The sequence below is a fragment of the Solea solea genome, chromosome 16 (assembly GCF_958295425.1).
Source record: "Solea solea chromosome 16, fSolSol10.1, whole genome shotgun sequence".
Lineage (NCBI taxonomy): Eukaryota > Metazoa > Chordata > Actinopteri > Pleuronectiformes > Soleidae > Solea > Solea solea.
In genome coordinates this window covers 14,101,120-14,245,298 of record NC_081149.1, presented here as the reverse complement: position 1 = coordinate 14,245,298, position 144,179 = coordinate 14,101,120, and the positions used below count along the sequence as shown (strand labels likewise).

Sequence of the window (144,179 nt, the reverse complement as noted above, 5' to 3'; positions counted from 1 at the left end):
ATATTTTGGACGACGTACTAACCTATGACTTTTTTGTCACATTTTGTACGACATACTAAAGTATGACTTTTTTGTCACATTGTGGACGACGTACTAACCTATGACTTTTTTGTCACATTTTGTACGACATACTAAAGTATGACTTTTTTGTCACATTGTGGACGACATACTAACCTATGACTTCTTTGTCACATTTTGGATGACATACTAACCTATGACTTTTTTGTCAAATTTTGGATGACTTACTAACCTAGGACTTTTTTGTCATATTTTGGACGACATACTAACCTATGACTTTTTTGTCAAATTTTGTACGACATACTAAACTATGACTTTTTTTGTCACATTTTGGACGACATACTAACCTATGACTTTTTTGTCAAATTTTGGAAGACATACTAAAGTATGACTTCTTTGTCATATTTTGGACGACATTCGACGACATACTAACCTATGACTTTTTTGTCAAATTTTGTACGACATACTAACCTATGACTTTTTTGTCACATTTTGGACGACATACTAACCTATGACTTTTTTGTCACATTTTGGAAGACATACTAAAGTATGACTTTTTTGTCATATTTTGGACGACATACTAACCTATGACTTCTTTTGTCAAATTTTGGAAGACATACTAACCTATGACTTTTTTGTCTCATTTTGTACGACATACTAAAGTATGACTTTTTTGTCACATTTTGGATGACATACTAACCTATGACTTTTTTGTCACATTTTGGACGACATACTAACCTATGACTTTTTTGTCATATTTTGGACAACATACTAAACCATGACTTTTTTGTCAAATTTTGGAAAACATCCTAATCTGTGACTGGGTTGCCTCAGGTGGGACTTGAACCCGCAATCATTGGCTGAGAAAGCCCATGTTTTATCCTTTAGGCCATTAGGGGTCTTTGTCTCTTGGACACACATCTTGTATTTGTCACATTTTGGAAGACATACTAAAGTATGACTTTTTTGTCAAATTTTGGACGACATACTAAAGTATGACTTTTTTGTCACATTGTGGACGACATACTAACCTATGACTTCTTTGTCACATTTTGGATGACATACTAACCTATGACTTTTTTGTCATATTTTGGACGACGTACTAACCTATGACTTTTTTGTCACATTTTGTACGACATACTAAAGTATGACTTTTTTGTCACATTGTGGACGACGTACTAACCTATGACTTTTTTGTCACATTTTGTACGACATACTAAAGTATGACTTTTTTGTCACATTGTGGACGACATACTAACCTATGACTTCTTTGTCACATTTTGGATGACATACTAACCTATGACTTTTTTGTCAAATTTTGGATGACTTACTAACCTAGGACTTTTTTGTCATATTTTGGACGACATACTAACCTATGACTTTTTTGTCAAATTTTGTACGACATACTAAACTATGACTTTTTTTGTCACATTTTGGACGACATACTAACCTATGACTTTTTTGTCAAATTTTGGAAGACATACTAAAGTATGACTTCTTTGTCATATTTTGGACGACATTCGACGACATACTAACCTATGACTTTTTTGTCAAATTTTGTACGACATACTAACCTATGACTTTTTTGTCACATTTTGGACGACATACTAACCTATGACTTTTTTGTCACATTTTGGAAGACATACTAAAGTATGACTTTTTTGTCATATTTTGGACGACATACTAACCTATGACTTCTTTTGTCAAATTTTGGAAGACATACTAACCTATGACTTTTTTGTCTCATTTTGTACGACATACTAAAGTATGACTTTTTTGTCACATTTTGGATGACATACTAACCTATGACTTTTTTGTCACATTTTGGACGACATACTAACCTATGACTTTTTTGTCATATTTTGGACAACATACTAAACTATGACTTTTTTGTCACATTTTGGACGACATACTAACCTATGACTTTTTTGTCATATTTTGGACAACATACTAAACCATGACTTTTTTGTCAAATTTTGGAAAACATCCTAATCTGTGACTGGGTTGCCTCAGGTGGGACTTGAACCCGCAATCATTGGCTGAGAAAGCCCATGTTTTATCCTTTAGGCCATTAGGGGTCTTTGTCTCTTGGACACACATCTTGTATTTGTCACATTTTGGAAGACATACTAAAGTATGACTTTTTTGTCAAATTTTGGACAACATACTAACCTATGACTTTGTTTGTCATATTTTGGAAGACATACTAACCTATGACTTTTTTGTCAAATTTTGTACGGCATATTAAAGTATGACTTTCTTGTCATATTTTGGACGACATACTAATCTATGACTTTTTTGTCACATTTTGGACGACATACTAACCTATGACTTTTTTGTCAAATTTTGGAAGACATACTAAAGTATGACTTCTTTGTCACATTATGGATGACATTCGACGACATACTAAAGTATGACTTTTTTGTCAAATTTTGGACGACATACTAACCTATGACTTTTTTGTCATATTTTGGACGACATACTAACCTATGACTTTTTTTTTCAAATTTTGTACGACATATTAAAGTATGACTTTCTTGTCATATTTTGGACGACATACTAACCTATGACTTTTTTGTCACATTTTGGACGACATACTAAAGAATGACTTTTTTGTCATATTTTGGACGACATACTAACCTATGACTTCTTTTGTCAAATTTTGGAAGACATACTAACCTATGACTTTTTTGTCATATTTTGGACAACATACTAAACTATGACTTTTTTGTCAAATTTTGGACGACATACTAACCTATGACTTTTTTGTCATATTTTGGACAACATACTAAACTATGACTTTTTTGTCAAATTTTGGAAAACATCCTAATCTGTGACTGGGTTGCCTCAGGTGGGACTTGAACCCGAAATCACTGGCTGAGAAAGCCCGTGTTTTATCCTTTAGGCCATTAGGGGTCTTTGTCTCTTGGACACACATCTTGTATTTGTCACATTTTGGAAGACATACTAAAGTATGACTTCTTTGTCATATTTTGGACGACATTCGACGACATACTAACCTATGACTTTTTTGTCAAATTTTGTACGACATACTAACCTATGACTTTTTTGTCACATTTTGGACGACATACTAACCTATGACTTTTTTGTCACATTTTGGAAGACATACTAAAGTATGACTTTTTTGTCATATTTTGGACGACATACTAACCTATGACTTCTTTTGTCAAATTTTGGAAGACATACTAACCTATGACTTTTTTGTCTCATTTTGTACGACATACTAAAGTATGACTTTTTTGTCACATTTTGGATGACATACTAACCTATGACTTTTTTGTCACATTTTGGACGACATACTAACCTATGACTTTTTTGTCATATTTTGGACAACATACTAAACTATGACTTTTTTGTCACATTTTGGACGACATACTAACCTATGACTTTTTTGTCATATTTTGGACAACATACTAAACCATGACTTTTTTGTCAAATTTTGGAAAACATCCTAATCTGTGACTGGGTTGCCTCAGGTGGGACTTGAACCCGCAATCATTGGCTGAGAAAGCCCATGTTTTATCCTTTAGGCCATTAGGGGTCTTTGTCTCTTGGACACACATCTTGTATTTGTCACATTTTGGAAGACATACTAAAGTATGACTTTTTTGTCAAATTTTGGACAACATACTAACCTATGACTTTGTTTGTCATATTTTGGAAGACATACTAACCTATGACTTTTTTGTCAAATTTTGTACGGCATATTAAAGTATGACTTTCTTGTCATATTTTGGACGACATACTAATCTATGACTTTTTTGTCACATTTTGGACGACATACTAACCTATGACTTTTTTGTCAAATTTTGGAAGACATACTAAAGTATGACTTCTTTGTCACATTATGGATGACATTCGACGACATACTAAAGTATGACTTTTTTGTCAAATTTTGGACGACATACTAACCTATGACTTTTTTGTCATATTTTGGACGACATACTAACCTATGACTTTTTTTTTCAAATTTTGTACGACATATTAAAGTATGACTTTCTTGTCATATTTTGGACGACATACTAACCTATGACTTTTTTGTCACATTTTGGACGACATACTAAAGAATGACTTTTTTGTCATATTTTGGACGACATACTAACCTATGACTTCTTTTGTCAAATTTTGGAAGACATACTAACCTATGACTTTTTTGTCATATTTTGGACAACATACTAAACTATGACTTTTTTGTCAAATTTTGGACGACATACTAACCTATGACTTTTTTGTCATATTTTGGACAACATACTAAACTATGACTTTTTTGTCAAATTTTGGAAAACATCCTAATCTGTGACTGGGTTGCCTCAGGTGGGACTTGAACCCGAAATCACTGGCTGAGAAAGCCCGTGTTTTATCCTTTAGGCCATTAGGGGTCTTTGTCTCTTGGACACACATCTTGTATTTGTCACATTTTGGAAGACATACTAAAGTATGACTTTTTTGTCAAATTTTGGACGACATACTAACCTATGACTTTTTTGTCATATTTTGGACGACATACTAACCTATGACTTTTTTTTTCAAATTTTGTACGACATATTAAAGTATGACTTTCTTGTCATATTTTGGACGACATACTAACCTATGACTTTTTTGTCACATTTTGGACGACATACTAACCTATGACTTCTTTGTCACATTTTGGACGACATACTAACCTATGACTTTTTTGTCATATTTTGGACAACATACTAAACTATGACTTTTTTGTCAAATTTTGGACGACATACTAACCTATGACTTTTTTGTCACATTTTGGACGACATACTAACCTATGACTTTTTTGTCATATTTTGGATGACTTACTAACCTATGACTTTTTTGTCATATTTTGGACGACATACTAACCTATGACTTTTTTGTCACATTTTGTACGACATACTAAAGTATGACTTTTTTGTCACATTGTGGACGACATACTAACCTATGACTTCTTTGTCACATTTTGGATGACATACTAACCTTTGACTTTTTTGTCAAATTTTGGATGACTTACTAACCTATGACTTTTTTGTCAAATTTTGGAAAACATCCTAATATGTGACTGGGTTGCCTCAGGTGGGACTTGAACCCACAATCACTGGCTGAGGAATCCAGTGTTTTATCCTTTAGGCCATTAGGGATATTTGTCTCTTGGACACACATCTTGTATTTGTCACATTTTGGAAGACATACTAAAGTATGACTTTTTTGTCAAATTTTGGACGACATACTAAAGTATGACTTATTTTTCACATTTTGGAACGACATACTAACCTATGACTTTTTTGTCACATTTTGGACGACATACTAAAGTATGACTTTTTTGTCAAATTTTGGACGACATACTAACCTATGACTTTTTTGTCATATTTTGGACGACATACTAAACTATGACTTTTTTGTCAAATTTTGTACGACATACTAACCAATGACTTTTTTGTCACATTTTGGAAGACATACTAACCTATGACTTTTTTGTCACATTTTGGACGACATACTAACCTATGACTTTTTTGTCACATTTTGGATGACATACTAAAGAATGACTTTTTTGTCAAATTTTGGACGACATACTAACCTATGACTTTTTTTGTCATATTTTGGACGACATACTAACCTATGACTTTTTTGTAAAATTTTGTACGACTTACTAAAGTATGACTTTTTTTGGCACATTCTGGACGACATACTAACCTATGACTTTTTGTCAAATTTTGGAACGACATACTAAAGTATGACTTTTTTGTCATATTTTGGACGACAAACTAATCTATGACTTTTTTGTCACATTTTGGACGACATACTAAAGTATGACTTTTTTGTCACATTTTGGATGACATACTAACCTATGACTTTTTTGTCACATTTTGTACGACATACTAAAGTATGACTTTTTTTCACATTGTGGACGACATACTAACCTATGACTTTTTTGTCAAATTTTGGAAGACATACTAACCTATGACTTTTTTGTCAAATTTTGTACAACATACTAAAGTATGACTTTTTTTGTCACATTTTGGACGACATACTAACCTATGACTTTTTTGTCAAATTTTGGACGACATAGTAAAGTATGACTTTTTTGTCATATTTTGGACGACATACTAATCTATGACTTTTTTGTCAAATTTTGGAAGACATACTTAAGTATGACTTTTTTGTCACATTTTTGATGACAAACTATAGTATGACTTTTTTGTCACATTTTGGACGACATACTAACCTATGACTTTTTTGTCACATTTTGGACGACATACTAACCTATGACTTTTTTGTCATATTTTGGACGACATACTAACCTATGACTTTTTTGTCAAATTTTGGAAGACATACTAACCTATGACCTTTTTGTCACATTTTGGACTACATACTAACCTATGACTTTTTTGTCACATTTTGGACGACATACAAACCTATGACTTTTTTGTCAAATTTTGGACGACATACTAACCTATGACTTTTTTGTCACATTTTGGACGACATACTAACCTATGACTTTTTTGTCACATTTTGGACGACATACAAACCTATGACTTTTTTGTCAAATTTTGGAAGACATACTAAAGTATGACTTTTTGTCACATTTTGGACGACATACTAACCTATGACTTTTTTGTCAAATTTTGGAAGACATACTAACCTATGACCTTTTTGTCACATTTTGGACTACATACTAACCTATGACTTTTTTGTCACATTTTGGACGACATACAAACCTATGACTTTTTTGTCAAATTTTGGAAGACATACTAAAGTATGACTTTTTGTCATATTATGGACGACAAACTAATCTATGACTTTTTTGTCACATTTTGGACGACATACTAACCTATGACCTTTTTGTCACATTTTGGACGACATACTAACCTATGACTTTTTTGTCACATTTTGGACTACATACTAACCTATGACTTTTTTGTCACATTTTGGACGACATACTAAAGAATGACTTTTTTGTCACATTTTGGACGACATACTAACCTATGACTTTTTTGTCATATTTTGGACGACATACTAACCTATGACTTTTTTGTCACATTTTTGACGACAAACTATAGTATGACTTTTTTGTCAAATTTTGGACGACATACTAAACTATGACTTTTTTTGTCATATTTTGGACGACATACTAATCTATGACTTTTTTGTCACATTTTGGACAACATACTACCCTATGACTTTTTTGTCACATTTTGGACGACATACTAACCTATGACTTTTTTGTCACATTTTGTACGACATAGTAAAGTATGACTTTTTTGTCACATTTTGGATGACATACTAACCTATAACTTTTTTGTCACATTTTGGACGACATACTAACCTATGACTTTTTTGTCATATTTTGGACAACATACTAAACTATGACTTTTTTGTCAAATTTTGGAAAACATCCTAATCTGTGACTGGGTTGCCTCAGGTGGGACTTGAACCCGCAATCATTGGCTGAGAAAGCCCATGTTTTATCCTTTAGGCCATTAGGGGTCTTTGTCTCTTGGACACACATCTTGTATTTGTCACATTTTGGAAGACATACTAAAGTATGACTTTTTTGTCAAATTTTGGACGACATACTAACCTATGACTTTTTTGTCATATTTTGGAAGACATACTAACCTATGACTTTTTTGTCAAATTTTGTACGGCATATTAAAGTATGACTTTCTTGTCATATTTTGGACGACATACTAATCTATGACTTTTTTGTCACATTTTGGACGACATACTAACCTATGACTTTTTTGTCACATTTTGGACGACATACTAACCTATGACTTTTTTTTCAAATTTTGGAAGACATACTAAAGTATGACTTCTTTGTCACATTATTGATGACATTCGACGACATACTAAAGTATGACTTTTTTGTCAAATTTTGTACGACATACTAACCTATGACTTTTTTGTCACATTTTGGACGACATACTAACCTATGACTTTTTTGTCAAATTTTGGACGACATACTAACCTATGACTTTTTTGTCAGATTTTGGAGGACATACTAACCTATGACTTTTTTGTCACATTTTGGACGACATACTAACCTATGACTTTTTTGTCACATTTTGGACGACATACAAAAGTATGACTTATTTTTCACATTTTGGACGACATATTAAAGTATGGCTTTTTTGTCACATTTTGGACGACATACTAGAGTATAACTTTTTTGTCACATTTTGGACGACATACTAACCTATGACTTTTTTATCACATTTTTGACCACAAACTACAGTATGACTTTTTTGTCACATTTTGGAAGACATACTAAAGTATGACTTTTTTGGCACATTTTGGATGACATACTAACCTATGACTTTTTTGTCACATTTTGGACGACATACTAACCTATGACTTTTTTTGTCACATTTTGGACGACATACTATAGTATGACTTTTTTGTCACATTTTGGACAACATACTAACCTATGACTTTTTTGTCACATTTTGGACGACATACTAACCTATGACTTTTTTGTCACATTTTGTACGACATACTAAAGTATGACTTTTTTGTCACATTTTGGACGACATACTAACCTATGACTTTTTTGTCATATTTTGGACAACATACTAAACTATGACTTTTTTGTCAAATTTTGGAAAACATCCTAATCTGTGACTGGGTTGCCTAAGGTGGGACTTGAACCCGCAATCATTGGCTGAGAAAGCCCATGTTTTATCCTTTAGGCCATTAGGGGTCTTTGTTTCTTGGACACACATCTTGTATTTGTCACATTTTGGAAGACATACTAAAGTATGACTTTTTTGTCAAATTTTGGACGACATACTAACCTATGACTTTTTTGTCATATTTTGGAAGACATACTAACCTATGACTTTTTTGTCAAATTTTGTACGGCATATTAAAGTATGACTTTCTTGTCATATTTTGGACGACATACTAATCTATGACTTTTTTGTCACATTTTGGACGACATACTAACCTATGACTTTTTTGTCACATTTTGGACGACATACTAACCTATGACTTTTTTGTCAAATTTTGGAAGACATACTAAAGTATGACTTCTTTGTCACATTATTGATGACATTCGACGACATACTAAAGTATGACTTTTTTGGCAAATTTTGTACGACATACTAACCTATGACTTTTTTGTCAAATTTTGGACGACATACTAACCTATGACTTTTTTGTCAAATTTTGGACGACATACTAACCTATGACTTTTTTGTCACATTTTGGACGACATACTAACCTATGACTTTTTTGTCACATTTTGGACGACATACTAACCGATGACTTTTTTGTCACATTTTGGACGACATACTAACCTATGACTTTTTTTGTCACATTTTGGACGACATATTAAAGTATGACTTTTTTGTCACATTTTGGACAACATACTAACCTATGACTTTTTTGTCACATTTTGGAAGACATACTAAAGTATGACTTTTTTTTGGCACATTCTGGACGACATACTAATCTATAACTTTTTTGTCACATTTTGGACGAGATACTAACCTATGACTTTTTTGTAAAATTTTGTACGACATACTAAAGTATGACTTTTTTTTGGCACATTCTGGACGACATACTAAACTATGACTTTTTTGTCACATTTTGGACGACATACTAACCTATGACTTTTTTGTCATATTTTGGACGACATACTAACCTATGACTTTTTTGTCAAATTTTGGACGACATACTAACCTATGACTTTTTTGTCACATTTTGGACGACATACTAACCTATGACTTTTTTGTCAAATTTTGTACGACATACTAAAGTATGACTTTTTTTTGGCACATTCTGGACGACATACTAAACTATGACTTTTTTGTCACATTTTGGACGACATACTAACCTATGACTTTTTTGTCATATTTTGGACAACATACTAAACCATGACTTTTTTGTCAAATTTTGGAAAACATCCTAATCTGTGACTGGGTTGCCTCAGGTGGGACTTGAACCCGAAATCACTGGCTGAGAAAGCCCGTGTTTTATCCTTTAGGCCATTAGGGGTCTTTGTCTCTTGGACACACATCTTGTATTTGTCACATTTTGGAAGACATACTAAAGTATGACTTTTTTGTCAAATTTTGGACGACATACTAACCTATGACTTTTTTGTCATATTTTGGACGACATACTAACCTATGATTTTTTTTTTCAAATTTTGTACGACATATTAAAGTATGACTTTCTTGTCATATTTTGGACGACATACTAACCTATGACTTTTTTGTCACATTTTGGACGACATACTAACCTATGACTTTTTTGTCATATTTTGGACAACATACTAAACTATGACTTTTTTGTCAAATTTTGGACGACATACTAAAGTATGACTTTTTTGTCACATTTTGGACGACATACTAACCTATGACTTTTTTGTCATATTTTGGATGACTTACTAACCTATGACTTTTTTGTCATATTTTGGACGACATACTAACCTATGACTTTTTTGTCACATTTTGTACGACATACTAAAGTATGACTTTTTTGTCACATTGTGGACGACATACTAACCTATGACTTCTTTGTCACATTTTGGATGACATACTAACCTTTGACTTTTTTGTCAAATTTTGGATGACTTACTAACCTATGACTTTTTTGTCAAATTTTGGAAAACATCCTAATATGTGACTGGGTTGCCTCAGGTGGGACTTGAACCCACAATCACTGGCTGAGGAATCCAGTGTTTTATCCTTTAGGCCATTAGGGATCTTTGTCTCTTGGACACACATCTTGTATTTGTCACATTTTGGAAGACATACTAAAGTATGACTTTTTTGTCAAATTTTGGAAGACATACTAAAGTATGACTTATTTTTCACATTTTGGAACGACATACTAACCTATGACTTTTTTGTCACATTTTGGACGACATACTAAAGTATGACTTTTTTGTCACATTGTGGACGACATACTAACCTATGACTTTTTTGTCATATTTTGGACGACATACTAAACTATGACTTTTTTGTCAAATTTTGTACGACATACTAACCAATGACTTTTTTGTCACATTTTGGAAGACATACTAACCTATGACTTTTTTGTCACATTTTGGACGACATACTAACCTATGACTTTTTTGTCACATTTTGGATCACATACTAAAGAATGACTTTTTTGTCAAATTTTGGACGACATACTAACCTATGACTTTTTTTGTCATATTTTGGACGACATACTAACCTATGACTTTTTTGTAAAATTTTGTACGACTTACTAAAGTATGACTTTTTTTGGCACATTCTGGACGACATACTAACCTATGACTTTTTGTCAAATTTTGGAACGACATACTAAAGTATGACTTTTTTGTCACATTGTGGACGACATACTAACCTATGACTTCTTTGTCACATTTTGGATGACATACTAACCTTTGACTTTTTTGTCAAATTTTGGATGACTTACTAACCTATGACTTTTTTGTCAAATTTTGGAAAACATCCTAATATGTGACTGGGTTGCCTCAGGTGGGACTTGAACCCACAATCACTGGCTGAGGAATCCAGTGTTTTATCCTTTAGGCCATTAGGGATCTTTGTCTCTTGGACACACATCTTGTATTTGTCACATTTTGGAAGACATACTAAAGTATGACTTTTTTGTCAAATTTTGGAAGACATACTAAAGTATGACTTATTTTTCACATTTTGGAACGACATACTAACCTATGACTTTTTTGTCACATTTTGGACGACATACTAAAGTATGACTTTTTTGTCACATTGTGGACGACATACTAACCTATGACTTTTTTGTCATATTTTGGACGACATACTAAACTATGACTTTTTTGTCAAATTTTGTACGACATACTAACCAATGACTTTTTTGTCACATTTTGGAAGACATACTAACCTATGACTTTTTTGTCACATTTTGGACGACATACTAACCTATGACTTTTTTGTCACATTTTGGATCACATACTAAAGAATGACTTTTTTGTCAAATTTTGGACGACATACTAACCTATGACTTTTTTTGTCATATTTTGGACGACATACTAACCTATGACTTTTTTGTAAAATTTTGTACGACTTACTAAAGTATGACTTTTTTTGGCACATTCTGGACGACATACTAACCTATGACTTTTTGTCAAATTTTGGAACGACATACTAAAGTATGACTTTTTTGTCATATTTTGGACGACAAACTAATCTATGACTTTTTTGTCACATTTTGGACGACATACTAAAGTATGACTTTTTTGTCACATTTTGGATGACATACTAACCTATGACTTTTTTGTCACATTTTGTACGACATACTAAAGTATGACTTTTTTTCACATTGTGGACGACATACTAACCTATGACTTTTTTGTCAAATTTTGGAAGACATACTAACCTATGACTTTTTTGTCAAATTTTGTACAACATACTAAAGTATGACTTTTTTTGTCACATTTTGGACGACATACTAACCTATGACTTTTTTGTCAAATTTTGGAAGACATAGTAAAGTATGACTTTTTTGTCATATTTTGGACGACATACTAATCTATGACTTTTTTGTCAAATTTTGGAAGACATACTTAAGTATGACTTTTTTGTCACATTTTTGATGACAAACTATAGTATGACTTTTTTGTCACATTTTGGACGACATACTAACCTATGACTTTTTTGTCACATTTTGGACGACATACTAACCTATGACTTTTTTGTCATATTTTGGACGAAATACTAACCTATGACTTTTTTTGTCATATTTTGGACGACATACTAACCTATGACTTTTTTGTAAAATTTTGTACGACATACTAAAGTATGACTTTTTTGTCACATTTTGGAAGACATACTAACCTATGACTTTTTTGTCACATTTTGGACGACATACTAACCTATGACTTTTTTGTCACATTTTGGATGACATACTAAAGAATGACTTTTTTGTCACATTTTGGACGACATACTAACCTATGACTTTTTTTGTCATATTTTGGACGACATACTAACCTATGACTTTTTTGTAAAATTTTGTACGACTTACTAAAGTATGACTTTTTTTGGCACATTCTGGACGACATACTAACCTATGACTTTTTGTCAAATTTTGGAACGACATACTAAAGTATGACTTTTTTGTCATATTTTGGACGACAAACTAATCTATGACTTTTTTGTCACATTTTGGACGACATACTAAAGTATGACTTTTTTGTCACATTTTGGATGACATACTAACCTATGACTTTTTTGTCAAATTTTGTACGACATACTAAAGTATGACTTTTTTTGTCACATTTTGGACGACATACTAACCTATGACTTTTTTGTCAAATTTTGGAAGACATAGTCAAGTATGACTTTTTTGTCATATTTTGGACGACATACTAATCTATGACTTTTTTGTCAAATTTTGGAAGACATACTTAAGTATGACTTTTTTGTCACATTTTTGACGACAAACTATAGTATGACTTTTTTGTCACATTTTGGACGACATACTAACCTATGACTTTTTTGTCACATTTTGGACGACATACTAACCTATGACTTTTTTGTCATATTTTGGACGACATACTAACCTATGACTTTTTTGTCATATTTTGGACGACATACTAACCTATGACTTTTTTGTCACATTTTTGACAACAAACTATAGTATGACTTTTTTGTCACATTTTGGACGACATACTAAAGTATGACTTTTTTGTCACATTTTTGACGACAAACTATAGTATGACTTTTTTGTCACATTTTGGACGACATACTAAAGTATGACTTTTTTGTCACATTTTGGACGGCATACTAACCTATGACTTTTTTGTCAAATTTTGGAAGACATACTAAAGTATGACTTTTTTGTCATATTTTGGACGACATACTAACCTATGACTTTTTTGTCACATTTTGGACGACATACAAACCTATGACTTTTTTGTCAAATTTTGGACGACATACTAACCTATGACTTTTTTGTCACATTTTGGACGACATACTAACCTATGACTTTTTTGTCACATTTTGGACGACATACAAACCTATGACTTTTTTGTCAAATTTTGGAAGACGTACTAAAGTATGACTTTTTTGTCACATTTTGGACGACATACTAACCTATGACTTTTTTGTCATATTTTGGACAACATACTAAACTATGACTTTTTTGTCACATTTTGGACGACATACTAACCTATGACTTTTTTGTCAAATTTTGGAAGACATACTAACCTATGACCTTTTTGTCACATTTTGGACTACATACTAACCTATGACTTTTTTGTCACATTTTGGACGACATACAAACCTATGACTTTTTTGTCAAATTTTGGACGACATACTAACCTATGACTTTTTTGTCACATTTTGGACGACATACTAACCTATGACTTTTTTGTCACATTTTGGACGACATACAAACCTATGACTTTTTTGTCAAATTTTGGAAGACATACTAAAGTATGACTTTTTGTCACATTTTGGACGACATACTAACCTATGACTTTTTTGTCAAATTTTGGAAGACATACTAACCTATGACCTTTTTGTCACATTTTGGACTACATACTAACCTATGACTTTTTTGTCACATTTTGGACGACATACAAACCTATGACTTTTTTGTCAAATTTTGGAAGACATACTAAAGTATGACTTTTTGTCATATTATGGACGACAAACTAATCTATGACTTTTTTGTCACATTTTGGACGACATACTAACCTATGACCTTTTTGTCACATTTTGGACGACATACTAACCTATGACTTTTTTGTCACATTTTGGACTACATACTAACCTATGACTTTTTTGTCACATTTTGGACTACATACTAACCTATGACTTTTTTGTCACATTTTGGACGACATACTAAAGAATGACTTTTTTGTCACATTTTGGACGACATACTAACCTATGACTTTTTTGTCATATTTTGGACGACATACTAACCTATGACTTTTTTGTCACATTTTTGACGACAAACTATAGTATGACTTTTTTGTCAAATTTTGGACGACATACTAAACTATGACTTTTTTTGTCATATTTTGGACGACATACTAATCTATGACTTTTTTGTCACATTTTGGACAACATACTACCCTATGACTTTTTTGTCACATTTTGGACGACATACTAACCTATGACTTTTTTGTCACATTTTGTACGACATAGTAAAGTATGACTTTTTTGTCACATTTTGGATGACATACTAACCTATAACTTTTTTGTCACATTTTGGACGACATACTAACCTATGACTTTTTTGTCATATTTTGGAAGACATACTAACCTATGACTTATTGTCAAATTTTGTACGGCATATTAAAGTATGACTTTCTTGTCATATTTTGGACGACATACTAATCTATGACTTTTTTGTCACATTTTGGACGACATACTAACCTATGACTTTTTTGTCACATTTTGGACGACATACTAACCTATGACTTTTTTGTCAAATTTTGGAAGACATACTAAAGTATGACTTCTTTGTCACATTATTGATGACATTCGACGACATACTAAAGTATGACTTTTTTGTCAAATTTTGTACGACATACTAACCTATGACTTTTTTGTCACATTTTGGACGACATACTAACCTATGACTTTTTTGTCAAATTTTGGACGACATACTAACCTATGACTTTTTTGTCAGATTTTGGAGGACATACTAACCTATGACTTTTTTGTCACATTTTGGACGACATACTAACCTATGACTTTTTTGTCACATTTTGGACGACATACAAAAGTATGACTTATTTTTCACATTTTGGACGACATATTAAAGTATGGCTTTTTTGTCACATTTTGGACGACATACTAGAGTATAACTTTTTTGTCACATTTTGGACGACATACTAACCTATGACTTTTTTATCACATTTTTGACCACAAACTACAGTATGACTTTTTTGTCACATTTTGGAAGACATACTAAAGTATGACTTTTTTGGCACATTTTGGATGACATACTAACCTATGACTTTTTTGTCACATTTTGGACGACATACTAACCTATGACTTTTTTTGTCACATTTTGGACGACATACTATAGTATGACTTTTTTGTCACATTTTGGACAACATACTAACCTATGACTTTTTTGTCATATTTTGGAAGACATACTAACCTATGACTTTTTTGTCAAATTTTGTACGGCATATTAAAGTATGACTTTCTTGTCATATTTTGGACGACATACTAATCTATGACTTTTTTGTCACATTTTGGACGACATACTAACCTATGACTTTTTTGTCAAATTTTGGACGACATACTAACCTATGACTTTTTTGTCAAATTTTGGAAGACATACTAAAGTATGACTTCTTTGTCACATTATTGATGACATTCGACGACATACTAAAGTATGACTTTTTTGTCAAATTTTGTACGACATACTAACCTATGACTTTTTTGTCACATTTTGGACGACATACTAACCTATGACTTTTTTGTCAAATTTTGGACGACATACTAACCTATGACTTTTTTGTCAGATTTTGGAGGACATACTAACCTATGACTTTTTTGTCACATTTTGGACGACATACTAACCTATGACTTTTTTGTCACATTTTGGACGACATACAAAAGTATGACTTATTTTTCACATTTTGGACGACATATTAAAGTATGGCTTTTTTGTCACATTTTGGACGACATACTAGAGTATAACTTTTTTGTCACATTTTGGACGACATACTAACCTATGACTTTTTTATCACATTTTTGACCACAAACTACAGTATGACTTTTTTGTCACATTTTGGAAGACATACTAAAGTATGACTTTTTTGGCACATTTTGGATGACATACTAACCTATGACTTTTTTGTCACATTTTGGACGACATACTAACCTATGACTTTTTTTGTCACATTTTGGACGACATACTATAGTATGACTTTTTTGTCACATTTTGGACAACATACTAACCTATGACTTTTTTGTCACATTTTGGACGACATACTAACCTATGACTTTTTTGTCACATTTTGTACGACATACTAAAGTATGACTTTTTTGTCACATTTTGGATGACATACTAACCTATAACTTTTTTGTCACATTTTGGACGACATACTAACCTATGACTTTTTTGTCATATTTTGGACAACATACTAAACTATGACTTTTTTGTCAAATTTTGGAAAACATCCTAATCTGTGACTGGGTTGCCTAAGGTAGGACTTGAACCCACAATCATTGGCTGAGAAAGCCCATGTTTTATCCTTTAGGCCATTAGGGGTCTTTGTCTCTTGGACACACATCTTGTATTTGTCACATTTTGGAAGACATACTAAAGTATGACTTTTTTGTCAAATTTTGGACGACATACTAACCTATGACTTTTTTGTCATATTTTGGAAGACATACTAACCTATGACTTTTTTGTCAAATTTTGTACGGCATATTAAAGTATGACTTTCTTGTCATATTTTGGACGACATACTAATCTATGAATTTTTTGTCACATTTTGGACGACATACTAACCTATGACTTTTTTGTCACATTTTGGACGACATACTAACCTATGACTTTTTTGTCAAATTTTGGAAGACATACTAAAGTATGACTTCTTTGTCACATTATTGATGACATTCGACGACATACTAAAGTATGACTTTTTTGGCAAATTTTGTACGACATACTAACCTATGACTTTTTTGTCAAATTTTGGACGACATACTAACCTATGACTTTTTTGTCAAATTTTGGACGACATACTAACCTATGACTTTTTTGTCACATTTTGGACGACATACTAACCTATGACTTTTTTGTCACATTTTGGACGACATACTAACCGATGACTTTTTTGTCACATTTTGGACGACATACTAACCGATGACTTTTTTGTCACATTTTGGACGACATACTAACCTATGACTTTTTTTGTCACATTTTGGACGACATATTAAAGTATGACTTTTTTGTCACATTTTGGACAACATACTAACCTATGACTTTTTTGTCACATTTTGGAAGACATACTAAAGTATGACTTTTTTTTGGCACATTCTGGACGACATACTAATCTATAACTTTTTTGTCACATTTTGGACGAGATACTAACCTATGACTTTTTGTAAAATTTTGTACGACATACTAAAGTATGACTTTTTTTTGGCACATTCTGGACGACATACTAACCTATGACTTTTTTGTCAAATTTTGGAACGACATACTAAAGTATGACTTTTTTGTCATATTTTGGACGACAAACTAATCTATAACTTTTTGTCACATTTTGGACAACATACTAACCTATGACTTTTTTGTCACATTTTGGACGACATACTAAAGTATGACTTTTTTGTCATAGTTTGGATGACATACTAACCTATGACTTTTTTGTCACATTTTGTACGACATACTAAAGTATGACTTTTTTTCACATTTTGGACGACATACAAACCTATGACTTTTTTGTCACATTTTGGACGACATACTAAAGTATGACTTTTTTGTCACATTTTGGACGACATACTAAAGTATGACTTTTTTTGTCACATTTTGGACGACATACTAACCTATGACTTTTTTGTCATATTTTGGACGACATACTAATCTATGACTTTTTTGTCAAATTTTGGAAGACATACTAAAGTATGACTTATTTGTCACATTTTGGATGACTTACTAACCTATGACTTTTTTGTCGTATTTTGGACAACATACTAAAGTATGACTTTTTTTGTCATATTGTGGACGACATACTAACCTATGACTTTTTTGTCAAATTTTGGACGACATACTAACCTATGACTTTTTTGTCATATTTTGGACGACATACTAACCTATGACTTTTTTGTCACATTTTGGACGACATACTAACCTATGACTTTTTTGTCACATTTTTGACGACAAACTAAAGTATGACTTTTTTGTCACATTTTGGACGACATACTAAAGTATGACTTTTTTGTCACATTTTGGACGACATACTAACCTATGACTTTTTTGTCACATTTTGGACGACATACTAACCTATGACTTTTTTGTCACATTTTGGACGACATACTAAAGAATGACTTTTTTGTCACATTTTGGAACGACATACTAACCTATGACTTTTTTGTCAAATTTTGGACGACATACTAACCTATGACTTTTTTGTCATATTTTGGACGACATACTAACCTATGACTTTTTTGTCACATTTTTGACGACAAACTATAGTATGACTTTTTTGTCACATTTTGGACGACATACTAAAGTATGACTTTTTTGTCACATTTTGGACGACATACTAACCTATGACTTTTTTGTCACATTTTGGATGACATACTAACCCATGACTTTTTTGTCACATTTTGGACAACATACTAAAGAATGACCTTTTTGTCACATTTTGGAACCACTTACTAACCTATTACTTTTTTGTCAAAATTTGGAAGACATACTAACCTATGACTTTTTTGTCATCCATAATGTATCTTTTTTGTCACATTTTGGACGACATACTAAAGTATGACTTTTTTGTCAAATTTTGGAAGACATACTAAAGTATGACGTTTTTGTCACATTTTGGACAACTTAATAACCTATGACTTTTTTGTCACATTTTGGAAGACATGCTAAAGTATGACTTTTTTGTCACATTTTGGAAGACGTACTAAAGTATGACTTACTTTTTGTGACATTTTGGATGACTCACTAAAATTTTGACATTAGTCAACAAAAAATGTGAGCTAGCACTTTTGAGGCTTTTTCAAATTTAGCTCATTCCTCCCTTTATCGCAGAGTTGTTGATGATGGATTTGAAATCAGACCTACCCTAAGTGGGCTGAGATTGGCACAGCGCCCCCCGCAACTCTCATGTGGAGGATAAAGCAATAAAAAATTGATGAATCGATATTTAAATATGATAAACTATACAGAGCTGTGGTCCGTTATAAACTTGTTGCAAGACCTGAAACAATTACAACTAGTAAAACTGAAACAAAATATTAAAAAAATAAAAAATAAATAGATGGCCAAAGTACTCCATTGGGGCTTCCAAACACACTGTGGTTCATTGTAGTAAAATGCTGTGAGCAAGGTGTGCTGTAGTATCTGGCCTGGAGATGGAGCGTGCCTGTCTGCTGCTCCAGCTCTGAGACTGTGGGAGAATAGGAGGGTAAGCAGCTGTTTGGTTTGGCCCACACGGGACACGTGTGTGCTGTTCTACAGCCAGCTGGATTGGTGGATGTGGGCACTGCAAGTTGGCACACTCTTAGTATGACATGCACACCACACACAGTTATACACACACACGCAGGCTGTGTCCTCACCAGTGTGTGTGACTCTGGCGGCAGCACAGTCAAGAGGAGATGGAAGTCAGGCACTGTGAGAAATGAGACGGTCGAGCCCACACAACTCACCAATTCTCCTTCTTCTTCTCCTGATACATTCTGGCAGGCTGTACAACAAGAGGTTAAATGCTGCCCTCCATAGTTTAAAGTCCTGAATCACAGTTCTTCTCCCCCTCAAAGCCTCTATAACCCCCTAATGCAGTTGTAGAACTAACAGAAGTATTAGTTTTGTGGTGATTGTTTATTAGTTTTAATGGACCCTCCAGTTGTTATTATCTTTTAAATATTTTATGTAACGCTGGAGGAAATGGGGATGCATCAACCCAGACTCTGGACAACCATGCAAACTAAGATGATTTCCCTTAAAATGGAATTCCATAATAATGAGCAAATGTTACCAACCTGATTACTTATATGATTTACAAGCAAAACATAATCTTGGTGGATCCATTCCCAGAATGCTCTGGACCTAAACCAGCCAGATGTTCTGTGTAGACTGTATGCAGGGTTATCAGGGTTATCAGGGTTACCATTTGGGTTAGCATTGAAACGTGCCAATGAAAAATTGCAGAAGTAATTTTGGTAAAAAACAACAACACTGACATGTTGTTTAGATTTAGTTTGATGAGAAAAACACTTCTTCCCACACCTGCCTGCCCCTGCAATGTTGGCGTATACCCTGCAGTCTTATCAAGGACATGGCATACAAATAATGTTACATCATTTCTGTTCACAAAGACCAAACAGAGGCAGAATAATAACATCAAGAACAATGAGGTTCGCTATATTGCTATAGGACAATGAGGTTGCGATATTACATAAACCGCCAATGCTGCTATTCAAATGTGTTAATTCACAGGACATAAGACCTGCTACAAAATCATTAACATGCCCTCAGGGAGTAAGTGACTAAGCAAGGTGGCAGTTCACCTGAGCTGATAAACAAAAACACAGAAACCAGTAGACTTTAAGGGGCCAGCAGTGACACTGACATCTTTATGGAGCCATGTCACTGGCAGGACCAAAATAGTAAAAGCACTAAGGAAATAATGATTCCACCAGCAAGTACAGTCAGGTTTGTGAGTGTGTATGCTTGTGTGTGAAGCAGCCGCAATTTGGCGAACAAATACACAAATCTCCGTGTTTACATGCTTTTGTTCATGCAAATGCAAACCACTTGGTCGGGACTAAGAGGCATTTCTGTTCGCTCAGTGTCAAGTGAGGAAGTAATTATAGGAGGTGCCTATTTTGGTGTCCGTTTATGACTTAATGCAGGGAGAGTGTCAGGGGCAGCGGATGTCATGCTTGTTTCATAAATACAATGCCACCCTGCCTTTTCTGGAGTGATCCAATAGCGAGTCGACTCACAAATGGCTCCTGTGCTTCCACACGGCAAACTGAGCCAAAACCAAGCAACAACAATCTAGAGTACATCCAAAACCAGTGAACATAAAGAAAGAGTCATGTACACAAAAAAATACAAACATGGTGGTAGAAAAAAAAAAAAAAGACAGTGTCAGAGTCACAGGCACGTTTTGAGCTGACACCTCCCGGGTGACACACTTCTGTTTGCAGGCCACTGCTTCAGTGTTAGTAAGCTACAGTACCACAGGCACAGAGGACAAAGACTGCCTTCATGTGGTGTTCACTCAGCCCTAGAGACTACTTCTGGTTTTGTGTGTCTGGACATGAGAATGTGAGGTGGCAGTGAGACGCCAGTCAACCAAAATCAAGCACAGGGGTTACTCACAAAGTTGACATTTACTGGAGTTTATGCTGTCATTCTTTCCCACTGAGGCTCCGGCTTATTATACATGTATACATTGCCTATTCTTTCAGTTCAGGATGGGATAATTGCAAAGGAGCAAAGGTACAGAGGTATTTCTCCTACCAGCAAATACTGACTTCCCTTAGTAGGATACGGTTTCAGTTTTCAGTAAATTCTACAATAAAGACAAGGCCATCACCAAGGTAACTGTCAGTTTCACCAAGTAACGGTTTCCAATTTCACTCCTTCCATTTTCAACATCACCGTGGAGGAAATATTAGTTCCTAAATAAAACATAATTGTGTCTTGAGGCCAAGCCTGGTGACTTTACAAAAACAGATGTTGTCTTGTCATGTTAGCAGTACCACACGTGAAGCCTGGATCTATTTCATTCTGTTCTCATAATGAAAGGATTTCCCCCTCACTGTCCGCTTGTCTTTCACTGCAGCTTGTGTTGAAATGGAGACGCATTCCACACACACTGTCTCCTTAATTTGCCAGCTTGATTTGAGGCCTGGCAATGAGATGACAAAATTAATTACAGGCTAATTAAAGTTATTCAAACAAGAGCTCATATTCATATTTTCTCTGCAAATGGAACCATATTAAACCAGATGAAGCCAAGGAGTGGCCCTGTGGGCAGATAGGAGTTGTGAGCTCTGTGTAATTAAATAACATCACACTTCTTAGCACCACAACATGAGACACATTCCACCACATAAGTTTATGTGTCTTAGAGTCAGTCACCCCCTCATGCAGCCATTGTTAAATCATGACCAGGCCACCAGAGAAGGAGAGGAATAACACAATATGTCAAATCATATAAAGTGACTGACTGCTAGGATTCTCCGGCACACAGTGTGGTGGTTCATAGCGAGCACAACTTGATTTTGACTGTTTATTTTTCCAATGTAGTGCGTGCTGTGTTGCGACATGCCGGCCTCTCGTCATCTAAATGAGTTTCCAGCAAAGGAAAATTGACTGACTTATTGCAAAAGTACAGCGTGATTATTATTTTTAATTAGAGTTGCCTATGTGCTTGCTGTATTGTCACCCGTGGACATGCTGAATTTTCATAATGCAACTTCGGTGCAAAAGGCGAGTTGTGTTTCAAATAAACTGGACAATGACTCAATGTTAAAAGTCTATGAGATCTAATCAAGTTTCACAAAAACCAAAGGATAAAGGCTTTTTTCCTGTGGTCAAAGCACGAAGGCAAATGGACTGTGTGGGGGGAACCTCTTTGTTTTTAAGGTAGAGAATGTCTTTGTCCAGCCTTTTTTTCCGCTATCTTTGCACATCTGTCCTTTGAAGTGAGTCCTCAGGAGAAGTTCAGGACCTGTCACAGTTCTTCTGCTTCTCTTTTCCTTTTCGTCTGATGTCCAATCCAACTGAGACATCTCTCTTTTCTCTCTCGGGAAGTGATAGGGGAAGGAGGGGGTGGAAGTTGTTGCTCCGACTGCAGTGGAGACAGACTCCACGGTGGTGAAAGGCTGTCTGAGTTTGTGCAGAGCTCAGTTCAGGAAACACCAAGTGTGCTAATTGAAGAGACGTTACAGGCTTCTTGGCTGTACACCCACACAACAATAACAGCCATAGGAACAGAGTGATAAGTTCAGATTGTTGTATTCATTTATTTTCAGGTCACGAGATCTCGTGATCTCAGGGCAACATTCAAATGGCCAAAAGTCATGTCCAAAGTCAAAACATGATTATTATTTTTTTTAAGTACAGTATTCATACACTGTCTTGTATACATTGGCACGGTCAAGCAGTGTGTATATGTTTTAAAATTAAGTTGATGACATGTTAGGCCAGAATGGACCCTCTAAACCTTACCCTGACTAACTGCTCCTCTTTTCTGTCCATCATCCTCAGTGTTTCATCAGAGCCAAAGCTGCACAGTTCCTGTTATGCTTAATTAGTATATGACTACCAAATCATAACACGAGCCGTGTCGGGTTCCCACTGCCCAGAATGCTCGTTTCTAAAACAAACTGTTGGTGGAAAAGTGTGGTTTTCGAATGTTGGTGAATGTAACAAGTGTGTTGGTGGTGGTAGGTACAGTGGGCGGTGTCTGGCAGTGGTGCAGCCCTGTCGGTTTGGAGGTCCCCTGTGTTTATGCTTTTGTCAGACACTGTGTTGGCCTCCAGGCCAGACCACTGGAGCACCTCTCTAACTGCTGTTCCTGCTCCCGTCTATTGCTGTGGCTGCTCCATAATAAATATGCGGAGTGCAGGCCTGGACCTGCATTCTGCATATTCTCACACAACCTACTGTAAATGAGAGTAGAAGTCGCTCGAAATTGGCACTTACACACTTACTGTGTTACACAACACCTAATGATACCTGAATCCTGATAGCAATACACTCATGTGGGTCGCATGTCAGTGTTGTGTCTTCACTTCAACATTGTTTGTATATTACAGCTGAAGTGAATACTTTTGTTTTTTGTTTGGTTATGTTAATCAATGCATCATTTTAGAGGAGATTATCCATTTTAGAGGACAATTTTAAAACCAACAACATCATTAATATGTTAAATACCAATGCTCACTTTAATTATCAATTAAACAATGAGGGATAATGAGCGAATAATCACCACCATGTAAATAAATCTGGCTTGAAAACTAGAAAGCATTAAAAGATCCAGAAAGGCTATTGTCACTTGATGAGTCCACAGTCTTAACATCGAAACTCTTTAGGATAATTGAGTGCGCTGTCGGGTAATTCTATGCTTCAGAGACTTATGAAAACTTTAATATCAGCAGAGGAGCTGCAGTGTATGGTAAAGAGTGTAAACACACACATATAAGTCAGGGTGTCAGGACCACAGCTGGCTGAAACCACAAAGCAGTCATAATGTGCATAGAGTGTAAAAGCCTGTCAAATGAACCCAAGACGGCACCTTGGGTGCAATTGTCATTCAGCTGAAGTTTAGAAAACTCTTGCAGTAATCAAGCTGGTCTCGAGCCCAACCTGGTTTCATAACCAGTTGAGACCGGTAGACAGCAGTGCAGTCCTCAGCACCACATGGACACAGTGTCCGTCCCCCGACCACCCAAATGACTTAGTCAGAGAATAAATAGAAGAGGACTTACTCCTGCAAACCTAATAAAAAGTGAGTTACAAAATACTTCAATGAAATGTGGACTATTAAATATCAAGTCACTTTCCTCAAAGTCAAAAACGATTTAATTGCAGATAATCACATCGATCTATTCTGTATAACTGAAACATGGTTACAGGACGGGGGGGGGGTGTTAGTTTAAATGAACCCTTTCCCTGCTGCTCATATTAATACACACATCTCATGCTGACCTATGGCATGAAAGTTGAAAATGAATTGGTTTTACCCCATAACCCTCTTCTTTCAGACCATTTTTTAATTACATGTACTTTTTGTGTTTTTCGGAAGACCCCGAGACTTAATTAATGGGTGGTTTCCCACTAAAAGACAGTAGGGACACCATTACAATGACAAAGCTGTTAAAGATCCAGCATATTTCCGTTATAAGAACCTCAAACTGTAAAGTGAATCTGTGTTAAGCATCTATGTCACCAAGTAACATTTAACAACGCCTAGAGGCTAATTTGGCACCTGAAGTAATATCATTGTAACCATGGCCACAACAGTGTTTCCAACTGACGAGGAAGCCTCTAGGTAAGGGGTATGACATTTCTGACACATGCCGCAAGGCAAACAGTTACTCACAAAACAAACGGTCAGCTGACCAATCAGAAGAGACTGGACTCAGAGCCATGAGCTCTTTCATGTATGGCGAAAATCAATGTATGTTTGGAGCTTTACAGCATGTAAACATATTCAGGTGGATCATCATATTTGCCTACACCGAGAAGGGATTTTTATTTCCAATGTTCCGCTTGTCCTGCAGTGAATCTAAGACATCTCCTTCTCGCTAATCAACTTCACTTCATATCTGGTGCTCGGTCAGCTGGGAAACATGTGATTGTATTTGTGTATTGCCCTGCATGTGTGTGTGTGTGGATGTGAGTGTGCACACACTTGCCGCCTGTGAGTATTTACATGTGTACACTGGAGGAAACTGGGCCTCCAGGAATTTGATACGCCATCCCACTCAGGAAGAGAGCCTGAGTCAGACACCAGATAACACCCCAGTAGAGTTGGGCGCTGGATGTTTGGTTAAAAGCCGCATGCATTATGCATGTCCGCTCACTGTAAAAGTACACATGTGTCAAAAGGCTCCCATCATCAATACTTCACTCGACAGATCCGCTTCCATGGTAGAGGGGTCCCTCACCGAGACCTGAACTCAATATTAGAGGGGAAATCGGCGGTGACACTAATGAGGCCATAGAAAAATGCTTTGCGATCCAGTCAACCTTTTTTTTTTTTTTCATTCATAATATTCTGAGGGGGTTTTCATCTGATAAAAAACATCTATGCCAGTCATTTTTCAGAGTGCATGACACATACAGTGTTGTTGACAAGACAGAGCATCTTATTTCTACTAGAGACTGTAACATGAGGTCCTAATGTCTCCCATTTGGCTTTCTGTTCCTTTACATCAGTGTACTTCCTCATGGGGTCAACTGATGGTTATAAATGCTCTGCTCGTGTCTCTAATTGTTTTGGTAGACACAATGTCCTTTGTGTCAACTTGCCCTCACATGATTTTATCTGCTTTTATCTCTAACTGCTCTGTTCCAGTGTGAATCCAGTATCAGGAATCAGTGGTAGAATTGTCTCCCCAGGAGGCCTTCACCTTTGACCTGCAATTAGCAGGAAGAGGAGAAAGAAGACACTTTTTGTTTCTCCCAGGGAATCAATTGTTGATCATCTGGAATAATGGACTGAAAAAGGACAACATAATATTTACTGTATGTGGAAAAAGACTATTTGGTTCATTTGTGGTATGAAACATTTTGACAAAGAGCCACAAATGTTACCGAACTAACTTGTAACTTTATACCTGTGACACAACTAGAAGTGTTTCATTCTTATAAGTTTTATGAATATTTGTTTGGATTTTGTTCACCTTGAAAGAGGGAAAAACAAGAAAGTAATATGGTTCTTTTACTACTCCTTTGTGATGCACATTAAATTAAAAAGTATTTATTTTTTTCTGTTTTCACAACTTTGGCTTACAGTGCTGTTTTTCCAAATGTGCCATATTTCTCAATAAAAAAAAAAACTAAAAAAAAAGTTTCATTCTTGAACTTAAACATTTTGAATATAAATTATAAATGATTGAGTTTGCCCACCCAGTACACTTAATTCACAAAACAACAAAATCATTAATAGCATAACTGCAGAAAAAGGTTGGTTTTAGGATGAAAAAAAAATGATGGATGTGCTGAAAGTTCTTTGAATATTCAGATTTTTATATGCTAGCTGTGAAGCCATGTCTTGGTGTGAGGTTGCTTCTATTTTAGTAGCAGTCGGCGAGTTTTGGGGGCTGCGGCAGACAGTGTGGCGCTGAAAGTCCCAAGCAACTCAAGGCTGGCTGTGCCGGCCTAAGGGTTTTACACCTGAATGTGAGAGGGCCCAGGGACGTCAGAGCCTTGTAAGGCAGAGGACCCCCTACAGAGCCTGTCCCAGCCTGAGCTGGGCCGGCCTCCTGAACGCCTGTCAAAACAGGGATTTCTCCTCGTGAAGGGGCTTTAAGTGAGTCGTGGCTCTGACAGTGATAAATGGCCTTGTCCATCGAATATGAAATTGCGCCCACAAAAAATTACAATTCAAGATAACTTTATTTGTACAACGGAGCCGACAGTAAATACAAATTCAAACTCAGGAAACCTGATGAATTAACCCAATAAAGTGCAGAGAGTAAGTGATGTGCCCTCGGTGAGAAATTCTCCCTGTGACATGTGGGGATTAACGGAGCTAAGAGAACAACAGTTTGGTTTTCTGGCACATAATAGCCTGCTTGCTTTCTGAGTAAACAAAATGAGTCAGCAGGTATGGCAAGGTTTTCAGGGCGTGGGGCGCATGTTCTAGGCTGTGACACATGCAGATCTTGTCAGGATCAGGAGGAGCATTTTGGATTGATGACAGGGCAGAGGAGGTCAGGAAAACCTGATCCATTTCCTGTGGGAGGACCAGTGTAGTCGGGGCTTCCTGTTTACTGAGACAAAGCCACGGTGTACCTCAACACGCTGTCTCACCTCTACCATCCCGCATCAAGCCCCCCGCACCCCCCAGTCTACCCCAGTCCAAACCTCCGCTCACGCTTTGATTTCCAGCCAAAGTAAATGGCGAACTGCTGGCAGCCACAGTCCTCGTTCCCATGGTGACAGCGCACAAGGGCACAGCATTGGCCTTGATAATTTTGATCTGCAGGGACAGACAAAGAGGCCGATTCATAGCGAGCCGAGCACAGATTTCGATGCAGGCAAAGCTTTCTGCTGGACACTGGGCCTGAATAGACGAGGAAAAAAAAAAATCTGCAGCGTGCAAGACTTACTATATCACATCCAATCAACCAAGTGATATTAACACATCCTGTCACTTGGAGGGGACCCGCTGAACAAAGAGGGCACTTATTGGGCTTGGAAGGGACCATTAATGTGGGTGTAATGGGGAAGAATACAACTTCAGCAAGTGAAATGAACTCACTCATGCTTAGGTTTTCATTAATAAAGATTGGTGTTTAAAGTACCCTTTTTTTAAGAACCTTCCAACCACTTTTCAAGCATTAATCATGTGGTTTATTGTGACAAATGTTTTTCTTTTTTCCTTCACAAAATCATACATGATAAATAAATGAAAGTTAGTAAAAAGGACAACTCTTCAAAAAACCCAAACAGATCCTAAACTCACATTTTGGTTTTTCCTATTAATTTATCAGTGTTGCTCCGTTTTAGGTCGTGACCTGGAGAGAAAACATGAGCTGACATTTGAACGTTAAAGTTGGATGTGTGAACATTTTAAGATAGAACACGTCAAATATATTAAAATCAAGGTATTTTGAATATTTAGTTTCTTTTATAATCTAAAGTTACATGCAAATATTACAAACCACAACCTTTTTATACAATTAACAACTCAGAGCACTTTCCAGTTCCAACATATGTGATGTGTAACAAAGACATTTTGTGCCAAATAAAGTTTTAATAAATCGGTGGCATATTTAGGCGTTGCCATGCTGTGATGTAAATCTGGGGCTCAGAGAGACCACGCGGCCTCACCCTGGGACTGGCGGTAGTGTGTTATTGTTAATTGAAATGGGTTAAGGGTGAGATTACAGCCTGTCTCCTCCCAAAGTCTGCTCTACACTAACACAGGTCACTTTGATGAGGAATAGGCTCGGTGAGAGAGGCTCTTTCAAACAAGGTCCACAGTCTGTCTCTGAGTGTGGTTTCTGGTGATACAGTGGCCTTTTCTTTTATATTAGAGGGAGGAAAGTGAGTGGGACTGCGTGGCGAGAGTCGGAGAAAGAAGTGGACGACATGCGATATTCATACAAGTGAGTGACAGCTATGTGTCAACACGGTCCCTTAAGGCACGTCGACAAATCTGCATCAAACACAAACTACACAAGAGACATTTTGGTCAGAGAAGAAGGAAAAGACATTTTTCTCCTCAGCACAACAAACATATATATATATATCATTGTGGCACACAGGGATCAGGGCTCGGCAAAATCTTGGGACTGTTTTTACTAAGTTCATATGCAATCTACCACCAACCCACCAGCATTATAGTGTTTATAATGACAGGGAACACCCACAAAAATGTTCCTCTGATGGGCTACAATCTTGTATTTTATTTGCATTTGCATTTGTTCTGTTTTCATACTTTCTACGGTGACCTTGAGTGTCCTGAACAATAATAATAATAATAATAATAATAATAATAATAATGATAATAATAAAAAATTTAATTTTTTTATTATTAAATCATTGTATATGCTATGGTATAGTGAGGTCAAGTGCCACTATGGCTCCATCCCACGGGAGAGATTAAAACGTTAAGCCTGAACAAACTAAGCCAAAAACGCTACATACAAGTTCTTTTGTATAAGCAAGACTTTCTCTGTATGATTATTTTCTATCAGCAAAACCATTATTTTTGTTTTAACAGCAAATGCCACATTTAATAGTACAGGATACAACCCCACGATCACACTGTTTGAGTCTACAGTGTCTCTTGTATATATGCCTCAGTAGTGTCATGAGGTTTAAGGTCCAATTAAGATAACAAACACAGGGTTATAAAAGAAAGACACTGTGCAGTTGCCTTGATTATCCCCCTGGCTGAGCTTGAAAAAATCATGAGCGCAAGGCTGAAGTGTGTGTAACAACCAGAGTGATTTTGTTGTCATAAGGCAGTATTTATTTCTGCTTTTAATTAAGGAAAATTATTCCCATCTGTTAAAAGGTTATTGTTGTGCCTGTTGTGAAAAAAAAAAAAGGGGTTTCAGCAGGAACAGTTGATTAATTGAGCATGTCTTCAGTGTTGCACTTGAGCTGGAGCTGCCCAACCAATTATCATAATCCAGGGCTGTTTATTTTTTCTCTGCTGAGCCAGGGCTTTAACACCACAGAGCCTGCTGAAGGAGATGCTCAGTAGCCAGTGACATGGACAATGTCCGTTCAGTCTGTCCGTCATCTAAGACGCCGTAATGGCTGAAAGGCGATCCCTCTGATTGGTCCTAGCTGTAATTGACGTTGAACAAGGGAAACAGTGACACTTTCAGATCAACTATAACGTGATCTTGTTTGTTTATTTCTTATGTAGAATGTTCATAAGCGATCAACCTGTAAAATATGTCCACAATCTGTAAAATATTCTGTAAATCTGTATATTAGCATTTATCCATATGTCTATTAATATACCGTATTTACTGCACCTTATCTGTATATAATAATCTGTACAATATATTTATATCCCACTAATCCACCCATACCCAACAATTGCATATTACTCTGTGTGAAAAAAAAAAATCTACTTCTGTACATATATATACATATTCTTGCACTTTCTGCTTGTTGCACTTCTGGTGAGATGCAAACCTCATTTCGTTAACCGAAACTTGTATTTGAGTAATGACAATAAAGTTGAATCTCATCTCTCTCATCTCATCAGAAATGGTTATGATTTGTCTTCCTTATTTCCAGCTTCATTTTGTGGTTCCTCAATGAGTTCCTCCTGAGGCCATCACATGGTGACAAAGCTCCACTAGAGGTCAAATGAACATGTGCTACTCTCTTAAAATAAACCTTTAATATTCACAGTTATTGCTGCAGTTTTGATGAATTGCTTTGAGCCATTCTTCGATGAAGAGACGGACTACAGCTGAAAAGCTAAATATGGCAGGTTTAGCATCTCCCTTTACAAAGTAGGCTTATAGTCATAGTTGCAAATTAGTAAAACCATTGTTTGTTTGTTTTTTTATTACATATCCCCTGTAAGTCTTCTATTTAAATTGTTGGCAGGAGAGGCTAAATGTCGCATTTAATAAGAGGTTATCGGGAGGGAAAAGGTAATTAAACTCCCTAACCCTCAGAATGAGTCCTTTTACAGTATGTGCTGGCAGATATTTCTCCCTTTTCCTCTGTCTAGACACGCAGGGTAGGACCACAGTGTTCATACTGGACAAAAGAACCATACAGGTCTCTGGAGAACTTTGAGGAACAGTCCAACATGTTAGACCTGAACATTTCGTAGGGAGAGAGACACCAGCATTCATTTCAAGTTGGCTTAAACTTGTCATAATAATGTTAAAACTGATTTCACAGTGCAATGACGATAGAAAACAATCACACCACCTGCATTTACATCGCTCCACAACATGCAGTTTACAGCACAATTAAAGCACAACCGAATTACTCCATTTTCAAAACAATGAGCCAGCGATATTGTTCCACTGGCATAGAGCATGTTTTTCATGACAGGGACCTAACAGGAACCGCTACTGCCATTAAAGTTGTCTGTTGCCTCTTTAAAGTTAATCCCATTGTCATACAAGCTGCAACAATCTGCGACAGAAGCCCAACAAATGTCAAGAGCGCTATAATAAACAGTAGTGGAGCTCCACCACTTCAAACCTCGCCTGGTATAGTGTCTCTGGCTACTGCACAAGTAGCCAGTATGCATTTAACAGTGGCCAGATAGGAAATTAAATTTCCTTTCCCACTCTACATGTTTGATAATGGCCTTTTCCAGAAACCTGCTCCCTCCTGACCTTTGCTTCCACCTGTTATAGTCGTGGTCTGCCTCGTGTCACTCACCTCATAACACTGACAACACCACCACACCGGGAGCTAATTACTACATCCACTACTAAGTGTCCTCGCTAATAATCCTACGTGGCTAGAAACATGCACTAACTTTAAACCGGTATATATGTGTTCAAAATTAACGGCAGCAGATGTGATCTTTTTCCCACCATGGTTCCACCTCTTTTCTAAACACCTCTGTTCTATTGAGAGAAAAAAACGAAAAACAAAGACAGACTGGCAGGTTCGTCGGTTACTAAGGCTTGTAAAGTTTTTTTTCTCTCAAGAGAAACTTTGTTTCCTTTTTGCTTGGGAACTATTAGGTGGTAAACTGGAAGTGTGAATGTATAGCCATGACGCCAGAAACATAAGGTGTAAACAATGTCACGGCATAGAAACATCTCATTAAGTTAGATGTACACGTAAGTTCATTTTAAGTGGTTATTGTATGGGAAAACTTGAAACTTCACCATAAATGAAGTTTCTTTTCTATCACTTTGGCATTGCTATTATGATCACACAGTGTACTGTAATTATTTCTAAAGGAACACATCCAGAAAAGATGGTACATTTGAACGCAGGTTTAAAACAACAAATTATTCAGAGAAAGAAAAAAGATTGTAAAGGTTGAAGTATTTAGTGTGACCAACTCCTATACTAATTATTTCTCAAATAATTAATATTATGAGTAAAGGCCTGTGTTTGTCCAACTGTCCACCCTTTTCCTACTATTTAATGTCAACAAATATCTTCATCATCACACAAAAACTGGTGGTGCACTGAGACATTTGCACAGCACTGTATATAAAATGTTCCAAAGACTGAAACTCTGACTTCTTATGTAAATCGAAGACTCACTCATCCACGGAGGAGGCACAGGGTTATGGCCCCTAACAGAGGAATGTGAAAGCATCATTAATTGTCGCGTGACCTCTTTGCCAGAGGACAACCAAAAGCATGTTAAAGTGAAACATTTTTGTAACTTAAATAATTCTATTCATATACATTCATGTATTCTCCTCAAAATCCCTCTTGGTCCATTAGAGGAAACTGTAATAGTTGTAAATGACACACGAGCAGTTTCGGGTTTTTACAGCAACACGAGCACTTTCTGCGATACCGTATACTGTTACGAGTTAAAATATCTGTTAAAGTGCCACTTTCAGCAGCTCATAAATCCCATGCACTGTACACTCTCTGCCTGGAGACCCCCGCTGTTTCTCTTATCATGTACAGTATCAGAAAGTGGAGCAATAATATCCTTCAGTGTGCCTTGTCAGGGCCATTGCAGCCGTGGCGGCTGCTGTCTGTGGAGGAAATTAAAGTGAAATACATCTCTCTGCCTGGCTCTTGCACTCCACACAGCCATAAAGCACTTCTCTGTGATTGTCACTTTTACAGCCAACACATTGTTTAAAGAGATTTTTCTTGTGGCCGAATAAATCCCGAGCTTAATTATTTGAGGTCTGCTTAGCAACAATATAATCAAACGCACAAAGCATTGCTGGCTCAAGAAGAATATGGGTTTGGCGTGTGTGCTCAACAATTAGCACTCGGCATGAACGCCAGGAAAAGGAAGTCGGGAACTTGACTTTATGTTGTTTACTGTGTATTTATATAGGGCATTAAATGCTACTGCATATAAACTTATCGGTGCTACTGGGGGGGTTAATATAATATTACATAATGTTTGAAAAATGCTTCAAAGACATCTTTAGTGAGTCTGTCTAAATCTCAGCCTACACTTTCACTGAAAGGACCTTTTCAAGCATGACGGAATCAATCAGATGCATGATTTGGAGAAAGCAGCAGAAAGGAAAATATTTGGAATGCTCATACACCCCCGCCCCCCCCAAAACACATGACATTTTAAAAACACAGACAGTCCTGCACATGCGTGTGAAAGGCAGGAACCAGGGTACCCATGGCGGGCACCCCCTTAGTTTCACTTCATCCGCTCCACGCGCTCTGTAAATATCCCATCGTCCCCAGGTGGCGGGGAAACCCGTCAACGCCAGGAAACTGCCAGCATGACAGACACGCGTCTAACACTGTTACCCCTTCTCTCTCCATGCTCTTCCCCCCACAAGCTATGCTGGGGACCCTCATTCTCAGTATTCAGACCCCCCAGTTTGGGAGCATATGTGAGATTTAACTTTATAAAGTCTGGAGAGATGAATCCCCATGGGCTGTGTTTTGGGTAAAAGCTTAATGACCCAAAAAAAAAATCACACTAAGTTTACAATATATTCAAACCCTAATTTATCAATAACACAGTACTTTTAAAACCTAGTTTTTTTTTTTTACTAAACTGGAATATACTTAGAATTCCTTCAACCATTGCCACACAAAAGTGTAGTGTATTTATATTCACGGTGCATATTGGTAACTCTGGGACTATTGCTATGAAAATGTCCATGAAAGAGAGTTTCAAGTCACTTTAACGCATTAAACATTATTATCCTCATATTTTACAATAATACCCTCAGAATATATATATGTGCTGACAGTGATACAGTAAAAAAAAAAAAGACTGAAGCGAGAGATACAAACATTTGCAAATTTGGAGCACAAATCTGCTTTTTACTGATGCAGTGGGACTGTATATTGTAAGGCTGCCACGGTCCATAAATATAAATCAGCACGGCCTTCCTGAGAAAGAAATATATGGTCTGGTTAAAACACAAGACCTCTGAGGATCAACTTTACAATAGTAGCAAACTTCAAGAAGATGCAGCGGGTCAGTTTTTTTTTTAGTGCTGTGCTGTGCTGATATGAAAGCCTGATAGGAGTTGAAAGAAATCTGGTTTTTCAAGTTACGGTCTTTTCTGCTGTTTAACTACAGTAAATAAAGTTTGAAGTGGTTTCATAGAGGAACCCATCAGTTCCTATCGCCCTCAGGAGAGAGACACCGGTGTATCACAGCCGTAATCCTTTAAGAACTCAAAACAGAAATGGACCCAGGAATGAAATGAATCAACCAGAAACCCATTTGTTTTGTACATGAGTGGGTGTGACGTGCTCGTCTCTCACGTACGCGTGACACACACCGTCCCCTTTATTTAAACAACGTCTAATGCCAACCGCAGAACAATAGATTGCACATGTTTGCATATACGCTGAGATCATTCTGTTGTGTGTTTAAAAAGGCCTTAATGGCCTGAGTTGAAATCAGTGAAGTATTTAGACTCTAAGATCTGATAGTTATAGTTGGGGACACGACCACTGGCACGGGTGTGCGCTCTCGACTTACAAGGAACAATGTTTAAAATGTACAACTCTAATTCTTTAATCGCTGTAACTGTGTGGAAATGGACTGCAAACTGTTCAAGATAGACATCACGGAGATACCGAGCGAAAATTCTGACCTGTGGATGAAACAGCCAGTTCAGCTATTAACAAAACAGGGTACGTTTATGTGCCATTAGGACCATTTATTTTCAAAGAGATGGAAACAACACGCTGATTAGTACCGCCCTCATTTCAACCTACATTAAGAGCCTGTTTGTGTGTTGGGCCAAACTGAGAAGAAAATATTCCTGCTTTGGATTGGATAATAACAAATCTGATAAATTCAGTCTTACTCATAGCCTATTAGATCTGGTGAATTTAACACTGAATAATGGTCATTTAGATTTGACCAGAAGAGTGGAGTGCATTCAGAGGTTGTGCACAGTCATTTAAAAGGATGAGCATGTGTTTATTTCCCTATTACCTCGTTTGGTACTAGTGTGTGTTTACTATATATAGTGTAGTATATAGTAATTTAATCCAGATGTTAGGCGGTATTGTTATTATTGTATTACTGTATACGTACATGCTGTTACAACATGTTCGAGATTCTGTGTGTGTGTGCGTATGTGGGTGTGTGTGCGCGCACTCATAAGAATTCCAGAGGGATAATCCCATAATTAGAGCAGATAGCACAGGAAGTTTTCACAGGTGGGCTTTTTAAACAGGACTGTCTACCTACTCTACTGTATGAGGGACGTGTACAAGAGGTTCAAAATGAGAGATTATTTAGGTGCTTTCCATGTACAATACGGTCCGAACACAACCACAACAACGATTGCGGTTTAAAACGTATAAAGTGCATTTGTGCATCATCAAAAACAACTGTTTTAATTAACAACTGGATAAATGTTTCCTTGTTTGCATATCTATTATTCAAAGAAATGCAAATATTGTGAAACTAATATCCAAATTTTTATTGAAATTGTTATTGTTTTAGACAAATCTAGGTGAAAAAAGTCCCTTGGTCCCATAACTTTTTTCTTCTTTTGTTTGTGCAACAAAGAATCCATATTCAATAGAGCCAATACAGCTTAACTTAATCACAAGCACTTAAAATCACTCTCTACAAATAGATTAATCAAGTCAATCCATTCACCACACTTTTTTTAACATTGTTACCTCACTGTTTTGCACTGGAAATAGTTGAGTCATATAAAAAGTCAGAATAAAATTTAAAAAATACAGCAAAAAGATTAAATGAAGCCTAAAATAATTTTATAAAATTGTATTTCCTTTATCACTATGCAGCGTTCGGCACAAAACGTCTCATACATCCGCAACAAAATCAAAGTTATCCTTCTGAGTTAGAGTAAAGAAGCAGATGGCCGCCCTTCATTCTCCATGTGGGATCATGTACCCTCCATATGACCATTAACACCTACAGTAGCCTCGCTGCTGTGCTGCATATTAAACCAAGGTCGAACATCTTTAATTCAGTCATCATTGTTTTGTTTTGGGTTTTTTTGTTTTTTTTTGTTGAACACAAACAAAGTCACATTGAGGTTGTGTGAAGCCATTAGTTGTAAATTGTCAAGAACAGTGTGAAAACCCAGTAGAAACCATGTGGTTTTAAACTGCCTCCTCCTCGCCATGTTTTTGGAATCACTTCCAGCTGCTCCACAGTCACTAATGGCACCTTGGGCTCACATTGCTGTTTTAACACTGGCCAAGTCTCACCCCCTCCTGCCTGCAAGAGGCTAAGGAGGTTTTCAACTACTGTTGAACAAATGATTTCAGCTCCATATTACTAGCAATAAAAAAGGACGCCCTGCTGTGTGTCCTGAGTGTTGCACTCATGCACGTGAACAGATCCACTAAATTGTCCTCTAATTGTCAGTCAATTTATGAAGATGCAAAATAATCCATTGAATCCAATAAAATCTAATGCAAATTTGAAACACACCACTACCACTGTCTATCTATGTTCAGTCACATCCTCTCCCTGCAAGTCTTAAGTCAGAGGATCATGTCGTTTACTCACAGATAAACAGAGAAACCGGACAAAACAAAGAAGGACAAAGGCATTTTTGTGCAGGTGCTGGTTTGTGTGTCCTCATCTGTTAAAGGTGGCTGGATAAAGGTAGGTTCGGTTTAGTTAGATTTCCCAGCAACACTATCACAGCCTTTGTTCAGCTTCACAAATGTATTCAGCTGTGTATACAATCTCTGCCAAAGTGTGGTGAAGATGTGGAGACAGTTAAAATGGTCAGCCGTCTACTGTTTATCTAAGTGTTTACAGTACTCTGGCAGTTAGCAACTGCAGTAGAATTACACGTCTTCAACAATAAGGGGTTTTGAGAGAGATCGGCCTGAGCTCAGTGGTGATCAAACCCAGATACTGCACTTTGACTGACACCTTTATGCAAAATGAACATGTCCAAAAAAAAAAAAAAACAGGTAAACATGGCGATCTGCATAAACAGCCTGGGGAGAAATTTAAATGAGTGTCACGGCAAGGAAATTTGTTTTCAGGTTGTGTTTATATTAAAGGGACCTCACTCAGTCTGTTTGAGGCTATCAGGGACATAATCTTAGAGGGAAAGCTTTTCCTGATAACCTATGACCCTGTCACGCTGCCTTCTGTAATAGAAACAGTCAGAGTTTACAATTAAGTGTGTCGGCGGCCAGTATAAAATAGAGGAAACAAGAGGAAAATCTGACCGGAGAGACAGAAATGTGTATAAATATGCAGTCTATGTATGTATGTATGTATGTGTGTGTGTGTGTATAAGTGTGTGGGAGCCAGTATAATATAATTCAGACTATGTGTGTTTGCACATGTCTTAAATAAGCTGTGTGTCAAACAAACCTATCTTTGTGAGGACATTTTCTCTGGTGCACACAACTTTAACGTGGCATTTTGAGGATTGAGTACTGGTTAGAATTAGAATTAGGTCAGGGTTAGGGTTAGTAGTGCTAGTAGTAGTTACGGTTAATGTCAGAGTAAGTCTCCAGGAAATGAATGTAAGTCAATGCAATGTCCTCTGAAGCCCTGGAAACCATGTGTGTGTGTGTGTGAGTGTGTGTGTTCTTGAATGATATCTTTATGAGGACCAAAAAAACGTATAAACCACAGGGAGTGAGGACTCCCATTTTGGCTGGTCCTCATGTTCTGACACCCTTTAAAATGTTTTTTTTTTTGTTTGTTTGTAGGGTATGAGTGTCCTCGATACAAATGTTATGTGTGTGTGTATTATTCACTCTGTACATAAACTATAATTTACTGGACGCTCTGTGAAATAAGTGTGTATCAGTGTGGACCGTGAGCTTGAGGCTACAGAAATGCCTGTGTGCCTACCTGCATGTCTGCAAGTGTACATGTGTAAATGAGTGGTCATACGGCCAATTAGTGCTTTCACCTCTTTGCCCCTTGTGCAGAGTCGGGGCAAATCACATCTGGTGTCAATACATCTTAATAAGTTATTATAATGCTGCTTTTCCTGGACTGAACATGCTGGGACAGAGGCCCATTTAAAAACTTGTCAAGCGGGTCCTGTGTACCTGTTTGAATGGAGCCACACTGCCATCACTAGATCAACGTGGGTACTGCAGGAGTACACATTTGCCTCTCTTATTATTATTTTGCAAAAAAATAAAGCAGCAAAGTTGAACTTTTTTTTTTTCTTTTTTTTTTTAAAGTGAGGCGCTTTGAGACACATTTAACTGCAAAAACAATTGACAGATTCTACCAAAGTGTTCCATGAATTTGCAAGTAGGATTTTAGCACAACGAAATTAAGTATGTATGATTAAGGAAACCATAAGCCAACAATACTCACATGGTGTTTACATTGTCACACTGATAAAGGCAGCGCTTATGAAACCTTACATGTAGTACAACCAACATTGTAATTCCTGTGGGACAAGGTTGTTCAATGTATACTAGCGTATGCACCTTATGTCTCATACTCTGTATTGCTCTTATGTTTGTGCTTTTTGAACACAACACACATTGTATCCAAAGTTAGAAGTTTTTTGGGTTTTTTTGTCTTCAGTTGGTGTGAGGCCAGGATAAAAATCTTATAGATTAGTGCAATTTGTGAGGCTACAGTTTGGCTTCAAGGCCTAATTCCCTACAATCTTCCCAATGATCTGATTCCCAGGGCAATATATGTGTTCTTGGTAGATGTTTAACTGATTGTTTGAACAATGCCATTAATTCCTATTGGGTACATTATTCCCTCCAAAAAAAAAGGTTTAACAAAAAAAAAAGACAACGGCTACATATTTTCGCCAGTATAAAGTTTAACAGATGTTTGAGGTGTTTGTTTTATTTTCCAGTGGAAGCCTTTGGAATTTCAAGGTCCATGGAAAATTAAGATTAAAACATCAGATAGAGCTTTTCTGTTAAGTACCTGTGTCTTATTCAATTTTCAGAACGCAACAGGTTATGCTGCAGGCGATGGATTGGAGGATACAGTCTTCAGGGAGCTTAGAGAGTAAATGGATCCAGCATGCAATTTACCGATCAAGCCTTTGGCTGGCCAATAGACAAATGTCTTTTCCTGTCAAACAAACTTATTTTAAGGAAGCAAAACTATAGACTCGGCTGTCCTGGATGGATGTGACATAGCAGAGTGGATAAATCACTTTGCAAAAACAAATGTCCTGGTTATAGTTCCAAAGAGAAAAAAAACTAAACTAAGTAACTGGTGGATGCCAGTGGTAACGCCTGGGCAGAAATGAAGGTCTCAGCCTTCTTTTTTTTTGACACTGCCTTACTCGATCATGCTGTGACACACATGCAGGCCCTCCGTCTTCCCTGTGATGTGATGGTTGGGGGAAGCTGATGTTGCAGCATTGTGCAGGTAGAGGAATCCTGCTGCAGTCAATATGGACATTTCCATGCCTCAGACAGTGCAAAAGCTACTGTGGTAAGTGTTGCTCTGGCCAGTCAGTGTAATGCAATCATGTACTTTGAGAATGCATACTGTAATTAATGGTGCTGGACAAGACAAGGGCCACAGACCCCAATCTGCATTTTCTCATACCCTCTTGTCTCTGGCTACTTGGAACTTCGATAAAATAACGCCCTATCCCATCAGGATTCACACGTGTGCATTTCCATGCAGCTCAGCTCCAGACATGGAGATGGTGACACATTCACACCTGTTAGCACCGGCAGCACGGGCCACCTCTGACTGACAGCTTCCCTCTGGCCGTCATCGCCTCTCAATTGTAGCAGCACTGTCCAAGCAAACAGTCAATCAGCGGCGTGTCGGAAGTCTCTGCCGTACAGGATTAGTATCAACAACCTTTCCACATCTCTGCTGATTGCCGGACAAAGAATTCACCAAAATGCGAGAAAAATTTCCCCCGTTTTTTTTTGTTTGTTAGGAGAAGCTCTCTTACTGGAATATGAGCCACCGGTAGGGAATAAGTGAATGTGCTTACGGCGTAAGACACAAATTATTTGTGTGCATGCGGCTTGTGTATTGGCTCTATGGATTCGTAGTTGCACAAATAAAAGACGAAAAATGGCTAAAGTTATGAAACGAAGGGACTTTTTTTCACCTTGATTTGTCTAAAATAATAAGGATATCAATATAATAAACAACTCAGCGGGTTCTTGATCATTTTTGAAAAAAATTAAATCAACTTTAAGGTCTGGCTTAATCATATACATGACCTTTGTTTGTTTTCACATGTGTATGTGACAGATCGTGGGGTTTACTTAATGTGTTAGGGTCAACGGGTCTTGTCAGTGAAGAAATGGGGAGATAAATAAGTAGTTATAGGGAGTGCAGAGAGGAGATGTATAGGTTATGGGTGGGTATAAATCTCTGATAGCTTCTCTGTGCTTAAAGAAGCTCTCAGATGTAATACAAGTATCCTGGATGCAAACATTCTGTTAAAATAGTTTAATTGGGGATTTGCAAGGTGGTACGAATTGCAAGAATATGCACTCAAAGACGCTGCTTAAATGTCTTAAAAGTGATTAAACTGAAGCTCTCAGCTCTTGCTCTGCAGTGAAGGGGGGGGGGGGGGTATATTTAACACTTCTCTGACATGAACTCTGATCCCTCATTGTCTCCTTATCTGCGCTAAAGATCTAAAGATGGATGAGTCCAAGGGAGGTGCAGAGACTGTGCGGTAAAGTCATCTCAGAGTGATGTGAACCAGGTGCGTGCGGAGGCTTCTCCGCCAAGTTCAAATGGAAGAAGAACACTTAATTGAGACTATGTCTCCCTTTTCCTGCAAACTGCCTCCTTTCCCTCCACCCCGGCCATTGCTAGATTTATAGGTGTTATTCTTTAGATCATCTGCATAATATATGTCAGGGATTTATGTGGTTTGACCAGATTTTGGTCCGTGACGAAGTCTGATTATTTGTAAGCCAGACACAGAGAGCAGATGAGTCGTCACGTGAACAATGATTCATCACTCATCCTTACACACCAACACATTTTACTCAGAACAAGCACAAATCATGCTCAAACTGACCTGACCTTGTACCAGTAAGGAGACAGCTCGATGTTATCTGTGGGGGGGGGGGGATAACCTGGCACCCCCAGGTTATCACATGCGCCTCCTCCTCCTCCAACACCCATTCATCCTCTCAGCCTGGATATGTTTAGCTGCTGCCAGGGATCACAGCTGATACACGCCGATCAATGAGTCACGCACGAACTACAGTTTGACCCACATTTCCATTCATAATCCACAGCTCTGATGAGTGTTACCGCTACTTTTCACTGATCATCTCAGTCTGAAAAACGTAGAATGTGTTTCCCATGAGCCACATAAACTGTCAGCAGTGCGTGGCTGCATGTTCGAACCTCATGTTTTTGTATCTGCTGAGCTCATTGTCATTATCTACTGTCCTCTAATCCCTGAACTGAGCAGGGTACCACGAGGTGAAGGAGCTAGATGGATCCTTCCTCCCCTTTTACAGTTGGAGTGTGTCGTGACATCTCATGGCTGTTCTGCTTCTTCTTTATCACAAACCCTTCCCCTCACACCACACACAATCTTACAGCGCCATTGCCGCTATTTCCCATGTTCCATCGTTGCGATTTTAAACGTGCACAGAGTGCAGACACACACACATTATATCCGTAGGTGACTGTGTCTATTGGTTGTTGGGCCCAGCTGCTTGTGGCCAATAATTTAGCCATTAGTCCTTTGTTGGCCGACAGCCCAAACCACCGGCTGTGCTATCAACCAAGCCAACTATCTGATGGCTGTGGAATACTGATGCTCAGCTGTGGGGCCCTGAGTGGGTGAAGCCTCTTAAAACCTTCACTGCTTTTTTTTTTAGTTGTTTTGTTTTTTTTTCTTTCTTCTTTTCTTAATAGTGGGGGAAATGTGAAATAAATCAGCAGTGAACTGAATGAGCAGAGAGTTACACTGGGGTTTAGTGGAGGAACCTGTTTTCCAACTCTGCTTTTGATCTCTTTGGATTAATTTGTTGTGTACACTTTATAGCTGAAACTGGGAGTGAGAGTCTGTCAGTGATAACAGATTGCGTAAGTGCTTTACATAAACACCGTTTCATCCGTCTTCTACCGCTTTATCCTCCACATGAGGGTTGGCAGTCCCGGCTGACATAGGGCGGGGTACACCCTGGGCCGGTCGCCAGTCCATCACAGGGCCACATGTAGAGAGAATCAACCACCCAATCCTTCGGTGCCTAATCCCAAAATTTGCATGTTATTGTTATTGGACTGTGGGAGAAAAACTACGCACACATACACGAGGAACCTGAGAACCTGAGAACCTGGGTCTTCTTGCTGCAAAGGCAAAACCACTACACCAACCACGTGGCCCGAGCGCTGCATCAATGAATCAAAATCCAACCTTTTAACAGTTTAAAGTCACATTTGTGCACTGAATGTTGTAGAACCGAGTCTTCAACACATTCAAACAACATTCATTTTTGTCAGTAGGCTCATTAATAACATCTATTTACACGTGACCCTCCTGTTATCGCCGGCTGAAATGCATGTAATTCAAGATATGTTGCAATTAGTCTGTATTGTTTGTGCAAGCTTCGTGTATACAATTTGGAAATCCATCACAGGGGGTATCGCAAGGTAGAGTAAACAGGCTATTTTTCAAAGCCGGGAGCTCCTCTGAAGCATATTTATAAAGGCTCTAATTCAAATGTTTTCAAACCACAATCGTCATTTGCCTGGAAATACTGCTTCTGTCGACAAAAGAAAAATATACATGTTTCGTTTTGAAAATCACAACGAGAACATGAACAGGCTGTCAGTGAGCAGCAGTAATAGCCAACTATTTGCACCCTGCCTGGCAGGAAATGACATGCATCTTATTCCTGGGAATCACAAAAAGAGTTCTCCATGTATTTCCCAGCCTTTCCTCAATCCTCAATCTGCTGATGGCAAGATGACCAACAAATTATAGGCCGATCCTCTTTTATTTAATGGTGGCTGGCCAGAAAGGACATTTTGAGACTATTAAGGTCTATTCTTTTTGGGATGCATATTATTACCCAGTTAACCAAGTTAAATATTGATTTTTATATTGTCCAAATGTAGACCAAAACAGAGATATTTGTTCAGTCTTCACAATCATTTGCTTTTCAAGCCAGCAGAGAACTTAAATCTAAATGTATAGGTGTTGCTACACTTTAATATTAACAGTGCCTCACATGACCACTTATATGTGAACGGTGTCACTGTGATTAATCCACTTATTATTACATATTATAGTTTTGAGAAGAACGAAAAACAATGAAATTACTATTCTAAATACTAAATAGGCAAATAAATGTATTTAATTGCAATCTACAAACAGTGTTTAGAAAGTGAAGGTATAGGATACGATCCAAATGTAGTGAATCGAAACATAAAGCTATAAACTGCCGTTTCCATGTACTTCTCAGTTAGGTGCCATGAAATGACCAGGGTTTAGGATTCAGTGGTATGAATGTAGGGGGTAAAGTTGCAATTTACAACCAACTGCACTCTTACTGGACCTTTAAAACTATTTTATAAGACGTGCGGTGAGGTGAGACGATTATAAGGACAATCATCAAACACAGAAATGTGGGGAAAAATATGATAATGGGGTTTAAACAAAACTATCAGCTTTGCAGCTATATGGCCAAGAAGAGTCTTTCAGTGAGGCTTTACAAACAATCCCAACATGGTCATTTTGTTGTTTTAAAATGACGGTAGAATTAACACGTTAAACTATTTTTCTAAAGTCATTTCCAGCTTGGTTATAACACAATAGTGTAGTAGTAAGGAGATAATATAACGGTAATACCGATTTATGAGTAAAATACACATAAAAGCTTAGTAATGAGAATTATATATTATATAAGTTACCATCAGTGAAATAACTTCACTTTACAAAAAGATAGTTTTACCACAACATGACTAAAACTATTACAACACCATCACCATTGTGTTAGTGTCCTGTAAAGTGTTGCCAGTCTCTCTAGAGAAAGTTCTTTTACTGAGGCCAAAACACCTTAAATTTCATACCTTTCGTAATCCATGGCCATGTTCAACTAAAGTCATTGCTCTATTTACAGTATGCCTGCCTCTGCCTTGTTTGGGTACGCTGATACAGATACAAGATTGTGGCCCAGATTGATTTATTTAAACTCCAACCACCCCACACACACGTGGCACATAATGTGTATTCTCATTGGTTTTCCCGCGTCACTACATATAGCAACGCATGCGCTCATCACAAGGACAAATATACAGCCAAGTTTCAACATTGCACTGGAGCTCTTAATGGCTACATTGCTTATTTTGCCCCACTGCTGGGGGGGAATGTGAATTGTCAAGGGTTTAGGCAGGAACCCACCTCAGTAAGACCTAATCTGGGGCTCAAGGTCACTCTGATTTGTCTGCTGCCACTGTACTCCACCGAAGAATCCATATCTGTGGAATTATAATTGAGGATAAATATTATCGAGTGCAATCGGAGAGCGCCCTGTGTATTTGTGCTGGGGCCAAGAAGAGAGGCACAGGAACTCTACACCGACTTGGGCCTGGACCACGGGAGAATTAAGATGGAGGCAGAGGAACCATCTCCCATCATGGACCACGACAGGCATCATTGAATACTCAGGTGAAAGGGGAAGTTATAATGTCACATCATTTCCATAACTGAGTCTATGTTGATCCTGGAGTACAGAAAACAGAAAAATAAGGATGCAAGTTTTGTAACAAATGTATAATACATTCACCCTTGACAGTCCTGCTCCTCAGGGTCTTCTCTCCCGTCTCTCATCACTAGGTGGAGAAGAGCAAACTATAATCCCGGGTTTCTAATCTTGTACAGGATAACTGTCAGCACCTCCATACACCGTGGAGGGCTTTACTGACTTGTTACAACACTGGCACCAGTCGTTATCACTCTAATCCTTTAGTATCCACGGTAAACAAAGCGTCTTGGACGGTCATTATCTGTTCACTGCCAGAGGCTGTCAGACAACAAAGCACATCAGGTAGAAGAAAGTGAGGGAGACAGAAAGTGGAATGTCAGCAAAAGCAAATGGGGGGGAAAAGACAAGGAGACAAAGAGGAAACAGAGAGAACAGTATTAAATTGTATTATATGACACTGTTTGGTGTTCGCCCGAGACTGTTTTCTCTCTTTGAAATTGTAGTTTTCCGTTGGAGAAAAAAGAAACAACATTAGGCTTTTGTCAAATTATGACATTTCTAGGCTGAAAAAGTTCGGGAAATCTTACACAATAACAATTAGGGGATATACAGTATATGACTAAAACTCACGTACCTTTAAAATACAGCAATCTTTCATGTGGCAAAAAAGAAAAAAAGAGAGTCATGGCAAAATTAGACCCTGAGCCTTACTTTCAAAAGGAAGGTAAACTCAGAGTGTTACCTATAATCCTTTCCTCTTTGTGTGGAAACGCAGAAACAGGTGAAGAGCAGCAGAAAGAGGAGCAGCTAACAGTGTGCCAACCAAGTTCACAAGTTTGAAATGTTGTTTTGTGCAAAGAATAAAGTGTAACGACACAAGGTTACAGAAAAGTCTTAACACCAGTGTGTCAGTCCAGCTAAACAACGTCCCCCACTTGTCTGTGTGACACTGAATAAAGATGAGATGTATCATCAGCAGCTTCAGTCGTGGAAATGATCTTTACACAACATGAATAGAATATTCCATCTTTACAAGGCTTCCACTGCATCCTATAGGAAAAACAAAATGAAAACATAGAAAACGATGACAGCAGAAACCCTTTCTCTTCCACTATTTGCCTTCCAGACTTAAATCGGTGCCCCATTTTCCCCCCTTCAAACTAAACGCACAGATGAATAAGTCTGGTTTGTGTCCTCTGCCCTTCACTCTATGAAGTGCCTTCTTCCCAAAACAAAAGTCAGGGAGAGCAAAAGGAGCTTGTGACAATGTGAAGGTAACTCACAACCTGAAACACAACCCTATCTCGTCTTCTCTTCCTATTATTTGGGAAATACTCGACATATTTCTGGGCTTCTCAAACACACCTCTCACCTTACCATAACAGTCTAATTCAATATGTGCTATTATTGTTACACAAACCCAAAGGTAGGGTTGTCTGCCTTTAGCAGACACTTTGGTATTGAAATTCAAGCCGTGGTAATGAATCTGGGTAAACTTTAAGCTTCTCTGCCAAAGGAAAGTTTTGACGCTGGCAACACCTGCAAATGGGGACATCATAGAAGTCCATAACTTCAACTTTTAAACGACTTAAATTGTTTGTATGAGACATTTACAGCAAACATAAATGGCCAGTTCAGAGGGAGCAACCACATGCTTCCAATCCATGTTTACATGCACATCTCTAAACAGTGTTGGTAGGAAACCTGCCCATGCACACAGCAAATATGTCACTCTGGAATCTTGAAACGCTACGCCTCCCTCATAATCCCATGTGGTATGTTCCCACTTAACTCGTAATTGTATTTTCTCTTCATGTGTTTAATAGAACAACATGGCAGCAGAGCTCTTAATTTCTTCCTTGTGCTTGGAGGACAAACCCAAGTGTTGAGTGCAAGGAGAAGTGCACACAATTAGTTAATACATTTCACCCTCATCTCAGCATTGCACAGCGGGCTGGGCAACCTGAGAGCGCGGACACGGGTCTCTGCGCTCACCCCACACTGACCTACATACATTTCAGATGACGTAGTAATTAAAAAAACACTAATAATGCAATAACAGCAGCACCCTGAAGGGCTAATTTAAAGAAAACATTTTCGCAGACCGCCAGTAAAGCATCTGTAATTCCCCATAGTAAATACAGTAGCCTGTTGATGGGCTTTCTGGGGTATCGGGGGGCTTTTCAGAGAACTGATTTCATGCCGCAATCATTCGAATCTTAGCTCCCTTTTCGGGTTAAAGCGCCTGGCTGGCGACAGCGCCTGCGAATGATATTGGATCCCTGAGGTGTAAAGTTGATGAATATCTGAGGCTGTTTTGCAAAGGGTTAAGTGCGAAGCTCCTCCACAGATCAAGGCACAGTGACAACGCAGAGCCAAACAAAAATCCTATTATTTTAACTGAAGTGCAGAGTTCAAAGGGCATCTCTCGAAAGTAAAATAGATATACAGGAGCCGCTCAAGACAAACATGAAGGGAGGAGACGCGATTTAGATTGCTGACCCAAATTTGACCTTGTTGAATTTTTAAATATTTTGATATACAACCTCTCTGTAACAGTTTTTTTTAATTGGGTCTGGACTAGTCCCACGGTTCTCAAACTGTGGTATGTGTACCACCAGTGGTACGCGAGTTCCCTCTGGTGGCACTCGGAGGAAGTGACTTTGTTCAGCCTATTTACACCCCTGTATTTTAACATTGGTGATAATGGTGCTACTTCAAGGGCTCAACATTTTCTCAGGTGGTACTTGGTTTAGAAAAAACTTTGACCACTGGATTAGTCCACTAGCTAATTAAGCCGATATTTTCATGCCCTTGTTATTGTTGCATTTCCTACTTCATCTGCCATGTTTCGAAGAATAACACCTTGAATGTTGACAGGTTCTGCTTATCCCGTTCTCATATCATCGTGATCTACGGATAAAAACAAGTGTCTTCATGTTAAAAAAAAAAAAGGGGCACTAAAATGAAGTTACATCACAGTAACATAAAAACAAGACTTCTCAAAGCGCTTAAAAAAGAAAGATCAGAAAACTGATCATAAAGGGTAGTATTATAATCTATACATCAGAAATGATATGCACATATATATGGATGAGAACATAAACTTAACAGTTATTTCGACTCTGAACCTGAACCTTTGCACTATGTGAGTTTGGTGAGTGGGAACACGCAACAATTCAAACATGCAGAATCATGCCCAGCATGTTCAGGATGAGTAATGCTGAACACACCGTGTTTTAAAAAATACTTAAAAGTCTTCATTGTTTGCTATGGCGACGCCACGTCCAAACAAGGTTACAGAGCGTTGCTTTAAAGTCCTGAGTTATAGTTCATTAATGACTCACCAGAGAAATTCACATTAGGATAAAATGGCTCACGGACAATCAGTCTGATCTGTGGTCGGCCTAAAGACTAATTAGTCAGGGAAAGTTTGGGTACAGACCTCTGTTATTTATCAAAGCTGAACGTTCTGAAGATGCCTCTCTGACCAACTGTCCATCAAACACGAAATATCATTAAAGGAATACTTCAGCAATTTGCATTTAGCGTTGTATTACTAGAGTAGCGGTAGTGTTTTTGAAAAATTTTGCTTTCCAACCTCGGTTTCCCTTGAGATGAGAAATATCTTCAATCTTTTCTTTGTTACGTGTCCAGTGACACTTGGTCCTGTTAGTGTAACCGTTAGCAAAGATGGCGGACACTGTTTACATTCTGGGAATGAGGTCCTGTCCCCCTACGAGTGGGTCTAGCGTTTCAAGGCTTGTTTCAAGACGCGTAACAAAAAAAAAGAATGAGGATATTTCTCGACTCAGACGAAACTGAGGTACAATTTTTCAAAAATACTCCCCCGACTCAAGTAATACAAAGCTAAATGTAAATCGGTGAAGTATCCCTTTAAGTGTGAGTCATGACGCACAATCATTTTATCCCAAATTTCTCATCATCAAGGAACAAAGACAAAAATAACAAAAACACTAGAGGAAATAATTTGGCCTCTTTGTTTCCTTCCTTTTGTTCCACTGGCACGGTGAATTTTGAAGCGTACACAAGTGGAAATGAAAATGATTGAACTTGCTCAGTGAGGCTTATGCTACAGGAATGAGTTGTGCAAATCATGCCTCATGACCCATTAGTGTGTGTTTATTAACCACGTGTACAGTACTCCCACATTTGGGTTTTGCTAATGAGCAGGGAGGAAAATCCCAGCTCACCCAGAGCAGCAGCATAATCACCTTAGTCTGGTGGTGGAATGTGGTCAAAGACAGCTTTAGTTTCCAGCCTGGCATCTTGAATACAAAGAGGGAATCAATCTATTGAGGCAGGACTGATTATTGATTGTTAAGGAAAACTTTGTGGCGTTTGAGCGAGATGGTAAAATACTCCAGACTGTGACGTCTCTTATGGATGTCACTTATTCTGTCTGCAGATTCCCAGAGGGTGGTCGCTGGCACGGTTTACTTTCAAGAGGCGCGTGCTTCCACTTGTCATTGTTGTACTTAACACTGCTTTGGTATAGAGGAAATCGAATTACGGTGCCATCCAGCAGCAGTCTTGTCCTTATCATTTCCATCGGGCTGATCAGAAACACATTGAGCTCCCACCAACGGAGGGTCAGAAAGTCATGCAACCCTAGGCAGGCAGCCATTTCCTGAGCACTCCATCACCGACAACTTCTATTGGCTTTTGGTGATGTAACATGTAAATATAGAGCACAATTTACTTGAAACACTCAACACTCACAGTTGAGAGTCACTAGTGAATAGCTTCACGAATGTGCAGGGAATTATAGGTGAAACTAACTTTAAACCGGTTTGTGCCATATAGTTATGATGAAAACTAAACAGTGATGTCAGTGAGATGTCACTGATACAATGCGTTGGACTTTTCAGACTTGTGGGCACTGAAAAATAATATCCTATTTATTTATTTCACTGTTTCCAATATGAAACAATGGAATTAGGATATATATACAACAGAGCAAAATTTAGCTCTACTGCCATACTAAAGTTAGTAATACACAATAGTTAGCCAGGAAGGGAATATATTATTATTATTTTTATTTAATAAACAACCACATCTGATTGAAATGTGTTTTATTGTAGCTATATATATTTCTATCCCTTTTTAACATTATGCTGATCATTGACGAAGAACCAAAAAGCAACAACAAATACATGTAAATCTTTTTTTTAAGCCAGCAAATCTGTGAAGAAAAATGACATAACACAAAAACAGAACAATTGAACAACACTGACGTACAAGAAAGTGGAATGATGAAGTAGAGTTTACAAAAAAATTAAGTGATTTAGATCGGTTTGTCCCTGAGTAGAATTCTGTTTTTTCTCTTCACAATCATGTTAAGTGCAAGGAAAAAAAGACTTTTCCACCGTCTCACCGACTCTCTTTGCGCAATAAAATGAAAAATAAAATCGTACAAAACATGATAAACCAAAACAAACAACAATACAACTCTACCTTTGTGAACCATTATACATATTCTGTTGCACCATTAAGATTAATATGAGTGCACATAAAAAGGCACATCTCTGCATAAATGTGCATAAAACACTGATTATATTACGCGTTCAGACCCACATCAGGTTTGTAAACATAATCTGAGGGATTCGATGATGTCAAAGAAAGAAGGCAGGAATAAAAAAAATAAAAAAAAGTCGACCATTTTTCACCTGGACTTCACTGCCTCTGTCCACAATCCTGCTTGAAGGCAATAATGAACTTCCAGGCTTCCACATAACGGGACAGGCAGATCTCATCTGGGAAGAGCTCCTCCACATCAGGGGGGACGTCCAGGTCTTTGCGCTCCATGTAAGACAGGAGTGTGATTTTTAAGCTGTAAGAGGCAAAGCACATACGTTAAAGTGTGTAATATTTAAGAAGGTTCAATGGCAGAAAATTTTATATACTACTCATTCCAAGTGTAAAGTCACTTTAAAAATAAAATATCAATTGGCAAGCCAAGGGCCCTGCTTTACAGAGATTCTATGACTCCCAAGATGACATGCACTGTGCATTTTGAAGTGGCCACGTACAATTAATGTATAAACAAAAAACTACAACGGAGGCAGAGAGAGAACGTAGAGTTTGGAAAGTATATTTACATCCTTTCTAGAATGCGAAGGCTACTGTACTTTCCCATCATGCCTGGAAAAGAGAGATGAGCTAAGGAGTCCTCAGTTCGCTGCACTCTAGTCTCACCATTAGATGTCACTTATTCTTACACACTGGGACTTAAACTTAGATCAATTTAACTATGATTGGACAGCATAAACAGCACTGATGCTGACAACAAGAGGCAAGTATAGAGTAAAAAGAAGCTGTTTTCTATTAAGAAAAAGTACATTTTGAAAAGAAAAATTTAAAAAAGGCTTTATCTAAAACCATTGAGTTTATAGATTTATATAAGGGTCAAAAAATTGGAAATGAAATAATAGATAACATTTTGTTTTACCCCCAGTCAGGATTGAAGGTATCAGGCGCATTGGGCTTTTTGAGGTCCAGCACCAGGAACTCGTGCATCTCCAGCAGGAAAGCGTCAGCGCTGCTCTTTGAAAAGAAACCAGTCAGGAGCCTTTGTTCATCCTCGCTCAGAGGCTGCTTGTATTTCTCCGACACTCCTACAAACGGGTCCTGCAGCAATGCAAGAAATACAAGAATAAGTCATAAGTCAGTTAAATTGGATTAAGTTACATTTCTCTACTTCTGCTACTATAAATATGCTGTATGTATCTGTAATGGGTGGCAGTGTGTGATGCATTACCCTCTTCAGCCGCAGCATATTTTCTGATTTGAGCGATGACAGCAGTTGCCATAGTGCCACACAATGCTTTAGACAGCACATGCTCAGAGCCTGGAAGCAAAACAACACACATTTTATCTTAAGTCCAATTAAAAAAAATGATATAGAGCATAACGACGTGGATCTTAGAGGGAAGTTATTGCAGAAATGTGAACGGTGTAACAACTGTCCAGGATCCAAGATAACAACAACACTACAAGATTAGAAAAAAGTTCCTCTGAAAGGACGACCTTGAGAACGTGTGGCGCCATCTGGTTCCCCATCTGCAGAACCTCCTCCAGGTAGCAGGATAGCTGCATGTGAGAATCTCCCCCAGTCATGGCAAGAAAGCCAAGGGCTACTTCCAGTGTGGACAAAGCCTCACACACCTCACTGTACGAGTGCAACTCACCGGCCACAGATAACAGGGTGAGAGTCTGCAGAGGCTCCTGTTAGTGCACAGACACATGATGTACACGCTCATTAAGGGTTTACCTACAGCAACATCTTTTACACATGATACATGACTGGCAGCCCCAGTGGGACATCCTGCATGTCCAAACGTACTTGCTTCACTTTTGTTTTCACATCTTTCAGCATGATCTCATAGTTGCGGTCTTGTCTGTTCACGAGTGTTGGGATACCCTGTGGTAAAAGAAAGGATGTTGTGGTGAAAACAGTGGTGACACAGATTTTTGGGGGCACAGCCGCGGTACATTGCCTGTTTTCCATTTGCTCACATTGAGAGTGATGAGAGGTTTCCCCAGCAGGAAGCGGGACACAATCTGCTGCTGGATCTTGGGCAGGTCATACTCGTGAATCGTCTCTTGACCTCTCTCAATGCTGTACTGAGTATTGGAGAGAACCAGGGATATCAGGTCCCTCTCCAGCTCGTACCGAATCACATGCAGCCCACTCAGATCTGCAGGGCTCACTTTGTAGCTAGGGGAGCGATAAACAGGTCAATAATGAGAGAACGTGCCTCTTAATTATTACCAGCACAGCTGCGAACATAAAATATCTTTCTATCTGTGAAATGGTTAAAAAGGTTATCTTAATATCCTTTAAGGAATCATTTAGAAATGGGAAAGAGGCATTGGGGAGTCATTTCACAAGCTGTATTCTCACAGTGAAACATGAACAAATGAGGAAAAATGTGACGTGAGCACCCCCACCTGGTCTCCTCTCCAGTGTGTTTATCCACACAGTACACCAGGTCATTGTGCAAGGCGATGAGGTAGCTCACTAGTGCTGTAGAGCACAGACCTGGGCCTTGTCGCCGTGGTAACAGCACCTTAAAATCACTGTTGATGTCCAGATCCTTCTCAGTACACTCTGGCGGGATCTTAATCTCACCTGAAAAACAACAATTTAATCCAAGTTTCAGTACACCACAAAGTTGGGCAAACCCTTGTTGGTTTCATAAAATGTATTTTTTGTTGATGTTTGTGTTTACCGTTGGTTGCCAAGGACACTCTGAGATGATTCCAGGTTGTCAGGAAGATGTTGATGTATTTTTCATACCAGGTTTTCAGCTTAACTGCACGTCAAGAAAAAGTACAAAAAAAAATCTTCAAAATGTAAACATACGCGGACTCTCCACGCATGATCTGCACTGGCTCAACAGGTGGTAAAATAATATTAATATGTTGTTTACATTAGAAGCTTGAGGTGTTCAGGTGTATTAGAGGTTGGCTGCTCTTTTAAGAGTTCTTAATCATTTTCTCATTGCAGGTTAAAACAGCTCATTACTTGGCATATACTGTATGGCGCAACTATTATACTATGACAGTTCCAAGAAAGAGCTAATTAGAAGTTCCACAGAACTGTGTATCTCGTGGTTAAATTAGTCATAAAGTAAAAAAAAAAGCTGAGAGCCACTGGTGAAGACTTGTTTGTTTCATTACCTGCTTTCTGACTGTTGAGGAATTCGGCAATGGTCCCAAAAGACAGCTCAGTGATGTTCTGAAACTTCCTGACCAGATCCCTTTGCAGTGTGAGGATGTCGGGAAGGTGCTTCACCAGCCGGAGCTCTGCTTCCTGAGTAAAATCAAGAGAAACAACAAGGATAATCGCTCGGTCAGTGAAGGCACAGAAATTGTACCCTATGACCCCAGGGGGTAGTTTTTTTTTTTTCCTCCTAAAAAATTTAAAGCAATATATTTGTTGTGTTTACTCTATAAAACAGCAACTTTAGAACATTATGGACTTACTTTATGCAGAAATCTCCAGAGTACAGGCAGCATGTCTTTGCCATCGTTCTGCTCTACAACACGAGACAGGGTGAGCAGAGACACTTTCTCCCTGCAGTTCCACACAGCAGAACCATGGATCAGGGACTTTTGAGGAAGTGAGGCCAAGAAGAGACAAGGATTGCCAAACACGAGTTTCATGATTGGATTGGCAGAGATGCGCGAGTCAGACCGGATGAATGTGTTCACTTCCTTTAGCCTTCTATCTAAGTGCTGAGGAGGAGGAGATGGCAGAAAAAAACAACATGTTATTCACAAATTTGTGGGAAAAAAATAATGTGTATGCTTTTTAATCCCCTTCTGAACAAATGTAAAAAAGAGATTTCTACCTTCAGTTGAGGTATGATGAGAGTATTGCTCACTTCCACCTCCCATCCATTTCTAGCCTCTTTTGTAGAGAGCTGATTGTTAGGAACAGGCCCTGAAAGGAGATCGGCTGGGTTTAACAGTGGAAAGAAATACAGTAAATCTAGCATAGAACACACATTTTACCATCTTACTATAGGATGTTACCAGTGTAGCTACACTGCCATATTCACTTAGTCAATTTGCAAAGCTAGAAATAGACAATTTTGCTCTAGACATCCTACACTTAGTAAACTTGTGATTACAAATAATCATCCAACAATAGCCAATTCAAACAATTCAAATTCATGTTTATTTTAAGTTGTTCTTTACATGTTTGTTGCTGATGAGGCTCCAGCAGACTGCTGATGAGTAGGTGAATAGTGCTGACGGTGTCGTCTGTCCCTTTGCCCAGAGACCTGATTGACTGTTTCAGGTCTTCTTGCAAGTGAGCAAGGAGAAAAGCTCCTGGGTCAGGTACTGGAGGCTTGATGATGGCAGAGATAAACTGGAAAAGCAAACAAATCACAGATCACACATCTCATCCTTTAAAGCCCAAATTTAAGCATTCTTTTATCCAGGCTACCTGTGGTTGGTTGCAGGCACCTAACAGCATGGCCATGTGAGTGAGCATGCGCACAATGTTGAAAGGAAAGGGGGAAATACTCTTTGTGTCCAGCATATCTGGACTGCCCCTACGACCTGGGTCCCCAAGGATGTGGCCTGTCTGGGTACGGTCAGCTCTGCCAAAAGAAGAAATAAACACAAACAACAATAAACATACAATAATTAACCATATTCTTTATTCATTCATTTTATTTATTTACTTACCGCCCTTGGGCAACTTGAAATCCCGCCACGGGGATGTGGTTGTTTCCTCCAATCACAACTCCACAGTCTAAACAATGACTTATTTGCATGGGCTGGCCACACTAAAGAAAAGGGAGCAAGACAAATTATTAAGGATATGAAAATAATACAACAGTAGAAGATAGACCTGTAAGTTGTTCTGTACACAACATACCTCTCCAATGGTGCAGGGGTGACCATTTGGACAATCTATGATAAGAGTAAATCAAAAATGCAATCATTAACCATTCTAGAGCAGGGGCCTGCAAACTGCAGCTCCTTGTAGCTTTTGTGTGTCACATCTTATGTCTACGTCAAATGCGACGTTAAAAAACCTCGACAAACTTGTGTTTGAAATTAAATTAAGTAATGTGTCTTTGGAATCTTTGGAATAGCATACCTATGCCAGGCAGGGTTTCTCCAGCATGAACTACATACAATCCAAATTTTTCAGTGGAGAGTGGACACATTTTTTTTTTTTTTTTCATACTCAAGGTTGCAGACCCCTGTTCTATAGCATCGTCATTTGACATATCACATATATAAAACAGTATAATTCTGTTGTTTATTACTTACAGTACCACTGCAACTGTCCCAACGCTTGTTGAGCCACTGCTAACATGTCCTCAGGCATGGTCGGCAAGAAGGCAGCCTGTAAGAAACATGCACAGACACTCAGTTGACTTTAAAGAAGGACAAGCTGGCAATGCTAAGAGCAGCTTACATTATACATACCTGCATGTTCACAGGTGTCTGAGCAAGTTGCTGGAGAGGACCTAAGATCCCCTGGTTCCCACAAAGCAAGACAGCAGTCAGGTGAACCGTCAAGTCCCACAACACACGCTGGGCACCAGAAGCCCTAGGACCAACAGTCAACAGCCCGAGTTGGTTTGTCAAAAGAGCCAAAGCAAAGGGCTTCACCAATGCGCTGCCAAGGTATTTGGAGGTCTCAACGTAGGCCATCAGGGCGTCTAATAGCTGTGGTGAGAAGGAAATAATTCCACTGTCAGTTTCTGTATCTTAAACAAAGCGTGCTGGCGCAGTAGCAATGTTTCGCATTTAACAATGGTAATAAGAACAGGATATGTGAAAATCCTTTTGAGTTGCAATTGTCAGTGTTGTAGTACCCGAAGGACAATCAAATGCATCTCAGTGTAGAGACCCACCTCAGGCTTCGGAAGGAATGCAACATTGGCTTCTCTGTAGAGAGTGGTGACTTCTCTGTACAGCGCCAACAGGAGATAAACTGTTTTCCTCTGTGGTAAGCATCCGCATCTCTGTATAAGCAACATATCCGTGTAAACGTGCAATACAAATGCAGATATTTTTTTTGTTACATGAAGTTTAACTGCAAATCATAAACATGTAAGTTACCTCACAAGCCTCATCCAGTCCGTCCATTTTGCCATCCATCACTGCCTTTGCAACTGCATCTCTGATAGCTTTGTAGTCTTCTCCACATACAAGATACTGGTCTATTGTAGTGGCTTCTTCACTCTGAGTGAAATTGATATTGAACCACAATATTTAGTTACTGCTAATATTGCATTTAGAAAATAACCTCACTTTCATTAGACAACTAACACTGTGCAAAAAAATACAAACTTTTTGCAGGGCTTCTTCAGGGAAGAGCCAGTCCAATTTGTTATCTTTGAGGAGTTTCAAGACAAACTCCACTCCATGTTGGCTGCCGATCTTACGGATCAAGTAAACGCGATACCAGTCGTTTCCACTGTGCTTGCACAAGTTCACCACACTGGTCAGGAAGGCTGTGGTTCCACTTTGATCCCCTTTTCTTGACCCTAGTGTAAGATTAAAATGAATAAAGCATACAATTTAAACAAATTTAATAAAATCATTCATATGACTTGACGCATGACAAGTTTATACAATATTACAAACCAGTGGATCTCAGATTTTTCAGGATGAGGCAAACAGCCATATCCAGGTCCATACGCACTCTGGCCACCTGCTGCAGATATTCCACAGTGGCCGTTTCAGCAGAATGAGCACGTGACTGCAGGTAGTCAGTCAGAAAAGCACTTTCTTTTTGCAGACACACCTGCTGGTCTGCACTGGACCTGAACTGCAACCTCTCAAACATGGAATCCTAAAATAATCAAAATGGTACAAGGTAAATTTGCCCAGTGAAAACAAGTTGCACTACAATACAGGTGAGAATTATTTTGAATCACTGTGTACCTCCAAGCAGTTAATGTACAAGCAGTAGAGTTCAGTTTTGTCTGTCCCCTCCAATATTTGGCTCCGCTCAATCACCGTTAGATGCTCCTGCAAGTAACATTTGACCTCATCAAAGCTACAAGAAGAAGACAACTCATTAAAAACCAAAAAAACAAACCAAAGAAATGTTAAACTTGTGCCAAATGTGCATCCACATCGATCCACCTGTATTTTAGCAGGAGTTTCAGCACAACTGATCGAACCACTGGATTTTTATCCACAGAGTCATCAAATGGAGAGAGCACCTTTGTGAGAACTTGTCGATTGACTGTCAAAAAACAAAAAGAATGATATTCACAACTGACGGGATTTGCAGATACATGCTTGAGGGTATACACACACGAGTGACCTACCATTGAGAATGCGAACTGAGTTTGCCTCCACCATGAGAAAGGACAGCAAAATTAGAATGACTTCCGAAGAGGGAGGAGAGTTGTCCCTGAAGCACACAGTAGACACCAGGTCTATGAAGAAGGTGTTGCACTGCTTCCGGAATTGAGCATGTTGGTTGATGAGAAGCCTGTCAACAAAGTTATAATATGAGTATTTGTACATGTGTGGAACAACCTTCTCACTGTCCACATGCAATTACCAACCTCATGGCATCTGAAGAAACCATGGGGAAGTCATCATCGACTGGTTGCATGCAAAGAGGACAGTACATTTGACCTGGGATCAACCACTGCTTGATGCAGGCTACACAGTAGATGTGATCACATGGAAGACAGAGTGGATCTTTTGGGTCTCCCATACACACTGGGCAGATTTTATGGCCAAACCTAAATAAAACGTAAACAATAAATGAAAACACAGCCCAATGGAAGACACTGATAAAATACATTAGAAAGAAAACTGAATTTCTACCTGAAGATGTGTTCAACAGCTTCATCTTTGCAGTTTTTCAGCAATCGAATAACTGCCTCAAAAGACTGCTGGGTTTTGAGGTCTGAACTTTCCTCCAGAATCTTTAGAGGAGAGCAGAAACAAAATACTGTTTTATGGACGGAAGAATTATTTATGTCATTGTGAATACAATTTTATGAAAATCCATGAACCTATTCGCAAGACAATTCAGATAAATACAAAGAACCAACCTGGCCAAGTCTTTTGGTATGCCCCAAAACTAGAGGTGTAAGCTTATTCTCATCCATGTCAAACATGTGCTCAACAAACAGAGACAGAGAAAATATCCGATTCCATCTAGCTCTGAAAAAAAGAAACATGAAACACATGACAAACAAATTCAACACAGGTCCTAGTATCTAAAAATGCACTTTAAACCTCAAACCTGTGTTAGCAATTAGATCTGGCAAATCTAGGAAAAATTTACTTACTGGACTCTACATGCAATGACCTTGCTTCTTTCTCCATAGTGTCTTATGGTGTCCTCTGAGCAGATTAACTCAATGGGAACCTGGAGTTTTTTGACCTGCCTGAGCCAGGCTTGCCTTTGGGCATCTGTGTCTAGGACTTTAGGTTCAAGGTACTCCACACACGCAAAAGCAGCAAACACATCAAGAATCTTGGAGACAAGAAGAAAATTACATTTACAAAGTACATTTAACTTTAATCAACTTGTCCTCCCAAATTTAATATTAAAATAAAGGGAAAAAATAAAAATAAAAATAAAATAAACAGTCACTGACTCACCAGTTCAACCCCATCTTGGGCGTGAGGATTCCTCAAGAGATCATGGGTCACTTGGGGCTCAATACAGATCATTCTTGAAAGGTTCTGCAGCCGGTTTTTAAACTCATGATAAGCAACATGGATCCAGGGAAGAGAGGTCACTGTTTCAGTGTCACTGAGCTTTATTTGCAGCTCATTAACACAACAACGTAAGGCATGCGACAGGAGCTAAAAAAAAAAAACAGATATTGTGCATCAATATATACTAAAAGGCAAATGTTGTTTCATAACACAAAGTTACATAAGCATTACAGAAAAAACAACCTGCAGATCTTCCGGACAAGTCACAGTCATCGTCATGGAGATGAAATCCTGAATGTAGCGTTGAAAAAACTCTGTTTGTATCTCAGAGTCTGCTTTGGCAATGTACCGTCCAAGTGGTGTTTTCCAAAACAACTCCACAAACTCTTTTTGAGCTTGGCCTAGCAGATAAATTAATTTTATTTCAGAGCAACAAATGTTTACTATAAAGTGCACCTTATAAGACTCGGTTACTTACTTTCATGCTGAAGCAAATGAACCCAGAGTTCCTCAAGATAGTCCTTGATCCTCCAACTGAATGGCATGCTGCAGCTCAAGTTCTTGTCTTGGGCGATATAGTTTAGAACAAGGATTGTTCTTGAATCAGAGCTGTGCAGAGAAAATAAATTTACATTTGCAAAGAAAACTCAACGTTATTTTTTTATTTTATTTTTTTTAGGCATCTAGTGTCCTTTACGAGCGCATTACCACCACCACTTACTTGTTGTCCATTGTTAGGTGGGGAATTTCCAGAAGCTTATCATTGCCAAAGATATCCAACCACAGCCTCTTAACAGCTTCGCCACAGTTACTATCAAGCAGGATATCCAAGTTTTGGTCACGATCAATCACTGAAATCAATTGTGCGAAGAAGGGAGTGACTACAGCTTGAATACGCTTCCATAAGGTGTGCCTGTCAAAAACCCAGAAAAAATTAATTAATAGTGCTCATCAAAAAGGTAGTACTTGATTCAAATAGGTAAACAAAATTTTGTATTTTGCAGAGAAAGCCGTCACCTGAATGTGCCTCCTTCCTGCAAGGCATCAATGTTTGAGGCCTCCTTAATGACCCAGTTGCTGTTGATGGATGAGAGGTTGTTACCATCATAATTCGCCAGCAATGAGTGAAGATGCCTTTTGACAGATTGTAGGAATTCACCTGTCAGCAAAAAGATGAGATGATGAGCAACAAACAAAAAAAAGAATATGTATATGCAGTATTTTTCTAAAAAGGTAATTATTCATACCATTTACTTCATTACTGTCACTGAGGAGTGTCAGCAGGACCTCAACTCTCTGAGTACTGCGCAGGCCACTTTCTACTTGGTCCCTCAGCATGCCCACTGCACTCTGCACACAGCTCCTCAGTACTGCTGTTGTGTCCAAGACTGTGTCCCAGCCCTGCAGCAGAATGACTCACAGGTTGAAAACCAGACTCACAAATGGCACCAAAACATAACATGACATAGCATCCTTGTTGTAAGTAATTAGATTTCATGGTTTTAAGGTTATTTCACAAAATTGATGCACAAACTGTACATCCCAAATTTAAAAAGGTAGATTTTTAGTGCTTATCTCATAATAACAAATGTTTAAAAAGTATGCACTCACATTTCCCTCCAACTCCATTTCCTCCAGCTCATTCTCTGTGTCCATATCATTCACCTCCATAGCTGTGCAAAAGATATTTCAGGATTTTAAAGATGAAGGTAACATAATGTAAGGAGATGATATTATCATTTACAGTCAATTATTAACAAATCACTTACCTTCAGGCTGACTTATCTTTGTTTCAAACATTTGACTGATAGTCAAGTTTTGTAAGACCTTGATGTCAGAAACAATGTCTTTCGACCGTCTGAGGTCGTCAATGTGAACTGATCTCCACGGACCTGTGTGCATCAATGTGTCTCAATTATCTTCTATGCTACGAACAATGTGATCAAATTGAGAAAAAAATTTGTGTTTTAATATCACATATTTATACCACACCTCCATGAAAGCCAGTATACGAAGTTCCTCCTTCCATTCTTGGTAGTCTTGTGATGAAGTAGAAGAACACACATCCTGTGCCCTCCTGGGTTATTTTGTTTACTTCATTTATGGACGAATACCTAAAAGTTAAAAGCAAAATTTATTTCAATTAAATATTCAACAGAACAGATTGGTGCATAATACACAGCGTAACCATTGGACCTACTTTGCAGATGCAATGAGATTGGCACTGTGAGAGGCTTCATCAAAGTCACATTGAATGATGAGAATCTTGTTGCAGGATCCAATGCTACTACTTCCCTTGTCAGAAGTAAGGAAGTTCCTACAAGAAAATGGGGATTTGCTATTGTGAATGGTACTACTGATAGTAACAAAATCTTTGAGATTGAAGGGCCATGAAAGCTATGGAGTTCAAAGCTATACATTACCCTAAAGTTCAACAAACCTGATCTTTTTCAGGAAGGAGTGCTCTGTGTCAAACTGCTGGAGTGAGAGTAGCTCAATACTTTGAAACATTTTTTCCATTGGTTCCAAGTCAGATGTTGTCAAAAGTCTGGAGAATGTTGTCACCTACAGATATAAATTGAAATTAGCAATATCTTGTGAAGATGTAAAAGTGCTTAACTTAAACTGATACCATATAACAAAAAGAGTTACCTCTGTGAAGGAGGAGCAGCTATGAACTGCCTGCCTTGTCTGATCAAGAATGTAGTCTGCCAAACAGCTGTTATTCTGCTCTTCAAAATACACTCTAGCCAGATGTTCACTCTCTACTTTAGGAAGGCCTGTGCAGTCCAACCGCACCACTGAGTCTGGTGTTGCACATTTGAGCAGTATGAGTTTACCTTCATCCAGTAGTCGCTTTTCAGGATCTGAGATTTCCATACTTTCCTTCTGCTTCTCCATTACTTGAAGAATCACAGTAGCACATGTGTCTGAGTGGTAGCCAATGAAGACATCTGGGGGCTGGTACTTGTATGCAGGAATCATTGCTACATTTTGACTCCGGAGAGACACAAAAACGCTCACCCATCTCTCCAACTCTTCCACCATCCTCTTCTGCTCAGCTTTAAGGACAGTGTGGATGTCCAGGTAGTGTTTCTCCAGTCTGTTGATGAGAGGTATTGGGAACTGTTTGTACACAGTCTCTCTTTCCTCAATGACAATTAAGCGAAAGTCTTTGTGCACCCTGCATTTCACACGGTGGGTTCCCAGTCCAAGGTCAACATATTTCTGTCCTCCCAAGCAGACGTAGTATTGGTTGAGAGCATCATACAGACTTTCGTAGAGGTTCTGCAAATTTAGAAGCACAACTGTTTGACCTGTCTCCATACAGATCTTCACTCTGTTGATGTTGCGGCAGATTTGGGTATATTCCTGGTCTTTTGGGAAGCTGGATCCAAAGATTATTTCTGGCTGAACACTTTCTGAGAAGAAGGTTTGCTGTAGGATTTGCAGGGCTGCATAGTTTTTGGTTAGCACCAGCAAGTAACGACACTCTTCTTCCTGTCCAACTGAATGCATGTTTTCTCTCACAAACTCAATGGCACTGAGGTTCTCCCGGTTGGGTGAAATCTGGAGTCTTTTGATAAACACAGCAACTGCATCTACTTCATCCTTGCCACTGAAATTTCGCAATACTGCCTTTACAGTTTCCTCTGGTGTGGGTTTCCGCTGAGAAATCTTGGCAACTGCAAAAATCATCTTGATCAAGCTGTAATAGTCACGTAATCCAAAGAAGCCTTTGCCTTGCTTACGGCAGATGTTCAAGTAGGATCTTGCAAAGGGCTGGAAGAGATCCCTGACCTTTTCCAAAACCATTGCATCAGATGAACATATGCCTTTAGCACTTTCTATAAGTTCCCTCTCATCAGGGTCTCCACGAGAGACAAAGATCCCTCTGTTCATCTTTGCAGGATCTAAAGCCCAGTTGGAGATACCAATGAAACCAACCTTTTTGTGTGGTAGCGGCTCATCGTCAATGCAGCCCTCTTCTAGTAGTGGGTGAAGCGTTTTCAGAGGCATCTTTGGAGAGTCCTCAGCCAGGCCAATCTCATCAAGAACCACAACTGAAATGTATTCATCCAAATTCTTTCCTTCCTGAAAGCGTCCGCATTGCTTGAATGTATTAATGATGCCTTCTGGTGTTGAGTGGGGGCTGCACTGAAAGGATACCAAATGGATCTGTTTCAGTTTCTTGTAGAGGTCAGAATGAGCAGCTTGGCCCTGCATTGCATCTGCCACGAGAGTTTTAGACAAGGATTTTGAACTTCCAGGTTTTCCAACTAAGAAAAGAGGGATTCTTAGCTCAATGCAGAGAACCATCATGAAAACATTCTCTTTGAGAGCATTGTTTCTTGCAATAGTATCCCCCATTGGTACACCACTTAAAAGAAGGTCTTGCATGAGTGAAATTTCCTGCAAAACCTTTCCTGGGCTGTATGGTGATGGCAGGTATTTGCTGATTTTCTGTCTGTATTTGTCTTTATCTGTTAGGCAGGCATGATAGCACACTCCAATTGCCATGACTAGCGACCAGAAAACAGGATCTCTGACTTCATTCAGTTTCTGATGCCTTTCATTTTTATCAGACATCTGCGCACTCTCAAATTCTTCAAGCTCTGTGAAAAACATGACATGGTTGTCATAGAACCAAACAAATGTCTGCATGCAGCGTTCAACATCTCTCAGGCTGACAAAGCTGCATTCATCATTTCTTGTCCTCATGAACTTCTGTGAGGCGGAAAGAGCATTAGTGATACACTGGATGTAACTTTGATGGAGTGCTTTATTTTCAATCACTCTTTGCACGATCTGACAGATGTAAATTTTCTCTGTTTGATCGTTCAACTGACCAAAGTCCCACACCAAAGGGATCATGCTTGGCGGCAATGCTTGAACTCTATACACTAACTGACGGAGAGGGATGGATCCAAGCTTTTCATCTGTTTCTTCAGCTCGAACTCTGTAGCCAAGACCAGCAGATTCTAATCTCTGAATCATCTCATCTGTGTGTTTTCGGTAAGGGTTGCATGCTGCAATAATCTGCAATCCACAGTTTGGGGTCAACCTTTTTCCCTTGACTGTCTTGTCACAGAGGACCTCCTTAATACTGCTGATAGCCTCTGTAGTGTTTGCCTCATCAAAAAAGAGAACAGAGTCAAACCCATAGTCTTGCTTGTTGACAGACGCAATGACTTCTGCTTCTTGGACCTTAGTGTAAATCATCTCTGAAGTTGTCCCTCCATGCACCTTGACCAGCTTCATGTTTTCAGATGCCACTCCACTCCTTCGCAACTCACAGAGGAATTTGATTAGTCTTGTCTTACCACAGCCTGTTTCACCCATGATAATGACCGGGATGCCACACCTGAATCGCATGTGGATTGCCAGCATCTTCAGTATGTTGTCTGTTGTAAGTTCATATGTTTCATCTGGGTCAAGAGGCCATTGAATACCAAGAACATTGCAGATTCGCTCTATTTTCTCCCCTCTTGGCAGGTCATCAAAGTTAATGTCGAATGGGACTCTCTGTAATTTCAGGCCTTCGTACAATGCCTTTGTCATGACATTATTTTTTATCACCCTTCCAGTGTTAGGCTCAATTGCATCGACAAAGTTTTGTTCATTGAGCTGAAGATGAAAACCGATGAAAGTCATGGACACATGGTCATCATTGAAAAAAAGGTATGGATGTGGTTCTGTTTCCCATCTCTTTCTAATCAGAAAAGGAGCCAAGTCTTCATCTCTTAGACCAGTTAAGTCCACCTGCAGCCTGCCAGGACTCTGGTCAGAGATACTAAGCGACGGAGTGGCAAAGTCCTTTGCCATTAGAATCATGAAGTCCACCACAAATGTTTTGAATCCAGCTAGCGTGTCTCCAGTGAAAGTGGCATCGCAAAAAACAGATGTCTCGCAGTCTTGCAGCTGAAGGTTCAGAAACCATGCAAAATTTCTCAGCTCTGCCCAGGATGGGTCTATGATTCCACAGTACATGAGAAGCATCTGAAGGCATTCTATGTGTGATCCTTCAACCCCTGTGTACGTGAACACGTCAAGATTAATGTGATTATGAAATCTTGTGAGATACTGAAATGGCCGCTGAAATGCTGCACTCCTGAATTCTTCATCATCCATTAATGGCTCATCAGTGCTCACAGTGGTAGGATCGTCTTGCTTCCTCATCTCTAGCATTAGAACTTCTTTGGGTGGTTGACAGTAAATATTTGGGAACACTTTCATGAATGGGCTGTTGGGCACATTTTGAGCCTACAAAGAAAACAGAGATGAAAATACACCTTAATATCAATAACAGTTCAAAATGGGTTGTGTTCTTGTCAAAACTCATAAAATCTCATACCTGCCGTGATGTATTTCTGCTTGATTTGACCGATGGTTCTAAACACTCTATGACATACAGCTGCTTGTCATTGCATTTCCACATCTTTCCCTCAGAATCCATTAAGTAGCGCAGGATCAGCAGTTTGAAAAGAAACTCATGGAGGCCTTTCTGCACCTTTTCACAAACCAAAAACACATATCATGAACATCTGTTCGGAAATAACCTAATGAAAAGCCTATTTTACTTTGACATCAACATAAAATCCATTATTACCGATGATGTGACATCAAAATGAAACACTGTGAGTTCTTTACTCTTGGGGGTGTCCAAAAGAGACTGAAGGACAACATTCTCATCTATTTTAGGTTCAATCAAGCGGATGCATTTCAACATGGACGGTTTTTTGGTTGAGTGCTTCAGTTTCGCATACAGCCTCTTGATGTAGAGAGATTTACCTGGAATTTAAATGAAAACGTAATGACTGGTATTAGGATAGACAGAACACAATAAAATTCATGTTAAGCAGCAAAAATGGTATAGCAGCTTGTAAAATGTATACGCACCAACGCCAGCCCTTTTGGATGAAACAACACCAACACACAGTCTATCTTTGAATGCAGCTGCGGCACTAGACTGATATGCCGGAACAGTATAGTGTTTGCAGAGGTAACTTTGGATTCTTGCCACTGGCTCTTGGGGAATCATGTGCAATCTGTACTGGCTGAAGGCTGATGGAAGGTAGGCATGTTCTCTTTCTGAGCTGCAGATGATGACAAGTCTATAATCTTTCCTGCTCTGCATTTTCATTCGCTGAAAAAAGTTTTCAAGTTTAGAGCTCACATCATAAGCCAGCAGATCTCCATACAGCAGAGAGTATATTTTCTGTCCTTGGTAGCCTGTGCTGAGACAGCGTCTGAGGAATAGCTCCACCTGTTCATATGGTGTTGAGGAGTTGCAAAGCAACACTTCATCATAGGTGGGAAGTGTCACGCCTTTACTGCTCATGTAAATGGAGATGCAAGATGTCAAGACCTCCTCCTGTGGGCAAATAATGAGGTTGGGACTTCCAGTGACCAATCCTTTAGGCAGCTGCCTTATTATTAAATTTAAATTTCCAATGTAATCATCGGAAAGGTCTTCTTCACTCTCTTCTTCACTCTCAACGTTTCTGTTAGCTAGTATTTCCAACAGTAGTCCCAAACTCTTCATATCGAGAATGTCTGGAAGAAAATTCTTCATGTCTTTCATGTACGTATTCCATACAAGATCAAATTTTTGGATTGCATTTGTTTGTTCCACAAGACTTGGCAGATGTTCCAGTTCGCTGGTGGACTCAGGGTCACCTGGCTCATTTGGCAACACAACAAAAGTCTGAAACTCAATGTCCTCATTTTGCTCTTGCGGTTTTGTGAGGACTTCATACTGGAGTGCATGCCATACTTGCCTCAAGTCTGAGGCTGTGCAATTTTGCTTGATAAATGAGAGCATCATGAGGACTTGGTCCTCCACATTGGTCACATTTTGCTGAGTCAGTTTGCTGCACAGGTAAACAATCTGTTCTGCTGTGTAGTAGTTAAGGTAGTAATATTGCGATCGTTGCTTGTCTACAAAATCCATCCAGTAGTCCAGGCATTTCTCCATTTTCCTGCAAAGCTCTGGAAGCTGCTCCTCTAAGCTACCATCTACAATGACAGTACTGAGAACACTGCCCAGGTTAAAGTCCATCATAATGCTGGGTACATTGTTGCTGAAACAGCAGGTGATTTGGGCTTCCCAGTTTCTGAACAGAGGATTCCCTGCGGCATGGAGGGCTATAAATGCTTCTGCTAGTCTCTGAACACTGGCAAAAACCTGGACAAAAAAACAAAACAAAACTACAGCTTGATGCAGTCCAAGGTACAAAATATTGTCAGTATTAAGTAGTAGTTGGTGTAATATAGTATTAGAATAAGCATTTTAGATTAATAAATAAAATGACCTCTACTAATCAAATGAAAATACAACATTTCAGTATACCTCTGCAAAATGATCAACGTCATTCTGTCCTTGATCTCCTTTCCCCGACATCAGCATGAGTTTATTCTGCAGCTCCCGCAGGTCTTCCAGAGAGTACCAGCGCATGTTTCGACACTCATCATGCTCCTCAGGAATTTGCAGTTTCACAGCGGTATCAAGACTTAACTAGATTGAAAAAACATAAATACAATCTCATATACAATTTTATAAGAACATTCCTCTCAGAGATAACGTCCAATGCAATTTACCCTGGTTTTGTTATTTACCATTTTGACATTTTGTGCACTGATCACATAGACACCCTTGTTGTTGATCGCTGATGCTAACGAGAGAGATGACAGCTCCACTGACCCATGACTGTCCTTTACAGTCCTCAGCCATTCCAAATGTCGAGCACTGTCCCGCTGCATGAAAAGACAACCGTTTTAGTGTGTTGTATCAAGTACCATAACAATAAACATAACATTTTTTTGGTCCCATTTTGGTATTAACTATAACCATAAGCAGTGGTAACTGATTTAAAAGTGGTAACTTTTAAACCAAAAATGTTGCTACCTTTCCTGTGTCATCAGTAAATTGCTCGACCTTACATCCGTGGCTTATTTTCAAGTTATTTATAGTTTTATAAACTTGCTGTAATTTAAGTACTAGGAAATCCACCTACCAATTTTTTCGGGAGGTTGTTATCACTCTCTAGAGCCCTCCAGAGCTTCTGCAGCACCTCTTTGAAGACAGGAAACCCAGAGTCCGGTTTGAGCTCATAAAGCAATGGAGAGTAGCCAAGGACAGCATCATGGAAGCAAGCTACACGGTCCACATCCATGTCATTCTCTCCCGCAGAGATGGAAGCCAAGTCAACAAACACTTTTAACTCATTGATATCTGAAGAATAAGTGAAGAAAAATACATTATAAAAAAAAAAAAAACTTAATGATCATTTGTTTCCTTTTGTAAACAAATAACTATTCTTACCTTCAAGAGCATCTTTAACCCATTTTACAAAATGTCCCCGGAGTGCTAGCTCATGTAGGCACAATCTGCGGGGCTCAGTGATGTCCACCAGTACCTTCTTTGTCTGCATCAATTCATTGTCAATACGACTGAGCTGCTCTGTCTGAAAGGCTGCTTGACTCTGAAAGAGGAAAAGCAGAATATCTGTGCATTTGTTTTGACTGAACATAATCAGGAAACTTATCTTTCTACACATTACCTGTATCTTAAATAAAAGGTAATATGTAGGGTAACAGGGTTTCCTGAGGGAGGTCAGTAAAGGTCGGATAGAAGTTTTGTTTGTTATGTACATCGTTCAAAAATGGTCACTTACTACTTTTGTTAGAGTCTCAAGAACCCTGAAGTCTCCTTGAAGACAAAGTGTCTCTTTGACCATCATGATGATTTGGGCTGAGGCCACAGCTAGATGAAGCTCATGATACTGCTCAATCTGTTGAACCCTGTTGTGGATCCACTGTTTTTCAGTTGATTTATCAATTCTGCACATGATGTCCAGGTCCTGTGCAAGCTCTAAGTATTTGCCCTTGTATGCTTCCATGAGCTGGTTGACTTCTTCGAGCGTGATACTACCATTCTTCAGGCGAATGTAGATGCCTTTGTAATCTGCATCGCAAGGCACGAAGATTTCATCATGAATCATTTCTGGTGTTGCCATAACGTCCGCTACTTTCTGTTCATTAGGATCGTCATTGTCTTCAAATTCTTCAGCAGCAAAGCGCTTGGCTTGTTTCTCCCAACACACTTTGAAAATGTAACTGTCTCTGAATGCGAGTAGAGCCTCTGCCATTTGTCTAATTCTGTCATCCAGATCAAAGTAGGTGACAACACCGGCCATCTCAGAGGGCAGTTGATCAAATTGATGAACCTCCATAAAATAATTCAGGGGCTCGATTTCAACATTGACCCCTTGTTTCTCTTCAATGCTGGCAACATCAACTGAAATGGAAAGCAGGTGTTACATTGGTGACAATATTGGGATCACACTTAAGTGACATGTTCTCCTTAAGCTATCACCACACCTGTCATATGTTCCTCGAGTTTGTGGTTCATTGTTAAGAAAACATCCACAAGATCCTTCTCATGATACACAGCTTTCACTTCATCTTCTCTGCACTGCAGCAGTCTCCTCATTTTGGCATTGTTTTTGTATTGTTCATTCTCAGAGAGGCAATCTGTTCATAAGAAAAAATAACACAAAATCTAAAAAATGCAGGATATACAATAAACCAGATCATGGGTTACTTTTAATTAAATGCAGTGCAGATTAGTTTAGCAAACGTTACCAACAAGTGTGTTTTTACCAATTTTCAGCAGTTCTAAGAAGGCATCTTTTCGCTTCAGAATGATTTTGAGCAGGTTGATTTGTATGCGTCCGTGAACCAGTTGATTGGTGATGTCCGTGATGGACGATATGGCAATGGCAAATCTGTCCCTGGCATCTGATGAGAGCTGCTCAATCAGCTGTTCTTCTGCACCTGCAAAGGCAGGAATTGTAGGTGAATTTTGTTTAAAACGTCTACTGCTAGAGGGTGTTTTTTTCCTGTAAATGTGAGATGTGAACTGTTCTTTTTCCTACCATGTAGTTGAAAAATGTTTTTGGCAGCTGTCCAGGAGAGGAGGTGTCTAAGAATGACTTCTTCATCTTCCTCATAGTTTCCTTGATGGTCCCTTGGCCATGATTTCTGGATGATGGCTGAGATGAGTTTCCCAAATTTCCAGCTTATCTTCATACTTTCAAAGAGTCTAGCCTCTGACTTGGTCTGTATACGAGACAAAATAGCATTTAATGCACATATTTAAGATAAGTGAAGTGAACCTGTTGTTGAAGTGAAGTGAACCAAAACATTCAGTTGTTAAATGTGATAGGGAGTGTTATAAATTGTGCCACTTTATGTATGAAATTTTGAAGAATGAATGCAACGTCTTCATACCTGGCACAAAGAAGTAACCGCATCAAGAGCACACTTCTCAATACTACCAGAAACATGTGGAAGGGAACCACTGAGTTCTTCTATCTTTGTGCAGTAGAATTCAACTTGATCCAAAGTAGATTCCTTGAACCACACAAATGTGTAACACATTAAATATTTTAGCAAAAGCAAAAGAAGTAGACACACCAAAATGTGCTTAATACTCGTTACATACCTGGCGGTACTTGCCCTCAAAATCCATTGTGAAATTCTCTCTCCACTCTTTTGTGCAATCTTCATCCTTGAAGTGGATGGCAAGTATGTTGTTCCACATCTGCAGAACAGAACAGATTGAAGGGTACCATTTACCACCACTTTCTGTGTATTATGTTTAACATTTTGAGTGCTAGAAAATGGGTGAATTTACAAAAAATAACAAATAACCACAAAGCTTCTCACTTCAATCTCCCTTGTGGCATCAATGTTGTACATCATTGACCTTTTGAGCAATCGGTCCCTGAACGACCGATTAATCCAGTTTCTCATAAAGTTGGTTGCCTGAGATATCAAGTGTTCCGCATGTTGCTCTTTGTTCCCTTCTTGAGTCTCCTAGAGGATAATTATTAGTAAGCCTAGTGTATTTGAAAGTACAAATTGTAATGGCTTGTTTTCATGATTCACTTAACATACCTGTTGTTTGTTACAATGAACAAAGTCTGAGACTGATGCAACCAGATTCATGCAGGCTACAGGAATATTAGTGTAGTCCTGGGAGTACGATGCTGATTTGACTGCTTTGCAGATCGTCTCTAACAGCTTCACTGATCTTGTCAGACACTCCCTCCTATAGGCCTCAGTGAAACAACTATGATGAAAAAAAGAAGAATTGAATTAAGGACCAAATTTGTGTCAACCCTAGATTTTATTTATGGTCTGTCCAGAAGTAGGTTACAAAAGACCCGTTGTGTTAAAAGCAGAGCATGCAGCAAAAACAAACAATCAATTAATTAATTAATTAATTAATTAATTAATTAATTAATTAATTAATTAATTAATTAATTAATCAATCCAAAAGTAATCATTGGTAGTCATCTTTAATGAGCCACTGGAACCGTGTAGTGGTGTTTTTATCTGCAGAACCACTGTCCTCTGCAGGTATTTACGTTTTTCTCTTTGTTTTGCTCTGGGTGGGATGTTTTTGGGCCAGTATTTTTATATCCTTCTGCCAATAAAAGTGGTGGGGTTTGGATAATAAGGTTACATCCAAGCAGGCATCAGTAGTAATGGTAACCAGTAATGGTGGACACAACACCTAAGAATCACTGGTATTGTGAGGCTGGACAATGAGCAGACAAAAGTGACTCAAAGGAGTTAGCAGTTAGCCTAAGTGGTTGGAACTAAAGTATTGTCATTTCAAGAGGAGCTTGAACGCCCCACGTCATTTAAATCCCCCGTATGGGAGCATTTTGGCTTCCCTGTCAAATATAATGATGAAGGAATGAGGTTAGTGGATAAAACCATGACGGTGAGTAGGCACTGTGGCACAAGTAATGCCATATGACAGTGGAAACACATCAAGCATGGCCACGCATTTGAAGCGACATCACCCCGGTGTTTCACTGACAGGAGTGAAAACGAACCGCTTATCACCGCGGCATTTAAGCAGCCCCTTGTTGCACAATCAGACCGGGCTAAAGTCATCACAAACGCTATCGGTGCGTTTATAGGTGCAGACATGAGGCCATATTCGGTTGTGCAAAACGAGGGCTTTAAACACATGCTGAAAGTGCTTGTGCCACGTTAATTTAATAAAAGTGTTAATAAACAAAAAGACAAAACTTATGTTTATTTGTCTTGTCTTTTTTTTTTTTTTGCTGATCCGAAAAATGATTCGATCCGTGACTCTGATCCGAGAAACGATCCGAACCTTGAGTGTTTTGATCCGTTGCATCCCTAGTTCATAGTGAGCAGGGAAGGAGGGGTCAGCTTTGTCTCTGCTGTGTTTACAAACATCAGCCCACAATTCCTACATACTCTGCCTTTAAATGTGAACCATTCAGATAATGACAATTAATCTGTGACTTTGTTCAATTTTAAAAGAGCAAACAACCTGTATTTTTCTTCAATTAGTTGCGCTTGGATGTGTGCGAGAACATCAGACACCGCCTGTGAATCAGAAATCACCAAGAATTAATTAATTTACTGATATTTACTACAACGGCAGGATGTTTATTTTCAACTGTTTGCGTGTCACCTGGAAGTTACTATAGGAAATCTCCTGAGGAGTTTTTGCAGTGAAAATATGAAGCGTGTCCAAAAGCTCAACATTAATGTTGGTGACACAATCCATCAGTCCATCAACTGTCATCAGGAACAAGCAGGATCTCACAACAAGCACATCTACCTCCATCAAGTGACTGTTGCTTTTCATTATATTTACCACAGCCCTGGATAAAAAAAAAAAAGAGCAATGAAAGGGTGCACAGTGACACTCTTCTGTTTCCAGGTAAATGGAGTGGAGAAAATCTACAGTATGTTAAACTACACTTACTTTCTCTCTTGGCTGTTCATGTATGTTGTTGTTGAGGAACTCATTTCAAGGCCTTGCAAACCTGCCCAGGCAGTGACAGTCTTCATGTTTCCAGATGATGGTAGCTCAAACGGCTTTGTGGTGCCTTTGAGGAGGTGAAGGAGGGGTAGTACCAGAATCCACCGGGTCATTCCCAATTTTTTCACCGAGATTATCAGTTGCACCAAATGTTCTGGAAAACTACAAAACAATCCATTTTATAAAGCATCTGAGCAGAACATAATTATAAAAGCAAATGTATAGCTGTAGATTATCTATCTATAGGCAAAAGAAATTAACTTAACCTTTAGTAGAGATAAAAAATTATGTATTATTGCCAATATCACCTACAAAGACACCTACTTTTTTATAATGGAGACATCCTTTGAAAAATCTGCCCAGTAGGAAAGGAATTCATCTTTGCTTCGTTTGGGCAGGCACAGTGTGGAGCAGAGCTGATGAAGCTCCCCATTATTTAGATGGATTCCATACTGTCTACATACACTGAGCATAATCACGGCCGCCCTCAGAGGATCCTGAATGTACAGCATTTTCCCATCTCCATCTTTCAGCAACTGAGGAATCATGTTTTTCAGCATGAACTCCTTCAGCAACTTCTTCACCTAAGATAAAAGAGAAAAACAGAGGTGATTCCAGACTACCTTAGCAGGGTGTCTCATACGCCATGAATTATTTCATCGATGATAATCTTACATCATCTTTTCCATAGTTTAAAGAGTACCACTTCTTATGTGTCCCCTCATAAACAAAAGGCTCCCCATAAACTTCAAAGAACTGATTCAATTGGATCAGAAAGCTTCGCAGATTGGTATCACTCCAGCTCCTTAGGAGATCAAATATCGTCTCCAGCATTATATTCCCTGCGATCTCTCTGCCTTGAATCAGACTCTTCCTCTGCTCAGGCCAGAAGGTTTCTTTAATGCGTTTGATCACACTCTTTGATGGCTGTACACAGATGATGTCATCATATTGATGCCAGTCTCCTTTTTAACAAAAGACACAAGACAAACATTTCATCAAATAACTTTTAAAAATATCGTATTCAATATCAGCATTTATAAGAGCCTCAGTGAGTTTTGCATTTACCTTCTTCATTGAGGAGGCCAGACTTCACAAACAAACATCTGTTGGTAGTCTCTTTAACATCGTCTATTTTGTATATGAACTCATACTCATATTTCTCCTTTTTGCTGTCATAGACAACATATTTGTATGGTATTGACACAGACACAGCTTTGTCTTTGTCTGTTATCAGTGTACCCTCAACAAGAAAACCATGTTCTCCAAGATTCCTACAGGAAAAGAGAAAATAAATTGCATTTGTGAGGGGAGGAGCTAGGACATTGTGGTAACATTCACTGGATATTTTAGACTAGGTACCTGCTCACAGACAGCTCTGCTAAATTGTCATCCCATGACCCGAGCTGAGAACCAGCTCTGATGAATATACGATCTTTTTCTGGATCAAATTTGAAATCCTTTGAGAGAACAGCGTGGAAGTAAATTGTGAGTCTTTCGTGGACAGCGATGGACCTTGTGGTCAGCCTAAAAGCAAGAATAAAGGAAGTAAACATAAAAGAGATCAAACTCTGAAAGATGATCTAAATGAAACATATATGACCATTTGAGAGAAGTTCATCACCTTTTGGGTGGTGGTTCAGCGGTGGTGTTGGACTCTTTGTTGTCCTTTCCGTTGTTCTTTTTTGCTCCCTTGTCATTGTTGGAGGTTTGTGCTGGGGTCGACTCCTGCACACTTCCAGACTTCACTTCCGGGTCAACACTTGAGCCTGTGCTGACAACCTGTGCAAGGATAATTAAATATGTTACTACAAAATTGTGAACATTATTATACACACATAAAAGTTCCTGCTTGTTATGATAACTTTTTATACTGTTAAATCAGGATTACTTTTGATGTTTGCTGGCCAAAAACCATCTTTGCCTCAGTTTGCTTCGGTTCCAAATCCTGCTGACTCTTTTCTTTGCCTTTAGTTTGTTTCATATTGGACTCTATGTTGGCATTCTTGTCCAGTGTAGGTTGATGTTGAGTGGTGATTGTGTCTTTCTTAGAGGTTTTCATGTCAGCCTTTTGATTTTTAGTGGCCTTCTTCCCTTTACCATCACCTGACTGATAAAGCCCAGGTTTGTCCTCTGTTGTGGGATGTAAAGTTGGAGAGTTGGCTGGTGCTGTCTTGAGTGTCTGATCATCTGCTGATTTCTGTGAATTGCTCTCATTAGAGTCAGTGGAAGCTTTTTCTCCCTGCACCTCTGTAACGGCAGTTTTCTCAGTAAGCAGGACTTCTGTGCTTTCAGGCGGTGCAGCAGTACTGTCCGCTACCACAGAACTAGGCTGTCTTTTGGATGGTGGGTCAGATGTAGTGTTGGATTTTGTGTTATCCTTTTCCCTATCCTTTTTTTTTCTCTTGTTACTGTCTGAGATTTTTACTGGGGTTGAGAGCTGCCCACTTCCAGATTGCTGCTGAGCCAACACATGGTCTTCTGTCACGTCCAGCTCCATACTTGAATCTCTGCTGACAACCTGGAAAAAGATAAAATATATATTAAAATGACATTGACATAATCAAATGTAACTTTTTACTTGAAATATTAATAACCCTTTATACTGTTTATTTAGCATTACCTTTGGTGACATTTTCTGGCCAATAACCATTGATTCCGCTGCCGCAGTTTGCTTCTTTTTTGGATTCTGCTGACTCTTTCCTTTGCCTTTGGTTTGTCCCATTTGTTCCACATTTGACTCTCTGGTATTTTCGTCTAGTGTAGGTTGTTGTTCAGTGGTGAGTGTGTCTTCGTTAAAGGTTTTCCCGTCAGGGTTTTGATCTTTAGGAGTAGTGGCCGTTGTCTCTTTACCTGTCTGACACACTGATGTGGAATGTTGAGTGTCAGCTTGTGCTGTCTGGAGTGTCTGATCCTCAGCCAATTTCTGGGTGTTGCATTCATTAGAATTTGCAGGAGCTTCTTCTGCCAGCTTCACTGTAGCAGCAGTCTCCTCATTTTGAATGGCTTGTGGGCCATCAGGCAGTGCAGCAGTGCTGCTGTCTACTAAGGAAGTAGGCTGGCTCTCCATTGAGGTGAACTCATCTTGAGGCGAGTCTGTTGTTTCATCCACTGCATTGTTTGAGCTTTCACTGTCAGATGAGTATCCATCCTTCATCCCCTGGTTGTCCTCCAGAGAGACGTATGACAGCCCAGTCAGGCACTGATCTTGATCTGATGATCTGATGCCTTCTTTCTTCTTTTTCTTCTTCTTCTTTTTTTTCTACAGAGACATGTAGAGGATTATTGTAAAATCACTGTTTATCTGTGACAACTATTTTGATAATCAATTGGTTCGAAGCTTTTTTCATGATTAAAACAAGATTTCATTAATTTCATTATTTAAAAGTTAATCATTTTGGTTTGTGGACAAAACAAGACATTTGAGAACGTCATCATTTCCAGGTTTGACAAACACCGATCAACATTTTTTAAGGTTTTCTGACATTTTATGGACCAACCGATTAATCGATTAATCAAGAAAATAATTGACAGATTAATCGATTATGAAAATATTTGTTAGTTGCAGCTCTAAAATACACAAAACAGATTATTTGTATTATTGGTGGAATTCTTTATAGTATTTCTAAGTATTTCCAAAAAAATGTAAGTACATAATATCAACCATATCATTTGAATTGTTGTCATTGAACATGACACAGAACTTTAATTCTACTTGATTGTAATCTGTCTGAAAGCATCATTTGCAGAGGACAATAATAAAAGGTACATTTGATATGATGTCCTTACAGGAAATAACAGAAAGAAATTGAGGCATTCACACTCAATATTTTCCTTATAGAATCTTTTTCTTTGCTATAAACACTGATAACAGATTGAAACTTAATATCTATAAGTTACCTAAAAGAAAACACTTAGTTGCAATGTTATGTTCAGTTTATGTTGAAACTGTTTTAGAGGGGTGCTGAATTGTTTATATTTGAGGATGTAGAGTTCAGAAAACATTTCTTTTGTTTAACTCTCACAATGATTGCATCATAAACAGCTCTCAATATAATATACCTTTTTCTTTTGGGTGCTAATAATTTCTTCATTCAGTCGTTTGGGGGATTTGTTGGCCTCTTTGCGGTCTTTCTGTGAAACTGATTTCTCAGTTTCACCTTTTGAATCTGCTTCCAAGAATGTGGGCTGACTCTCTGCATCTGGAGTTAAAACATGAGATATGAAATATGGGTACACATCATGACAAGTAAAATACTAACAATGATAAAAGAAAATCAATTTGTCCACTTGACAGTTCTATAAATTAGTTTTCTGAATGATTTCAACATTTCTATGATCAAAATCACTGAATTTCCGCATTTCCTGTTCAAATACACGGGAGAAGAGGGAGGTGAGGCAGCGATGAATCTCACCGCATGTCACTGCACTGTTGGTAATGGCATTCACTGTTAACCCAAAGTTATGTTTTAATATATGAATTCTCCCAGTTCAAAGTTATTTACAGTACTGTAAAAAGATTTGTTAGGTACTTTTGTTAAGGACAACAAGACAAGCCTCATCAATAAACTAACACAAATATTAATGAGCCTAGCCCTGACTAATAAAATTGTGTAAGTTAATTTCTATTATTTAAGAAATGTTTTAATTATCTCACCTTGTGTGTTTGTAGGTTGGTCTTGCAGCTTCTGGCCACACTGACTGCAGAACTTGGCTGTCTTTTCCCCAATAAAATGGCCACAACTTGAACACTTCATCTTCTCACTGCAGCTCCCTCTGCAAATGAAAGAGCAGTTTGAAAAAAAACAAACTACTTTCACTTTCTATTCTGCCATGGCATGATGACACTGTGTTCTGTTTTGAGCACTTCTGTTTCTTTTCATTTGGCCTTTGAACACACCCAACAGAGTGACCTATGGACACATCAATAAGTGATGTCAGTCTTCATGAATGTGAGGAAAAACTGTGCAAACAATGTCAGTGAAACTCTGCACACCCACCAACGACTCACTAAAAAAAGAGCAGGCGGGAAAAACAGGAGATGTCACTGTGCACTGGAATAAACACGTGATCCTCAAAACCTACATTTCAGAAATCAAGTTAAAAATCGAAATGACAAAACTGATCTAGAACTAGATCATGCCTTACCATTGGTCCTTGACACTCCTTATAAACACTCCCTTCAAACAAATGTTTATTTACAAGCTGAAAGACATGTAAAACAACATTCTACAGTTTGAAGAAAATATTTTGTTTAATTATATAGCAACCATATGATGTTTTTTTTATATAGAATTTGGACAGTAACAGATTATTGAGAAGGGGTGTATATGTCCTAATAATTGTTTGATCCAATTGTATTCTCTACTGTTTTACTGCACTGCTGTTACACTGGAATTCCCCCTATAAAGAGCATCTTAGAGCACCGTAATCTTACAGTAATGGGACATTTATAACTGCTAGTTTATAACATTTGTTAAGAATCACTGATTAAAATCACATCCTTTGCTAAAGTCACTGGATTTCTATGCGTTTACTTTATGATACATCACGTGTTGATCATATCTTATTTTCATATTGCAGATTAGAATTGCAATGACATAGACACACAAGCGTGCACACTTAGACAACCTCTTTTTGCCGCCGTAATTGATTAAATTCCTTAAAATTATAAAGTGTCTGAAACCACGACAATAAAGTGCAGGAAACGCAGCAAAGAAAGGCCCCGGGTGCAATGCTAATATATCATGTTAGCCAGAAGCTACACTGAAACAATTTTAATCCGGTAAAATCCAAGTAAAGAGTGAGCCCTCATCTTCACGAGAAGATCTTTGGCTCCGCGGCACAGCCAATCACGTGCTTGAATAGCAAGTCATGTGTGAGACACTTCCTTGTTCGGCTCCAGCCTTCAAACCCCGTTTTGCAACAACGCAAACAAAATAAACAAAAAACAACGTGAATACAGAATCATGACGCATTTATTAAAGACAGTGTCAACATATTAAATTAGCTGCCAAATCCACACTTCATCGCAAACTGGCCCCAACTCGCTGCGTAGGCGCCAGTGCGATGAGCTGCGTAGCTAACGTTAGTACATTTATACTTTGCTCCTGACTCAGTTTCCCAGAAGCGAAAGTATACAAAATTGTGAAGGTACAGAGAGAGGTGACAGCCAGACATCACATTTCAACCGCGTTGAAACTTACCCCCGAGAGTTCCGTGACAGGGAGGAACCAGGAGTCTGGTTTCTGCTTTAGCTAAATCCTACATTACAGTCCAAAGCTAAGAAACTACATTCAACTCTGTGGCTTTAGAGCCCACGGTGGTGTTACAGTAATGGTGCACCGACGCACAATAACGTCTATTCCCTCTCGTTTCCGCATGTCATCCAAAAGTTTCGTTTCATGAGAAGAGGGCGTCGACAATGAAATGTGTACTTTCTTAATGACTTCTTCAGTATTGTCATCTTTTCCTTTCCCCTTTAATGCCCTGTTTTACAGTGTCAACACCTTTTAGTACATGTAGTATTTACTAAAGTATATTTGCTATTATTTTTGATTTATATTGTGTGAATTGTCCTTTGTAGAACTTTTTATATCTAAGTGAGGACACATCATTGACATAATGCATTTCCAAGCCCCTTACATTAACATTAACCAACTACATTTTTAACCTGAACTCTTACCCTAACCCTAAAACCAGGTCTTAACCCTGACAAAGCCCTTTAAAGTTGCAGGGCTCAGACAAAATGTCCCCACAAAGACTGTACATTTTGTGGACCTCATAAAGAGAACACACAGACACAGTTTGGGGTTGCAAAATGATATATTACCATCCATCTCCTATTGCTTTTATCCTCCACATGAGGGTCACGGGGAGCAATCTCAGCTGACAAAGGGAGCGAAAGGCAGGGTACACCCTGGACAGGTCACCAATCCATCACACTGCCACATAGAGACAAACAACCGTTCACTCTCACACTCACACCTATGGTCAATTTATAGTGTCCAATTTGACCTATTCTCCATCGTGCATGTTTTTGAACTGTGGGAGGAAACCAGAGAACCCCATTAAAATCCTTTACCGTATTGGTCACGGGTGTCAGACAGTGGAATAATCTGGATGAGGAGATGAAAAAATCAGCAAAACGGAGTGTATTTAAAAAGAAGTATGTAGATATGACTATTAATCGATACAGAATGACCCGGGAAGAAAGTATGACAAAGGTCAGAGACAGAAATCCGTAGACACCGTGTGGAGACGGCAGTGGAAGCAAATGTAACCAAACAAAAACAAGAAGCGAATGTACCCAAACAGCAGCTGACACTGATAAGCACAAATGTCAACACTTGAGAAGTATTTAGCTGTGAATCGAGCCACTACGGAGAATCAATTGATCCAAGATGGAACTGCTAAGCTGGTCACTGAATGCGATCGACAGAGTGTTCTCAACAAGAAGTGCAGGTTCTGGTAAACCTAGTTGCCCAGATGGGACCTTCATGGCTGGCTACATTCGGGACGGATTGGATAAGTGGAGAGTTGTGTGCCTTGCCGCACTGGATGTAGAGGATGTCGAGGATGTGTACATATTCACATTCATGACAATCAGAATGCTCTCCTTGGGATGTGGTATGTTCATGCAATATCGGAAACTGAGAAAGATCGGCAATGAGCTGATCAATGTGAGGGTGGAAAGCGCAACAGCTCAGAGGGCCATGGTTGGGCTGCGCTCCGACGTCTCCACAACCCTCGAGTACTTGAAAAGAATGGAGCAGCAAAGCGAGGCGAACCCTACTATTGATTGGATCATTTTGTGACTCTGAGTGCTACCTGATGCTGAAACATGTTTTTGTCAAAATGTCATAAGAAAAAAAAAAATTAGTATGATGAAATTATGTATTGTACGATGAATATATGTATTCTGTGGGTAATGGGGGCGGGACTAGATAAGCTTTTGCTTCTCCTGCTTTCCCTTTCGGTTATGTGTATTGTGTGTTTGATCTACACTACACATCTACACTAAGATGATGTGTGATGATGAGTGATTTAACTGACATGACCGAAATAAACATATAAATAAATAAATAAACCCCCCCCCCCCAACACACACACACACACACAATCACAGGGAAAACATGCAAACTAATTATGATTCTGATTTTGATTTGATTTATTACCAATACAAAAAATATATAATTGTAAATGTAATTGGCAGGCAAGTATTTGCTACCTTGTATGGAACAATCACACAAGCAAAGTGTCCAAAAAGTAGTATGATACCATGAATTTTTAATATATAACGTATGTGTTACAGGTGTCAGTCCTGACTTTTACATAGGATCGAGGGATCTACTAGGAAGTTGTGCTAAGGGCTGACATAATGCATTAATTCATAGAAAGTGCAGAAAAAAAGAAAACAACCGAAAGGGAGGGAACATACAGGTCTGGTCGCAATGAGAATGCCCATTATTTCAGGGTGAGTGGAGCCTCTCAAGGTTCATCTTACCTCAGAGCCAAGAAACTCCTCTAGGATGCAACGTAAATCACCCCAATCCAAAGCATTCCTGCAGAGTCCACCATGGGGCTGTTGCACGAAACCCAGATCAGGTATTCAGCTGGTATATGTCTGTTATCCTAGCTGAACTGAGCCTTGAGTCAGCTGCAGGGAAGCAAGGATGCATACGTTACCATTTATTCTGTGCAGAAACAAGGATTTGTTATACTGCTGCTCAAGCTATTCAATCAGCTGTCACTCCAATCATAAATAAATGTGATTTACAGTTATTCATGAGCTTTTTATTAGCCTGCATTTAAATGTTACAGAAAAATAGTGATTCAGTGAATGTTATTTTAATTGTGATAGTCATTATTATTATCTTCTACTTCTTCTTCTTGCACACCAAGAGGTGCAATGCCGCCCCAACAGCCCAAAGCCCCCAAACACACCAGAAGTCTTGGAAGTTCAATCTTTTTTTACAGCTTCCTGGTTGCTTTGTATTAGAGTTTTATTATAACTTTAATGTCTCATTCGTCCTTTTGTCACCAAAGGGACAACGGGCTTGAAAGCAATTGGATTTCCTGTTATCCTGTTATTATCAGAGGAAAAAAGATTATAATATAATATAATATAAAAATAATAATATTATATTTATTTAAGAACTAAGAAAAGCGGAACATGGTGATAAGGTGAGTTGGAGACAGATGAAAACTGAAAAGAAATGTAAAAGTAATCAATAATTATGTGGCATTCCTGTGTGTAGACTAAAAATTCTGAAAAGGTGGTGGAACCAAGAGAGAGAGAAAACCCCAATGACTACCCACTAACATGATGACTCTGGAAGGAAAAGCAGAGATAGGAAAGGACGTTCCAAGAACAAAGGAAGGGGAGGAGTCATCCTGTTTGTTTTTATTTTGTGTTTATGTCAGCGCTGTCCTTGGTGCCGATTATGTTCTCAGACACTGTGATCACAGTTGACAAAACGGCACACCGACACCGCCGACATTACCACAACTTATAAGGATGTATCAGGTAGACTTTTCACAACAACAGCGATACTACAATGAACCGTCTTCCACTCGTTAGCACCCGATGAATATTTGACAGCCTGGCGCACATTAATCATGTGAGCACACATTCACACACAACACAAAATACATAAAGGCTTCAGTAAATATGCAACACATCTTTTTAATTTTAAACACATCTTACCTTGGCTTAAATTGCACCAACCAGTTATTATTTTCTGCCTTCCATCGCAGGGCCACACACACATAGAGAGAAACAACCATTCACTCTCACCTTCACACCTATGGTCAATTTAGAGTATCCAATTTACCTAATCCCCATATTGCATGTTTTTGGACTGTGGGAGGAAGCCAGAGAAAAGCCATGTACACACAGGGAGAACATGAAAACCCCATGCAGAAAGGCCCTTGTTCCAACTGGGGCTCAAACCCAGGTCTTCTTGTTGCAAAGGCAAGAGTGCTAGCCACTACACCAACCGTGTGACCTTTAATTATTCATATCATATAAAATTGTAACTATTGTAGATCAATGTGATTTTGTTTTATTTTTTACCTGACGCAAGAAGCAGCTGGCCCCCACATATTCTTTCATACATTCATGTACACACATATGGAGGAAATGCCAACTCCATGCAGAAAGACCTTAAGCCAGAAGTCTCAAACTCACACATACGTTCCATATCAAAACAAGACGTTCAGTGGCTCCCAAGTCATTTGAGTTTGACCCCTGAGTTGACCTCTGCCATAAGCACTTTGTTTGGTATTCTCCTAAATTGCCAGCAGAGGGCAGCATATCCTAAAACTTTGGACATGCAGACTGCAGAAATTGACCAGTTCCTGAACTTCTGCACTATATAATAATGTATGTATATATACATATATATATATATATATATATATTCTCACGTTGCCACTCACTTTGTTATGCATTACCATAGTAACTGTTGGACGGCACTCTCAGGTCAGAATGTGTTACATTCAAACCGTCGGCTTCAACTGGAATCTGTCACTCGCTAAGCAGCTTGTATAAAAATGAATGAATGAATAAAAACTCTTTTGCCCTCTCCTAACAAATCAAATGGGATTCAAACTGCATTTGAAGATGTTGACAGTAAAGTTAAACAACGGCTTTAGAGAGTAAATATTAATCCTGACGCTAAAACTTTAATCAGAATAAAATGAATAATGATAACAAACATAAATAAGTAAATAAATAATTGAATACAAATAAGAGTAAGTGAAGCAGTTTGCTTCCTGTTCAGAGACTCACAGAAACAAATTGCTCAGCAGATTTGTTTATTGACAGATGCAGTGTGCATGAAGCAAGTCATTTTGCCCAATGGGCTACAGAAAAAGAGTCTTGGTGGGAATTTATTTAAACAGTTCATTTCATTTATTCATACAGTACATGTTGCATATTGTAGGTGCAGTTGTATTACAATAATGAATGCACTCACAGTACTGCACATTGTTTTAACCCAGAGACATGATAAATGAAATAAAAACATCCTGAATTCAAAGAGACATATTCCAACATGGCAGTATCTGTATCTCAGTTATTTTTGGATACAACGTCTTTTACTCTTACAATGTCAACTTTCTGAGAAACTTGTATTCATGGACAAAGTTGTGCCTATTTTTTGTTAAAAGTTTTTTTTTTTAAACTATTTAAACTATATTTAACTATATTTTAACTATATATATCCTCCTCTTGCTGGAAAATAATGTGCACTTGTTGTAAAATCACAAAGTTTTAACATATACAGAATTCAAGGTTTGGTCCCGACAACAAAAGAAATGAAATGTGGTTATCATGACAGTCCTTACTTGTGACAACATGGAGGTGCCAGCTGAGCTTTACCTCCACACCGTGCTGTAAATCACAGTATCATCTTTATTACACGTGCCCGTCTGTTGCTGCCTGTAGTTGAAAAAGTTGATGAGCACGTTTCATATAGATTCGACATGAATTATTGGGGGGAAAAAAGAACCAGCTTGCTCACATGTTTGACTCTCTCTTCTTGCCGAAAATAACAGTTGCGTAGAAGGGTTCTTCTGTGGTTTCGGCCTTATACTTATTTCCCTGTTGTGATTGGCTGTTGTCAAACACAGGCCAGTTGGTGTAGACGGCATCCTAGATACAATCATAGAGAAAAAAAATAACCCACATGGTGCCGTTAATGTGGAACAGTGTCTCACAACAAAAAACAAGCTGTTATCTGATTTCCATCAAGCTTTCAAAAAAACGGGTCTGCTAATTGCCTCTGATAACTAGTTTAACATGTTAACCAACAAACCAAGTGCAACTCTGCAACATCTTAACCTTTATGCAACATATATACTATTTAAACACTTTATTAGGAACACCTGTAAACCTGCTTATTCACACAGTGTGTGTGCAACATATGGAATAAAGCCCAGTAGCTTCAGTTACTGGTCACATTACCACACCGGCTGAAACTGGTAATCTCTCAGTTTTAAATACAAAGAAACAAAAAAAAATGAGCAGCAGGTCAAACAATTTGTTGACGAGAAAGGTTATAGAGGAGAATGGCATGGTTGACACTGATAAAGGATATGGAAACTCTGGTAACCACTCTTCACACCCACAGCGAGTAGACAAGCATCTCAGAATGCACAAGTGAAACAACAACAACAGCTGAAGACCACATCACGCTCCACCACTGTCTGTCAAGAATAGACGTCTGTGGGTGCAGGTGGCTCAGGCTCAGCAAAATGGTTGATTGAATCTGAATTTCTGCCGAGACTTTGGTGTTATAGGCGCAGTATGTGTCCACAGTCGACCTCGGTGTATTGCTGGTCGTGTGCAGCCCTTTATGGCAACAATTCAGCAACCGCCAATGGCGCAATCATGGATCACATCACACAGCAAAAGTCGCCTTGCACGGGTACAGCCTTTGAGAGTGTGTGCATGTGAGCTGACAATTCTGCTGACATTATGTGTGTAAGGGAAAAACTTATCATTCGGCCTTCTTTAAATTAGCAACTCACATTCCTAAGAGCACAAACCTAACAAACTCGGGATAAGGCCAGCTGCAACTCTGTGTATCCCTGGCACCCATCATTCATTATATCTTTGTTGTCCATAAACCAACAGGGACAAAGGACTGATAACTCGACTATGCAGTCTTCCCCAAGGTCGACTCTAGGTATCAGCAGAGGAAGGCGCCAGACTTCTTGACCTGACGCATCTCTCTCCTCTCCTCCAAACCTTAGATATACCTTAACTCTGTGATTCACTGGCAGAAGGACAGAGGATGCCCAACATGTTAACATCTCCTTGTTCATGTTTGGCGTTGTCTCAGTTCTCCTCGGATCTGAGCTGTCTTCAATAAAGCTTTTCACCTTAACTCATCACTGACTCCAGGAACTCCATCCTTGGCCGTCTCACCTGATAATCAAAATCTCCGCCACAGTGTCCCTTTATTGTACATATTTTATGTTATTTATTAATATGGTGTTCATGATAAAGTGCTCTGGGTTCATAATCCCTCAAATCTGAATCCAACTGCGATAAATCATAAAAAGTCAGTAAACGGATAGTGGCACCTGTATGGCCTCCACGCACTCAACCTCTGGCGCGCTTGTCCCTTCTTTGTTGAGTCTGAAAAACAGACAGTGACATCACCACATCATAATAACATGTGAGTATACAGTCGTGATCTGTTGTAAAAGTGGCTCACTTTCTGAAGACGGTCACAACAGCCAGTGCGATGAGAAGTGCAGTAACGGCAGCAGCAGCAGCAATGATGATGCTGATGCTGATGCTGTAAGAAAAATATCCTGGGAAGGAAAATAGGCTGTTTTTTAATCTTTGAGAGAGAACAATAATAATAATAATAATAATAATAATAATAATAAAACATATGCAACACAATTTTATAAACAAACTTAATTTCAAATAAATAAATAAATCTATATAAATGTACATCCAGTGTCCACCTTGGTACATGTGTACACTATGCAATGTCTTGAAAGTCAAGGTGGTATTAAATAAATCATATTTATTGAATATTTAGTGGTGCAAAATTGGATTGATTGCAATATATTGCACAGGTGTACCTAACAAACTACAAAACCAGTCAAATTCTAATGTTAAATCAGTGAGGGACAGTGGAAGACTGGTTAAAAACAAGCAGGCTAATGAACTTACCTTTGACCTTTAACGTTACAAAAGAAGAGTTTTGACTTCCATGTTTGTTGGTGGCTCTGCAAAAGTACTGGCCATTATCACCATTAGAAACCTCTATTATGTACAGTTCAGACTTGTTTCCAACGCGTTCAATATCATCAGAGTGTATTCTGAACCAGGTGTAATTCTCCACGGGAGGGTTTGCATCACTGCTGCAGTTGACGATGATGCTGCTCCTGAGATCTACCTCCACTGATGGTCCGGCGGATGTTGTTGTGTTCTTAGGGCCATCTGAAAGCGAACATTAAAAGTTACTCACTTTTAATGTCTTTACACGTTCTGTAAAGCGATAATCCTGCATCTTGCTCTCACATTCAACATTGATATTGATGACTCCTGACGTTGTCCCCTTGTGCGATTTCAGAGAACAAGAGTAGTTTCCAGAGCTGCTGGAGGAAACGTTAGACAAACGTAGAGAAGGTTCTTCCGTGATGAGTTCTCCATTCTTAAACCAGAGGAAAGCAGATGGGCGGTTAAGGCCGCTGCAGCTGCTGAGGCAGGTCAGTTCCACAGAGTCCCCCTCGTTCGTTGTTCTGTTTCCATTCGATCTTTTTATCTTCAGATCTAGAAAAGGAAAAGTGCTTCTTGAGTTTCTCATTTTACGGGTTAAAGTGTAGGCAAAGAAGGTTCACAACTTTATTTTTATTGAGAAGAACAAAAACTTACCAATGATACTCAATCGTGTGCCTTCACTACCAGTCCAAATGCCATTTTCTGTGTTGGTCGTAAATCTGAACGCATATTCACCTCGATCGTTGTGTTCTACTGAGTGTATTTTTAAAGAACAGTTGTGATGTTTGTCACCAACATACTCAAACTTTGAGGATTTCATGGAGTTAATTTCAGATAAGAAAGGACCTGTATAAAAATTATTCCTTTCATGGGCCCACATGACATTTTGAACTGCCAGCCCATAAGGATAGTGAAATGAGCATGGAATGACAACAGAGGAGCCCTTCACGGCACAGATGACTGGTGGATATTTCACATCCCACTCTTTGCCGAGAGCACCTGAAATAAAGATTTTAAAGCATATGCTCATAAATCATTTTTATTGTTATTCCTCATGAGATTATAATACGTGTTGTACTTACCAGACAGAAGAAGTAGCAATAGTGTCCAGGTCAGCGTCCTGTGTTCACTGCACATGCTGAAACTCTTCCCAGTTAGTTTCTTGTTCTCTATCTTAGTTAAGGTGCAAAACGCCATGTGTTTCCTACTCAAAAAACAACCCCACAGTGTTGTCTCTTCTATTGTCTGCAAGGTTTTCAACCATCCTGAAATGAGCTCACACACGTACACAAACACCGCAGAAACAGTTCAGCAATGTGAATGTGAACATAACCATTATACATACGAAACCAGACCTCACTTAGAGGAAATATGTCAGTGATGCTGCTTTCTTGTGGGCAAAACAGGCAGACACACTGCAACACTGTTCAGCTCAGATTGTATAGGTTTGTTGGACTATCAAAGTATAGTATAGTACAGAGGCTTTTGTAGTTGCATATGGAGCCGAGTGAAAATGCCTTTTTTAGCCACATCATTTATGTATGCCCTGGGGGCTTCACCATGAGGAAGACGTTTTGCATTGAGATGTATTTGCTCTGCCCCTTTGTAAAGGGGAAGCACTTCGGTGGAGTCTCTTAACGCCGTTTTCTCTCCACTGTGAGATAAATAAAGCTATCTTAAATGCGATTAGAAAACTATTGCCACACTGGGGAAACTATGCAAATCAAAAAAAAACTTCTTTCCCAACCAGCATGTGTGATTAAAGACAGCCATTAAAGATTAAGATCTGCAATTAAAATTCCCACCATCACATCTTTTGTTGCCAAGATGTTTATCACCTTTTTTTTTTTTTAGTTTGGACCCAGAGTTTCGTACGTAAGTAAAACTGGTTGACTGGTTGTCATTGTAAAAGTTTCAGTTGGCGTTGAATCATTGTTCAGTGTCGTGGGAGAAGTGGAGTTTTTGGAGGACATGCTGCTCAAATAATGTGAAGCCATTTCCTCTATGGGTTCTCCATTCTTAAACCAGGAAGACACAGATGAGAGGTCACGGCCACCGCAGCTGTTTTTACACGTCGGTGGTTAGATTATTGGATTCTACTCGCAAAGCGCTCACAAAGTTCTGCTGTATAGCTCTAAAATATTGTCCGATATACATGATGTGTGACTTTCTTGTTGGTGAATGTGAACATGGCATGACAACATTCAACCCCTTTACTGCACACTGTACTGCAGGACACACCTGAAAGAGATGGATTCATTCATATCCTGTAAGATTCTATCATTTTTAATAAAGCACTGGTTGAAAAGCAGCTTCAGTGTGCAACCTAAAACTCATGACATATATAGAGAGGGTCAACTCTCACACCCGTGTAAGCTCTGTGGTCCACACTGGTTGTTTTCCGCTCAAAATAATCCAACAAATACATTTTTGTTCATCTAATCTTTCTACATAACTCAGCTACCATTGAAGAAAACAAAACCGATCACAGAAGTGCTCAGCCCATGAAACCAGGTCACATTCACCACAAACATCAGCTCTTTCTTGTCGAGATGTAGAGAAACGAGGCCCATCATAGAGAAAAATCCACAACACATCCTGTTCATGCTCCTGCCTTACAGTCTGTTGCTGTTTTGTGGTCACACCACGTTTACATTAGAAATAACATCCTATGTGTTAGCTCAATGTGTTAAACACACTGAGCCAATATAGCGACCACGTGTAATTACTACTGTAGCGCATAACTTTTGAATATAAACAAACCATTGTCAAATGCTGATTAATGCTGATCACATAGTGCTGATTCAGCCCGTCAGCTCCTCACAAATATGTGTGTTTATCAGTATAGCAGTGTGCTGCACAAAGAAAAAGATTGGTTTAATGTCAAAAACAAATGCAGGCAACAGCAAAATTGCACTAGTTAGTTGGAGTACGACTGAAAACACAAGGTTTCAGGGGAGAATTCTGCTGAAACCCAGTCACTCAGCATTTTGACGGCATAAACAATTAAATGGTTCAAATTGATCATTAAACCAATATAAAATTTTACATAAAATTGTTTTGCATTTGACAAACACTATAGGAAGATTAACACTCCAAATGTTTTGTGGACTCAGAAAGCTCAACCTACCCTATCACCATAGGTGAGTAGTTAATAAGTGAATTCTCATTTTTTTTAGGTGAACTATCCCTTTAAGGACAATAAAAGTACACATATATATATATACATATATATGTATATATACATATGTATATATGTATATATAAATCATCATCACATTTTTCTCAGATAAATGCAGAAGGGAAAATGCAATATTCCCGAGATTCAGGGGTGGAGGACATGAGTGTGGAGGGTGTGAGTGACCCACTCTGAGATACTCATCGTGGACAAAATTGCGCGCGAATTGCGCGCATGAGCGTGGGGTCCCTATAAGTAGACTGTACAAACGGAGTGGCCGGCAGTGACAACGACAGCACAAAACCTCACTGCCTGACATGGAGATGCCAGCTAAACTTCTCGTCCGCATCATGGTGACCTCCGTGCTCATCTCGTGCACTCCGACGGAGGCGTGGTACAAGCAGGTGGCGGGTCCGAGCTACTACTCCGTGGGCAGGGCGTCCGGCTTACTGTCCGGCATTCGGAGGTCACCGTACGTCAGGAGAGCAGAGCTGGAGCCGTCAGACAGCGGTGAGACGGCGACCAACAGCGCGTTTCCTGAAGTGACTGCGCACAATTCCATCTTGAAGACCATGGTAAGTGTCCTAGTGTCCTATTACGAGTTTTACGGCGGTGCCATTACGCATTACGCATACACGCTGTTGTAGCTCAATGCATGTACAATTTAAAACCGGATTCATATTGTTTAGCGTGAACATCCACGGTAATTAAAATAAAATAAAATAAAATAATAAAATAAAAATGGCAAAATACCATCTGGTGGTTATCTCAAAATAAAAGAAGTTAACAGTAAATGTGTAAAGGAACCTTTCACATTTTATTTTGCTCTATGCTGTAGGATTTGGCCGTATATTGAAGCATTATTTTTGTTATTATATTTGTGCTATACCTTATTTTCATATAAAAAAAATGAAGCCAGAAATCGACTAGTAGCCACTTTACTGAGTAGAAAGATACAAATTCTGCATCACTGAAATAATGCACGACAAAGAATGATTATAAAACTTAATATGTAATAACATTCAAAACAGTAGTCAGCGTTTTTAATATTATATTTAGTTTACATCATAGTATTGCTATTGCGTATGTAACCACAGTAATATTATGGGTAAAAGTTATCCATGTATTTATTTTAAGTGTATACTCATTATGCAGCTAAATGGACATTGAACATTATTTAATTACAAATAGTGGAGCAAATGTCATGTCTTCAAGTGTGACTGTTTTGTTTATGTAAAATATTTCACTTGACTAACAGTCACAAATGTGAGTGCAGCATCTCCCTCTGAAATGTAGTAGAAAACACTTGATCATTCAGTACTTAAATGGTCACTTGGTCTGATTTAAACACATTTGTTTCTCTCCATGCAGCCCGTATGCATCAAAGACATCACACCAATCCTGCAGAGCTGTGAACTCTTCCAGGATGTCAAGGGCTCGTTCAAGTGCAAAGCGGACATCTTCCTCACTCTGGACTCTTCAGACTGTGCAGGAGACTGAGCAGCAAACCTGAATATACTGCTTTAAAAAGACATGAAAATTAAAAACTGTACATTCTAATGGAAAATATGATCACTCATTCGCCCATTTATTTATCAATTTCATGATAAAACTGTAACCTGTAAAACTATTCTGTATTAATGTATATATTTGGACTGAGTTTTCATTAATAAATAAATCATGTTGTAGGCCCTTGCTGAGATTACCAAAACAGATTGGTTGAATGATCATTTGCCATGTCAAAAGACAAAGGAAATATTCAACTAAAAAATGAGGCAATGTTATATAAATGGAAAATAAACTTGGTTGATATAAAACATTAAATATCAAGACATGCGCATCAATAAATATTTTTATTTAAAATGTTTTAAAATGAGAATTTGCAGCTTTAAAAAAAAAGTAACAAACAGTAAAACTAATTTAGACACATCAGCTGTGATTCAGTTTAAGTTTCTGAGCTGCGAGTTACATAAAAATGACAGTCACCAGGCGACGTTTACAGCAGGAGTACAGTTCCAAGGTTCTGCTTGATGATCTGATCTATGAACATGTGGAGGACCACCTGCACGTTGTTGGTGTCTGTTGCCGTGGTGAAGTGGTGGTACACAGGCTTGTCAGGGCTGTGGTTACATGATGAAAACAAAGCAGTGATGTGATGGGCTGCAGCATCCACATCACCATCTGCTCCTGGGTTAGTACAAAAAAAAAGGAATTTTTGTAGCAAATGTAGAAACATCAAAGTTTGTTCAGTTTAGAGTCAGTCATGAAACATTGATAAAACAATTGCAGCGGAAAGAGAATCAATTCATTAGTTTTCCTTCTCCATCCCTAAACACACAAATAATGATGCACTGACATCAAGCATTATCTCTGTTATTGTGAATAAAGCATGAAATATGCATGGATTTGATCTGTGCAGAGTTAATAAATTAAACATAAGCAGAGGACTGTACAGTATATGTTAATACTGTGACAATACCTGGCCCGGAGGGAATTCTGCTTATTCAAGGGACATAGAGGACACACTGGCTATTTTACAGCAAAACAATAAAGGGAAACATTCCTCAAGGAATTCAAGACCCCAAACAAATACTTCCAAGTTTAGTGTGTTCTCTGTAGACCTGCAAGAGTTATGGACCAACACTGTCAACATATGTATCTGTGTCCTTTACCCTATGGCATCGTCTCGTACACAAAAATACAGTCCCCTAATAAAATAAAATTAAGAACACAAAACATCTGTACCTGTAAAATTAGACAGGTAAAATCTCAGGTGTCTCCCAGAGCGAAGAATCTTTTCCCGAAAAAGGTCAGTCTTGTTCATGAATAAAATCTGTAGAAGAAAAAAAAGGCACCAGAACATGTGAGGGAGAGGGGAAGACGTGTAGTTGATGTCCAGTGGACTTTCACAATTCACATTTCAAATCAGCGCTTGCCTTGAACCAAGCATGTCCTCTCAAAAGTCTGAAAGTAGAAAATGACCCGACAGTTTATACAGTGTACAAAGAAATTAACAAAGAAAGTAAAAGGGAATAATCCTGGTGCATCCGAGTACATTTTCAAAACTGGATTAATCGATGGTTCACTCAAACTGTAACTAAAGCACCAGTTTATATTCTTCATAAAAACTAAAATATGCCTATTGCCAATATATTTAAGCTGTTTCTCACCTGATACAGATTCAAGAAAAAAAATGACATTTTTCCATCTTAAATCTTGTACAATCATATTCCCCAGAATTAGGGTTCAGGGAGTCTAATGGCAAATCAAACTGGAACTGGTTGCAAGTTACTCAAGTACAATAAATACTGAGCAAGGGGAGTCATTTATGCTCAGTGGCACCACATTTGTCAGTATGAAGGAAAACAAAGGGTTTAACAGAGGTAACCAAGTGAACTGAAACAAAGTGCTCCATCTCAGTTTACAGTCTGTATGCTTATGTGTCAGATCACAGCTTCAGTGACTTGATTTCAAGCAGACTGCATAAACACTTCAGGAGTCATAATTCTTCACTGACACTATATAGAGTGCCAGGTAGCTGATGTCATGCAATATTAAACACCCAGAAACAACAAAATCCACAGAAATATGGAAGCAGCATTCTTACTAGGCAATATGCATCTTTTCACCTGCAGGTGAGAGCATTGTACAGGATCCCCTGAGATCCTAGGAGACAGTAGAAACTAAACAAACTTACCAGTGACGTGTTGTTGAAGCCAGGGTTGGTGCAGACTGATGTAAAAAGTTCAAGACTTTCCTGTAGCCGATTCTTCCGGCAAAACAAAAAAGTAAGAAACCTCAACTCTGCTGAATAAGAACATAAATGCCACACGGCACACGTGCCACTTTGCATATGAAAGTCTTTTTCATACCACTGAGGTCTCCTCCATCAGTGTCATATCGTAACTGCTGAGGGCCACGACAAATAGCATGACCTGAATACGGTCAAAGCAACTGAGCCACTTCCTTCTCTCACTCCGCTGGCCCCCGACGTCATACAACCTGTCAACAAGCAAAACAAAACCTCACTTTCTATATGATCACAGAAAACGTGTAAGACAACCACACAAGTCACTTTTCAAAATCACTACTCCACACTAGAAAACTTGGGTGCACAAAACTTAGTTAGAGATTGATCATAAGTAAAAATGTTCTTGTGAGTTAATTCAATGCTGCTTTTTTATTTATTTAAACACACTAGATTCAAATTCTAAACAAAACACCATTTCTATTGTTCACTTTCCATGACGTAGATATGCTCCTTAAAATTAAAAACATTAATTTTCTTAATGTACTTCAGTACTGGTGTAAAAGTAGGGCTGCTAAGGAAGTCACCTCCATGTATCAACTTTTATGGCAGAAACATCCATTGCACATTGTTTATTAAAACTAAAATATTTCATTAAGAAATCCGGGATATCAGTGCTTGCTTGCATTTTAATTCAATACAATGGGTGTTTTACCCGCTGCCTTCTATCAAGTTTAAATTTCAGTCTGCCAAGGGAAAAAAGTTTGGTGTCACCTCTGCTTTTGAGAAATTGTGGGGCCATCTATTTCAAAACAATCTGGCACAGAGCGAGATTGCCGGTCTTGGTGACACAGGTAATGAGCCTCCACTTGAGACAGACGGTCTCCATGATGTCTCCAGGTGTATGATTGTGCCAGTCATGTCAGAGGCAATGAAGCGTTTATGCCCCAGGTCAACAGTCGGTTTTAACAAGCTGAGAGACAGTAAGTGTTAACTGTTGTATTTCACAGCAGCACTTTGATAACAAGTTGCCCCCCCCCAGATTTAGTGGAAGAGCAGGATCATACCAGTGAAATTAAAGACCTGATGCTTTTTAGTTCTTGACGTCATAATGCAACTTTTTACAAAGAAAACAATTTAGCCCCTGCAGAGAGCATCAAATCAGTTTTCATAAAGAGATTGTACTAAATCGTTTACATGTATGCGTAGTCTGTTCATTTTCTTCTTGAGCATCTGTATTGAACTTTCTTGGTATCGCAGTGTTCGTCAAATGAAACACGACTCCAAAACAACCAATGCACTAGTCAGTCAAATGTCAGAGAATGATAAATAGCCAATAGTGAAAAGATGCCCTAGACTTATATACATAGAACATACATCTATTGACATTTAATAGTGTATTGTAATTTAATGCTTTGTGACGAAGGATTACCATTCAATAAACTGATTCACAAAGTTACGGCTGCTCACGTGGAAGCAGATATAGCAAATGCAATATTCATGAAGTGCTGTACAATATGAATTTGGATTCCAATGACCCATGTAGTGAATGGCGTCATTGCAACGACGGTGACCATCATGAATGCTTGGTTTCTCTGAGCATGAGTTCAAAGGGGCATGGGAGAAGGTGGCAGTGTTTCATTGCTATGCTTCCCCACCACATTTTATTCCTGGAAAAAACAGGCAGAGGGATGCCATTAATATTTCATGTCCAAAGTGCACCCAGGCAGCTCCCTCCCTCAGCTTTGAAGAGTTCAGCTTTCGTCAGAGACCCTTTGTTATTTGGTGAATCTTAAGAGGCTCAGCAAACAGTGTCCTGAGAGCATGTTCAAGTGTGTGCAACAGCTCAATGGACAGCAAATAGCGTGGATAATAACTGTTACTGTCACAAATCGATCATAGGTTTTGTTTGTTTAACCCACAGACTACAAATGGAGGATACCGACAATAAGTCATGTACTGATGGAGAGTGATCCCACAATGACCAGCATTTAAGAGAAAACTCATATTACATAGTTGTGAAATGTGCTTGTACGCACAGCCAACACAACAAAGTTGCACTATTGTGTGCCATTTTGACTTAGGGAAGCCTCTATTCAAATACGGCTTATATGTAATATTATTTCCAGTCAATTGTCCAATAAAACACTGATTAATCATCAAAAAACAAAGTCATGCTCAATGAGGACATGCATGATTGTGCATGTGCTGGTAGAATATAAGCAATGAGCAAACCCTCAAAACATTGCAACCACCAACAATTCACCTTTATATACATCCCATTTTTTTTTAAGGACTTCTGTTATGCTCAAAAGAATATAGAATAGAAACTAACAATAAATGTAAAATATGATGCTCAGTTTTCCAAGTTCAGTGTAAAAAATAAAGATTTTATTCTTATGATCTTAATATGAAGCATTATTTTGATTAATAGAACATTAAAAACTAGGTCTTACCGAAAGATTGTGTCATTAACTTGAAACTGTGTCTCGATGACTCCACAGGTCCGCACTCTCACTCTCAGAATGTCCGCCTCAGTGGGAATGTAGTTGGGAATGATGATCCGACTCATGTTCTCAAAAAAACTGGGAGGTAAAACAAGAACAGATTAGATTTCATTTCAAAATGGCAGGTAATGTCAAGTTTTCCTTCAGTCTGTACAAATTATGACATGAGGTTTTATGTTACCTAAAATTTGATCTTTTTCATTGCGTTAAAACATTAGGCACAGACATGTACAACCTGGGCTCAATTTCCTCTTTTAATGAATTAAAGATGTGTTAGACTAATTTGGAATTAACCTTTTTGATAAACTGAGCAAACCACATCAAAACCAATCAACTCCATTTACACCAACAGCATTTGTCTTTAGAAATAATTCAGTAGTTAAAACGTTAAATGTTGAGATGCTGTGGAAGGATTCAGGGTAGTTTCGCAGTTAAGTTCGACAAATACTGAACATTTTATCGCCACAAATGTGTTATTTTTGTCACTAGGCGCCTCTGCTCAGCATACATCACTGAATGTTAAAATGTAAATGGCCACTGGTTAGTTAACACAGTCAACTTGTTGTGCCCAATATAAATGAAGTCTTTATTTCAGTAAACCTGTAACGTTGCATCTCAAGCCAATGTTCACTTAATGCACATTTCTAAAAGGCAGCAATAACAGTCGAGTTCATGCCAAACCTAATGTCAGAGAGAAGTCATTTTACACATCAAGGTGCCTTAAGGTCCTGGGAAAGTCAAGCGTGTCACGACACAGTCAAATCCAATATTCCTGCAGGAACAAATCAATGTGGGGTCCAGCAAAGTGAGAACAGTAAAAAGAGCCCACTGAGTTTCATATCATCCTCCAGCTCCAACCTTATTGAGTTTCGATAATGAAGCTGTCACATCATCATCTTTCTCTGTCTGGCCAGCCGAAGTTTGACTTGGCAAACATCCTTGCTGCCTCTGAGATAAGGGCTCCTAATAAGTTAGTTTAGTTCAAGTTCAATCAAAAATAAAAAGCTAATATAAAAATGTCCCTTACCTTCAAAGTATGCCGTGGTGGTCACAGTTTGTGCACCAGCAAAGTGGTGGCCAAATGACAAACTAAAAAGACACGTGATCTATTCACAGAGATCATGAAATAAGCAGTGGATGGAGACAGACGTCTGCCTATTGTTTTCAAGAGGTGGTTTAAGCCGTCAATCTCCTGCTTTTTCCTCATACATAAATTCAGCAATGCAGTTTTTAACTAATGTGTCAAAAAATGTGTTGAAATGATTATGAATTTGACTGATAATCTCATTTTAATAATCAATGCATCTTGAAAATCTACTGTAGCTGTGTCACTCAATGCAACATCTGTGATTGAAAATAACAAACTATTATTCCACTCTTCAGTTAACAATGCACTCTTCAGCCAGTGATATAACACACATTTAGCTAATGATCTACACAGAGTAACATTGTACAGGTTCTGCTCTTTTAGCAACCAAATGGAAATATAATTCCATGACTGACGGACAGAACTGCATACACTTATTTCATGATCATTTTAAAACATATTTTAGATTCTCTAAAATCAGATTCTACAAAAGTGCCCTCACACTGCAGCATCACCAGGTGTTATATTTGAGTTGTCATCTTTAATCTTTAATGTGTTTCACCTCCTCCACCCTATAACTCCCATCTCCCTGAGGTCTGTAAAAAGTGTCCCAATTTTAGCCTCCCATTCCACAAATGTCACAGGAATCATTTCCCGAGGATGAGTCGTCAGTCATAGAGGTGCTGATGACTTGGGATCACTGTACTCACTAGAGTGCTGAGTCATTCAGCTCAAACTCGTAGCCTCTGGCTGCAGCTGCCTGCACACCCTGGTCGGCCCAAAGTGCGCAGAAAGCGTGAGCCATGAAAGGAAGCAGCTCCTGGTCATCCCCAAAACACTGGCCGCAGGACAGGATGGAACGAGCATGCACCTGCAACGTCATGAGAGGACACATTTCTGTTGACAAAAACCAACATCTAGTGTAATTAAAGGGGGTTTGTAATGAAAATACAGAACTTTGTTCTTCTTGTTTGCAAGGTTTATCCTCAGCATTCCCATCCCTCGGAGAACAAACTTCATAGAGGTCAGAAGGTTGTCTAGTACAGCTGGCTGTGAAATGAACAACCATAGTATTCCAGGTTATTCCATGGATTTTGATGCGGAATATTGTATCCTGTTCCATCTACATTGATATGTTCAAATTAAGTTTAATCTCACCTACCTTGAAGGTGATGAGCTCCTGCTTGGAGAAGCCATGACTGTGAATGATCTTTATCTGTTTGATAAGAGTACTCTTTCCGCTCTCTGCAGCTCCTGGTGCACAAACCAGAGGACCGTCATGTCACCTTTACCTCACAGCAGAAAATGTGACAGCCTTCTTCTCTTAACTCACCAAGCATCAGGATTCTCACCACATTCATTTCAGTCCTGGCATGTTCACAAAGGTCCTGCTCTATTTTTGAGCTCTGGAGTTTGGCCTTTTTATCCTCCTCTGTAATTTCCCGCTGAAGGCAAATTCTCATGCAGATCTACAAAGACATTCACAGTTGTCTCATGCAACCAGGACACCATTATGATAAATTACGTTACTAAATACTCTTTATTGTCCCCACTGGATATGTTCAGCACAACAGAGATACAATAAGGTTTCAAGGAGTAATATCTAAAAGTAACAACTTTGTAGAGAATAGGTCAGGAAATGCACAGGTGTAGATAATAAAATTATTAATGGTTAAGCTTAGCTTCCTCAGTTTCACCTACAAAGAGGTTAATTGTGTTCCCTTACAGTTATAAAGAGCCAAATTATGTTCCATAATGACAAACAATTATATACTCCTTTATAAGAGTGGTTACTTCCATTTCTTTTTTCATCCTCTTAACCTGTATTCATAAACCATTAACTGGGCAAACCTTTGCATTGTCTGTCCACTGTGTTGAGGTGAAATAACACAAAACTCCACGGACTGAGGAGGTTAAATTAATTGAGGTTAATGGAAGTAGTACCTGTAGAGGGGCTGGTAGGAATTTCAGACAACAAAGCATCGTTGCTTCTTTTCTCTTTTCCGTTTTGCTCTGTACGCCGATGTGTCGCTTAACTCACAGCACAAACCCGCTCACAGGTGACGATGTCGCTGTTTGACGCGCAACTGAAGGTCTAATTAGGGTTAATTGGGGACACGTGTGCACGCCTGCGCTGCTTCCAAGTCAGCTGGGACAAAAGAGATTTCCTTTCCTCTCTTATATATATATATATAAATAAATAAATAAATAAACGTACACAGTTGTACTTCAGTTCATGTAGTGGCCCATTTTAGAAACAATCTGCAACTAATACAGCTTAACTGTCTTGAACTGATTTATTATGAGTTACAAAATCACGTATTACCTTCCTGTCAGTTTTCCATGTTAATAAATTGTTAGTAATTTGGTGCCATCTGCTGGACTGTTGATGTCTCCACACCTTTAAAGTGGTTAAACATGACCATGTCATTATGAATCCTCCCCAAACAGTTTTCATGTGTCGACGTGTGGAAACTATGGTGCAACCACTAGGAGAACGTTTTAGTTTTTAGGGAATGTTTAGGCTCCTGCCTAACCCTGAGGGAACGTTCTCTAAACGTTAGTTTTTGGTTTCTGTTGAACCTAACCATAGGAGAACCAGGGGTTATCTGAACGTTGTGTCTCAAGGTCATGATTTAACCATCATATCTCTGTCCCTGTGTACAAATTCTTAAACAGATTTTCATGTGAGGTTACAATACAAAGCTGACTAAGCTTTCCTCTAGAATAAACACGCTTACATAACTTTGCAGGATACCAGTCTGTTCCTAAAGTAATCGAATCCTAACGGCCTGACAATTAACAAAGTCTGTGTGAGTCACATGTTGTGAAACTAAGGTAATCTTTTTTGATCAAAGGTCACCTCTGGTGTCCAAAACGCGAGCTTACCTTTCAAACAGTGACTGATGTGCAGTCTAATAAAAGAGGGAATTAATTCAACGTGATAAAAACAACAAACAGCCTTTCAGAATAAAACTGTTATTATTGTCCACAATAACATACTGCAGTCCCATCAGCCACTGCAGTATTTGTCAATAACGTACAGATTATAGCCGATACTGAATGCATTCCAACTTGACATACAGATATATTATTTAGCTTCTTTTTTTATACACAATATGAATCTATACAGTTGTTAATGGAGAAGAGGTGAGTAAAATATACATCTACAAAAAATATATATTATTTTGATCCCACAGACATGATAAATTGTTCGGGGCTCAGAAAAGACAGTACGAGGTCTATTTTTTTTATAGTCAAGTCAATACTGAGCGTCTTTCGTCACACTATGAAAACTAAAGATTAAAACCAGTCAGAGGAGTGTTACTTTGAAAACAAATGCACTCAAAATGTCAGGCGTGCGGGTTTTTACAGTGTGCATTTTCGTCGTTAAAAACCTGCCGTTACTACAAAACCAGAAGATTTCTGACGGGTCTGGAGTATCATCAGGTATATACAGTACATGAGGTCCCAAAAGAGTATATCAAAACATTTCGATACCTTCTTGGTTGGATAAAAGTGGGGATTGTCCCCCCTAATGCTATAGTGGTTTTTACCATCCTCCACACAGCCTGAAGTCACTTCATTATACATACATACACTATATACAAAGATAAATCAGTGGTAGGGCTACACCCAGTTGGGCAGACAGATTCAGTTCTGTCTTTGCTATAGTTCAGTGCCTGTCCAGCACTACAGATTCCAGCATGTTCTCCTTATATATGCCTAAATCCCATAATATATAATATTTAGAAATTGAATAACCTTTTTTTTTTTTTTCTTTCAAATAAAAAAATAAAATAAAAGTACACAAATATCCAGTCACAGAATGGTGGTGACTTCCCTGCTCTGACAGAACGCACACATTCGTCTGATTTCTTGCATTATTTCTCCACAGGTATTTGCATATGCAGAATATATTAATACACAGAGGACTCCCCTCCATGCACACACACTCACACACTCACACATGATATACCTGATAATCCCACAGCTGACTATGCCAATCTGGCCATAAACAGGATGCCGTTTGTATGGAGGGTGTCAATGTCATTGTTATAAAAAAGGTTGATTTTGACTGTACATGAGATTTGTTTCAATTTTGAGTTTGTCAGCGTTGTAATGACACTTGGTTGATCGGTGCATTTTGGGGTCTTTCCTACAGCACAGCCTGGGATCGCTCTTTAGTCTTTTCTTCCTCTTTCCGCTTCATGGCCTGGATCACAGCGATTTCTTTGGCCTCCTTCTTCTGGTTTCTTGCTTCAAACAACAACCTGAAGCAAACGAGAGGAATATAGTGAGACATGCAGAAGTATTCATTAAATCACATGCTTACTTAATAATACGTAATACTTAATTATGCTAGTGGTGTGGCTGACTGGGAGAGCATAGTCTTTAGACCAGGCGTGTCCAAAGTCCGGCCCGCAGGCCAATCACAGCCCTCTGTCAGATTTTATACGGCCCACAGCTTCAGTTTTATAATGTATTATTTAAGGCCAGAGGCGGACTGAGACAGAAAATCAGCCCTGGTCATGTGTCAGCCCCTTTATCTCAGCTGAGTTGTCCTGAATTCGCAACCCAGCCGTGGCAGACAGACATTCACCGCCCATTATGTTATTATGAAGAAAGGCAGCGTTTTTTTCATTTGTTCACTCCTGCTTGGCCTAGATTTGGCTACTTTGCCATTTAAAAATTATAATTGTGACAAGGAAAATAAAATAATTATAAAACAGTGCATTTGTAAGTAACTTTTACTGTTAGAAAAAAGGAGACCATTGCCACCCAGAATCAAATCTGGCCCTTCTTAAAAAAAGTTTGGACACCCCTTCTTTAGACCTTGTTTAGATTGCGGCAGACAGTTTTCCTTTTTTTATCCCTTTGTTTTAAAAAAACATTTCAGTATATTTATTCTATCACACCATTTTCTAAGGCCTCAACGAGCCAATAAATATCCATATTTTTATTATGGAAGAGTGCTATGGAAGAGCCGATATCGGCACTGTTGATATCACACTCTCTAAGAACCATTCCCATGGTCTGCAGAAAAGAAAAAAAGGAACGTTTTTCTGAGGGTTTTCTAGTAATGAGTCAACTGTACCCTATTTATTACATCTGTTTACTCTTTTGCCCGGTAGATATGATACCTGTTTTTGATTATCCTCTGCACGATGGCATCAGTGGTGAGGCTGTTCCCACTGTCAACAGTGCGCAGGATTCCTTTCCTCCGGGGCTCCTAAATATGAGAAAAACATGCGATGGAAAAATGTCCATATAATGTGGTAGTGTTTTTAGTCTTACCGCATTGGGGTCGGAGCCGTCTTTGTCTGGGTATATTTCTGTTTTCCCATGGCAAACAAGATCCACCTATGGACACATTATTATTGTACACATGTCTTTTTTCCTTTTGAAAACTACGTTAATGACAAGTTCAATCGCTTTTTACTTTACCTTGAAGTGATCTAGCAAATCCTTTGTGACTGCAAAGGGTGCCCCGATCACCACCTCTGACACGTACTGTGACGAAAGCACACATAACATTCATTATTGATGCACATAAAACATTTACAGTATACCTATGTAGCACGCTGCGTTGACAAGAGAGTAAACAAGAACGCACTCGACAGGCCAGAACGCTCAGCGTTCTTTCGTGGACATTCATGATGGGGTAGTTTTTCCCTTTGTATCGATTCACCTCCTGGAAAAATAGAAACAACAAAGCAGAGATGTACATAAAATGCAAACAGTATGGACTGTGGAAGGCACTGAATGTCCCACACTGACGCAAATGTAAACACTCACCTGATCAAAATGCAACCCTACAATAATGTAAGGCTTTTGAGCGAGTTTATGAACGGCTTCCAGGAAGTCTACATGGCCGATGTCTGACAAGAGTCCGGTCAAGGGCAACAGTTGATTAAACATTTTGATATAGTGGCATGATCACAACAGTAACTCAAATAACCACATGTTACAACAAAGGCATGCAGAACACCATCTCTGGTCTTTTTAGACCTTGAAGCGGATGAGCTACAAGCGACTCTCCTAGTCCCGCCACTTTATTAGGATGAGTCTATATGATATCCAGTACTGTATCGGTCTGATTCTGCCTTAAAGCTTACAGGCTGTAAAGAGAGACATGCCGCACTGATATCGTTTGACCACAATGTGAGTGAGGGATGCACATAATCTGCCATACTGCAGTGATCATGTGAGCTATGGGACTTAAGAAAAAAGAAATACCGAAGAGTGTCACTGTGTAAAAAGACTGGAACAGACTGATATCAACAGTCCAACAGTCATAAAACTAAGAAAAAAGTCTGCAAAAACCAATGTCATTTTCACATCTGACCACTGAAAAGATACGGAAGAGGTCAAAGGCTCCTGCCACATAGATGATGGTGTCTCCAGGTTGAGGCTCCTGGCCTGAAGCAAACTCGATGATCTTCTGTGAAGTCTGAAGGAACTGGGACACGCCCGTCCACGGACTGTGGCCCTTCTGACCATGCGACCCCTGAAATCCAGAAGCAGCCATGATGAGTACAAACTGACAGTTAAGTAATAACATGACCCTGTAACAAAGGCCGCCCACAAACCCACAGTTCATATAGTGCGTTGGTCACAAACCAATCGTCAACCTGTTGTGGACAGTACAGGACAAAAACCTGCAATCATGTGATCAAATGAAGGAAAAATACGCTTTTAAGTGTATTACTAATTTGCATTATGATTTAATTTAGCCTGAAAAAGTCACACATAATTTTAAATAATGCCTCATCCACTCTGTAAGTCAACAGAAAGTGACAGTCACATTTTTCATTAGAAATCATTAAAACTGAATAAATTTGGTTTGCAGACAAAGACCATAATTATTTCCAGGTTTGGTAAACACCAATCAACATTATTCAACAAGTGCTCGATTAATGAAGAAAAGATTCAACAGATTAATGGATTATGAACATAATCCTGAGTTGCAGCCCTAGTTTACATTATTTTGAACTGTTGAAGCCACCCACACTCAGGTGACATCATTAAAATAAGTGAGGGTGCAAGGCGTCATGGTTTAAGGGGGGACTTTGGGATGAGGCTATCACTGCTGAATGCTGAGTAGTCCAGACCAGAATACTTGTGCTGTGTCATCGCCACCCAGTGGTGTGAAGAGTTACGTCACCATAAAGCTGTCTTACAATTTCCCCCCAGTGCCTTTATTCAGCTCTCGCCAAATTCACAGCATTACTCTGACAGTCTTAAATGCTCAAATGTGAACTCCAGCCTATTCACAATCCCAGCTTCTTAACTCCTCTTATATAATTGTGCACAAACAGACGGGGCATTCACGATCTCACTGGCAGTGGAAGGATCTGCTACTTGACAGTGAAGTGGCTCCACGGTTAACACTGTTTGTTTAGCAATTGTTAACGTCTGGCCCACATGGCAGCTTAAAAGAATTTAATTAATGAGAAGAGGATTAAGTTAGAGGAAGATAAAGAGCCAATATATAGTTTTAGAGATGAATCAGGTGACATTTTGAGCATTTGAGGTTTGGTATCTACCTTTCCAAAGTTGTCTGTGTGCTGCTGATAGTCGGAGCTATCCTAAAGGGGGGAAAACAGGATTGAATTAGTCTGTGTAGGGTGAATAGAAATCACTGGGAGACGGTAACATTGCACTCACAATATTGCTGTGGTGTGCTTTGGTCATCAGCAGCATCCTGCCAACCAGATCTGTGGTTGAAACTCCCTGGGTTCTCTTACACTCCCTGTTGTTTCAACATAATCAACAGGGTATCATCTTATGAATCAAAACACACACACACACACACACACACACATATTTGAAAAACAAAAAGAAGGCTCACCTGTATCGCCCTGACTTCTTCACCTCTTCATATGTGTCCTTACCATCCACCGTTAGTGTTATGTCGTCTGAAACACAAAACACATTAAAACGCCTTTTCATTTTCTTTAATTGAACCTTTATTTATACAGGTTGTCCCATATAGACACAGGGTCTCATTTCCAAGTTAATCTTCAACATTTAGCAAGGAAACGTCTAAAATCTCAATATTCAACAGAGTCTGGTGTATTTAGTGACAACACTGCTGAAAGCACTGCAACGCAGTGATGACTCCGTCCACGTTGAGGAGGTACTATAGTAAAAGTGGACAGTAAAAGTGATAAAATCCTGGGAACATCAATTGTGACTGCACATAACATGTGGGAGGATAAATATGTGGGCAGCAGGCATAGGAGAGATTATATTCTTAGTCCAAAAAGGTTCGACTGCACTTCTTTCAGTGTTATGTCCAGGTTGGAGTGACCCTGGAGTGGCCCTCCCTCACCCTTACTCCACCCCGGATGTTCTGGTGGCCACCAAGCAGCCGGACACCCCACCCGAGACCCTTCTTGCTGATAGGGGGTTGCACCGTTACTCCAACCTGGATATAACACTAGAGTTCACAGCAACATCCCGCGACACTTCTGAGGAAGATTGCAGGAAGTGCACTCTTACACTGGCCAAAGAAAAGAATGTAGTAATGTTGATTACATCCTGTGTCTAAATAAAGGCATCAGTCAGTGACATGCTCTACCTCCGTGCACACAGAAGTCACAGTTGTACTTGTCCAGAGTCTGGAGAGTGGTGACATAAGGCGCTCCTTCCACCACCTCATCCACCCATTTTATGGCCCGCACCATCTTGTATCTCTCCGCCTGTGTGAAGACTGGTGGACCCTTGTGCTTTGCAATCTCACCTTCAAAACAGACAACACATTTTCACTGTTGACACAAAGATAATACAGCCAGATGTTAACAGAACTGAGACAGCAACATTTATATGGCTTCTTTATATACTGTACGTGTATATATAACACCTAAACTAAAGCACTATCTTTATTGCAGAGACATTTTTATTATCACATCAGCAGAGGGGAAGATTGCTGATGTCTGTTCTGACCCTGACTTAGAAGTCATCCTGGTTATCGCGGTGTCAGAATGCCCCAGTGTGCCACAGAAGGGTGAGACATGATTGCTGAGTTGCCGCATGTCTGTCATAACAACCTCTCCTAAGTGTGCAGGACTCAGCTGGTGCCTGACAAGTAATGATGGGACTGTGGAAAACACCCAGAGGCTACAGGCACCATGTCTACGCAGATTCGTCAGGTACAGTACATGCAACGCTGAGCAATAGGTACAAAATATCAGGAAAATGGGCAGAGGAGCGGGTGCAGACGAAATATTAGTGCTACAATATCAGAGGTACCGGGCCTGAGCCTTACTTACTGTCTGTGTGCACTCCGACAATGAGATAATCTCCCATGGCCTTAGCCTGCCGCAGCTGATTGGAGTGGCCATAATGCACCATGTCATAGCTGGTTGAGAAAGAAAATAGAAGAACAATTCATTTACCCGGAAGTCACATTAATGTAGTGAGGTACAAAAGCGAATCAAAAAAAGATCATTGGAATTTCTTGAATGGGGCACACGGTGGAGTAGTGGCTATCACTGTAGCACTTGCCTTTCTGTATGGAGTATGCATGTTCTCCCCCTCTGTGTGTGGGTTTCCTCCCACAGTCCATAAACACGCAGAGGTTAATCTGACACTAATTTAACTGTAGGTGTGAATGTGAGAGTGAATGGTTGTTCATCTCTGTGTGTGTTTGCCCTGTGTGCACCCGGCCTTTCACACGTTGTCAGCTCGGATTGGCTCAGGCAGCCCTGCGACCCTCATGTGGAGGATAAAGCGGTAGACTGGAATATAAGCAATATTAAAGCAACAGCTTCAGAGGTTTCGCTCCCACCATCAAGTTACGTCAACAGTTAACGGGACAAAGGAACTGCATTATTCTGTATCCTTCTCACTGTTCTCACAACAGACGTGCTTATTGGGCCAGAACAAAACACCAACTCTGAGGTTAAGTAATTGCGTTTTTGCAAAAGTCTTGCTACAGTGGTGTTTTCATAACATACCCATTATGTGTCTTTAAAAGATATTTTAAAACAGTAAGAGGAAGTGCAGAAGAAATGTGCTCACGTCACGTCACGTGGGTTCTCAGATAAAAGCCGAGCAGCACGTTATTCTTCAAAGATAAAAATGGCAGCCACTCCTCAGTTAGTGTTAGTTAGTGAATTATCATTTCAATCCACGCACATTAAAGTGGTCATAATACCAGGTCAATGTGACACTGAGTGTTTTTTTTCCCCGCCCAGACAGTGATATCATCTGTAGATAATTACTTTAGCAAAGATTGCAGATTGCGATGACAAACACGGTAATCTAGCACAGTAATGGAGAACAGATGAGCAGAGTCTGCCGTCACTATCACTGTCACAGGCAGCTGACGTCAGTTTCTTCACTGTAAACATGATACCGACGTATGTGCGCCGACTGATGAAGTGAAATCACTGAAATTGTTTTATAGCAGCTGATACCAGAGATTTATTCAATGACACCCACTGAGCCAAAATGCTGAGTCGGCAATAGTGGCGGCATTATGGCTGCTAACGTGAAACACAAATAAATCCCAAAAAAGGGGATCTGTGTCAACGTAAGTGCATATAATATTACACATCAGCACTCGAGTGCTCACTCAGTTGTCGTGGGGGAGCTGGAGCCGATCCCAGCTGACGTCGAGTGAAAGGTGAGGTACGCAGGGCAAAAGATTCACTCTCACATTCAAACCTTCGGTGAGTTTAGTGTCCAAATAGAACTCACGCACACAGGGGGAGAACATGCAAACACCACATACAAAAGGGGCCTCTTGCTGTGAGGCAACAACGCTAGCCACTGCTCCACCATGTGACCCTCCACATCAGCACTCCTTAGAGAAAAATACAGCATAAGCTATTCATAGCATCCTCAAAAAAATCAATAAACAAAGAGTGCTGCCAGCTCTACAGTACATACAGAGCCACTGTGTGTTTTCGTGTGATTCAGATACTGTAAATCCACCACTTCTGTCAAAATCCACACAGGTCAATCACAAAAAAAAGTCGCTTTTTGTAAGTAACTGCATCTCGTGTCGTCAGCTCGCTGAAATGGGATCCATGTGTGCCGGCTCTGAGGGCGGAAGAATGTCGTAAAGAAGGAGAATTTGGAGGTGAATGAAAAGAGACCCAGACAGTGTTACATAACACCAGGACAGGCCGCCTTTCGGGTGTTATTCTAACCTAGATGCCCAGCATGTCACTGTATTCCTGTTTTTTTTTTTTTTTTTTTAGCAGGGATGGTTCTTGGCAGCGCGGCAGTGGAATGATGAAATATTAATTAGTGCAGTGTGTTAGTGGATAACCAGACAGCACCTGTGCGTCTCGAGAACAAAACCAGACAGACGCCTGTTTAGACGGTGATGAAAGACGTTATGATCTGAAGTGTGCCTCGCGAACAATGTGCAGAGTTGTACCAGAGATGTTTTGGCCTGATTTGAAATGAATTAAACGTCACACTGTTGGAGAGACTTTAAGCCAATTTAAGGAAGCGGCTGAAGCTGCTTCCTTGACATACGATAGTAGGTATCGGTATTGGCCTGATACTGGTTTAAATCAATCCAAACAATGCAACAATCTCATATGTTTCATGCTTCACAATGTAGAGACTGTAAAAAAAAAAAGGTTTGATAACAACAGCTTTTAAGTGGGGTCATATTATGGGGTGTTTATTGCTTCTCTTAGGGAGAAGAATATTTGTCACACAGTTTGGAGAATGATGTGCTTTCTTCAATTGCTTCAAATGGCCAGCACAGATGTGTTGTTAACAGCTTTATAAAAGTTTAAAAGCTCTCAAACGACTGATATCAGCATCGTACTACAGTAGATACTAGAGGTTGTGATATGGGTATCAGTATCAGAAAAGACAAAGTGATATCGTGCCATCTTCACTTCTCAGCATAGATGTGCACAGATAAACCTCAGGTGCTGCCCTTTTGCCCTTTTGCCCTCTGACCAGGTTCATGTTCATATTCTGTAGACCTCTATTAAAGGATCTAATTGTCATAATAATTGCAATTCTTTTGTACAGTTTCTCAAAGCTGAGAAGTTGCAGGTCAAAGCCAACGTGTGCTCACCTACAGTACAACTACAGTACAAATAAAACTTGTTTTTCTTCATTTTAAATGGTTAATACTCTATTTTAACACGGAGTAAATTGTAAATAACTGCCAGATATTTAAATGTATTCTGGAAAAATGGGCAAAAGCACTTTTATGGATAAAATAAGCACAGAAAAAGTGCAGACAAACATTTTGAGGCTTAGGTGTAAAAGGGTTTTAAAAGCTGCATTAAGGTAGTGTATGGCTATAATAATATAAGTAAATACAAGATTTGCCTCTGTGGCTGGAAAAATCATTACAATCTTTCAGTGAACAATTATGATGGGGTGCCCTTTTCCCATTTAAACCCCTGTCCCTGAAATGTCTGTGCAAGCCTGTGCCTCTCAGGATCAACAGTCTCAAAGGAGCCTGGAGTGAATGAATACATCATTGATTCATTGGGGCTTTAAATAGCTTGTTTGCAGTTGTGTGTGTACACACAGACGCACACAGACACATACACAGCGGATGTATGACGTGTGGACCACTATGATGATGCTTCTGTGACAACTGATCTTTCGCCCCTATCGTCACTTCTTTTCGTGTCAACAAAATAAGAACAGCGGGCTCCTTTGAGTCAGAGAAAAGAGGAGAGGGTCACTCCGCTTGGAATTTTCCTCTGACACTGCTGACAACGCTGGGTGTATAAGTAAGAGTGCGGCGACGTCAGGTCTTCAGGAAAACAATGTGCTCAGTGACGGGCATACATCAGGCCATGTCAGGTGTGGGCTGCAGGGGTTAGAGAAGGTTAATGACATGAGCGATGTTGACACTGGCTCTCTTTGCATGCTCACCCCACCGGTTAATATTCTGGAATCCCAAATATTCTGCAACATGCCACCAAACCATGGATGGGCAGCCACACCTACATCGCAGCAAAAGCCGACATAATCCTGTCCTTCATACATGAAAATTCAAAACATTCATTTTGTCGCAGCACCGTGAAGCCCCAACTCTTTCCACTCTCCTCTACAAGAGTCAGACTGGTTTCTTCTTCTAGGGTTATTTAATTAATAATTACCTCAGTCAAACTATAAATTACAGTACAGTAACAACGATCGATCTGTCGATTGTTTTCTCGACTAATCGAGTATTTTTGATGATGAAAAATGTCGATTGGTGTTCATCAAACCTAGAAACTATGATTCTCAGATGTCTTGTTTTGTCCACAAGCCAAAATGATTTAGTTTTAATGATTTATTCGTTTAAAAGGAGCAAAGAAACCTGAAAAAAATATTCCCATTTAAGAAGCCGAAAACTGGTTTTGATTATTGAAAAAAACACTCGAAAATCTAAATCATTGCAGCCCTAAAGGAGATTATATTACAGTCATAAAATGTTATTTCCAAAGTAATATCCTGGTAATAGTTCCCTCACATTAAAATAGATAATTACCATATGACATTTAAAATGTGTCCTTCCTTATATCGCACACAGACTATCTATGGTTATTGCCAAACTAATCGTTTGTGATCAATGTAGAAAGGTACTATGACGCATAATCTAATTCACTATTACAAAATGACTACCATAGTGTTACTCGAGTGTAAAGTGTTACAGTTAGTTCTATAAAAAGTCAGAAAACAATGGGAACTTGCTGTTTGATTTGAAAAACAATAAATCCTCACATTTAATGTTTGGCATTTCAACAACAAAGGGTTATATGTATATATATATATATATATATGTATATATATATACATATATATATGTATACAACCAACTCGGTGCAGACCTCACTCTTGAACTAACCTCTGCAGGAAACACTTCCTGAACTGAAAATAAAATTACAGCAACGTCTGTGAACATTGTTCCAGGAGAGACACAGATGTCGAGTCACGTCCATTGTTTTTGCAAAGGTTCGAGCAATGGGGAATTTCTGTGTGCCAAGACATTGTGAGGATTAACTGGAACATTTATGTTTCTTGTAACTTGGATGGAGTTACTTAATAAAAAAGTCACAGTTTGAAGAGTTTGAAAATAGTGCTGAGACTGTGTAACTGAAACTGGGGAGTGAACATTGAGCAAAGACTGGAAAAAGTTTCTCTCTAGAGTTCTGGTCAGGATGTTTTAGACTTTAGACTAAAAATATGCCTCGATGACGCACCAGATCAATAGTTAGTACAACTCCTCCTCAAACCTGTAACGATATTAAAACGTTATCAGCTTTAACTTGTGAGTCACTGCACCTGCAGTGGCTCAAACACTACCGCTATATCGGATATTGTCCAAAAAGTCCAATATCTATAATTCTACGGGTTAATGACTTTGGTCAAAATGACTTTTGGAAGATGTTTCTGATATGCTTCACTTCCGTGCGAGATCTGCTCCATAATGGACAATGTTAAAAAAGAGTCAAGGTGAAGTGACTGAAATATCAGCATGCAGAACGTGTATCTGAGACGATGCTGTAGAACATTTCAACAGTCTCTCTCCAATACTAAGTCTAAAAATAAAAACTCCACCCAAACTGGTCCTTTAAACCTGTTCCGTGCGTTCACAATCGGTCACATGAAAAGCGGCCATCATCATCATCACGGGTGAAAGAAACAAAGCCACACAGTGACAGGGAGAGTTGTGTCCATTTTAAGCACTTTTCATTCTTTGTTATTAGGAAAAATGTGTTTGTGTTCATGCATGAAGTGTGTATTTTTATTTCATCTTTCGTTATTTCCAGCTCAGCTCCTACAGTGAGGCTAAAATACACTGTGTACAAATAAGTGTTACACTCATATCGTTAAGCGCAAAAAATGTCCCATTGAAACCCATTTAAAGTGCAATTTTTCTTTTTTTTATCTCACTTTCATTCAAACATAAAACATGTATTATATTATATCTATCAATCTGGGCTTTTGCCTTGGAATTTACCATTTTTACAACTCTCCACCAGATGGGATCATTTTGGCAGTATTGGGCATAATGTTGTGGAGAGAAAAACATGTTATTTCCACTAGATGGCACTGCTAATCAATAACATATTGCAGGCTGTAATAATTCAACGCATTTTTTTTTTTTACTTCGCATGTAGTATATTGAAAATAATTCATATTTTCCATCTAAAAACATGGCGGCACCATGACATGGCATTTAAAGGGTTAATATAATAATATAATAATAGGTAGAATATCATAATGTATAATAATTTGTATAGCTTGTTTTTAAAAAGCACATTTTTTGTGCTAAGTGGTACGAGTGTAACTAATATTAGACCTTGGTTAAGGACAATGTGTTTCCAAAGGGGGAAATGAAGGGTTATTAAAATAGGGTGAAACTTTCATAGAACATAGAATCATGGCTTATGAAAATCTCTAATAAGCCCAGAAGAAAAAAATATTGTCTGCTTATATCTTTTTTTTTCTGCTTATAAAGACGTTTACCTTAAGCCGCACTCACATAGCTTGTTTGACCCTTGGTCTACTTCCATTTGATGTGGAAAGAAGTACTAATTTTCCACGTTTGGCCTGGCCCTTCCCACAGGTGTGTTTCACATTAATCTACAACCTGTGCTGCATGAACCACCGCACCCAGCACTGAGTGAGCGAGTGAGTGAGCACCTTCCTCACTCCCCACTTGGTTTTATCTCATTACCTCACGATGAAAGAGGACACCTTGTTTGGAGAAGGGGGGTCATAATATCCTAATAGTCTATCCTAAAAGTATGACAACAGTGTCACATTGGAAAAATGGGTTTCAGGAGTTACATAAAAGATCCAGCAAAACTGGATTATTATAGAGCTGATATTTCTTTGAGTCTTTATTGCCAAATGAGAGCGAAAGCAACAGATGGATGCATGCTGTTTTTACACAACAGACAAAAAGACCATGGAGGATGCACAGACTCTTAATATACTTCTTTATAAAAAGGTGAGACAAATTCATATTTAGTGATTTATAGGTTAACCTAGACTGTGTACGGCGGGGTAGTGGTTAGCGCTGTTCACGACCAGATCGGAACAAGGGCCTTCCTTACATGGAGTTTGCATGTTCTCCCCGTTTGTGCGTGTGTTTTCAGTCCAAAAAACATTTAGAGGTTAAGCTGAACACTCGAAATTACCCGTAGGTGTGAGTGTGAGAGTGAATGGTTGTTTTTTTCTCTGTGTTTGTTCGCCCTGCTATGAACTGGCGACCTCTCCATGGTGTGACCTGCCTTTCGCCCTGTGTCAGCTGGGATCGGCTCCAGTGACCTGCGACCCCCATGTGGAGGATAAAGCGGTAGACAACTAATGGATGGACGAATGGTAGCCTGTGTAACAATTTATTATTAATAACTACATATACTGTACAATCTTAGACCTTCGTACTACACGAACACGAGTATATTCATATAATAGCATATTTGCATGCTTATACTCATACACCACTAAAAAACTATTTAATCATAATTTATATTCTTTTAATTCTTTCTATGTGAAAGTGATCAATAATTATAATATAAAGAATGGGATGATGATTAAATTCACAATGAAAATATGTTATTTTCAAGATATAAATAAAGACGAAATAAAGTCGTCTGTCATATATCATGGTCCTTTCTCGTGCTAAAACTGATAACTGATTCGTCGGGGCAAATGTCTATATTTTAAATAACAAAATCTGCTCAAATGAATGAGGCAAACTTGGGCGGAAGTTACCTGGCCAAAGAAGATGGAGTTTACAGCGGGATAGCGGTGGAGAAAGCTGCGTTAAGAGATGCTCCATCCACGTTCAATACATAGACTTTATGGACTTTGTTCTCTATGTTGTGAACAAATAGAGAAATCCTGCAGTTTTAACTTGTTTTCTTCAGTTATACATAAATAAGATATTGTGATGTATCACTACAGGACTGTCGTGGAGTATATCGATTATCACAGAATCGCTGTATCGTGATATTATTGGTATTGTGAACCATGTATCGTGAGGTACCCCGTGATTCCCATCCCTACAACTGAACAGTGCATTGAAAGTTTTCTGTTGGTTTCACTGGGCCTGTGACAGCTCCCACTCTGCAGCAGGCCTGTCACCTGTGAAGGAGCCACACACTCTGTCCAGATGTGCTCGATGCAGATACCGCCACATCGTCATCACACAGCCATCAGTCGTTACTCACCAGCCGTCGCACCACACCCGGATTCTTCGCCTCCTTTTCTCGGGGCTGCACGCTGCAGCGCCGGGGGTCGTGCCTGCGTCTGTGCCGGCTGATGTGTTCACTTGGTGGCTGTGGTGACCGTTCTTGATCATCGTGAAGCCGGTGAGCAGTCTCTACAAGCGAGACCTTTGGATGCGGGACGACTCCCACAGAGCAGGACGATGAACGGTCGGATGTGAGTGTCTCTGTATCAGGACAAGACAGCCGGTTCCTCTGGCAGCAGCAGCAGCAGCAGCGGCAGCGGCGGTAGCGGCTCTCCAAGTGCGATGCGCAAAGAGCCTCCTCTCGGCCGGCGACGCAATTACGCACGACGCACGGCGCGTCAAGTCAACTAATACACGCAAACACACCACGAGGAAGCAGCGATGTGTTTAAAACACCCAACGCAACACGCCGCCGTAGTCTTTGACTTTTACTTTGAAAAGCCCGACCGCCGAGCTCCGTGTTTATGGTGATGAACTTGACGGAAGTTGAATCGTACGATGAGGCGCTGCTGAACGACGCGGACATGCCGTTACATAACAGCAGCTTCTCCACTGAACGTCATGTGACAGTGATGTGACCTGCACATTGACCTCCATTCCCAGCAAAATAACACCGCAAATAAGATATCTTTTAAGATATTATATTATTACGACATGCCTAGTATTTATTTTAGATGTTTTTAAGTCACATGGCATTTGTCTAAGCAAAGTTATAAAGTGCTTTCAAGATGAACATTCATGGACAACAATATTAATTATAGTTTAGTATTAAATATATAATTTCGGCTATAGAGCTACTGATGAACATTACAGAAAGAAACATAAACAAATATATATATTTCAATGATTAATCATTACTAATGCTGTTAATTTAAGTTGATTTAACACATAATCACAGACAAGCAAACGTGATATCATGAGAATGTGTGTGACATCTTGCCATTTGAAACATAAGAAAACATGGGCCACAGCAAACACTTAAACTGATGATTATTCTTTGTTTTTGTTTTTTGTTTTGTTTTTTTAAATCTAATTTGAGTCTTTACAATGTGAGGTGAAACTTTCTTGCCATTCAGTGAAAGCAACACACTACAGGGGAATCCTGTTATTGTGAATGTAGCATCATCTTGAGGAAAATCCCTGCTAAAACACACACACCACGTCATTACACACAAGTGCCAGCAGAGGGAAACCCAAGCCCACACATGGCAAAGCAGGTGCACACGTAGTAACCTCCTGATGAGCAGCAGCAGCAGCAGCAGCAGCAGCGGTGGCAGTAATAGTGCATACACTGGCATCTGTTGCCTTGTCTCCCTGGTTGTCTGGGATCTTTAATCAGCGGTTAGTGCTGGAAAAAAAAAATCATGGTGTTTCACACGAGGATAATGATTTTTGTGCACCATCATAACAGCTTTACAGCACACACTGTAGCAGCTTCAGGTGATTTAGTCCCACCACAAAGCAGAAGAAATACACCTCAGTGCAGTATCTCTGATAAGCAGGCACGTCCTCTGCCTGTGGTGACATTTGCAGAGTGGAGCCCCATGCCAAGCTTTGGCAGGGCACAGACGTGGCAAATAAACGGCCTTGCTGATGGGGATGGCAACATTAATTGCGGAGCAGGCTGTGGGTCTGAGAAGTGGGGCAGACACCTGCTGCAGAAGTGGGTGAAGATGAAGAATGCTGTCCTAGATTACCCACCAGTTCACCTTAACCCAACCCTCTGAATTAATCAACTCTTCAGGGGCCATCAGGTTGTCTGGGGCAGGCGTCCAAGGAGGGAGAGGAGGCCGTGTTAAGGCACAGGTCACACAGGACCTGTAGGAGCCTCCTCCATGTGACAAAGAGAGAGGAACAATACCATGCTGCAGGAAAGGCGGCGAGGCACTGGGGTTTACACTTGCCCTGCAGGATGGAGTTGTAAAAATGTAGCTCATCTTCAGCCATCTGTCTCTTTGTCTCTGCGTGGTCTCTCATGAGATGTGTTTCCAATGTGCTGGGGTTGAGGCTCTGCTGAGGCGGCTGATGTTTGATGAGGCGCACTGAGACAGAGGGGGTTTAGGAGCCCCATAGGGAGCAGAGATGACTAACTCACTACTCCTCCTAATCTAGGACAAGCACACCTAGACATCCTTCATGACTCTAATGTTTTACTTGTGTCGGGCCAAAAATACGTCCACCGAGGTTAGCCAAAGTGGGTCGCCCAGCAGCTTTTTTTGGATCGCAGAAAAAGAAATTGTGCCATCTAAATGATCGCTGTCTTCTAAAACCCACCCTGGATGGCAAAAGTCCTTCCCCGCCAGTTTATTTTTACAAGTATCGAACTGGGTCAATGACAGCACAGTATGTGACAAAAAAAAAACCCTATTTCAACAGTGTTTAAAAGTAATCAAAAACAGAGTCGTGGTGCTGATGAGTCCTTTTTCAAAACATTTTTATTGGTCTTATAGAAAATAAAGTAAGCTGTATCAACAAACATACAATATATACATCAATAACTTAGACACCTTGGAGAATCACGTTTAAATCCACAGTTGTTACTGTATATATGAATACATAGTACTTATCTACAGATTGCAAAAAAGTACAATAATTTAATTTATAAATAGTTACAATTAACTATTGTTTGTTTTGATACAAAGTACTGCAATATTTTTTTTATTACAACCCATACAGAAAAATAACAAAAACAGATTATTAACTTTGTATTACTCGCTTTAGTCATATTTTGTTCTTTTTTTTATACCTTTGAAACACAGACCCACTCCTTGGAGTTAAGGGGGAAAAACCTGCACAGTCAACTGTTCACAAAGCATAATAATACAGAGGTGGAGGGTGAGGGGGTAATGTCTTGAGAGCTATTAAAGTCAACTGCCACACAAGTGCTGTTATTTATCCTCCTGGACAGTTAAAAAAAACACAGAAATAAATAAAAGAAAAAAAAATAAAGAAGCCATAACCAATTAAAACATATATCTGCAGAACAAAATTACAGTGTTGAGATCAATTCCAAAAATACACAGTCAACATGGAATAAAAACAGAAACGCTGTGAGGGACTTTTACGACGAGCATTAATGACTGGTGTAGCAGCAGAGGAACCTCAGTCACACAAATATACACACACGCGCGCGCGCACACACACACACAGCATATGAAAAAGGAAAACAAATATTGCAAGTGGCCCTTGTGACAGAATCTACTGTAGCATCAGTTTCACTCAGTGCAACAAAACCTAACAAACTGTATATTAATAGCAACGGATTTCAGTCAGATCAAAAGTCCAATTCACGCCCAGGCTCATTTTATACAGTATAGGTCAAGTGCAACTTTCCCTGTGATTCCTTAAAACGTAAAAAAAAAATAAAAAAATTACAGTTTTAACATGTTCGCTATGATAAACAAGGGCCAAATATGCAAAACAAAACATTTCACGTAAACAAAACAAAAAAAAAACCTACAAAACAGCTAGGTTTATTAAATAACAGACCATAGTCACTTTGACAATATTGATTACTCTTACACACCTTTCCACTGAGTTGCATATTAAGGGTCACTTTTCACAATGGTGATTAATACCTACTGTAAGCTACATACTATACACCTGTATGTGTGAGTAAGAGAGAGCGCCGTCGACATTCGCCACTCCCCCAACACCTTAAAGACACTTGACACGAAAAAAGATTCACTCCACGGGACAGCCACAGCAATAAAGACGCCAACATCAATACTGGGCTATGTCAAGAAGTCAGATACATTATTTTTCCCACAGTTAACCAGTCAATGTGGACAGCGAAGCGTGTTGACAAAATGAGGATAGCACACTTGCACACGGACAGTAGAACCGGCGCCCGTGTCTCCAGCGTGGTGTTTCTGTGAAGGTGATTTTTTTTTTTCTTTTCTTTTTTTTTTCTTTCTGAGAGTAGATTAACACCTCGCCGACACTGTAAGACATTCTGTCCAGCAGGAGTGAGATGTGGATGAAGTGCATTCTGTTAATGTCATTACACAACTACTTTCACCTTGAGGTGTAAAAACTGCTTCAGTGTTAAGATTTCCTTTTAGAAGGACCCGGAGAGTGATGCGACACTTGGCACAGAAGGAGCGCTGCTGGCGGCTTCTTGTTGATTGTAATTCTACGTGTTCGTACTGTGTCTCTCTCTTTTCCGCGGAACGGGGTTGAAGCCCTTTTATGACATGCTTATTAGAAAGGAAAAAAGGAAGAAACGGAGGAGGGGAAAAGATATGAACAGAGCTGCCATCTCCACTTCTCGTCTCGATTGGTTTTTGTTCATTTTTCAGAGTGACCTGTTTTGTCCTGAGCAAAACAAGCCCGAGCTTAGTGCATACAAACCCTCAACAACCTGAAGACCAGTGGGTACATTTACAAAGAGATGCTGCTCAATGTGGTGGTGGTGGTTGTCTATTAATTTCTCTATTTTTTTTTGATATAATCTTCAGCCATTGCAAGGATTCTCATCTATATATGAAGGGGGGGAAAAAAACAAACACACACATCTACTATAAAATGGCAAACTTCACATTTTGTTTAGTCTGTAGAAAGGTAAATTTGAGACGTTCATCTTTCCAGTTCACACCTATTAAGCGGCTGAAGTGAATACAACAATTAAATCTGCCCATTAATGGAGTCATTTGCTTTCAGGTTGCGGAGGATGTGTTTAGAGGGCATCCAGCACCAGGTGCAACCATTATTCACTTTTCTGGTAAAAGCCTTTAGAATTAATGTCGACTAATGCCGTTTCGCCCCAATTCTGTCTCACGCGGTTCAATGTGGTAAACTCTTCATGACAATATGATTTGTAACGAACACAGAGGAAGCAGAGGATATCACAGATGCCAATACGCACAAAGACAACTGACCTTGTTTACACCACCTAGTTTAGCTCTACAGATTTTGTATTTGTTTTAAATAGCACAGCATTGACATCTATACAGTGAACGACACTGCCAACTTGTCACTTACACATCACATCACGCGCTACCCCACAGTACGCGCCTAGTCACTAGAAAAAGCTATCAGACTTCAATAGTAAGCCACTTTCGGTACAATTGCAAAAAAGATGTCACAGGTAATTTTTTTTTTTTTTTCATTTTTCTTTTCTGTATTTCTATAAACAATGGAAGGTAATCTACCTAGTAATAAAAACCAAGAACCCAACATTAGACAAAGTTTCTACACCTTAACAATTCAAACAGTAAAGCTTGTGTAAAGATTTTTTTTTTCTTTTTTTTTGGAAATATCTGAGGGCCCTGTCGACAAGTAATTACAAAAAATTTCAATATACCGTATAACTTTTCAAAACAAAACAACAACGTATTTCATCTATGAGCAGAAAGTATGTTTCAAAACGTTTGTGGATTTCACCGTCGCCCCACAAAACATGAGGATATCTCTGTAATAACATTCAGATTTTCTGATACTGTAGAAGAATCTTGTCACACATTGGAATGGCACTGAGCTCTGAAACATCATTAAGAACGGCTGATCATTTTTAACGTTTCCACTTAACCATAAATATGCAAGACCTCTCTGTATTTTCAGTGCATACATATATTATTGCATCTACCAGTCATATTGATAATGACAAGTTCATTAAAGCCTGTCACAGATGCATAAACAGAAATGAATGCTAAATCTGGGAGCATTATTTCACGCTTATATTCTTGACAGACGACAACAAAACCACACATAATGATTAATTTTTACGACTACTGGGTTAGTCACGCTGTTTTTGAAGACAACTGTAGCGTCCACACACACACACACACACACACACACAAGTGTCTGTGGCCACTTGTTGTGTTCATCCTAATTTGAGTCAGTGCATAATAACAAGCCAAGAGGATTTGAATCAGACATGTGCTGGCTCTTTCTATTGTTTCTGCTGCATTCAGATTACAATTCTTAAAAACGGGAACCAGCACGTCACATACCAGTCATCATTTAAAACCAACAAGCGAATACAATTCGGACTTTGATGCAACTTTGCCACCCGATATTGCCTTCTTGAACATTTCTAGCCACATTTTTTAATTTAGCATTGCCAATAAATAACCAACAGTGAGAGTCTGATTTGATGGTTTCATCCATCAGCACAAAACGAGGCGCAGATTGCTGAGTCGTACTTAAAAAAGCGGATGCGTAAAAAAGTGTGGGTGCCAAGCGATAAAACGGAGAACGTACACAGGTTAATCCTGGGCCACGTTACAATGCACTGACCCATTTAATCTTGACAATCTTCTTTCTGCCGACCCCCCTCTGCTACTACGACCTAGCCTCCGTTTTGGATTTGACGATGGTGATGACACTGGTTGCAGCTACTTTACCAGGGATGAGGGGTCCTATGACAGAGGCCATTGGTCCCCTGGCTGAGGTGACGGGGTTGCGGGCCACAGTTCTGGCAAAGCTCTGGAGGGCCTCGTACTTTGACCGCAGAGCGTCCAGCTCCACCTTCATGCTAGCGTTCTCTGTGGCCAGCTTGTCCACTTCCTGCTGCAGCAGAGACTTCTGCTTCTCCAGCTCCTCTTTCTGGGTGACACGCTTTACCCGACAGCTGGCGGCATAGCCCCGGTTTTTCAGGGTACGTCGCCGCTGCTTCAGCTGCAGGATTTCCTCCTTGGTTAGCCCTCGTAGATGCTGGTTCAACTCCCGCACCGACATGGTGACCAGCTCGTCGTCAGTAAGGCTGGTGCCATTTTCCCCCGGCTCCCGCTTCACCTGTGGGAGGGGGTTGTTAGTGTTGGTTGTTTTCATCATTCATAAATGAAATCACTCCCACTCATAATGTAGGTCTGTATTTGTGCAAACTGTTTACCTTCAAGGCCTTGTTTCCCTTGTTTGTGGTAGTCATGCCACGAAAGCCGTGTCCACCTGTATTGCTGGTTGGTCTGTCGGTTAAATAAACAAACAAACAAAAACAGAAAAAACACCGTTAGAATGAATCACGACCACTAAAAATGCTTGAGGGAAGGAAATGTCTTTGAAACACAAACTGATTTATTTCTGGGCTAGGAAACTACAGCTCGACTACGTCCTTGCACAAAAGGGGGTCAAGGACTTTTCAGACTTCCTCGTAATTGATGCCATGTCTGTTGGTACCTGGACTATTACTGCCACTCTGGACAAATAACTCGGTGGTACGCATTTCCCCCAACACCATAAGTGAGTGTGAGCAAAATCAGGCCATACAATCGAATGAGAAGTGCTTTATATGTGTCTCGCTTGAATCATGCACTGAATTCAAACAGCCGCGTGGTGAGTCATTAGGACGATGACATTTTTGTCGGACAGCAAGCAGTTCCCGATAATTTATTGGCAAGCTAAACTCCGAGAAAGCCACTTCTACTCAATGCAGCCGTTCACAAATAGCAGAGGACATGAATGAACTGGAAAACAACTGGGGACTGACTTTCTGTAGCACATACATCATGACCTAAAATACATTCATATAGAGAAGCAGGGCAGGGTTTCCTCTACTGCACTGCTCTGTCTAGACGGTCACACCTGTCTAGATTTGGCCAGTGTGATACTATAAACAATAAATCAATGAAAAAGGGGCATATGCTGAAACCACTGCAGAGTCTAGACTATCTTCCAGAATAAAAGCACTGCACTGCACTTTATTCTGTCAACTCAGTGCTGAGGGAACACCGAGAGGAGCTTGACTGGAGAGAAATCTAACCCACTGGTGTTAAGAAAGTTGGGCAGCTTTCATCATGTGAGCTCTGTCACCAGATAAATGCGTGCACACAAAGAGACACACACACACACACACACACACTCATGGCCCTGGATGCGTTACAGTACACACAGTTATTGCTGTGTCAGCCACACAGGCACCAACCACAGTCAGCCCAACCAGCACATTGCCTCGGTAAGCTGATTTACGCAGCCCATCGGTGTGTTTGTGCTGAGCACACAAACAAACGCATGTGCCGTCTTACAACTTTTGAGCATCAAAAGAGAAAACAAAAGAAACCTCAAAAAAGGAACTCCTCTCTGTATGCATGCGCATGTTGCCCAGACGTCCGATAAGCCACTCACCATGTGCATGTGAAAACTGTGCACAGATGCTCAGTGAGAGAAGAAGAGAAGAATGTGAGCCATAGCTCTGCAGTACACCAAGATGGCCAGAATATTTCCATGGCAACAAAAGTGTGCTACAGGTGGACCCGGTCACCTGAGCCAAACAGGCAGAGACAGGCGCTTGTTAAAAATGACCTGAATACGACACTATTACACAGACTGGGGACATAACATGAGGTCAGATTGTGACTTGGTTTCTTGATGATTCCACTTCAAAAGCGTCCTCTGGCTAGGCATTAAAATGCCAGCGTTTCTCTGTTCTGCCAATGCCCATTTGAAAAAAAAGCCTCTCATGATCTGCAGAGGACTTTTTAAATGTGATACTGTTCATCTCTGTTGGGATGGCTATGAATAGCTGGCTGATAGTAACACCTACCTTTCACTGGCCTTTGTGGTGACTCATTTCCAGTAAGCATTTGGACCACAGATGCAAAACATAATGGGATAATGGTCTGCCTGATGATGCACAGATAATGGACAAATAGACAGGAAAGTGCTCCACTAATAGCTACTGGGACGAGAGTGGGGGAAAAAAAGGCTACATCTTCCAAATTTCATACTGAACCTATCATTTTCTCTCAGCAGCTCAACATTGTTCAGGAACCAGTTGCAATCTGGGAGACGGGACGCTGTCAGGTTGAGGAGTCGCATTGTGTCACACAGCTGTGTAGGGGTGACACAGGCATGTCTCAGTGCACTGAAAGCTCACCATACGACACTATGGGAAGGACTGTGTCCAGGTTGCAGCCCTCCAGCACAGGCTGCTGCCAGCAGACGGCTACCAATGACAAGGCATGGCACCACAACACAGACAAGGTCCAATGCACAGCTGCTCCCTTCCACTACCAGGCATGTCATACCTCACAGAAACAAAGGGGCATGCTTGCACATAAACACGGAGAGGCACAGCAAGGAAAATCACACCTATAATTTACCCACAAAAAAGTGACGTTGAAATTTTAGACTTACTCCACTGATTTGATTACACAGGATCGCCCTCTTTACAATCACAATCAAGCACGGTAGACAAAAATATCTTGCTGTTTTCTTTGTTATTTCTTCTGTGTGTGTGTGTGTGTATCTAGCAGACAGGGCAGCAGCCTGGAGCAAAGGGGCAGTGAAGGCATAGGGAGCAGGCGTGGCGACACAGACGTCTTTTGTAAGAGCTTGCTGAATTTTTATGAATTGCCTGGAAGAATGCTGACAAATCAGTGCTGATTGCTTGTGTGGGAGAGACATCACACCCACAGGAAATAGAAAATGCTGAGTGTGGTCACCCAGAGAAAGGGAAGGAGGGTACGGTGGGATAGACGGACAGAGAAAGAGAGAGGGTGAAAAGAAAGAGGGGGAGAGAACAAACAGCCTTGTGAGAAATGCACGCTCGACACATTTAGAGGAGCTTGAGAAGAACAGGTTAGGATGAAAAAAAAAAAATAACACTGATCTCAGCAAGGACCAAAACCAAGGTGGCAATTAGGAAGTTGTGAAGTTGAACTTACACAATGAGAGCAACCCAGCCAACCTTCAAAAAGCAGTCTGTTTTCATCCAAATCTGTGGAGGGCAACTCAGGAAGGTAGGGTAGGCTTAGGTTGAGACTCGGGGGGGGGGACAAATGCTGATGTGACATGATAGGTCCAACCTCGAGTCCATGGCATGTTTTAATGATCTCATCCCCCCCTACAGAATCTCTCCAGGAGGCTGCCAAGGATGGACACCATTAGCTAGGGGACCCTTTGTTGAGGGGGAACTGAGGCTACAGCATCCACCCACTGCATCCCCTGATGAATATTTATCACTGTCGTTCCCTGCCTGAGGTGGGGGGTGGGAGACAGGGACGGGGGTGGGAGGCTGAATAAAGATGCTCAGGAGGTGATTCTTCAAGGATATAGCCAAGGCTCGTCCATCATTGGTTGTCTTAAAATGGCGGTAGGCTGGTGGGGGTAGCGGGGAGGGGGGAGAAGCGGTTGGATATCTGCGACTGAAGGTGGCAAGCATGGTGGCTGAGGGGCTGCAGGGGAAAGCCAGCTCCACTTGACAGCAGTGTAACAAGATTATCAGGGCCATAAGTGCAAACAAAAACCCAAGCAACCTGCCTCCGAATCCAGATTACGACAGCGCCTGCTCACTGAATACTAAACATGGCCGGGGAGGACTAATGGGGTGCAGGCTCTACTGAGACATGACAGCGGATTGCATATCACGTAACAGATCACATGCACAGGCATCCACACACAGACAGATTACCAAAACCACACAAGCACATATAAATTTAACTTGTCATGATCAATTCTTGAAATAAAGCGCCCAGGCACTTGGCAGTGGCGTCTTGCTAATGAAGAGAATAAAAGTAGACAGTGGATGTGCATGCTGATGAAACACTGTTTTTCAGGAAAGCACGGGCAGCATCCGACAATAACAATTCATTTGTATGAAACTAACAGCTGCATATTATCTCACACCAAACAATACATCATCTCTCTCTAAAAGAGAAGAGACAGAATACTGCTTCATTTTGAATTTATCCCTAATTTAAATCCCATTCTCTTACTATGACCAGACTAAAGAAGGTCGGCACATCTACAAAGCTACGGCCAAGATATAAATTAGGACTTAGGTGACACAGAAGGGTTTTTGAGCGCCACCTTTTCAACTCTGCACATCTTTAGCGATTAACACAACACCAAAGAGGAGCGCTTAGATGTGAATTTAGCGCAACCGCCTATTCGGTTTCCCCCAATCAATAATGTATGAGAGTTGTAGCCTCTCACCCCATTATCATGGACTTTCCACATGAAATAGAACAACGATGACCACAAAGATAGTGAGACGTATGTGAAAAATGTCAGCACTGTCTCATTAAGCTTTGGCTCATTTATTTATACTCAGTGGTGATTTGTTGTCCTGTCCACTTGCTCCTTCAGGGTTGAGATTCTTAATGTAGCCGACACACGTGTGCATGACATAAATAGTTATTCTCAACACTTCATGCCTGATCAGAGTTACTACTTTTACTCCCTCCCTCCTAATTCAGAGTTAAAAAGATCACTTAGATATTCAGATCTAATCATTCCTCCCTTCAGCGGAGTGAAGTCAATTATCAAGCAAGCTCCATGTGTCGGGAGCCATTTAACTGCAAATTAAAAATCAGACTCCTCTGATAGCTTTGGAGGAGTTACTGGAAGACTGGTGTAAACTTGTGTATCGAGACAACCGTGTGTACGCACGTCTGCGAGGGAGAGGGAGGGAGGGAGGGAGGGAGGGAGGGAGAGAGAGAGAGAGAGAGAGAGAGAGAGAGAGAGAGAAAGAAAGAAAGGTACGATTGGAAGAGGGGAGGGAAGCTATTAACTACTAAGTATTCAGAGCGTGAAATGTGACAAAGAGGGAGAGAGGGGAGATCATTCAGCAGCCTTCAGCAGGAAATGTGATATGCTTGAAGCAGAGGGGAAATACTAAGCCTATACATTTGACCAGGTTCTGGGCAATATTAAAATAGAAAGTAACCACAATAGTATCACAACTTTTTCTCAGGCTAATTCTTCAAATAAACTTGTTAGCAACCGTCTCTTTATCTAGCTATTGCTCTGGTCTGAAGATGTGTGTGTATATATATAAATATATATATATATATATATATATATATACACATATACATATATACACACATATATACACACATATATATATATATATATATATATATATATATATATATATATATATATACACATACACACATATATATATATATATATATACATATACATATATACACACAAATGATCGATACAATTGTTTTCCGTAAACACGGCATAATTTCGTTGGGGGCAACAGTGTTTTTATACACACACACACACACACACACACATACATACATATATGTATATATACACATAAATATATATATATATATACACACACACATATATATACATAAACAGATATTAAGAACGATGAAATAAAATGTGTTTAATATTTCTCGACAATTACACACCGCAATAGTGCCCATTTTCCACAAACTATAACTGCATGGGTGCTTGAGGTTAGTTGAGGTTCTTTGGCATCTAAACTGGGGCCAGTTGCTATGGTAGCCTACATGTATCAAATCTAAAAGTTATACGTAACACAATTCATTTGAGCAATTTAATAAAAGTTCTGTTGGTCTTTTTGAAAAGAAAAAGAAAGACCATAAACTAATAAGATGGCATTACATAAACGTTGTACATGTAAAATTCAGAAACACCCTTCTTCTCAAAGACACTGCTCAGCATCCTAAAAGGGATACAAGGATACATGAGACTGAATGTGGCTGACCAGCATCATGTTGACAGATGAAGTAACTAAAGTTCCACTGCTCTTGCACGATGTCATGTTACTCTTGTAAATCCCATCAGCTTGCTTTGACTGGCACAATAAAAGCCAGCGACAGTGATCCAATACGTGCTTATTGCACGATGCATTACTGTATTTAGGAAGCTGGCGATTTGTTGACGTTAGCAGACAGTTTTCCTGAGATAATTTTAGCTGTTCAGGCTGTTAGTGTGTGAGGGGAAAGTGTTATTTATCTAGTTGTATTAATATCCATTTACACACTGAACGTTAAAATGACGAATACAGATTTGAATGTCTTCATCAGATTTGAAGCAGCAAAATGCTAAATAGGTACCATCAATCCGACAAGATGCAGTATTATGCATCTTCTCTAGTACTTAATTATTTAAAAAGTTTGGTGTGGGTGATGATATCAGAACATTAAAAGCTAAAGTTGTAGTTGTAGATTTTTTTTTCTTCCAGTTTGTTTATACAGATGTTCACAGACACTACTAACATCGAATATTTGTCGCTACTTAAAAATAGGCACCGTAAAATGATGCACTGTCGGAGACGCTTGGCCTGAAAAAAAAAAAAAAAAAGCCCACATGCATCTCGTAGGTTGTACTATGCAGAGCAGCATGTGGCACATTTATGTCGGAAATTTGCATCTAGTTCAAGTGGTTTAAAGTGAAAACATGAATCACTGCCCTCAAGGGATTTTGTATTTTCTGAACTCACTGATAGTGTGAGGTTTATTTAAAGAGACTTGGGTTGGTCTGGTTTGCATTAACCAATATTTCAGTGTTTACAGAATCCATTACCAAGCTGCTGTTTACTCTTCGAGCTGCTCTGCTGGTATTAGCAGTAGGACAAGAAAAGAGACTCCACTGGTCATCCACAATACCTTCCTGGAGGATGTGATTGAACAGGCAGCAGTAGGAAGGATTGAAAGCCAAAATATTCAGCTCATAGATTGGCTCTGACTGGTTTTCTACATCAAATGCATGTTGCAACACAGAAAAGCCCGCAATACAGCACATTCCAGCGCAAATAATATTAAAATAATTCACATTTTCGATTAGCACCACTGCACAGCTATGATTCGAGGTGGATTCTCTTCAAGTGAAACACCCCCAGGCTAGAAAAATAAACACAGATTAGCAGCATCACCAAATAAAGAAGCAGGGAAAGTAATTTATGGTTGGATTTTTCCTCCCTGTTATAAGACAGTCACATGACGGCAGTCATCACCAGAAAATAAGAAGGAATCTGAAGCTAATTTCTATTAATAACACTGTCAGGCACCATTCAGATCAAATTATGACAAGTGATAGACGACATCTGCCAATAGGATATTTGATGAAGCCTCAAACTCAATATGGTTGCCCAAAAAAAATGTAATTAAATCACTTCAGTCTGAATCAATAATGCAGCATCAATATCATGAACTCGGTACCAAGAATTTAAAGAAGTCTGCCTCAACTCGTCACTGCAGTGCTGTGACTGGATCCAGTCCTCCTTCAAGTAAAACCCAAAATAACAGAAGAAATTACAAACACAATCCTGCGTCATCGCAGTGGTCACCTTGATCCCCATGCAGGGAGTGTCATTCTGTTCTGTTGTATAAATAAATAAATAAACGCCACATATTTATCACTAGGGTGTAATTTTGTAAAAGATGCTGGTGAAAAGATAGTGACAAGACCGAAAAGGTGACAGGAAATAAATTGTGACAAATCAACGCCTGATCCTACTGCACATAATATAGCAGCATTTTGAATTAATTCAAGAAATGTACTTAAAGGGAATCTGTTAAGGATGAGTAAGCCAGAAGTCAACGAATTAATCGAGCTGATTATTGCCATTTCTAATAATCGACATCAGCAGATAAATACAATTAAAATGTATTTCGTGTTTAATGTAGGTTGAAGAGGTGGAGTGTTTTATAAATTAATGTTTCTGTTAAGCCACATTAAAAATGTTGTATTTTAATCTGTTGGGTGAAAAAAAGAGAAGAGGTCAAACATTATCAGCCAAAATAAATATGTTTAAAACAATAATATTAAAGCTGCTCTGATTTCTAAGAATAAAAAAATACCACCTAACCTGTATTCGATGATCTTTAACCCTCTTGGATGAGGGTTGTTACATACATTCTGGTCTCACTGTCTTACAACTTATTCAGCACATGACATTTCAAGACATTGGACAATCATTTAATCTTGTGCAAGGAAACTGACAAGTTTTTCCCCCTGTGTGACTCACTAGTTTCATCTCAACTTATCACTCACATGTGGGTAGATCACTTTTTTCTACTTTCACTTTAACCAACTGATGTGTCCTGCACATAAATCACCCGGGATAAAAGTAGGTTACAAGAAAAAAAACAGCGCCCAATGAGTGAACAGCTCTACATTTGAACACACACACACACACCTCTCCTGTCCAATATCGGCTAATCCAAATTACACACACATACACACAGAGAGGACCTTAATGAACACGTAAAGTCTAACTCAATCAGAAAATCATCAAACACACTCGCCGCACTGTCTGGATAAAGCGGGAATATCGCAACACTAAGCAATCATAATCTGCACTCCACTTACAAGAGGTTTCATCACCAACATTCCCTCCCTGTTGCAAAACGTGGGGGGAAAAAAAAACTATATTGATCTTTTTCTCTCTTCCTTCCAGGCATTCTCATTTCCCTGTGCAGCTTAAGCAGCACTTTTGTTTACAAATCCCACATTTGTGTTCCTTTCTTGAGGCTATTAATTGTCCTGAATAGGTGTAACGACTCCCAAGGTACAGCCATGTTGGCCAGACAGAGGAGTCGGTGGCCAGACTGTACAGGGAAGTATTGCCTGCGTGTTTCATCAACCTCACATATCCTCCCTCCATCCTCCACCACCTGCCCGCTTCCGAGCAACGCCACTGGCTACGGGTTCTGCGCTTGATTCACCTCTGCGGTATCCAGCCTTATTTTATCTCAGCTACCACAATGCAACAGGGTGATAAATCTCAGAGCTGATCTCCGGCACCCCCTGCCTCCGTCCTCACACCACTGCCATCCCCACTGGGCTCTTATATGGACCCTCATCTGTTCTTGTTACCTGCAGAGAAAGGCCAAGATGGGCATTACGCTTTATTGCAAAGCCAAGCCTTCTGATGTAGGGCCTGGACTCTCTGCTAAACACACTTCAATGCCCTGCTCGCATGAACACAGATGATGAAATAAGTTGAAAATCGGAGCAAGAATGGGGGAACTTCTATCTGTTAAGCCCTGCCTATATATGCTCAACAGTTTCCAAGGTGACTTTTCAGATTGCACAGAGATTCTCCATGGGTAATTCATTACCTGCCCTCCATAAGTGGGCACACTAATAGGCAGCAAATTTCATCAGGGGAAACAAGAGCATCTGCCACCCCCAAAATAAAAGAGAGGATACTTTTCATTGTATTATTAGAGAGCTACTTAATAAAACTGGTCGTCTATACAGTACTACGCTGATTATTATCATAAATACAAGGTATTTTTTAAAGTAAACATTGCACGGACATAGAAAAAATACTTTACACATGACCCAATTGTAACTCATTGCATGCATCCATTATGGTGGCAACGGCATGCATGATATATTGCTTATCATGCATTTTTCAAATAGATTTGACATCGCAGCTGACACCTATAAGCACTTAGTCTGAATGTCCTCACACCCCGTTTGTTGACAGTGCAGCAGTGAAACGCACATTGTCGGCTGAATGAATGTAGACGAGACTGTTGATAAACGCGTGATGGTCATCACTTGATGCTCATGGCTCGATGACTGACGTGCAGGACTGGATCCTCCTCAGCATCAGCACCGTTTCCATCAATCTCCCTCCACAACGGTGATAAACATCATCGACCCCCTATCTAGCGAGCAGACCTTTGTACGGTGGTGGTGCCATATTTCGCAGGGGGGTGGATTCAGAGATTCGTCTAAATACCTCATTGTGATGATTCAGCATGATAAAGAAAAAAAAGCCGCCGCTTGTTGCTTGGGGTCCGACAATGGGATAACACTCATTATGCGATAAAAGCCAAGGACGACGGGTTTGGTTTTTGGCGATGCCATTGTTTGCACGTGAACCTTCGGTTTAATGGATTGTCACTTCAGGTGAGACAATTCAACACCAAACGACGGTTTGGAATAATAATAATACAAAATAAAAATTATTAAATCCGCAAAACACGCTTCAGAACCTCAAAAGGAAAAAGCAAAAAAATCACATTCATGTTGGACACAAAACAACATTACATTGCAACCGACCTGATGTGCTCGCTAAACCGCTGCCTCGGCTCCTCGCGCTCGCTCCTTTTCACAACGAGGTGATGAAGCAGCAGGTTTAAACGGGAAGAAGCGCATGAGTGGACAAAACCACGGAGGAGCGCTGTGGCACCGTGGACGCGCACACACAAACACACACACACATACACAGACACACACGAGGTTCCTTCAGCCTAAAAGCAGCCCTTTACAGTTACACACTCCTGACATTCCGCGACTCTTGTCTCCAGCCCTGACGCGGCTGCTCGCGAAAGCGCTGGCAAACAACTCCCCGCCTACAAAACAACAAGCAAGCGAGGAAATCCCCCCGCTCAGCTCAGCTCAGGCTTCCTACTACAAGTGTGGCAACACGGCGATTCCTCATTCGGGAAAACCGCCGCACAGGCGCGAGACATACGGTAACCGCTACGGGTCGAAGCCAAAATGTGAGTGACACATTTTGTTTCGCGGCTCACGAGTGTGTACAAAAGATTAGCTGCCATCACTGCAGCGTAGACGTCAACTCTCACGAACAACACAGGAGCTTCCGGTGTTGCACTTTCAAAATAAAGCGCACGCACCACACCCGTGCTGCGGACTGTCTTATTTTGAAAAGCATTGCTGGGTATGAACCCAGCCACCTTGGCGATACTAGGTATGCTAACCGACGATGCTAACCGCGGCCAGCTTGTCAGCAGCATGCACACTCAGCATAACAACACCCGACAGTGTTTGGTCTCCGGGCCCACCTGACTCACAAATGACGCTGTTTGAAGTTGAAACCGTCCGACTCCTCTTCTTACAACGACATGCGGACGAGCGAATATATAAAAAAGGTGCAGTCGAATCGTCCGTGTGACTGACAGGAGCCCGCTCGTGCTTCCCTTGTTGATTCCTTTCTCTTGTACCGAAGCCAGACGTCACCGTGTTTGGCCACGTGACTTCATTCATGAAGGCGCTTCTTTGCCCACAAGAGAAAAACAAATTTTCACTCAAAACACTTTACCCATTGTAACTGTGTAGTAAGCCATCTGTTTCCACTAGGAAAACAGTGATCATGGTATTTACTCTATGTGAATAAAAACTGACAGTGTAAAAATTTAACTGGAATTATTTGCATTTTAGAAATTAAACATAAAATAATCATACACAAGCAATATATATATATATATATATCCATATATATACTTAAATATTACTATATATATATATATATATATATATATATATATATATATATATATTCAGCTGGAGGGGATGGGATATTCAGGTGCTAGATTTTACACAAGAAAATAACACCCATAATCGTTTTCATGGTTTAATAAAAATAGAAATTCACATTCACATCACAAATTTATTTTAAGAACCATAATAGAAAAAACCCACTATACTGTGGTTTTTTTGACAATACATAGATACACAGTGAACACTGTTTTTCATGTGAAAAGTGTTAAATGGCATTTAGTGTATGTTACTAAACACAAGACCCGCATACACACAAACATGACACCCACAAGTCCACACATTCATTTTTTTTTAAACATATTTAAAAACACATCCTCCACAGTAACACGTTTGCCCTGTCTCACCATGATCTAACTACCTTTAACCTTTTAAAATCAATTTCACCCTGGTTATATGCAAAAAGAAAAATCTTATCAGATCATCTACTCAATACAAGGAACAGCACAGCAGTAGGACATTCTTGAATTTATCAAGAAAAAAAACCCTCAAGAAAACAGTGTATGTATTTTAGTAAATCACCAATTATTTTCATACAACACATCCTTGTATGGGCCAACTACAGACTTTGGCATCAGTTTAGCTTTATTAGGAAAAAGGACGTAGGAGGTATTTGTATGTGGTTTCTAGAATGTATCGTTTCTGATGTTTAGAAGTCTGCAGAGTCACAGTCCCCACAATGGTAACTTAACGATTTCAATGCTACATTGCTTGGTTAATGGGTAAACAAAACTTTTCCAACTACCATCAGTAAGGACCAGTATTCAAACAGGAAGGAATCCATTACCAGCATCAACTATTACAAAGGAAATTTCATTGCAAAGACTTAATATTGTTCACAGCTTCAACAAATGTCATATGCAGATTTGTCCACCACATTAGCTTATGTTTCAACAATAATCTGAGATAGAAAAAAAGAACATCACTTCTTCTTGGTCCTGGGGTTACTGCTGTTGAAGAAGCTGATACCACGGGATCTGATTCCAACAGTTTCAGCAGTCACTCCTGGCTGCTGCATGACTTGGTCCAGAGTTGTTTTCTTTATGGCAGCTGGGGAGATATTCTCTTGGTCAGCCAAAAACTGGAGTTTCCTTTGTTTAAGGGAAAGGCAGACCATAGTTACAAAGCAGTATACGTACCGTACATTTTTAGCACAGCATCCCTAATAGCATAATAATAGTCTCATCACTTGGTAATTAGGTACCAGCTGGCAGTTTCAAAATAATTTGCACATGGCTCCATCTACTGTCTGAATTCTGAACTTCCAAAGATCACCTTAAGGCCACTTAAGTATAACAATTAAGATAAAAGCATTCCCTGTGCGTCCATATGACAGGGAATATGATTTGTTGATTTGTTTGTCTCACATTGTTACATTTCCACCTACTTAGTCCTGACACAGGAGGCCTCGACAGCATTAATCAGGAGGCTGCGGAAACCACCGCTCTCCATGACATGTAGGGCATGGATGGTGGCGCCCCCTGGTGAGCACACATTGTCCTTGAGCTGCCCAGGGTGCTGCTCTGAGTCCAACAGCATTCGAGCGGCCCCCTTAGAACAAACAAGAAAGATGATCCACATTAGTCCAAGATGGCGCTGATTATATCATAAACAAACTGTGAATGTAGAAAAAAAGAAGAAGAAAAGTTTATGAATAGCATTAGGATTCATTTATTTTTCAGTGACAGAGCACATTAATCAACGTCAGACTGAAAATGTGCCAGAGTGATTCAAGAGTGACTAATTGTGGTCTCCATTTTCCTTGCCAGAAGATTAAACTTTCTCTGTCTGAGAAGAAAAACACATAAAGAAAAAAAGAAAAAGGAACCTCAAAACTGGGAGAGCCATATTTACACTGCTAGCACCACACTACAATAATAAAACTAGAAAAACTGGAAAACAGTTAACAGAAAAAAAGTAGTGTTATAGTACCACTTTTTGAAGGTCTTGTCTCAGACTGATATTTGCTCTGTCTTGGTCATAGAGCACTTGGACCAGTCGAGAACACAGTACAAATCATCTTTGTGATTGATTAAAAACTATCTTCAAATGTTTGCTGCTAACCAACTCTGCTCCAGACACGACAAGGAGAACTTGTGCATGTGAACATGTTAAAAAAAACACACAGCAAATGTGACTGAAGAGAGTGAAGATCACAAAAAGGTACAGTTTATCAACCAGGCTGCTTTATAAGCACACAGCACATTAGTCATCATTAGTGCTAATTTCAAGTCAAACTACACAGTTACAGATCAAATTCTACCTCGTCAAATGTCAGTGCCCTTGGTGTTTTCAGTATGTTGAGCAGGCATGGCTCTAGGCATGGGCTTAGAACATTGTACAGAGATTATGAATACAAATTTAACTTGTGAAATATTAATGATGTATATATTCTTGAAAATGGCAAATGCCTAAACCAGCCAAACTATAATGCCATTGTTATTAGATGTAGAATTGGCCTATCACGGATACTGTATATCAGTATGATGTCTGATATGATATGTCAGATATCTTGTTTGTGGTTATTTATATTATAATTACCAATCAAATGAAGGGAACTGATATTATTTCTATTGAATAAAAGATCACAATTGATCTGTAAAAGAGAGCCCACCTGATATTGTGAGAATATATCTATCAATCTATATATATATATATATATATATACACAAACACATACATATATATACACACATATACATTACAGTAGTGAAAATGTATTGTCAGTCTCTTTTTGCTGTGCTGTGAGAAACAACTGACACACAGGCAGCGTGGTCACTCTCATAAGACCAAATTGAAAAACGAGACGTTCCGCAACGCAGAAATGCTTCAGTGTGGACCCGGCATACAAGTCTATGTCAGAAACGTGTGTAACATCCGTATTTGTTAAGAAAATATGAAGGCCATACCAGGAGGGCCTGGGCTCCAAGGCGTACAGCCAGTCTTCTGGGTAGGCCCATTTTCACTCCACCATCAGCAAGAGCATCCACAGCTGTGAAAGCCTGCACAGCCACAATTGATAAACATGAGGAAAAACAATCTAAAGGATACATTTTTTCACAATTTCAGGACACATTGGATAATACTGTATGTAGAGAAGTCTCACATAGGCAGGGCCACTGCCGCTGAGCCCAGTAACGGCATCAATCAGATCCTCTTCCACCTCTGCACAGTATCCTACACTGGCCATCAGCTGCTCCAGAAGCTTCCCATCCTCCACCGCTGCATGGGTGCCTGTGGCATACACGGTGGCCCCTTCACGCACCACCACTGGAGTGTTGGTCATGCATCGCATCACCTTTGGAAAAGGGCGGTACTGCTGCAGTTTCTGCAAGGGGAGGAGCAAAGCACTAACTCATGGACTGCTTTCACTTGGATTTATAACCTATATATAAGTATAAGTTCATGATTTGAACTGTCCTTTGAGTCTGTCCTGAAACTAAAGCTGGATGACTAGAATTCCCTGTTTGTGTTTCCCCAGACAGCATTTTTTAACCTTATCTGTGAAGGTTACATAAATATTGCAAGGCGTTATATTGAGAGCACTTACTGAATTTCTACAGTGGGTGGAGTGGCTCAGTGGTTAAGACCGGTACCCTGTCTGCAAAAGACTTAATGGTCGCAAGTTCAACACCACCCCTGGCCGGTTGTACTCAATTCCCTTGTAAGTCGCTTTGGATAAAAGCGTCTGCTAAATGACATGTAATGTAATGTAATGTACAGAAGCCGAGAGCGGCCATGGCTGCTACTATATATATTTTTTGTAATTACGTTGTCTTGAGATCATGGAATAATCAATTTATTACCACGGGAAAATGGTCAACCCACATGATGGGAGATGAATCTTCCCTGTTACCGAAACCATGCTGGCCCCCCCCGGTTATACAATTAGGGCCTGTTTACAAGTTGTTTGATTCTTCCCCGAGTGCTTTAGGGGCCAATCTGTGATTATGAACCCGACAATATTCAGTCTCTCCACACTTATCTCATTATCATGAGATTATTATGTTGCAACCATGGGCACTCTCGGCTTCTGTAAATGTTTACAGTTTAGTTAGCTGATGTGCACTTCAAAATGCCAAGACTTACTGGGTTTTGTTGTTGTGACTAACATGTGACTATTTTGCTGGAGGGTCTGCTGAAGTCAGGCCATAAAACTACAGAGAAAGCTTTGTGATTAAATTGTGTGAATTTGTCTAAAAAAGGCATGAGTGTCATCGAGAGCTGCGAGATACATCAATGCGATGTTAATGTGAAACAATACATCATTGGGGATTTCAATTATCAGAATGTTAAACTATTCAGTTTTAATAGTCTGATTTTATGGGTTTGTAACCAATGATCACTGAATCCAATCATCGTTTTTTTTTCTTTGTTAGTGATGGAGGAAAAAGGCTGCTATGACTTGCCTTCTCTATGGAGCTGATGGTGACCCCTGCTGCACAGGACACAATTAGATGGCGATCTTCTATGTCTGATCCGATCTCATCCAGTACAAAAGGAATGATGTGGGGCTTCACGGCCAGGAAAAGAACATCACACTTGTTCACCGTCTCTTTGTTGCTGGTGGTGAAATTCACACCTAATTTCTGTGCAAATAACATGTCTTAGTATTTCACTAGATTGCAGTATCAATTGGGATTGATTACATGCATACAATGATGTAATTCTGAATTGAACACAACCTATTGCAATTTGACCTCTTCTACAAACACACATGCTTACACATACATCCATACATACCCAGTAACATCAAATAATATAATACTAGGAAAACAAAGATTCCATGTTCCTTCATCTCCATACATTCCAATACCCTTTTAAAAAGGTTTCATGCTTATGATCATTTTAAAACTTGGCCACATTTCATGAACACAAAACAACATAGATTATTATTCTAAATTGAATACAATTATTGTTGGAACCAGCGTCATAAACACCCATTCCCTAGTCGTCTACCCACCCGCAATCCCTGTACTGTTGGGAGATCCGTGTCTGGGGAACTGGCTGTGATTCTTTGGGTGGCAATCACGCCTTGAAGGAGAAAACACAGTCAGGAATCAATTAGACGTCTGATTGCAATCAACACACGCATCAAGACCACAAATCTAAAAAACACAAAGGGTGATTCAAGTGTGATTCAAATCTCACCTGCAGCTGAGAAGCCCCTCACCAGAGCATGGGTCAACTGGCCCGCTCCTATGAAACCCACGCTCATTTTACCTGTGTGTGTGTTAACAGCACTGTTGAAGTGGCCGTAAGATATTTACTGCCGTTACTTATTCTTGAACAAGTTGCCTGCTCAAATCAGGGTTAAAAAGTGAAACCACGATTAGAGAGAATGCTGTTAGCAAACTGCAAAGGCTGCAATTTAATATGTGATATTCCTCACCTCAAACTTCCAAGTGAGTTGCAGAACCTATGAAGCCTTAAGTCACCAAAGCTTTAAAAGAAAAAATCAAATGTAATTTAAAAAAAGAGAAGATAGTGAAGATTATAGTAAAAAAAAAAGGGTGGTCCAAAATTACAACCTCTTTTGAGCCAACCTGGTGAATGATATAAATGAATGAAATTGTCATTCTTTATTGTCCACAAAAGTGGAAATTTGACTTTGGTGGTTAAAGTGGTTAAAAAAGACAAGACAAACAATTATACAATTAATAATTACAAAAAGTTATTGAATGTGGTATAAAAGCCTCCTATAAATGTTCTTGGTTGATGTTACATACTTAGTTTTACTGATACTACATATTTTTATTTTCTATATATCGATTCCAATCTACTCTTTTATATTCTATTGCCCGTGCATTTTTCATGAATTCAGAATGAGACACAATTCTTTGTGCTTTCCGTTTAACCTGCTTCTGCTCTTTCCCTATAATTTTACTGGCCATGTATAATTATTATATTATAGAATTTACCTAAATTTAGACACTGGATCTTTAACAGTGAACAAAAAAACATAACCTGTCCTCACAGACCCTTGACTGTGCTGTATATATATATATATATATATATATATGTGTGTGTGTGTGTGTGTGTTAGAGCATTTGTTTGTGAAACACACACATGTTTACAGAGCTCCGGTAGCTGATCACATTGCATATTCATCATGGCAAGCGATGTATATCAACAACTGTCATTGACAATTTATCAATGTCAAGTAACTAGCACTAGCACATAACAACGGTTGTAAACAAAACTTCCTTGTTAAGCAGAGCGTCATATCTGAATACACAGTGGCAGCAGCCATTTTGTCGACGGTTTACGTTGTTGAGGATTTAAAAAATAAGCAACTTACTGATAAACAGCGACGAAACAGCAGCACAAAAACACACCTGAAATGAGAAGACTTTCAAGTCAACGTGGCCCGGCTGCTTGTAACTTCACCGTGGCGAGACGTTTTCCTGGCGGACACGTTAGAGAACCAATGACATTGCGTGTTTAGTGAACAGGTGACGGCGCTCGACCAATCACCGGGGTTCCTCCAGTCTGGAATGCCAGTTGCGTCAGGTATTGCCGCGGGGTTGCAAAGTTTGTGAAGGGGATTCTTTATCACCTTCTGCTGGCGAAGGCCTGAAAGACACTGAAGAAAACAGCGGGGACAGAGACAGACCTCACACTGTCCTCACCCACAAAGCAACGCGTGTATCCCAGTGAACAGTCACAGATATGGCAAGCGGTTTTAACATTTTATCGGTCGACAGGACATTCACTACCGGTATCTGTGAAGTCAGTTTTACTAGTCAAAACTACAGTCCGTAGTTTACTATTTACTAGTCAGAATGGCGTCACAGATACCTATAGGTCAGTATTTACTTGTCAGAATGACGTCACAGATATCCGCTGTTTACTAGTTAGAATGACGTCACTTTTGCCGTTCGTGTGTGGGGTTATCCACAGCTGAATTGTAGATATCTCTGATTACCTCTGATTACTACGTCATTATGCCGAGTTACAACTCAAGTTTGATATATCTTTAATTATCCTCAATTCATAACCTGTAACTGTAGTTTGACTGGTAAGAATGACGTCACAGGTATCTACAATTACAATTTATACTATAGTCACAGTGAAATTACAGCTTGTCAAAATTACATCCCAGATATCTGTAATGGCAATTCCAGACAGTCAAACTTGGCAGCATTCACCTACAGTGTATATGGTTGTGAAGATTTGATAAAGGGAAAAGCTTGGTATGGAAGCTGGAATATTTGGGGCTGCATGATACCAGAGAAGCTAATTGTTGAATACTGCAATAATGTATGACTTGCAATGAATACAACAAATACCTGGGTATGCTGTGGTAACTGACATATAGCCTATGCAGTCAGAAATTTTTCAAACAATATGATTTTATTTAAAAAAAGGTGTTAATGTCTCCAAAACTATAAATAAATAAATAAAACATAACTAACACAGGGAACAACTGTACTGTATCTATACTGTATAATAACCACAGTTTAAGGAGTCTTTGTGATATGTGTATATCGTTGATATGTGTTGCCCATATTTTGACAATGATTCACACTAGTTTACTATTTATTTTATCTCAGTAAAGAAAAAGACATACAAAACACACTATTCAGTATTTTTATTAAACATGGAACCAAGCAGAAACTTGACAAAAGCAAAAAACAAAACAAAGTCACACTGCATGATTATATTTATCCCAAATAATGAAATTCTTACTTCTCACAATGTTGCTCCTTATAATCTTCAGTATCAGACACCTTTTTAACATTCAGTGGATAACAGAAAAATATGATATATGATGCATATAGCATAAAATGGCTATTAAACCAGAATCTACAATCAGTGCACATTAGTGTTGTAGTCAAGACTACACTAATGGACAAGTCTGTAAAAGGCCAATATTTCACATAATCGCCGAACTGCTATCTTGCAAACACATTACCATGGTAACATAAATGTTTTATCAGTTGTATGTATTATCCTTCTGCAAAGTACCAAACCCCTCCCCAGAGCCAGACCTATTCTAGGATTAACACGGTAGACTATTTGATCTGTAACTGTGAATTTGCATTAATGAAGTCATGTACTGTATGTTAGACTCTCATTTCTACCTCTCACGCCAATGTGAGGGAACATTACCATGTTGTTTGGTTTTTGCTGTGTGTTTTTCTTTAAGATGTAGTTCAGAAAATGTTGTAATACCGCCACTGACAGGCAAACACATCCCTTCTCCTTGTTAATCAAATGGAGGTCTTGATTTTAAATCCTAAATCCTCTATGACTGAGACAGAAGACAGAATAAAAATGTGTCTAGAACCAATATTGAGACCTTCAAAAAGCCCACAAGACAATTGCATACTGTAGACATAATATATTAACATCTCTGAGACATGTGTTTTTATGATTTAAATAGTTTAAATTACTACAATACAATAAATGACTGAGGGTGTTTATCTAACGCAACACTATTCGGATATTCCAAACATTCTTTCTTTCATTCTTTCCTGCAGGTCCATCTTGTTTGAGATCTCCAGCGGAAGTCAGAGAAGTGGGATGTATTCGATGCTGAGATGGAAATGTTTCCCAGAGTCTTCATGTTCTTCCTGGTACGTCACTACAAAACTTGCTATGCAGCATATATGGTATTTTGAGTAATACTGTCAGTTGGCAGCCTGGCACAGAGGCTAAATACTAGAAAAAGAATGACTAGTGACAATTAAAACTGTTACACATACATAACTCCATTAAATCATGGATTCAGTGGATTGAGTCCATTGAGGCCTTACTGTCAAGGAATTGCCTCAGAGGCTAAAATGTCTTCCGGGGGTGACTTTTTTTTAGACAGCAGAACTGGAGACAAAGCGTATCCTCTGAGAGTAAACCAGATCGATAAAATATAGGATTAGGTTGACACAGGTGAACACTGCCACCACCAGCTTGCTGTCCCAGGGACACGCTCCACGCGGACAGTCCTCAGGACGAGTAGTGGCACCATATTTCCTGTCAAAACTGAAGATGGGCCAGATCAGTGCAGTGCTGAGGTAGAGGATCACAGCAAAGAAGGTGTAGACGATTACGAATCGGTCAAAGGGAAAACGGAGGGATGAGGTCCTTCCGGAAACTGTCAGTATGACCACGACCACAGTCACAGAGAAGCACAGGCTGTACACCACTACACAATACTCCATAGCAATGAAGTTGTTGTACTCACTGTCATTGGCAATAGCCCCAAAAATAATGCAGGCCACAAAACTCTGGACCACCTTGAGTAGACCAGACACAGTGGCCATGTAACCCACCACAGCTCCTGGTTTGGCTCGAGTTAAAAACACCTCAACTCCGTATGGGAAACAGCAGACACTGGAGCAGACAGTAACAGCAATGCGGTAGATTTGGACCTCGCAGCTTTCATCCGGGCACTCAGTCTGCAGGAAGTAAACAGGGTAGACCACAGAGGCAGTGATGTACATGAGAGTTGCCAGCATGGCAAAGGCCACGGTGAAGTTATCCCAGGAAATGGGCATGCAAGTGTGGAGCCGCGTGATGTCCAACGTGAAAACGACCAGTGTCACGGCAAAGCAGAAGCACCACACAAACATGCAGAAGGTTCCATAGTTGTCGCTGTAGCCTGCACTGTGGGACACAAGGGCCATTATGGTGCAGCCAAGCAGCATCTGGCACATTCGAGCTATACCCAAAGGTGACAGCACAGCGTCTTTGTTGAGGTAGTGTCCTCCATGAGGATCCATGATGTGTCTTCTCCCCCCAGAAGCAGCTGTTTGTCTTAGTGAGACTCTCAGCGTCCTGTTCTCTGTCTCAGTGTCCTTGCGGCCTACTCTTCTCTCCCGACACAGTCCTTTCCTTGGTTGCCTTTTATAGATGGACCGTAATTATAAATGTCTGTAATTCTTCCCGGACTGTGCTTTGTAATTACAGAACTGTGTTTAAGTTACAATTTTACACTGTTATACTGAAGTTGGTACAATAGTTTGTTATAGTAAGGCAAATTCAGTTAGACCTTTTTAATGAAAGATCCATATGATCGGCAGGTTGTTGTTGTGTGTTAAGTAAATGCCACAACTTGGCTGTACAAGCCTATGGACTATACATGTAGAAATTATTTTTATATAAATAAATATAAATCATATAGCACTAGTATTTGTCTTTTTTTTATAGTGTTTTTATGTATAAAGATATGATCCTGATCTTACTGACAGCCGTGGTGTATGTCCTCAGAAATCTTTGTTTTCCAAGATTGTTTGCGCTCTTCAATCAAGTTGTCCAGTGTGTCACAAGTTGGTGAAGTGGTGTGAAGTAATTGCTTGTCCAATGAGTTTTCCTTTGTAAGATACATGCAGGGATCAGTCTTCCAACAATAGCCCCCTGTGCCAAACAGGTGGAGTATCTCGTTGTGTTGTCAGTCAAATCCCATTACTCCGTGAATCGGTCCTCGTAATTTCTTCACTGTAGGCTTTTCTTAACTGTCGGTGAAAATCATACAGTCTGTCGGCTCTCGTCTCTTGCGCTTTGCCTCACGGTTTCTGTCTCCTTTTTACCTCTCGGATTTCGTCTCCTACCCTTTCTCACCCACATAAACATACACTGTCTCCCTCCTGTGTGTCCCGTGTGTGTCCGTGTGCTCTCGTTGGACTGCTAAGGGATGGCTTGTAAAATGAAAGTTTGTGCCCAGCCCAGGGTTACAGGCCGCACCAGGTCTATAAATAGGGGGTCTATATTCCACAGAGGGGTGGGAGGCTACATGTGGCAGGCAGTATAAGATTCGTATTTCAAGGGTGCACCCGGAGTGGCTGAGTCAGAGCTCCCTCAGTAAGAAACTGGCATTTATACACAGTGTAATGATAGGGCAGGAGGCTAAGTCTCCCATTAGAGACAGAAATTACATACAGGTCCAGGGGGATGATTATACACAAGTGATGACAGATTTGAACTATGCACGTGAGAGGGAAGTGGAAATGGATTAGCATTTACTATAAATACTGGAACCTGTGATATTAGTATATGCTGTGA

General features: G+C 39.4%; 8 protein-coding genes across 13 annotated transcripts; 1 reads left to right on the top strand and 7 right to left on the bottom strand.

Annotated features, from left to right (window-relative positions):
* Window positions 1–50,741: 50,741 nt before the first annotated feature.
* rnf213a (ring finger protein 213a) lies at window positions 50,742–80,104 on the bottom strand. Its single transcript, XM_058652772.1, has 68 exons — window positions 79,945–80,104; window positions 78,396–78,514; window positions 77,801–77,940; window positions 76,362–77,000; window positions 75,630–76,259; window positions 75,363–75,520; window positions 75,101–75,265; window positions 74,807–75,012; window positions 74,414–74,703; window positions 74,063–74,322; window positions 73,682–73,900; window positions 73,385–73,577; window positions 73,241–73,296; window positions 71,821–71,995; window positions 71,590–71,739; window positions 71,366–71,464; window positions 71,152–71,274; window positions 70,797–70,980; window positions 70,522–70,695; window positions 70,240–70,392; window positions 69,534–70,156; window positions 69,182–69,341; window positions 68,874–69,091; window positions 68,476–68,613; window positions 68,210–68,374; window positions 66,757–68,044; window positions 66,467–66,648; window positions 66,212–66,367; window positions 62,509–66,120; window positions 62,297–62,421; window positions 62,057–62,173; window positions 61,849–61,970; window positions 61,626–61,748; window positions 61,468–61,529; window positions 61,104–61,257; window positions 60,874–61,015; window positions 60,578–60,769; window positions 60,335–60,465; window positions 60,100–60,257; window positions 59,797–60,003; window positions 59,481–59,668; window positions 59,241–59,352; window positions 59,011–59,111; window positions 58,743–58,925; window positions 58,500–58,666; window positions 58,312–58,414; window positions 58,108–58,222; window positions 57,808–58,015; window positions 57,511–57,707; window positions 57,280–57,402; window positions 57,072–57,182; window positions 56,641–56,883; window positions 56,482–56,557; window positions 56,081–56,115; window positions 55,888–55,988; window positions 55,643–55,799; window positions 55,390–55,564; window positions 55,041–55,132; window positions 54,673–54,924; window positions 54,367–54,499; window positions 53,916–53,999; window positions 53,635–53,815; window positions 53,200–53,401; window positions 53,027–53,104; window positions 52,711–52,908; window positions 52,442–52,531; window positions 52,133–52,311; window positions 50,742–51,514 (listed from the first exon to the last, which is right to left on the bottom strand). Exons 2-68 carry the CDS (start codon window positions 78,493–78,495, stop codon window positions 51,358–51,360), a joined length of 16,230 nt encoding a protein of 5,409 aa, XP_058508755.1. The 5' UTR covers window positions 78,496–78,514; window positions 79,945–80,104; the 3' UTR covers window positions 50,742–51,357.
* A 6,708-nt stretch (window positions 80,105–86,812) lies between these two features.
* LOC131475249 (B-cell receptor CD22-like) lies at window positions 86,813–88,693 on the bottom strand. Its single transcript, XM_058653224.1, has 6 exons — window positions 88,571–88,693; window positions 88,143–88,487; window positions 87,789–88,040; window positions 87,438–87,707; window positions 86,968–87,067; window positions 86,813–86,888 (listed from the first exon to the last, which is right to left on the bottom strand). Exons 1-6 carry the CDS (start codon window positions 88,683–88,685, stop codon window positions 86,813–86,815), a joined length of 1,158 nt encoding a protein of 385 aa, XP_058509207.1. The 5' UTR covers window positions 88,686–88,693.
* A 2,153-nt stretch (window positions 88,694–90,846) lies between these two features.
* On the top strand, window positions 90,847–92,361 carry LOC131475605 (neuropeptide B-like). The gene is made up of 2 exons (XM_058653829.1): window positions 90,847–91,241; window positions 92,038–92,361. The coding sequence occupies exons 1-2, from the start codon at window positions 90,984–90,986 to the stop codon at window positions 92,164–92,166; spliced, it is 387 nt and encodes a 128-aa protein (XP_058509812.1). The 5' UTR covers window positions 90,847–90,983; the 3' UTR covers window positions 92,167–92,361.
* Window positions 92,362–92,500: 139 nt separating this feature from the next.
* Window positions 92,501–100,162, bottom strand: LOC131475604 (guanine nucleotide-binding protein G(o) subunit alpha-like). The gene is made up of 10 exons (XM_058653828.1): window positions 99,953–100,162; window positions 99,342–99,477; window positions 99,171–99,262; window positions 98,966–99,058; window positions 98,719–98,879; window positions 96,871–96,999; window positions 94,539–94,668; window positions 94,364–94,435; window positions 93,412–93,499; window positions 92,501–92,853 (listed from the first exon to the last, which is right to left on the bottom strand). The coding sequence occupies exons 1-10, from the start codon at window positions 99,989–99,991 to the stop codon at window positions 92,663–92,665; spliced, it is 1,131 nt and encodes a 376-aa protein (XP_058509811.1). The 5' UTR covers window positions 99,992–100,162; the 3' UTR covers window positions 92,501–92,662.
* Window positions 100,163–100,971: 809 nt separating this feature from the next.
* LOC131475466 (ethanolamine-phosphate cytidylyltransferase-like) lies at window positions 100,972–115,548 on the bottom strand. The gene is made up of 13 exons (XM_058653612.1): window positions 115,180–115,548; window positions 107,287–107,375; window positions 106,596–106,757; window positions 105,864–105,930; window positions 105,680–105,764; window positions 105,559–105,600; window positions 104,372–104,519; window positions 103,808–103,890; window positions 103,626–103,703; window positions 103,457–103,522; window positions 103,307–103,372; window positions 103,153–103,241; window positions 100,972–102,282 (listed from the first exon to the last, which is right to left on the bottom strand). Exons 1-13 carry the CDS (start codon window positions 115,308–115,310, stop codon window positions 102,168–102,170), a joined length of 1,221 nt encoding a protein of 406 aa, XP_058509595.1. The 5' UTR covers window positions 115,311–115,548; the 3' UTR covers window positions 100,972–102,167.
* Window positions 115,549–117,619: 2,071 nt separating this feature from the next.
* Window positions 117,620–132,912, bottom strand: LOC131475454 (transcription factor MafG). 3 transcript variants are annotated; one of them, XM_058653590.1, is made up of 3 exons: window positions 132,683–132,912; window positions 122,038–122,110; window positions 117,620–121,940 (listed from the first exon to the last, which is right to left on the bottom strand). In XM_058653590.1, exons 2-3 carry the CDS (start codon window positions 122,071–122,073, stop codon window positions 121,488–121,490), a joined length of 489 nt encoding a protein of 162 aa, XP_058509573.1. In that variant the 5' UTR covers window positions 122,074–122,110; window positions 132,683–132,912; the 3' UTR covers window positions 117,620–121,487. The 3 variants fall into 3 exon arrangements, with proteins under 3 accessions (XP_058509573.1, XP_058509572.1, XP_058509574.1); XM_058653589.1 differs by having other exon boundaries at window positions 132,692–132,911; XM_058653591.1 differs by lacking the exon at window positions 132,683–132,912 and adding an exon at window positions 131,937–132,115.
* A 325-nt stretch (window positions 132,913–133,237) lies between these two features.
* Window positions 133,238–139,892, bottom strand: pycr1a (pyrroline-5-carboxylate reductase 1a). Of its 4 annotated transcripts, none has more exons than XM_058654544.1 (9): window positions 139,477–139,892; window positions 138,568–138,618; window positions 138,327–138,398; window positions 138,139–138,209; window positions 137,585–137,764; window positions 136,282–136,503; window positions 136,085–136,177; window positions 134,563–134,726; window positions 133,238–134,266 (listed from the first exon to the last, which is right to left on the bottom strand). In XM_058654544.1, the coding sequence occupies exons 3-9, from the start codon at window positions 138,391–138,393 to the stop codon at window positions 134,098–134,100; spliced, it is 966 nt and encodes a 321-aa protein (XP_058510527.1). In that variant the 5' UTR covers window positions 138,394–138,398; window positions 138,568–138,618; window positions 139,477–139,892; the 3' UTR covers window positions 133,238–134,097. The 4 variants fall into 4 exon arrangements, with proteins under 4 accessions (XP_058510527.1, XP_058510528.1, XP_058510525.1 ...); XM_058654545.1 differs by having other exon boundaries at window positions 139,514–139,892; XM_058654542.1 differs by having other exon boundaries at window positions 138,327–138,473; window positions 139,477–139,889.
* Window positions 139,893–140,754: 862 nt separating this feature from the next.
* LOC131475408 (myeloid-associated differentiation marker-like protein 2) lies at window positions 140,755–143,828 on the bottom strand. Its single transcript, XM_058653505.1, has one exon. The coding sequence runs from the start codon at window positions 142,898–142,900 to the stop codon at window positions 141,989–141,991; it is 912 nt and encodes a 303-aa protein (XP_058509488.1). The 5' UTR covers window positions 142,901–143,828; the 3' UTR covers window positions 140,755–141,988.
* Window positions 143,829–144,179: the final 351 nt, after the last annotated feature.

Bases quoted from the DNA above. Each gene is read 5' to 3' on its own strand.
- rnf213a (XM_058652772.1), bottom strand. From the start codon at position 78,495: ATGAAGTGTTCAAGTTGTGGCCATTTTATTGGGGAAAAGACAGCCAAG. The intron at 76,260-76,361 runs GTAATGCTAAAT...ATCTTTTTCCAG, and splicing joins GCCAGAAAATGTCACCAAAG to GTTGTCAGCAGAGATTCAAG. The intron at 57,403-57,510 runs GTTTGTATTTTT...AATTTCACTCAG, and splicing joins CTGAAGAAGCCCTGCAAAAA to AGTGAAGAAGCCACTACAAT.
- LOC131475249 (XM_058653224.1), bottom strand. From the start codon at position 88,685: ATGGCGTTTTGCACCTTAACTAAGATAGAGAACAAGAAACTAACTGGG. The intron at 87,708-87,788 runs GTGAGAGCAAGA...GTTCGCTTTCAG, and splicing joins CATCAATATCAATGTTGAAT to ATGGCCCTAAGAACACAACA. The intron at 87,068-87,437 runs GTAAGTTCATTA...TTTCCTTCCCAG, and splicing joins TGTAACGTTAAAGGTCAAAG to GATATTTTTCTTACAGCATC.
- LOC131475605 (XM_058653829.1), top strand. From the start codon at position 90,984: ATGGAGATGCCAGCTAAACTTCTCGTCCGCATCATGGTGACCTCCGTG. The intron at 91,242-92,037 runs GTAAGTGTCCTA...CTCTCCATGCAG, and splicing joins ATTCCATCTTGAAGACCATG to CCCGTATGCATCAAAGACAT.
- LOC131475604 (XM_058653828.1), bottom strand. From the start codon at position 99,991: ATGCTTTGTTGTCTGAAATTCCTACCAGCCCCTCTACAG. The intron at 99,059-99,170 runs GTAGGTGAGATT...TTCATTTCACAG, and splicing joins AGGAGCTCATCACCTTCAAG to CCAGCTGTACTAGACAACCT. The intron at 94,669-96,870 runs GTAAGACCTAGT...GCTTGTTGACAG, and splicing joins GTTAATGACACAATCTTTCG to GTTGTATGACGTCGGGGGCC.
- LOC131475466 (XM_058653612.1), bottom strand. From the start codon at position 115,310: ATGATCAAGAACGGTCACCACAGCCACCAAGTGAACACATCAGCCGGC. The intron at 107,376-115,179 runs GTGAGTAACGAC...TTTCTCAACCAG, and splicing joins CGGGTGTGGTGCGACGGCTG to CTATGACATGGTGCATTATG. The intron at 103,523-103,625 runs GTGCGTTCTTGT...CTTTCGTCACAG, and splicing joins TGAGCGTTCTGGCCTGTCGA to TACGTGTCAGAGGTGGTGAT.
- LOC131475454 (XM_058653590.1), bottom strand. From the start codon at position 122,073: ATGACTACCACAAACAAGGGAAACAAGGCCTTGAAG. The intron at 121,941-122,037 runs GTAAACAGTTTG...CCCCTCCCACAG, and splicing joins AGGGAAACAAGGCCTTGAAG to GTGAAGCGGGAGCCGGGGGA.
- pycr1a (XM_058654544.1), bottom strand. From the start codon at position 138,393: ATGAGCGTGGGTTTCATAGGAGCGGGCCAGTTGACCCATGCTCTGGTG. The intron at 137,765-138,138 runs GTGGGTAGACGA...TTATTTGCACAG, and splicing joins CAACAGTACAGGGATTGCGG to AAATTAGGTGTGAATTTCAC. The intron at 136,178-136,281 runs GTGAGACTTCTC...GTGGCTGTGCAG, and splicing joins GCGGCAGTGGCCCTGCCTAT to GCTTTCACAGCTGTGGATGC.
- LOC131475408 (XM_058653505.1), bottom strand. From the start codon at position 142,900: ATGGATCCTCATGGAGGACACTACCTCAACAAAGACGCTGTGCTGTCA.